Raw genomic sequence first — 121,896 nt, forward strand, 5'->3', positions numbered from 1 at the left:
GCCAAATTGTAGCACTTAGCCACCAAAGACAAAATGTTCGTAGTTATCATAATGGACAGTGGAGTTAAAGCAATAATCAGAATAATCTGACTCTTATCTACTTATGGCACTGGTCATAGTGTCCCTACAAGAGGAATGGATGACCAGTCTACCAAATTCTCAGCTGGTCTGTATAGACAATAGAAGAGTTCTAGAGTGAGTGAACAGAAGTCTAACTTGAATCACCCAAGCATTGAATCATGACCCCTCAATCTATTCCTGGATTTGAGACAGTTTACAGACCTAGAACCCTGTTGAAGAGGCATCCAGTTCCCCTTAAAGAATTGCCCTGCTAAATTCCCAAAAATGTATACTGTGAATCTTTCTTCCAGACTTTCCCAAAATCTGATGTTTTACCACAGTGAATGTGCATTGAGAAAGAGCAAATAATCGGACTTTGGGGAAATTACTGTAACAGGATCTAAATTGACAGTAATTCTGAGTGACCCAAAACACCACTTTGATTCACCAGTCAGAGTAAAGTCTTATGGAAGTCAGGTGATCAATGGAGGCTTAGCTCAGGTCTGTCTCCCAGTGAGCCCAGTAGGGTTTCAAAATCATCTTGTGTTTATTTCCCCAGTTCCGGAATGCATAATGGAATAAATGTACTCAGCAACTGGTAGGATTCCCAGATTGCTTCCCCGACCTATATAGTGGCAGCTATTATGGTAGGAAAGAAAAAGTAGAAGCCCCTAGAACTGCCTATGCCTAGGAAAATTGAAACCAAAAGCAATACCATATTCCTGGAAGGATTGCAGATATTATTTTCACCATCAGGAATTGAAAGATTCAGGAATGGTGATTCCCATCACATCCTCACTCAACTCACCTATTTGGCCTATGAAGAAAACAAATAGTTCTGGAGAATGACAGTGAATTATCATAATCTTAACCGGGTGGCAACTCCAACTAAAGCCATTGTTCCAGATATGGTTTCATTGTTTGAGCAAATTAAGATATCCTCTGGTAACTGGTATGCAGCTATGGATCTGGCAAATACTTTTTTTGATACATGTTAGTAAATAGCACTGGAATCAGTTTGCTTTAAGCCGGGAAATCCAGTAACAGCCCTTTCACTCTCCTACTTCAGGAGTCTATCAATTTTCCAACCTTGTGTCATAATTTAGTCCATAGGTACTTTGATCACCTTTCCCTTCTGTAAGGCATCACGCTGGTCATTACATTGATGATATTATGTTGACTGGACCTACATGAAGAAGTGGCCCAAATGCCCATTGTCCCCACTCCAGATACATTACCTTCTCTCTTCCAGCCTACTATGGCCTCATGGAGAGTTTCTTATGATCAGTTGACTAAGGAAAAGAAAATTTGGGCCTGGTTTACAGGTAGTTCAGCATGGCATGTAGGCATCACCTGAAAGTGGACAACTGAAGCACTACAGCACCTTTCTATAACATCCCTGAAGGTCAGTGATGAGGCAACATGCTCCAGGTAGGTAGAACTTCAAGCAGTGTACCTCCTTGTTCATTTTGCTTGGAAGGCCAGAGGTACAAGTCTATACCATTTCATGAGCTGTGGCCAATGGTTTTACTGGGTAGACAAGGGTTTGGAAGAAAAATGTTTAGAAAATTAGTAACAAGGGCCGGGCACGGTGGCTCAAGCCTGTAATCCCAGCACTTTGGGAGGCCGAGACGGGTGGATAATGAGGTCAGGAGATTGAGACCATCCTGGCTAACACGGTGAAACCCCGTCTCTACTAAAAAAATACAAAAAACTAGCCGGGCGTGGTGGCGGGCGCCTGTAGTCCCAACTACTCGGGAGGCTGAGGCAGGAGAATGGCATGAACCCGGGAGGCGGAGCTTGCAGTGAGCTGAGATCCGGCCACTGCACTCCAGCCTGGGCAGCAGAGCGAGACTCCATCTCAAAAAAAAAAAGAAAGAAAAAAAAAAGAAAATTAGTAACAAGGAGACGTGGGGCTGAAGTATCTGGATAGAACTCTCTGAATGGAAAAAAAGTAAGAAGATATTTGTGCCCATCTCAGTGCTCACTACAAGGTGACCTTGGCAGGGAAGGATTTTAATCATCAGGTGGATAGGATGACCCTTTTTGTGAATACTAGCTAGCCTCTCCCCAGCTGCTCCTGTATTGGGAAAACCCGCCCCCGATAGTTAATGTGGGTTCTTTTCTATTTCCCTAAGCATTTTGGCTTGTTTGAGAAATAAAAGGAAAGAGTACAAAAGAGAGAAATTTTAAAGCTGGGTGTCCGGGGGAGACATCACATGTCAGCAGGTTCCATGATGCTCCCTGAGCCATAAAACCAGCAAGTTTTTATTAGTGATTTTCAAAAGGGGAGGGAGTGTACAAATAGGGTGTGGGTCACAGAGATCACATGCTTCACAAGGTAATAAAATATCACAAAGCAAATAGAGGCAGGGTGAGATCACAGGACCACAGGATGGGGCAAAATTAAAATTGCTAATAAAATTTTGGGCACGCATTGTCATTGATAACATCTTATCAGGAGACAGGGTGTGAGAGCAGACAACCAGTCTGACCAAAATTTATTAGGCAGGAATTTCCTCATCCTAATAAGCCCGGGAGCACTACAGGAGACTAGGGCTTATTTCATCCCTTCAGCTTTGACCATAAAAGATGGCCGCCTCCCAGGGGGCCGTTTATAAACCTGCCCTCAGGGTGCATTCTCTTTCTCAGGGATGTTCCTTGCTGAGAAAAAGAATTCAGTAATATTTCTCCTATTTGCCTTTGAAAGAAGAGAAATATGGCTCTGTTCCATCTGGCTCACTGGCAGTCAGAGTCCAAAGTCTTATCTCCCTTGTTTCCTGAACATTGCTGTTATCCTATTCTTTTTTCAAGGTGCCCAGATTTCATATTGTTCAAACACACATGCTCTACAAACAATTTGTGCAGTTAATGCAATCATCACAGGGTTCTGAGGTGACATACATCCTCCTCAGCTTACAAAGATGATGGGATTAAGAGATTAAAGACAGGCATAGGAAATCACAAGAATATTGATTGGGAAAGTGATAAGTGTCCATGAAATTTTCACAATTTATGTTCAGAGATTGCTGTAAAGACAGGCGTAAGAAATTATAAAAGTATTAATTTGGGGAACTAATAAATGTCCATGAAATCTTCACAATTTATGTTCTTCTGCCATAGCTTCAGTTGGTCCCTCCGTTTGGGGTCTCTGACTTCCCACAACACTCCTGTCATTGCTTAATTGGCTCGTGAAGAAAGTAGCTATAGTGGAAGGGATAGAGGTTATGCATGGGCTCAGCAACACGGATTTCCACTAACCAAGGCCAACCTGGCTACAGTCACTGCTGAGTGTTCAATTTGCCAACAGAGACCAACACTGAGTCCTCAGTATGGTACCATTCCTCAGGGTGATCGGTCAGACATCTAGTAGCAGGTTGATTATACTGAACCACCTTCATCATGGAAAAAGCAGCATTTTGTTCCTACCATAATAAACACTTATGCTGGATCAAATGCATCTGCCAAAGCACCATCTGTGAACTTACAGAATAGAGTGTCTTATCCACCCATCTTGGTAATCCACAAAGCATTACTTCTGATCAAGGAACTCACTTCACTACAAATGAAATGCAATGATGGGTCCATGCTTATAGAATTCATTGGTCTTACCATGTTCCCCATCATCTAGAAAGTTAGCATGATAGAATGCTGAAATGGCCTTTTGAAGAAACTTACAGTGCCAAGTTGGTGACAATATCTTGCATGACTGCAGCAGTGTCCTCCAGGAGGATGTGTATGCTCTAAATCAGCATTCAACATACACAGCTGTTTCTTCCCTAGCCAGGATTCATGGGTCCAGAAATCAAGGTATGAAAATGAGAATGGCATCACTCACTATTCCCCCTAGTGATCCACTAGCAAAATTTTTTATTCCTGTTTCTATAACTTTATGCTCTGCTGGTCTAGAGACCTTAGTTTTAGACAGAATTGTTCCCACCAGGAGACACAACAACAATTCCATTAAACTATAAGTTAAATTCCCACTCAGCCACTGTGGGCTCCACATGCTTCTGAATCAACAGGCAAAAAAGGAAGATACTACACTGGTTGAGGTGACTGATCCTGATTACCAAAGAGAAATTGAGCTGCTACTACACAATGGTGGTACAAAGAGGATGTATGGAACACAGAGGGTTCTTTTAGAGTGTCTCATAGTACTACCACGATGAAAGTCAATGAAAAACTACAAAAGACCAATCTAGGCAAGACTCCCTATGGCTGAGACTGTTTAGGAACACAAGTTTGGGTCATTCCACTAGGCAAAGAACCACTGTCAGTTGCTTGCTGAAGGCAAATATGAGGTGGACAGTTAAAGGAGGTAGTCATAAATACTAGCTATGACCACATAACCATTTGCAAAACTGAGGACTATAATTATGAATGTTTTTTCCTTATTTTATCAAACATTTTATATATACAAGTATTAATATTTTTATTTTCTTCTTTCTCATTCCTTTATCATCTAACATGAGATATTCATAAAACTTCACTTTATATCACAGTATTTAAATTACAGAATATTAAAGAAAAGAGTGAACATCATTCAAAGACTTGTATCCTCCTCTGGGTAAAGAATTAGCATGTTTACAGTTGTATTAGGTGGAAGTATGACTTGGTTGTTGTTATTATTTAGAGATTAGGTATGATTTAAGACGTGTATAGGTGCCAAGTTGATAAGGAGTGAACTGCGATAAAACTGAGAGTTATGGGTCAATTTGGCTAGGCTATAGTACTGAGTTATGTAATCAAACACTAATCTAGATGTGGCTGCAAAGGTATTTTGTAGACAGGATAAATATCTATAACCAGTTGACCTTAAGTAAAGATGTATTTCCTTGATAATGTATTTGGACTTTATCTAATTAGTTGAAAGGCCTAAAGAACAAAACTGAGGTTTGCCTGAGGAAGAAATTCTACTGTGGACTGTGGTGTCAGCTCCTGCCCTCAAGTTTCCAGTCTGTGAGCCTGCCCTACAAATTTTGGACTTACCTAGCCAGGTTACACAATAATGTAAGCCAATTTCTTGCAATAATCACACTCTCTCTCTCTCTCTCTTTCCCCTACTGGCCTCCCACTCACTCTCTATCTCTCAGTAAGAGATATGTATAATCTTCTACTGGTTCTTGGTTCTTTTTCTCGGGTAGAATCCTGACTGATAGAGAATATGTCAGTTCTCTCAAAAAAAGTTAATAGCACAAATGGATAAATTTATGGAAAATAATGAACCTTAATATCTACTTCATACCAAATATCAAAATTAATATTAGGTTTAGACATGAATGTTAAATTTATACATTTCCTAGAAGAAAACTAAGAATATATCTTCATAATTTTGAGGCAGAAATGTCTTTAAAAGTTTATTGCATTGAAAGATCCTATTTAAAAAATGAAAATAAAAGCAATAGGCTGGGAGAAAATATTCACAAGACATATACCCAACAAAGGACTTATATCCAGAATACACACAAAGAATCTTTTTTTTTTTTTTTTTTTTTTTTTGAGATGGTGTCTTGCTCTGTTGCCAGGCTGGAGTGCAGAGGTACGTTCTCAGCTCATTGTAACCTCCACCTCCCAGGTTCAAGTGATTCCCCTGCCTCAGCCCCTCAAGTAGCTGGGACTGCAGGTGCATGCCACCATGCCCAGCTAATTTTTTGTATTTTAGTAGAGACAGGGTTTCACCATATTGGCCAGGCTGGTATTGAACTCCTGATCTTGTGATCTACCCACCTTGGCCTCCCAAAGTTTTGGGATTACAGGTGTAAGCCACCACACCCAGCCAAGAATCTTAGTAAATCAATGGTGAAGAGACAAACCATCCGATTTAAAAATGGACAAAAGAAACAGATGCTTCACAAAAGAGGATATATGAATGGCCGATATACACAAGAAAATGTCATCAATAGCACCGATTAATTTCAAAAACATACTGCTTAGCAAAAAAGGTCATATACCTAGGATACATACTATATTATTTCACATATACAAATTTCAAGAAATAAAAAATTTTAATTTATGGTAATAGCAATCAGATAAGTATTCCTTTAGGACAACTGGGGACAGCAATTGCCTAGGGGGAACACAATAGAACTTTCAGAGGTAATGAATGATAATGTTCTCTATCTTGATTTGAGTGGTTGTTACATGAGTGCAGAAACTTTTTGAAACATCAAATTGTACACAAGATACGTACATTTTCAGGAAAAGGAGAGTATCTTCAATAAATAGTGTTGGGAAAACCGGAGTTTCACATGCAGAAAAATAAAACTGGACCCTTATATCACACTATAAACAAAATTCAATTCAACATGGATTAAATACTTAAACATAAGATCAGAAACTCTAAAACTACTAGAAGAAAACATGCAAGAGTTTGTGACCAGCCTGGGCAACATAGCAAAATCCCATTTCTACAAAAACAATTAAAAAATTAGCCAAGTGTAGTGGGGTGCACCTATAGTGCCAGCTACTCAGGGGGCTGAGGCAGAAGGATCACTACTCAGGGTGCTGATCAGCTACTCAGGGGGCTGAGGCAGGAGTTCATGGCTGCAGTGAACTGTGATGACACCACTGCACTCCAGCCTATGCAACAGAACAAGTCACTGTCTCAAAAAGAGGAAGAAAGACAGAAGGAAGGAAAGAAGGAAGGAAGGAAGGAAGGAAGGAAGGAAGGAAGGAAGGAAGGAAGGAAGGAAGGAAGGAACGAAAGAAAGGGAGGGAGGGAGAGAGAAAGAAAAAGAAAGAAAGAGAAAGAAAGAAAGAAAGAAAGAAAGAAAGAAAGAAAGAAAGAAAGAAAGAAAGAAAGAAAGAGAGAGAGAGAGAGAAAGAGAGAGAGAGAGAAAGAGAGAGAGAGAGAGAGAAAGAGAGAGAGAAAAAAAGAAAGAAAGAGAGAAAGAAAGAAAGAAAGAAAGAAAGAAAGAAAGAAAGAAAGAAAGAAAGAAAGAAAGAGAGGAAGGAAGGAAGGAAGGAAGGAAGGAAGGAAGGAAGGAAGGAAGGAAGGAAGGAAGGGGAGAAAGAGAGAAAGGGAGAGGGAAAAAAAACAAACCTGAGGTATCCAGTTTCTCACACAGACTGACTAGGCAGATGGCTAGACCCATGGAAAGTGAGGAAAGCAGGGTGGGGTAACAGCCCACCCAGGAGTGGCATGGAGCCAGGGGAGCCCCACTCCCAGCCAAGGGAAGCAGCAAGTGACTGTGCAACCCTGCCATGCTTTTCCTAGACATCTTTGCAACCTAACAGAGCAGGAGATCCCCTCATGAGCCCACATCACCAGGGCCTTGGGTCCACAGCACAGAGCTGTGTGGCATCTCAGCAGAGTAGCCACTCATTCATTCGGCATGCAGAGAACCCCAGGAGATTTGCATATTCCAGCCCCAGGAATTCTGACAAAGCAGAAGATCTCATGCATGCCCCTAGGAAGGGGCTAAATCTAGGGAGCCAAGCAGCATCATTCTGTGGGCCCCACTCCCATGGTGTCTCACAAATCAAGGCCCACTGGCTTGGAATTCCAGCCAGCCAGTGGCAGCAGGCTGGAGATGGCCTGACATGGACTGAAGTTAGGGGAGTGGGGAGAGCTGGCTGCCATATCTGTGGTTACAGTTGGCCACTCTAGCCTGCCAGTATGGGGGCACTGGGAGAAATTCCCCACAGTGCAGCACAGCTGCTGTACCAGATTATGGGCAATCTGCTTCTTTAAGTGGGACCTCGATCCATCCTTCTTCACTGGGTGGGGCCTTCCTGCAGGAATTTCAGCAACTCCAGCCATGATTATACAAAGAGAACTCTGATGTCTCCCTGAAACAGAGTCCCCGGGGCGAGGGGCAGCTTCTCTCTCTGCAGTTCAGCAGACTTAGTCTTTCCAGGTTGCTGGCTCTGGAGAGGCCAGAGGTCAGCACAGCACACTTGCTCTGCCAAGGGGCAGCCAGACTTCTTCTTTAAGTGGGTCCCCGAGTCCGTTTCTCATGTCTGTGTGAGACCTCCCAACAGAGATCTCCAGAAACCTCCTACAGGAGCATTCTGGCCAGCACCAGGTTGGTGCCCCCAGGGACAGAGCTCCCAGAGAAAGGAACAGGCTGTCATCTTTGCTGTTTCATAGGCTTCCCCAGTGATACCTCCAGGTGCAGGAGGGTCCAAGGTGACTAGGGTCTGGAGTGTGCTCCTACCTAGAAAACTGCAGCAGACCCACTGAAGAGGGGCCTAACTGTTAAAACATACACACACACACACACACACACACACACAGAGAGAGAGAGAGAGAGAGAAAGCAACAACAACATTAATAGAAAAGACCCCACAAAAACCCCATTCAAAGATCAGCAACCTCAAAGACTGAACGTAGATAAGCCCACAAAAGGAGAAAGAATCAATGCAAAAATGTTGAAAACTCAAAAAGACAGAGTGCCTCTTTTCCCCCAAGTGACAACAACACCACCCCAGCAAGGGCACAGAACTGGGCTGAGGCTGAGATGGCTGAACTGACAGAAATAGGTTTCAGAAAGTAGGTAATAATAATCTTCCCTCAGCTAAAGGAGCATGTTCTAACCAAATGCAAAGAAGCTAAGAATCATGATAAAACATTACAGGAGCTGATAATCAGCATAACCAGTTGAGAGAACATAAATGACCTGATGGAACTGAAAAACACATGAGAACTTGACAATGCAATTCCAAGTATCAATAGCAGAATAGACCAAGCCAAGGAAAGAATCTCAGAGCTTGAAGACTATCATTCTGAAATAAGGCAGGCAGAAAAGAAAAAAAGAAATGAAAAGGAATAAACAAAACCTCTGAGAAATATGGGATTATGTAAAAAGACTGACCCTATGACTGATTGGAGTACCTGAAAGAGACAGGGAGAATGGAATCAAGTTGGAAAACATACTTCAGGATATCATCCAGGAGAACTTCCCCAACCTAGCAAGATAGGCCAACATTCAAATCCAGGAAATACAGAGAACCCCAGTAAGATACTCCAGGAGAAGATAAACCCCAAGACACATAATCATCAGGTTCTCAAAGGTGACAATGGAAAAAAAAAAAATGTTAAGGGCAGCCAGAAAGAAAGGCCAGGTCACTTACAAAGGTAAGCCTATCAGACAAGCAGACCTCAGTGGAAACCTTACAAGTCAGAAGATATTGGGACCAATATTCAACATTCTTAAAGACTTTCCAACTCAGAATTTCATATCTGTCCAAACTAAGCTTCATAAGGGAAGGAGAAATAAGATCCTTTTCAGACAAGCAAACGCTGATGAAATACGTCATGACGAGGCAGTGCTTTGCAAGAGTTGCTGAACGAAGCACTAAATATGAAAGAGAAAAACTGTTACCAGCCACTACAAAGGCATGCTGAAGTACACAGACCAGTAACACTATGAAGCAACCACATAAGTATGCAAAATAACCAATTATCATCATGATGACAGGATCAAATTCACACATAACAATATTAATCTTAAATGTAAGTATGCTAAATGCCCCCACTTAAAAGACACAGAAGGACAAGCCGGATAAAGATTCAAGCCCCATTGGTATGCTGTCTTCAAGAGACCCATATGCTGTCTTCAAGAGACCCATCTTGTGTGCAAAGACACACATAAGCTCAAAATAAAGGGATGGAGGAAAAATTACCAAGCAAATGGAAAACAGAAAAAAAGCAGGAGTTGCAATCCTAGTTTCTAATAAAACAGTGAGAAATAGACACTTACTACAGATATGAGTTTACCTATCCTCTGCCCTTTTCATGATGCCCTTATTCCAGATATGGATTTGCCAAACCCCTGCCCTTTTCATGATGGAAGAGGTCTAGTATAATCAACCTGTCACCAAGTAGCTGGCTGATCACCCCAAGGAGTGGTGTCATATCAAGGGCTCAGTGCTGGTCTCTGGTGCTGGCAAACTGGGCACTCAGCTAATCCCCATCTCTGCCACCATGGCCACTCTGTTTATGGGCCCATTGGTTGATGACAGGGGTGGCTGGGGAAAGAGGCTGAGTGGTATCCACAGAACAGGTCATCCTTTTCACTTGATTATTAAATTCCTCCTCTGCTGAGGTCACATGGGATACATGGTGAGTGCTCACATGGGATACAAATATCTTCACAGTCTTTCACCACTCAGAGAGGCCCATCCACATACCTCTTCCCCAAACTTCTTTGTCACCAATTTTTCAATGATGCTTCTTCCAACTCCCTGACCGTCCAGCCAAACCATTGGCTATAGCCCGTGAATCAGTACATAATCACACATCTGGCCATTTCTCCTTCCAAGTAAGGTGCACAACCAGGTGCACTGCTCAAAGTTCTACCCACTGGGGAGATTTCCTTTCACCACTGTCCTTCAGGGATGTCCTAGAAAGGGGCTGTAGTGCTGCAGCTGTCCACTTTCAGGTGGTGCCTGCATATCGTGCAGAATCATCTGTAAACCAGGCCCTAGTCTTCTCTTCCTCTGTCAACTGATCATAGAGAACTCCCCATAAGGCCATCAGTGCAGGCTGGAGAAGAGAAGGCAGGGTGGCAGGAGTGGAGACCCATGGGCCTTTGAGCCACTTCCTCATGTAACTTACTTGTGCCTTCAGGAACTGCTTGAGCCCGGTAACATATATACCACTTTTATTTGATGATGGAATGCTGCTGTGCATGACCCACTTTATGGCTAGATTAGTCAGAAAGCACGCAGTTCATGATAGGCAGTTCAGGTCACATTCATGGTGACTTGGTGACCCACAGTCAAATGTTCAGTTTCCACCAAAGCCCAGTAACAGTCCAAGAGCTGTCTTTCAAAAGGAGAGTAATTATCTACAGAAGATGGTGGGACCTTGCTCCAAAATCCTAGAGGCCTCTGCTGTTATTCACTTATAGGAGCCTACCAAAGGCTCCAAACAGCATCCTATCTGCCATTGACACTTCAAGCGCCATTGGATCTACTGGGTCATATGGCCCAAGTGGCAGAGCAGCTTGCACAGCAGCCTGGACCTGTTACAGAGCCTTCTCCTGTTCCGGACACCACTCAAAACTGGCAGCTTTTCAGGTCACTCAATAAATGGGCTGGAGTAACACACCCAAATGAGGAATGTGTTGCCTCCAAAATCCAAATAGGCCCACTAGGCATTGTGTCTCTTTCTTGGTTGTAGGAGGGGCCAAATGCGGCAACTTATCCTTCACTTTAGAAGGAATATCTCAACAGGCCCCACATCACTGGATCCCTTGAAATTTTACTGAGGCAGAAGGTACCTGAACTTTAGTCAGATTTATTTCCCATCCTTTGGCACACAAATGTCTCACCAATAAGTCCAATGTGTTTGCTACTTCTTACTCACTGGATCCAATTAGCATAATGTCATCAATGTAATGGACCTGTGTGATATCTTGTGGAAGCAAAAAGCTATCAAGATCTCTTCTAATAAGATTATGGCACAAAGCCAGAGAGTTGATATACCCCTGAGGTAGAACAGTAAAGGTATATTGCTGGCCTTGCCAGCTAAAGGCAAATTGCTTCTGGTGGGCCTTATGAACAGGAAGGGAGAAAGGAGCATTTGCCAAATCAATGGCTGCATACCAGGTACCAGGGGATGTGTTAATTAGGTCAACCAATGAAACCACATCTGGTACAGGAGCTGCAACTGGAGTCACCACTTGGCTAAGCTTATGATAATCCACTGTCATTCTCTAAGATCCATCTGTCTTCTGCACAGGCCAAATAGGAGAGTTGAATTGGGATGCGGTAGGAATCACCACCCCTGGGTCTTTCAAGTCCTTGATGTTATCACTAATCTCTGCAATCCCTCTAGGGATGTGATGTTGGTTTTTATTTACTATTTTTCTAGGTAGAGTCAACTCTAATGGCTTCCATTTGGCCTTTCCCACCATAATATCCCTCAACCTACCAGTCAGGGAGCCAATGTGGGCGTTCTGCAGGCTGCATATGCCAATTATGCATTCTGGCACTGGGAAAGTGACCACGGGATGAGTCCAGGGACCCACTATAAGTCAGACATGAGCTAAAACTCCACTAATTACCTGACCTCCATAAGCCCCTACTTTAACAGGAGGACCACAATGACATCTTGGGTCCCCTGGAATCAACGTCGACTCAGAGCCAGTGTCTAGTAGTTCCTGAAATGTCTGATCATTTCCCTTTCCCCAGTGCACAATTACCCTAGTAAAAGGCTGGAGGTCTCCTTGGGGAAGGATGGGAGAAAGATCAACAGCATAAGTTGTTCATAGTTAAGTGGGGTCCTTCCTCAAGAGGACCTAGCCTTCCCTTCATTCAAGGGTCTGTAAACTGGCTCAAGTCTGGAAGTTGATTGAGGGGCCATGATTCTCTGTTTTATAATTCAAATTAGTCTTTTGTCCATTTGACCTGGAAGTTTTCTGCTTATATAAATTAAGTAGGAATGGAGAAGGCTTCCTATATCAATTTCATATCTAGGAACACCATGATTAGCCAATGCCAGCACACTCCATGAGTCAGATTATTCTGATTGCTGCTTTGCTTCTGCTGTCCATTACAGTAACTACACCCACCTTGCCTTTGATGCTTGAGTGCCACCACTTAGCCCCTGCCACCTCGGGATCCAATTATTTCCATTATATTTAACTTTTGTAGTTGAGTAACTGTGATTCCCACTGTTAGATCTGACATACAGAGAAGAGCAATTACAGGGCTCTTCAAAGATGCAGGTGCTGCCCTCACAAATCTATTTCGCAAAGTACTAGTTAAGGGTATATTTTCTGCACCCTCCCAGCTGGGATGAGTAGGTCCAAAGTAACTAATCCACTCCACCATCCCAATCTCCCTAAGCCTTTGGATCCCTTCCTTTACATTAAACCAAGGAAGATCAGGCATGTCCAGCTTGCTCACAGTGGGCCCTCTTTTAATCCACATTTCAGCCAACCAGGCAAATAAACTATTAAAACCTTTTTTAACTCCCTGAGCTGCAACATTAAAATCAGAATCTCTACTTAGTGGGCCCAAATCAATAAATTCAGCCTGATCCAACTCTGTTTCTTCCACCATTATCCTACACCCTTAATATCCATTCCCATGACTGTTCTCCAGATTTCTGCTTATATAAATCAGAAAAGCCAAGCAGTTGTTTTCTATTGTAACACACCTCCTCATGGGCCACACTCTGAACCTCACTTCTAGGGGCCCACCAGAACTTTAGTCTAGTTATAGGTCTGAAGCAAACAGGAGTGTTGGGGGTGGCTCCTGAGGAGAATCAACATTATCTTGTCTCAAGGGAGGCCATCACTACTGCCTCAGACAGCACAGGGTTTATCTACTCAGACAAAGGAGGAAAGGTTGATGGCAGCACGGGTCACAGAGGGGATGTTGCCACTACCGGGGATGGGGAAGCTGTTTCTTCTGGCAAAAAAAGATTTATCAGAGTTTACAAGCTTAGTGTCCCCAGATTCAGCAGGGTCCTCCCACACATCCCCATTCCAAGTTGCAGGGTCCCATTCTTTTCCAATCAATGCCCTCACTTTAACAGTAGACTCCTGGCAAGGCTATGCATTCACCTTTCATTGCAGGTCAGCCACTTGTATGATAAGAGCTTGTATCTGTTTTTCCACAATTTCAGCTCTTTCTCTACAGGAGACAAGATTCTCACTCAGAGCAATCTTAGCAGATTTGAGGCTCAGTATCTGCTTCTGAAGCTTGGAGTTAGAATCCCTGAGTTCATCATTTTCTTTCATCACTTTGTCCAGTGAACTTAGTAGCAACCAACCAACTTCATTATGTTCCTTGGTTCTCCACATGTAGTCAAAGGTATTATGTATAGAAAACCTAAACTCCTTGCATCTCACAATCTGTGAATCAGGAGTGTCAAATTCATCTATTTTGCATAACTCTCTAAACAGTTTACACCAAGGACTATCAGTGTTCTCCATACTAGTAGAAGTAGAGTCCTTAGCATTTTGGGGTCAAATCATATTAAGCAGCCAATTCCAGAAACCCCAAAACCAATGAAAGAACTCCATGCTTAATATTCTGTTCATCTAGAACCACTCCTGGTACCAAAATCTGTATCAGTCAGGGTTCTCTAGAGGGACAGAACTAATATATATGTGTGTGTGTGTGTATATATATGTGTATATATATGTGTGTGTGTGTGTGTGTGTGTGTATATATGGAGTTTATTAAGTAGTATTAACTCACATGATCATAAGGTCCCACAATAGGCCATCTGCAAATGGAGGAGCAAGGAAGCCAGTCCAAGTCCAAAAGCTGAAAAACATGGAGTCCAATGTTTGAGGGCAGGAAGCATCCAGTGCAGGAGAAAGATGTAGGCTGGGAGGCTAAGTCAGTCTAGCCTTTTCACTTTTTTTTTTTTTTCCCCCTCCTTTACATTCTGGCCTCACTGACAGCTTATTAGATGGTGCCCACCCAGATTAAGGGTGGGTCTGCCTTTCTCAGCCCACTGACTCAAATGTTAATCTTTTTTGGCAATACCCTCATAGACACACCTAGGATCAATACTTTGCATCCTTCAATACAGTCAAGATTGGATTGTGTCTGAGTGTCAGAATACTGAGTGTCAACTTGATTGGATTGTGATTAACCATCACACCATCTGACAAAAGTCTAATATCCAGAGCCTACATGGAACTTAAACAAAATTACAAGAAAAAAAAACAAAAACCCCATTAAAAAGTCAGCAAAAGACATGAACAGACACTTCTCAAATGAAGACATTCTTGAGGCCAACAAACATACAAGAAAAAGTCCAGCATCCCTGATTATTAGAGAAACACAAATCAAAACCACAATGAGACACCATCTCACTCCAGTCAGAATGGTGATTATTAAAAAGCCAAGAAACAACAATTGTTGGCAAGATTGTGGAGAAAAGGAACGCTTTTATATTGTTGGTGGAAGTGTAAATTAGTTCAACCATTGTGGAAGACAGTGTGGTGATTCCTCAAAGACCTAGTGCCAGAAACACCGTTTGACCCAGCAATCCCATTACTGAGTATTTACCCAAAGGAATATAAATCATTCTATTATGAAGATACATGCACATGTATGTTCATTGCCTCACTATTCACAATAGCAAAGATATGAAATCAACTCAAATGCCTATCATGCCCATCAATGATAGGCTGGATAAAGAAAATGTGGCACATATACACCATGGAATACTATGCAACCATAAAAAGAATGAGATCACATCCTTTGCAGGGACATGGATGGAGCTGGAAGCCGTTATCCTCAGCAAACTAATGCAAGAACAGAAAACCAAACACCGCATTTCTCACTTATAACTGGGAGCTGAACAATGAGAACACATGGACACATTGTGGGGGAACAACACACACTGAGGCCTATTGGGAGGGGGCACAAGTAGGAGAGAGAGCATCAGGAAGAATAGCTAGTGGGTACTAAACTACAGGGTGATGGGTTGATCTGTGCAGCAAATCACCACGGCACACATTTACTATGTAACAAACTTAATTAGGGAAATAAAATTACAATGAAATAACACTTCACATCTGTCATAATAGTTTTTATCAAAAAAAATAAGAGATAATAAGTATTGGGGAGGACATGGAGGAAAGGAACCCTGTACACTGTTAGTAGGAATGTAAATTAGTATAGCCATTATGGAAAACAGCGTGGAGCTTCCTCAAAAAACTAAAAACAGAATTACCATATGATCCAGCAGTCTGGGTATCCACTTCTGGGTATTTCTCCAAAAGAGCTGAAATCAATATGCCGAAGAGACAACTACACCCAATGTTCTTTATTAGCACTATTCACAATAGCCAAGTTATGGAATCAATGTAAGTGTCCATGAACAGATAGATTTTTTTGAGACGGGGTCTTGCTCTGTCACCCAGGCTGAAGTGCAGTGACACCATCATAGCTCACTGCAGCCTTGACCTGCAGATTTTTTTGAGACGGGGTCTTGCTCTGTCACCCAGGCTGAAGTGCAGTGACATCATCATAGCTCACTGCAGCCTTGACCTGCCTGGCTCAAGCAATCCTTCAGCCTTAGCCTCCCAAGTAGCTGGGACTACAGGTTGGGCCACCATGCCTGGCTTAGATATTTTTTTAGTCTGGTATATATACACAATGCAATGCAATACTATTCAACCTTCAAAAAAGAAGGAAATTCTGTCATTTGTGACAAGATGGATAGAATTGGAGAACATCATGCTAAGTGAAATAAGTCAGGCACAGAAAGATAAATACTGAATGATCTCACTCATATGTGGAATCGACTCGGGTACAGAGCATGGAGCAGATCCTCAAGGTCACCTCGGGAGCAGCCTGCATCCTGAGAAAGATGGTGGGCCTCATCGGCTGCAATTGCAGGGGGCAGGCAATTGCTGTTCTACCCAAAACAATTGAACTCATAGAGAGAGTACAATGGTGGTTACAGAGGCTAGGGGATGGGAGGAATGGGGATATAATAGTCAAAGGATACAAAATCTCAGATGGGAGGAATATCTTTTTTTCATTTTTTGAGTTCTATTGCACAGCATAGTGAATAGTTCGTAATAGAGTATTGTACATTTCAAAATTGCTAAGAGTAAATTTCAAGTGTTCATCATTAAAAATGCTAAGGATTTGAGATGATGGGTATATTAACCAGCTTCATTTAATTATTCTACATTGTTTTAATAAACTATAATATCAATTTGTACCCCATAAATTTATACAATTGTACATTGTCAACTTAGAATGAAAAAATACATTTTCCTGTGCTAAATTTTATCTCAATAAAAAAGAAAGTAGGTGCTGGGTGGGCCAGCTTGGACCAAAGTGGGGGTCTGACCCAGCAGGGCCTCACATCAGCGAGGTCACTGGTGCCCCTCGTATCTGTGGGGCCTGGTAGAGGAGAAGACACAAGACCACAAGGGATATTGGGGTGGGGCCCTAGCCTGCGACCAAGGATTAGAGAAGCAGCAAGGACCTGGCAGGACTGTGTATGAGCCACCTCCACTCCCAGTGATCGCAGACTCGGGGAGCTAAAGACCTGGGGTCGTGGCGTTCCTGGCCCCTCTAGTGGACTCTCAAGGAGGTTCGTTGATTGCACAATGGTAGCAGACTTGCAAGGAAACAGGTTTTGAACCAATGAAGCTATATTTACTTAAAAAGATGGACCACCCATCATGCGACCTACAGCGTCTGTGGACAGATTTACACTGGGTTCATTGTGCCATCAGGCACGCAGGTTCAGCCAAGTTTCCCTAAGCTCTTAGAGGGTTGCTTTAGCTTTTGAATCTGAGTTGCAAAGTTCAATAAATAATGGCCCTATGGATAAGCACAAAGTCAAGAGACAGCGATTGAAGGGAATTTGTGAAGGGTGAAGGTATCCGCTTTCAGACCGTGAATAGGCTCTTTGCACACCAGCAACCCCCAAGCCCCAGTGGCATTCCTGGACTGAGGCCACTGCACTGTGGAGATGCCTATCGTGAAAAACCTAGCCACCGTGGCCTTCTGTGACATGCAGTCCACATAGATCCAAGAGTAGGTTTAAATGAAGTTGAAAACAATGTTTTGTTTTGTTTTGTTTTTTTGAGATGGAATCTTGCTCTGTCGCCCATACTAGAGTGCAGTGGCGCGATCTTAGCTCACTGCAACCTCCGCCTCAAGAGATTCTCCTGCCTCTGTCTCCTGAGTAGCTGGGATTACAGGCACCCACCACAATACCTGGCTAATTTTTGTATTTTTAATAGAGACAGGGTTTCACCATCTTGGCCAAGCTGGTCTCAAACTCCTGACCTCATGATTGTCAGGCCTCTGAGCCCAAGCCAAGCCATCGCATCCCCTGTGACTTGCACATATACACCCAGATGGCCTGAAGTAACTGAAGAATCACAAAAGAAAATCACACTTTTGTGACTGAAAATCACAAAAGAAGTGCAAATGCCCTGCCTTGCTTTAACCAATGACATTCCACCACAAAGAAGTGAAAATGGCCAGTCCTTGCCTTAAGCGATGATATTATCTTGTGAAATTCCTTTTCCTGGCTCATCCTGGCTCAAAAAGCTCCCCCACTGAGCACCTTGTGACCCCCCAACTCCTGCCCGCCAGAGAACAACACTCCTTTGACTCTAATTTTCCTTTACCTACCCAAATCCTGTAAAACAGCCCCACCCTTATCTCCCTTGGCTGACTCTCTTTTTGGACTCAGCCAACCTGCACCCAGGTGATTAAAAAGCTTTATTGCTCACATAAAGCCTGTTTGGTGGTCTCTTCATACGGACGCGCGTGACAGTGATCAACCTGCCTCGGCCTCCCAAAGTGCTGGGATTACAGGCATGAGCCACCGCACCCGGCCTGTTTTGTTTTGTTTTTGAGACAGGGTCTGCTCTGTTGCCCAGGATTGAGTACAGTGGCACCATCATGGCTCACTGCAGCCTTGACTTCCTGGGATCAATCCATGTTTCTCCCTCAGCCTCCTGAGTAGCTGGGACTGCAGGTGCATGCTACAGCACCCAGTTAATTTTTGTAGAGATGAGGTTTTGCCCAGGCTGGTCTCTAACTCTTGGACTTAAGCAATCTGCCTATCTCAGCTTCTCAAAATGAGATTACAGGCATGAGCCTGGCCAAGAATGAAATTTTTAAACTGTCATTTATAATGTCAAAAAATTATGTAACTATTAATCTAAGACATTACATGCAAAAATTCTCCAAAAATCTATAACACTTTATTGAGAGGCATTTGAGAAAATGAATAAATGAAGGGATATACCAAGTCCATTGATTGGAAGACTCAATAATATACATTCTCAATTCTTATTATAAATTGTTAATTCTCTCCAAACTTACCAGTAGATTTGGTGCAACTTCAATCAAAACCCTAATAGGCTTTTTTTCTTTTTCTTTTTGTTTTGTTTTCGTTTGGGTTTTGAGACAGGGTCTCACTCTTTCACCCAGGCTGGAGTGCAGTAGTGCGATCACAGCTCATTGCAGCCTTGACCTCCTGGACTGAAGTGATCCTCCCACTTCAGCCTCCCAAGTAGCTGGGATTACAGGAACACACAATCATGCCTGGCTAATTTTTTAACTTTTCTGTAGAGACAGGGGTCTCACTATGTTGCCCAGACTGGTCTCAAACTCCTGCTCTCAAGCCATCCTCCCACCTTGACATTCCAAATTGCTGGAAGTACAGGCATGAGCCACCATGTCTAACTTTTTTCCTTTTTGTAATACAATTTGACAAGCTGACTCCAAAATGTATTTGAAAATGCAAAGACAAGTAATAGGAGGAGGAGGAGAAAAAGGAAGAGGAAAAGAAGAAATAAAGTTTTACTCTACCAGAAATCAAGACTTGTTATAAAACTAATAGGTGATAGCCACAGTGACAGAACAGAATATGTGGATTCTTGATTTATGAAAATGGCAGCATAGTGTTTTCAATGAATAGTGCAGGTAAAATTATTAAATATGTATCATTATGAAAAAAGGAAATGGGCTGGGTGTGGCAGCTCATACCTGTAATCTGAGCACTTTGGGGGTCGAGGTGGGCAGATCACAAGGTCAGAAGTTTGACACCATCCTGGCTTATATGGTGAAACCCTGTCTCTACTACAAATACAAAAATTAGCCAGGTGTGGTGGCAGGCCTCTGTAACCCCAGCTACTCAAGAGGCTGAGGCAGGAGAACTGCTTGAACCCAGGAGGTGGAGATTGCAGTGAGCTGAGATTGTGCCACTGCACTCCAGCCTGGGTGACAGAGTGAGACTCCATCTCAAAACAAAAAAAAAATGAAATGGACTACTACATGCTACCATACACAAAAATCACCTTCAGATGTATTATAGGCCAAATATAAAAGGCCAAATTATAAAGTTTTTAATAACATAGAAGAAAATCTGAATTATTTTAAGAAAGGGAAGAATTTTTTTACATAAGCTGCAAAAAGTATTAACCATAAAGGGAAAGAAGGGCAAATTTGATTGTATTAAAATTCAAAGTGCATATATGTATGTATGTGCATGTGTACCAGGGTAAATGTGTAATTATTTTTATAGCATCATTGTTCCCAACAGTCAAAAACTAGAAATAACCTACATGTTTATCAACAGTAATATAAAGAAATTTTTATATGCTCATACAATGAAATACTGTATAGGAATGAAAATTAATAAATTTGAGATACATTAAACAACTTAGAAGAATTCTAAAGACAAAATGCTGATGTAAAAAGTCAGACACAAGGACATACAGACTGAATTATTCTATTTTTGTAAAGTTTGTTATGGGCTGAATTGTGCTTTCCAAAATTCACATGGTGAAGTTCCAACCCCCAATACCTCAGAATGTAAACATTTTTATCATGCCTTCACTGATACTCATACCCCTACTCTGCTATTTTATCAGATTCAAAACTGTCATCCAGAACTCAAATTCAAACAGTTGCCTCTGTTAATTACACCTACTGTTTGACACACCTTCCATGCCCATTCATGTGGATCCAGTCAACCTCTGTCTCTGCCCTATTCTTCTCGGTCCCTGGCCCATCATTCCCTGGATTTTCTGTGTCCCTCAGTCTCTCATTCAAAGTTAACATTGCCTCGGGTGATTTCTTTGATGAATCCTTTCCAGATTCTAATCAGCCGAATCTAATCACATCTGTTAATCTAATCAGCCTAACCTAATCACAATCTTCTGTGATGACTCATTTAAATATGACAGCACATTGCTTATCATTATCGTGTGTGGGCATGCACACGTGCATGTGTCTTCTGTCTAGCATCGGCTTTTATGTAGCAAGAATCAAAACTTCTAAATATTTTACCTTTTAAATTTTTTAATGATTATAAAGTGTGAAAATCACATATAGTTCTTAGGTATTTAAACATCTTTCAGATATCATGTTTGTGGCACACCTAAATGTCAATGGGAGAAACAATCAGCCAGTGACTTACATAAGTAGTGAGAACCAAGCAGCCACTCAATGGGTCACATTTTACCTGTACCCTATTGATCAGGAAACAGCCAATGAACTCTTAATGGTTGCTGAGACACAGAAGAGCTTTTTAACATTCTCCAAAACAGAGTTTTGAGGGAAGCAATATTATTAATCAAAACAGGAAAAGCCTTATAGAGCTAAAAAAGGATAAATCTAATAATTTATTCAGCAGCATTTATAGGTTTCTACTATGTGTAACTTTGCCAAGCACAAGGAAGAGATAGATTGAAACATGTAACATACATGTTATGTGTATATATATGTATATATGTATAACTATATATACGTAACATATATATTTACATATCCCTACCACTAACAAATATATAATCATGCATGAAACATAATACTTTATTTCAAACATATTAAACTTAGCATTTAAGGTAAGATCTTAGAAGGATAATCAAAGGTAATATTCATCTTTTATATTACATTCCATTTTACCGTTTTAAAAGCATTTCAGTAGTACCTTGATCAAGTTTGTTTTCTCACCATACGCCTCCACGGAAATCCAGACACGTATTTCTGCAATTCCTATTTTTCAGCTAAGGAATTGACAGTTGAAAAAGATCAGTCTGATTTGCTGGCAACATGTCCAAATTGGAACAGCTCCAGTCTGCAACTCCCAGCGAAATCAGTGCAGAAGCTGGGTGATTTCTGCATTTCCAAATGAAGTACCTGGTTCACCTCACTGGGACTGGCTGGGCAATGGGTATAGCCCAAGGACCATGAGCTGAAGAAGGGTAGGGCGTCACTTCACCTGGGAAGTGCAAGGAGTGGGAGAACTCCCTCTCCTAGCCAAGAGAAGCCATTAGGGACTGTACCATGCACTCTGGCCTAGACACTGCACTTTTCCCACGGCCTTCACGACCCACAGACCAGGAGATTGCTTCCAGTGCCTATACCACCAGGGCCCTGGGTTTCCAGCACAAAATTGGGCAGCCATTTGGGCAGACACTGAGCTAGCCACAGCAGTTTTTTTCATACTCCAGTGGCACCTGGAATGCCAGCAAGACAGAACCGCTCACACCCCTTGGAAAGGGGACTGAAGCCAGGGAGCCAAGTGGTCTGGCTTGGCAGGTCCCACCCCCATGGAGCACAGCAACCTAAGATCCACTGGCTTGAAATTCTCATGCCAGCACAGCAGTCTAAGCGTGACCTGGGACACTCAAGATTGGTGGGGGGAAGGGTGTCTGCCATTGCTGAGGCTTGAGTAGGCAGTTTTACCCTCACGGTGAAAACAAAGCTCCAGGAAGTTCAAACTAGGTGAAGCCCACTGCAGCTCAGCAAGGCCACTGAAACAAAACTGCCTCTCTAGATTCCCTCCTCTCTGGGCAGGGCATCTCTTAAAAAAAGGCAGCAGACCCAGTCAGGAACTTATAGATAAAACCACCACTTCCCTGGGACAGAGCACCTGGGGGAAGGTGTGGTGGTGGGTGCAGCTTCGGTGGACTTAAACATACCTACCTGGCAGCTCTGAAGAGAGCAGCAAATCTCCCAGCACAGCATTCAAGCTCTGAGAAGGGACAGCCTGCCTCCTGAAGTGGGTCCCTGACCCCCCATGTATACTGACTGGAAGACACCTCCCAGTAGGGGCTGACAGACACCTCATACAGGAGAGCTCTGGCTGGCATCTGGCAGGTGCCCCTCTGGGACAAAGCTTCCAGAGGAAAAAACAGCCAGTAATCTTTGCAGTTCTGCAGCCTCTGCCAATGATATCCAGGAAAACAGGGTCTGGAGTGGACCTCCAGTAAACTTCAACAGACCTTCAGCACAGGGGCCTCACTCTTAGAAGGAAAACTAACAAAAAAGGAACAGTATCAACATCAATAAAAAGGACGTCCACTCAGAGACACCATCTGAAGGTCACTGACTTCAAAGACCCAAGGTAGAGAACTCCACAAAGATGGGGAGAAAACAGCGTGAAAAGGCTGAAAAGCCAAAAACCAGAATGCCTCTTCTCCTCCAAAGGATCAGAACTCCTTGCCAGCAAGGGAACAAAACTGGACAAAGAAGGAGTTCGATGAATTGACAGAAGTAGGCCTCAGGAGGTAATAACAAACTCCTCCAAGCTAAAGAAGCACGTTCTAATCCAATGCAAGGAAGCTAAGAAACCTTGAAAAAGGTTAGACTAATTGCTAAGCTAAGAAACCTTGAAAAAGGTTAGACTAATTGCTAACTAGAATAACCAGTTTATAGAAGAACATACATGACCTGATGGAGATTTAAAACACAGCACAAGAACTTTGTGAAGCATACACAAGTATCAATACTCGAATCAATCAAGCAGAAGAAAGGACATCAGAGATTGAAGATTAACTCAATGAAATAAAGCAAAAAGACAAAATTAGAGGAAAAAGAGTGAAAAGAAATGAACAAAGCCTCCAAGAAATATGCTACTATGTGAAAAGACCAAATCGATGTCTGATTGGTGTGCCTGAAAGTGATGGGGAGAATGGAACCAAGTTAGAAACACTCTTCAGGGTATTATCCAGGAGAACTTCCACAACCTAGCAAGGCAGGCCAACATTCAAATTCAGGAAATATAAGGACCATCACAAAGATACTCCGTGAGAACAGCAACCCCAAGACACATAATCAACAGACTTACAAGGTTGAAATGAAGGAAAAAATGTTAAGAGCAGCCAGAGAGAAAGGTCAGGTTACCCACAAAGGGAAGCCCATCAGAAAAACAGCGGATCTCTCTACAGAAACCCTACAAGCCAGAAGAAAGCGGGGGTCAATATTCCACATTTGTAAAAGAATTTTCAACCCAGAATTTCATATCCAGCCAAACTAAGCTTCATAGGTGAAGGACAAATAAAATCCTTTACAGACAAACAAATGCTGAGAGATTCTGTCACCACCAGGCCTGCCCTATAAGAGCTCCTGAAGGAAGCACTAAACATGGAAAGGAACAACTGGTACCACCCACTGCAAAAACATGCCATATTGTAAAGACAATCAACACTATGAAGAAACTGCATCAACTAATGGGCAAAATAACCAGCTAACATCATAATGGCAGGATCAAATTCACACATAATAATCTTAACCTCAAATGTAAACAGGCTAAATGCCCCAATTAAAAGATACAACTGGCAAAATGGATAAAGAGTCAAGACCCATCAGTGTGCTGCATGCAGGAGACCCATCTCACAGGCAAAGACACACATAGGCTCAAAATAAAGGGATGGAGGAATATTTACCAAGCAAATGGAAAGCAAAAGAAAAAAGCAGGGGTTGTAACCATGGTCTCTGATAAAACAGACTTTAAACCAACAAAGATTAAAAGAGGCAAAGAAGAGCATTACATAATGTTAAAAAGATGCAACAAGAAGAACTAACTATCCCAAATATATATGCACCCAATACAGGAGGAACCAGATTCATAAAGCAAGTCCTTAGAGACATACAAAGAGACTTAGACTCCCACACAGTAATAATGGGAGACTTTAACACCCCATTGTCAATATTAGACAGATCAACAAGACAGAAGGTTAACAAGGATATCCAGGACTTGAACTCAGCTCTGCACCAAGTGGACCTAATAGACATCTACAGAACTCTCCACCCTAAATCAACAGAATACACATTCCTCTGAGTACCACATCGCACTTATTCCAAAATTGACCACATAGTTGAAAGTAAAGCACTCCTCAGCAAACGTCAAAGAACAGGAATCACAACAAACTGTCTCTCAGACCACAGTGCAATCAAATTAGAAGTCAGGATTAAGAAACTCACTCAAAACTGCACAACTATATGGAAATTGAACAACATGCTCCTGAAGGACTAATCAGTAAATAACGAAATAAAGGCAGAAATAAAGATGTTCTTTGAAACCAATGAGAACAAACACACAGCATACCAAAATCTCTGGGACACATTTAAAGCAATGTGTAGAGGGAAATTTATAGCACTAAACGCCCATGAGAGAAAGCACAAAAGATCTAAAATCTACACCCTAACATCTCAACTAAAAGAACTAGAGAAGCAAGAGCAAACACATTCAAAAGCTAGCAGAAGGCAAGAAATAACTAAGATCAGAGCAAAACTGAAAGAGACAGAGAAACAAAAAAACCCTTCAAAAAATCAATGAACCCAGGAGCTGGTTTTTTGAAAAGATCAACAACATTGATAGATCGCTAGACAGACTAATAAAAAGAAAAGAGAGAAGAATCAAATAGATGCAATAAAAAAATGATAAAGGGGATATCACCACTGATCCCACAGAAATACAAACTACCATCACAGAATACTATGAACATCTCTTCACAAACAAATTAGAAAATCTAAAAGAAATGGATAAATTCCTGGACACATACACCCTCTCAAGACTAAACCAGGAAGACGTTGAATCTCTGAATAGACCAATAACAGGCTCTAAAACTGAGGTAATACTTAATAGCCTACCAACCAAAAAAAGTCCAGGACCAGACAGATTCACAGCCAAATTCTATCAGAGGTACAAAAAGGAGCTGTTACCACTCCTTCTGAAACTATTCTAATCAATAAAAAAAGAGGGAATCCTCCCTAACTCATTTTGTGAGGTCAGAATCATCCCGATACCAAAGCCTGGCAGAGACACAACAACAACAAAAAAAGAATTTTAGACCAATATCCCTGATGAACGTCGATGTGAAAATGCTCAATAAAATACTGGCAAACTGAATTGAGCAACACATCAAAAAGCTTATCCACCATGATCAAGTGGGCTTCATCCCTGGGATGCAAGCCTGGTTCAACATATGCAAATAAATAAATGTAATCCATCCCATAAACAGAACCATCAACAAAAACCACATGATTATCTCAATAGATGCAGAAAAGGCCTTCAACAAAATGCAACAGCTCTTCATGCTAAAACCTCTCCATAAACTAGGTATTGGTGGAATGTATCTCAAAATAATAAGAGTTATTTATGACAAACCCACAGCCAATATCATACTGAATGGGCAAAAACTGGAAGCATTCCCTTTGAAAACAATCACAAGACAGGGATCCTCTCTCTCACCACTCCTATTCAACATAGTGTTGGAAGTACTGGCCAGACCAATCAGGCAAGAGAAAGAAATAAAGGGTATTCAATTAGGAAAAGAGGAAGTCAAACTGTCCCTATTTGCAGATGACATGTTGTATATTTAGAAAACCCCATTGTCTCAGCCCAAAATCTCCTTAACCTGATAAGTAACTTCAGCAAAGTCTCAGGATACAAAACCAATGTGCAAAAATCACAAGCATTCCTATAGACTAATAATAGAGAGCCAAATCACGAGTGAACTCCCATTCACAATTGCTACAAAGAGAATTAAATACTGAGGAATCCAGCTTACAAGGGATGTGAAGGACCTCTTCAAGGAGAACTACAAATCACTGCTCAACGAAATAAAAGAGGATGCAAACAAATGGAAGAACATTCCATGCTCATGGATAGGAAGAATCAATATCGTGAAAATGGCCACACTGCCCAAGGTAATTTATAGATTCAATGCCATCCCCATTAAGCTACCAATGACTTTCTTCACAGAATTGGAAAAAACTACTTTAAAGTTCATATGGAACCAAAAAAGAGCCCGCATTGCCAAGACAATCCTAAGCAAAATGAACAAAGCTGGAGGCATCATGCTACCTGACTTCAAACTATACTACAAGGCCTCAGTAACCAAAACAGCATGGTACTGGTACCAAAACAGATATATAAACCAATGGAACAGAACAGAGGCCTCAGAAATAACACCACACATCTACAACCATGTGATCTTTGACAAACCTGACAAAAACGAGAAATGGGGAAAGGATTCCCTGTTTAATAAATGGTGCTGGGAAAACTGGCTAGCCATAAGTAGAAAGCTGAAACTGGATCCCCTCTTGATACCTTATACAAAAATTAATTCAGGATGGATTAAAGATTTAAATGTTAGACCTAAAACCATTAAAAGCCTAGAAGAAAACCTAGGCAATACCATTCAGGACAGAGGCATGGGCAAGGACTTCATGACTAAAACACCAAAAGCAATGGCAACAAAAGCCAAAATTGACAAATGGGATCTAATTAAACTAAAGAACTTCTGCATAGCAAAAGAAACTACCATCAGAGTAAATAGGCAACCTACAGAATGGGAGAACATTTTTGCAATCTATCCATCTGACAAAGGACTAATACCAAAAATCTGCAAAGAACTTAAACAAATTTACAAGGAAAAAAAAAAACATCAAAAAGTGGACAAAGGATATGAACAGATACTTCTCAAAAGAAGACACTTATGCAGCCAACAGACACATGAAAAAATGTTCATCATCACTGGATATCAGAGAAATGCAAATCAAAACCACAATGGGACACCATCTCACACCAGTTAGAATGGCGATCATTAAAAAGTCAGGAAACAACAGATGCTAGAGAGGATGTGGAGAAATAGCAATGCTTTTATACTGTTGGTGGAACTGTAAACTAGTTCAACCATTGTGGAAGACAGTGTGATGATTCCTCAAGGATCTAGAGCTAGAAATAACATTTGACCCAGTGATCCCATTACTGTGTATATGCCCAAAGGATTATAAATCATGCTGCTATAAAGACACATGCACACGTATGTTTATTGCAGCACTATTCACAATAGCAAAGACTTGGAACCAACCCACATGTCCATCAATGATAGACTGGATTAAGATACTGTGGCACATACACACCATGGAATACTATACAGTCATAAAAACGGATGAGTTCGTGTCATTTGCAGGGACATGGATGAAGCTGGAAACCATCATTCTGAGCAAACTATCACAAGGACAGAAAACCAAACACCACATGTTCTCACTCATAGGTGAGAACTGAACAATGAGAACACTTGGGCACAGGGCGGGGAACATCACACCCTGGGGCCTGTCGTGGGGTGGAGAGCAGGGGAAGGGATAACATTAGGAGAAATACCTTAATGTAAATGACGAGTTAATGGGTGCAGCAAACCAATATGGCATACGTATACCTATGTAACAAACCTGCGCATTGTACACATGTACCCTAGAACTTAAAGTATAATAAATACATTAATTAATTAATTAATTAAATAAAAAAGAAAACTTACAATCATGGTAGAAGGGGAAGAAGGCACATTTTCACAGGGTGGAGCAGGAGACAGAGCGAGAACTGGAGGAAGTGCTACATACTTTTACAACAACCAGATCTCATGAGACCTCACTCACTATCATGAGAACAGCATGTGGTAAAGCTGCTCCCATGATTCAATCACCTCCCACTAGACCCCTCCTGCAACACTGTAGATTACAATTCAACATGAGATTTGGGTAGGGTCACAGAGCCAAATAATTACATTCTCCTCTGGCCCCTCTCAAATCTTATGTCCTTCTCACATCTCAAAGGACAATCATGCCTTTCCAACAGTCCCCGAAAATGTTAACTCATTCCAGCATTAACTCAAAGGTCCAAGTCCAAAGTGTCATCTGAGACAAGGCAAGTCCCTTCCACCTGTGAGCCTGTAAAATGAAAAACAAATTAGTTACTTCCAAGACACAATGGGGATACAGGCACTGGATAAATGCTCCCATTCCAAAAGGTAGAAATCAGCCAAAACAAAGGGGCTACAGGTCCAATGCAAGTCCAAAACCCAGCAGGGCAGTCATTAAATCTTAAAGCCCCAAAATAATCTCCTTTGACTCTATGTCTCACATCCAGGCCACACTAACATGTGGGGTGGGCTCCCAAGGCCTTAGGCAGCTCTGCCTCTGTAGCTTTGCATGGTACAGCCTCCTTGGCTGCTTTCATGGGCTGGCACTGAGTTCCTGCAGCTTTTCCAGGTGCATAGTGCAAGCTGTCAGTGGATCTATAATTCTGGGGTCTGGAGAACAGAGGCCCTTTTCTCACAGCTCCACTAGGCAGCCCCAGTAGAAACTCTGTGTGAAGACTCCAATCCCACATTTCCCCTTCACCCTTCCCTAGTAGAGGTTCCCCATGAGGAATCCACCCCTGCAGCAGACTTCTGCCTGGAAATCCAGGCATTTCCATACATCCTCTCAAACCTAGGCAGAGTCTCCCAAGCTTCAACTCTTGCCCTCTGCCAATCCACAGGCTTAACACCACATGGAGGCTGCCAAGGTTTGGGACTTGCACCCTCTGAAGCAATGGCCTGAGCTGTATTTTGGCACCTTTTAGCTGCAGCTGGAGCTGGAGTCACCAAGATGCAGGGCACTGTCCTGAGACGTCCTGAGGCTGTACAGAGCAGCGACGCCCTGGCCTACAAAATCATTTTTCCCTCCTAGACCCCTAGGCCTGTAATGGGAGGGGCTGCTGTGAAGGTCTCTGAAATGCCTTGGCAGCACTTTCTCCATTGTCTTGGCTATTAACATTTGGCTCCTCTTTACTTATGCAAGTTTCTGCAGCAGGCTTGAATTCTTCCCCAGAAAATGGGTTTTTCTTTTCTACCATACAATCATGCTGCAAATTTTCCAAACATCTACGTTCTGCTTCCTTTTTAAATACGAGTTCCAGGCTGGGCATGGTGGCTCACGCCTACAATCTCAGCACAATGGGAGGCCAAGGTGGGCAGATTGCCTAAGGTCAGGAGTTCGAGACCAGTCTGGCCAACATGGTGAAACCCTGTCTCTACTAACATTACAAAAAAATTAGCTAGGAGTGGTGGCATGTACTTATAATCCCAGCTACTCAGGAGGCTGAGGTAGGGGAATTGTTTGAACCGGGGAGGTGGAGGTTGCAGTGAGCCGAGATCACACCACTGCACTCCAGCCTGGTTGACAGAGACAGGCTTCCTCTCAAAAAATATATATGTATATATATGTTCCAGTTTCAGATAATCTCTTTGTGCATGCATATGAGTGTATGCTGTTAGAAGTAGCCAGCTCCCGGCCGGGCGCGGTGGCTCAAGCCTGTAATCCCAGCACTTTGGGAGGCCGAGGCGGGTGGATCACGAGGTCAGGAGATCGAGACTATCCTGGCTAACATGGTGAAACCCCGTCTCTACTAAAAATACAAAAAATTAGCCGGGCACGGTGGCGGGCGCCTGTAGTCCCAGCTACTTGGGAGGCTGAGGCGGGAGAATGGCGTGAACCCGGGAGGCAGAGCTTGCAGTGAGCCGAGATCACGCCACTGCACTCCAGCCTGGGAGACACAGTGAGAGTCCGTCTCAAAAAAAAAAAAAAAAGAAAAAAAAGAAGTAGCCAGCTCCCTTCTTGAATGCTTTGCTGCTTAGAAACTTCTTATCTCCAGCTCCTAGTAAGTTCCTCATCTCCAGTTGAGAACTCCTCAGCCTGGACTTCGTTGTCCATATCACTATCAGCATTTTGGTCACAACCATTCAACAAGTCTGCAGAATGTTCCAAACTTTCCTTCATCTTCCTGTCTTCTTCTAAGCCTTCCAAACTGTTCCAACTTCTGTTCATTACCCAGTTCTGAAGGTGCTTCCACATGTTCAGGTATCTTTGTAGCAATGCCCCACTTCTCTGGTATCAATTTTCTGTGTTAGTGCGTCCTCACATTGCCATAAAGAACTACCTGAGGCTGGGTGTGGTGGCTCACGCCTGTAATCCCAGCACTTTGGGAGGCCGAGGCAGGTGGATCATGAGGTCAGGACTTCAAGACCACCCTGGCTAACACAGTGAAACCCCTTCTCTACTAAAAATACAAAAATTAGCCAGGCATGGTGGCAGGCGCTGGTAGTCCCAGCTACTTGGGAGGCTGAGACAGGAGAATCACTTGAACCTGGTAGTCAGAGGTTGTAGTGAGCCAAGATTGTGCCACTGCATTCCAGCCTGGGTGACACTGTGAAACTCTATCTCAAAAACAAACAAACAAACAAAAAAACAAAAACTACCTGAGACAGGTCAATTTATAAAGAACTACCTGAGACTGGGTAATTTATGAAGACAAGAGGTTAAGTTAACTCATAGTTCCACAGGCTGTACCGGAAGCACGGCTGGGGAGGCCTCAGGAAACTTACAATCACGGCAGAAGGGGAAACAGGCACATCTTCACATTGTGGAGCAGGGGACAGAAAAAGAGATGGGGGAGGTGCTACATACTTTTACAACAATGAGATCTCATAAGAACTCACTTACTAAATGAGAACAGCAAGGGTGAAGTCAGCCTCTATGATTTAATCACCACCTACCAGGCCCCTCCTCCAACACTGGAGATTACAATTTGACATGAGATTTGGGTAGTGACACAGAGCAAAAGTGCACCCATGTTCATCAGAGCATTAATCACAATAGCCAAAATATGGATATATATTATTTAGCCTTAACAAAGAACGAAATTCATGAAAAATAATAATACTAATATACTAAACATAAATATATGTGAATATATTTATATATTACATATTCTCTTATATACATTATTCTATATTATATATCATAAATATATATTTATATTATAATTATATATAACATAATTGCAATATATTACATATATTTATAATATAACATAATATATATTTATAAATAAAAAATAATACAATTAAAAATAATACACAATAAAAACAAATTTTCTAAAAAGAAGGAAATCCTGCCATTTGCCACAACATGGATAAACCTAGAGGACATTATGCTAAGTGAATAGTGAATGAAACAAATCAGACACATATAGAAAATACTGCACGATTTCATTTATATATGGAAACTTAAAAAAAAACTCGAATACATAGAAATAGAGAGTAGAAAGGTGGTTGCCAAAGGTGAGCAGGGGAGGGGAGATGGAGAGATGGAGGTGAAAGAGTACAAAATTTCAGTTATGTAAAATAAATAACCCTAGAGATATAAAGTACAGCATGAGGAATACAGTTAATAATACATATTGTATTGTATACCGGAAATTTGCAAAAAGAGTAGGTTTTAGGTACTTTACCACATACAAACAAAGGTAACTGGCTGGGTGCAGTGGCTCATGCCTCCAATTCCAGTACTTTGGGAGACTGAGGCAGGAGGATTGCTTGAGTCCATGAGTTTGAGACCAGCCTGGCAACCTAGTGAGACCCTCATCTGTACAAAAAATAAATTAAAAAAAAAAATAGCCAAGCGTACACATGCTTGTAGTTCTAGCTACTTGGGAGGCTGAGGTGGGAGGATCACTTGAGCCCAGGAGATAGATGTTGCCGTGAACCATGATCAGGCCACTGCACTTGTTAATTTGCTTGGCTGAATTCATTTCACTATGAACATGTATATGAAAACATTATGTTGTATACCTTAAATATATAAAATTTAAAATATATACATAATAGAAGAATTTAAAATTTTCCCTTGCTGTTACAGGTACAGAAGTTAATAAATTGTTTTTCTTCCTCTTTTCCAACAGGAGAAACAAAATAAATAAAATTGAAATCTTGCCCTGTTAAGTCAAAAGACTAGAGGAAATCCAATTTAGAGCCCTGAAAGTCAGTTTTAATAAGGAAATTATGCCACCTCGTGGTAATTTAGTATATTGCCAAATAAAACCGTTTTCAGGATACAGTATTACTAAATTTTGAGATTGTTCTCCAGCTTGTAAGTAGAGGGCCTCTTATGATTTCATGTCAACTTACTTGACACAAAGAAAAGTGCTGCCTATTAAATGAGATAGTTATCATCTGATATTCGACGAGCTTGACAAAAACAAGCAATGGAGAAAGGATTCACAAATAAATGGTACTGGGACAACTGGCTAATCATATGCAGAAAATTGAAACTGGATTCCTTTCTTACACCTTATACAAAAATTAACTCAAGATTAATTAAAGATTTAAATGTAAAACCCAAAACTATAAAAATTCTAGCAGAAAATCGAGGACATCAGCACAGGCAAAGACTTCATCATCAAAATGCCAAAAGCAATTGCAACAAAGGCAAAAACTGACAAATGGGACCTAATTAAATTAAGGAGCTTCTGCACAGCAAAAGAAACCATCATCAGAGTGAAAAGACAACCTACAGAATGGGAGAAAATTTTGCAATCTATCCATCTGACAAAAGTCTAATATCCAGAGTCTACAAAGTACTTAAACAAATTTACAAGAAAAAAATAAACAACCCCATTAAAAAGTCAGCAAAGGACATGAACAGACACTTCTCAAAAGAAGACATTCATGTGCCCAACCAACATATGAAAAAAAGCTCAGCATCACTGATCATTAGAGAAATGCAAATCAAAACCACAATGAGATACCACCTCACACCAGTCAGAATGGCAATAATTAGAAAGTCAAAAAACAACAGATGCTGGTGAAGTTGCAGAGAAAAAAGAACACTTTTACACTGCTGATGAGAGTATAAATTAGTTCAACCATTGTGGAAGACAGTCTGGTGATTCCTCAAAGATCTAGAAGCAGAAACAACATTTGACCCAGCAATCCCATTACTGGGTATATACCCAGAGGAATATAAATCATTCTGTTATAAAGATACATGCACATGTATGTTCACTGCAGCACTCTTCACAATAGCAAAGACATGGAATCAACCCAAATGCCCATCAATGATAGACTGGATAAAGAAAATGTGGTACCTACACATCATGGAATACTATGCAGCCATAAAAAGAAATGAGTTTACAAGTGAGAGCTGAACGATGAGAACACAGAAACACATGGGGAGAACAACACACACTGGGGCCTGCTGGGGGCAGGGGGAGCATCAGGAAGAATAGCTAATGGTTGCTGGGCTTAATACCTAGGCGATGGATTGCTCTGTATAGCAAATCACCATAGCACACATTTACCTATGTAACAAACCTGCACATCCTGTACATGTACCATGGAACTTAAAAGTTGAAGGAAAAAATAAATGAGATGGTTATAATGAATACATAAAATGTTTATATATAATGAACCACTACTATCAATAACAGAAAATCATTTGAGTTGGCTGATTCCAAAATAAGGGTTGTTCCCAACTGAAACATTGTAATTCTACATTTGGAGTTAAATTTTTATACTGGCTGCAGAGAGAGACTGAAGTCACTAACAAAATTTTTACCTTCATTGTTCAGTGGAAAACAAAAGGTCTGAAGGACACTTCAGAAGCCAAGCTCACCAATTGTTGGGGGCCGCACCGGGGGTGGTGGAGAATGAAAGAACACACACAAAGACAAAGACACACAGAGAACATGGCGGCCGCACTCAGAGCCTCCACCTCACTTTATTTATACTCCATAAACCTCACGTCAGCAGAAAGAATGAAATGCAAAACAAACTTTCTTTTCCCACATGTAACCTTCTACTCAGTACCTTGTTTCTATATTCTTACTTATCTACCCGCCTTCTTGGCGCCTACGGGAGTTCATTAAAAGTTCAGTTGGAGATACTGTCCTTGAGCCCTATCTATTCTCAGCATACTGTTTTCAAAGGCCCCTGCACCAATGAAGCCATTTAACTGGGCCCTTGTCCAAACCTGCCCAGGCCCAAGTGAGATTCTTGCAGGCACAGTAACACAAGAAGATTATTAGCGCTGGGTGGGGCGGGGTTGGGGTAGGGGGGGGCAGTTGGTGCAGAATACTGCCTTAGCTGGAGGCCTAAACAGGTGGTTAATAGGTTATTCAGCTAAAAATTGCTCCAAGGTAATTTTTTTTAAAGCAAAAAGATCTAAAACAAAGTTGCAGAGAACAAGTAAAAACCAAGCAGTAACTAGTAACAGTGAAAATCTGGCAAAAGATGGCACAATCTTTATCACATCTGTTGATGAAAAGAGTCAAACTCTGTAAATTATTTGAAGAGATTAATTCTGAGCCAAATATGAGGGACCATGCCCCTGTGACACAGCCATCAGGATGTCCTAAGAACATGTTCCCAAGGTGGTCAGGGTGCAGCTTGGTTTTATACATTTTAGGGAGACATGGGACTTTAATCAAATACTTTCAAGAAATATACTGGTATGGTCCAGAAAAGTAGGACAACTCAAAGTGGTGGGGGCAGTGGGTCAGAACTTCCAGCTTATAGGTAGTTTAAAAATGTTCTGGTTGACAATTGGTTGAGTTTATCTAAAGACCTGAGATCAATAGAAAGGAATGTCTGGGTTAAGATAAAGGACTGTGGAGACCAAAATTCTTATTTGCAGAGGAAGCCTTCAGGTAGTAAAAGGAATAGGTCATAAAATGTTTCTTATCAGACTTAAAGTCTGTGCTGATGTTAATGCTGGACAGGTATAATGAGGCATGTCCTACCCCCACTTCCTGTCATGGCCTGAACCAGTCTTTCAGGTTAAGTTTTAAGAGTGGCCTAGCTGAAGAGGAAGTCCATTTAGATGGTTGGGGGGCCTTAGCATTTTCTGGTTTACATATCATTCCCTTAACATAAAAATAAAAGCAACTATTAGAAAAGAGATCAATGACTTATGCTGTTATTTAATAGACATTAATTTTTGAAGCAGAAAAGCATATTGGTTGGCTAACTTGAACTCTCCACATGAAGTTCTACTAAAAAGATTTAGTATAAGTCATGTGCTTTGAACAGTGCAGAGTAGCACAATACACTATGCATACATGGTAGCAATTATCATCAGACTATCACTATAGTATGTTCTTCTTGTTGTCTACAAGCTTGCCTCTGACAAAACAAACAAACAAACAAAAACACCAGCATAACTCACAAAATGCTGAGGAAAACAAAACAAAACCAAACTACTGCCCTTTGGATGATTATAACAGCATGTGATTCAAAATGCTGATTCATATCTCAGTGACAAATCTGAAAAGGATGAAAATACCATTATGACAATCACGAAACATTAATGGAAAAGGTGATATTTAAATTAAGCATTAAATAATAGGTTGGGTTGCCAAAATAATGCACATTGCTTCCAAAGACCATTTCAAATATCTCCAACTGGTTTTCTATTTCCTTGCATTTGAGAATCACAATTTAACTCTGAGAAATAATTCTGGAGGGTAGTTTGCATAAACACTTCACTTCTCTCTGTACCCATAACCTTTGTCATGTAACTTTGCAGTGTCCTCCAACCATGATTCTGGGCTTGTCCTTGTGACTTCCTTTAGCCATAGGAAATTAGCTGGGATGCAAGTAGAGGCTTGAAAAGTACTTCCTCAATTTCACTTACTTTTGTCTCTGCCTTTGTTACGAGAAGAGCATGTCTGAGCTAGCTCTTTAGTGGCAGAAAGATGAGAAAACCTTCTCAGCAGTCTCCTCAACCTCACTGAGTCTAAATCAACTGACTACCAGCTGGCCACAGATGTGAGTCCAGCCAAGGCCAGCTGAGCCAATCACTCAAGCCCTGCCTAGATCAGCTGACCACACCCAACTCACAAACTCAGAATAAGCATTTTAAGCCACTGAGCTTTGAGGGTGGTTTTGTATCTGGCAATATCAAACTAGTAAATTCCATAATTACCATCGCAGGGTGTTTTGCTTATTTTATTCTTGTCCCAACTTCTTGGTCAAAAAATGACTTTTATTCTGATTTATAAAATATGTCTTACTTTCTGATTTGTAAAATATGTCTTACTTTCCCTCCCAATATCTTATTTTAAATGACAAAATAAATATAAAAATTAATCTATAGCAGCATCAAAAATCCAGGAGCTGAATAACAGACCATAAAATTGAGAAACTCCTAGAAGACTAAGTATACAGAAATAAATTGCCAACAAAATACAACCAACTTAAATTCAAAACATCAGATATGAAAAGAGATTTATTTTAAAAATAAGAGTTTAGAAAGGTGTGGTGGTTCACTCCTGTAATCTTAACACTTTGGGAGGCCAAGGCAGGCAGATCACTTAAGCCCAGGAATTTAAGACCAGCCTGGAAAACATGGCAAAACCCTCTCTTTACAAAAAATACTTTAAAAAATAGCTGAGTATGGTGGCACACACCTATAGTCCCAGCTACTCGGGAGGCTGAGGTGGAGGATCTCTTGCCCAGGAAGTGGAGGTTTCAGTAAGCCAAGATGGTGCCACTGCACTCCAGCCTGGGTGACACAGCAAGACTCTTGTCTTAAAAAGAAAGGAAGATTCTAGTAGGGCATAGTGGCACATGCCTGTGGTTCCAGATACTCGGGAAGGATCACTTGAGCCCAGGAGGTCGAGACTGCAGTAGGCCATGATCATGCCACTGTACTCCAGCCTGGGCAAGACAGCAAAACCCAGTCTCAAATAAAATAAAATAAAATAAAATAATAAAATAAAAACTGGACTCCTAAATTTAAATATATTTGTTTATGCATGATGCTCCACTATCACTGTTGTGGTTCAAATACACCTTCAAGGTCCTCTGACCATTAATTCCAATCTGGGGACAGGTGGAAAATAGGTATAACTTTATGATGACAAAGGCTGGCCAAGCAGAAAAAAATATAGCATGTCTTGTTAAGAGGGAGACAGTTCTAAGTGTCAAAGACCACAGGTACAAGCCCTATTATCATAGATAGTTGTGTCATAACCTTCCTGAGTATCTTCTTGTCAGCCTCCCTCATCTCCAACTGAATCTTTGACAGTCAACTTCCAGGCAAAGGTACAAATAAGACCCACAGACAGGTTCTTCCTACTATATGATATAGCAGGGTACCTCGAATTAGACTAACTGAAAAGTGAGGGCACAATTCTCCAGACTGCAAGCCTTCTGACACCAACTATAAGTTTTGAGTTTCCCAAAATCACCCTGAGATTCAATAATTTTCTTGCAAGATTCATAGTACTGAAAGCTTGTCTCAGTAACCAGCCAAAAGAAGAGATGCATCAGGTGGAGTTGTGGAGGGGTCCAAACGAAACAGGAAAGTTCCTTGACCCCCCTCTCAGGACGTGCAACAGGGGTGGGGCTCATGTTTGGTCACTGCTGCTGCTGCTCAAATCCTTGACAGGAGTGGGAGCATGCAGACAGGCAGGTAGAGTACCTAGGGTGAGTGCTTTGGGCTCCAGCCCCATACTAGTCTCTAGGGGTGGGGGCCTGTGGCCCCAGTGTTACAATGCGCTTTTAGCCTTGCCTTCCTCAGATGGCTTAAGTGTTAACCTGTTCAATATGGGCCCTCTGCCTTTTCACAAGGGCAGAGGGCCATTGTGACAGCTTTCTGCATCCTGAACTCTTGCCCAGTGTCCTTAAAGAATTGGGTCACACACGAGCTTGATGGATGAATGCGGAGGTTTTAATGAGTGGTGGAGGTGGTTCTCACCGGGATAGACAGGGAGCTGGAAGTGGGGATGGAGTGGGAAGATGATCTTCACCTGGAGTTTGGTCATCCAGCAGCTGAGCGCCTCTCGGACCACCCCCAGCCGAGATACCCCGTCTTGGTGTTCAGACATTCCTTCTCTTCTTTCTCTGTTGCGCCATCTCCCACTTGCCACGTTGTCTCTGTCTCCTCATCTGCTTCTGGAGTCTGTGGCTTGGGGTTTATTTGGGTACAGGATACAGAGGCATGGCAAACCAAAAGGCAACTTTTGGGGCACAAAAACAGAAGTGCCTGTTCTCAGTTAAGGCCATAGGTCTCCAGGCTTGAGAATGGGGCCTTTGCTGGGGAAACACCTTCTTCTATCCAGTATTTCCATCTCCTGTCCGCATCACAAATGCTGAGCTTTCCGTTAACCTCTACCCGTGGATCTATGGCCAGTGTTACTTCCTCCCAGCCACAGTGGGCTACAATACCTACATAAGGCAAAGCTCACCCTACTGTGTCCAGGAGTTTTATTCAGGCTTAATGATTGATTCATTGGCCACAGGTTGAATGTAGGCATCAGCTCTCCCTGCTTCCCAGGTCAGGCTGACATCATGGGGGCCCATCATTACACACCTTATTTTGAGATAGGGTGTCACTCTGTCATCCAGGCTAGAGTACAGTGGAGCCATCATAACCCACTACAGCCTCAACCTCCTGGGCTCAAGCAATCCTCCCAACACAGCCTCCCAAGTAGCTGGGATCACAGGCACACGCTGCCATGCCTGGCTGATTTTTTATTATTATTATTTGTAGAGATGGGGTCTCATCACATTAGCCAATTTGGTCTCCAACTCGTGGGCTCAAGTTATCCTCCCACCTCAGCCTCCCAAAGTGCTGGGATTAGGGGCATAAACCACAGCACTCAGACCATGAACCACCTTATTAACACTAACTAGCCTTGTCCTCTGAGGGGCCCACAAAGACATTCCTATCACTTCTGAAATTTCAATAGCTTAAAGATTACCTCCTAGGAGCCAAGACAAAGGCCAGGTCTCTCCTCCGATGAGGCCAGATTCTTTATTAAGAAGAAACTTCTCTGTTGACCAGAAAAGGTTCTGTGATTCTTATGGGGAAGTAGGGTAAATATATGGTAAACAAAAAGGCCAATAAACGATCTGCAGTCATGAGTTGAGGAATACCCTTGTTATCTATAACAATGTGATAATAATGTAAGGAAGAAAAAATAATTTTCTCTACCATTCATAGTTCTTCACTGGGACTCCCTGTAACAATATATAGGTTAACTGGAGAAAAACTTTATTAGCATGTATATTTTCATATACACAAGAAAGACATGTAAGGAATAAGTAATTTTTTAGAGTACAGAAAAAAGTGTGCAGAAAAAGCCTGGTTAAGATGAGACCCAGGAAAAGCACCTTACACAAAGGTAAGATTTGTTATGTGAGGGCACCTTCTCCATTTAGTCATCCCTCTCTTCTTTGTGCAAAGAAGATATCCTTAATGAGGAGAGATCACCTCGGCCATCAAGCAGACCATCTGGAGGTAAAGCCCCTTATCTGAGGAATTCAAAAAGTAATTACACTTCCCTATTATCTTGTGAAAGGAAAATATATCTCAGGACCCCAAAATCACAAAGCCAAGGGAAAAGTCAAGCTGGGAACTACATCAGGTTTTATTCCAAAATTAGCTAGCTAAAAAGATAAAAGAGCTACATACCTCGTTCCCAATTTGCCCACAAGGAAATTCCTTGTGGGCCTCAAGATCTCTACCCTAAAGGAGTTCTGCTGAATTTCACTCTGACAATAAACTGATAAGCTTATCTTCACAGGTGCAGCACAGAAAGTCATCCTTCTGCTACCTGAGACAAATGCATATCTGATCGCTTCCTCTGCCCTACTGTTCATGTAAAAATACAGATTCATTGAGCCATACTAAATTGTGTATTCAGTGGACGGCTGGTCAAGGACTCAAAAGAATGCAACCTTTTGTCTGTTATTTACTTATGACCTGGAAGGCCCCCCATGTCCTCCCCTTTCAAATTGTCCCAGCTTACCCAACCAAACCAATGTACACTTTACACATATTGATTGATGATACATATATATGTATCAAATGTATAAAAGCAAGCTGTAACCCAAACACTTTGGGCACATGTCATTAGGACCTCCTGAGGCTGAGTCACAGGTGCATCCTTAACGCTGGCCAAATAAACTTTCTAAATTGGTTGAGACCCATCTCAGATATTTTGGGTGCACAATCTAAAGCACGCTTGTCTAGGCCACAGTTCACAGGCTGCATGAGGCCTAGGACAGCTTTGGATGCAGCCCAACACAAATTCATGAGCTTTCTTAAAACTCTGTAAGAGTTTATGAATTTTTTTTTTTTTTTTTTTTTTTTTTTAGCTAATCAGCTATCATTAGTGTTACTGTATTTTATGTGTGGCCCAACACAATTCTTCTTCCAATGTGGCCCAAGGCAGGCAAAATGTTGTACAATCCAAATTGAATATCCGTTATTTTTTTCTTTTGCCTGATTGCCCTGGCCAGAACTTCCAGTACTATGTTGAATAGGAGTGGTGAGAGAGAGTATCCTTGTCTTCTGCCAGTTTTCAAAGGGAATGTTTCCAGTTTTTGCCCATTCAGTATGATATTTGCTGTGGGTTTGTCATAAATAGCTCTTATTATTCTGAGATACGTTCCATCAATGCCTAGTTTATTGAGTTTTTAGCATGAAGGGCTGCTGAATTTTGTCGAAGGCCTTTTCTGCATCTATTGATATAATCATGTGGTTTTTGTCATTGGTTTTCTTTATGGGATGGATTATGTTTATTGATTTGCGTATGTTGAACCAGTCTTGCGTTCCAGGGATGAAGCCGACTTGATTGTGGTGGATAAGCTTTTCGATGTGCTGCTGAATTTGGTTTGCAGTATTTTATTGGGGATTTTCGCATCAATGTTCATCAGGGATATTGGCCTGAAATTTTCCTTTTTGTTGTGTCTCTGCCAGGTTTTGGCATCAGGATGATACTGGCCTCATAAAATGAGTTAGGAAGAATTTCCTCTTTTTCTATTGTTTGGAATAGTTCCAGAAGAAATGGTACCAGCTCCTCTTGGTACCTCTCGTAGAATTCGGCTGTGAATCTGTCAGGTCCTGGATTTTTTCATTGGTAGGCTATTAATTACTGCCTCAATTTCAGAATTTGCTATTGGTCTATTCAGGGATTCGACTTCTTCCTGGTTTAGGAAAAGAAGAAGTCAAAATGTCTGTTTGCAGATGACATGATTGTATATTTAGAAAACCCCATCATCTCAGCCCCAAATCTCCTTAACCTGATAAGTAACTTCACAAAGTCTCAGGATACAAAATCAATGTGCAAAACTCACAAGCATTTCTATACACCAATAACAGACAGAGAGCCAAATCATGACTGAACTCCCATTCACCATTGCTTCAAAGAGAATATAATACCTAGGAATCCAACTTTCAAAGGATGTAAAGGAACTCTTCAAGGAGAACTACAAACTACTGCTCAAGGAAATAAGAAAGAACACAAATAAATGGAGAAACATTCCATGCTCATGGATAGGAAGAATCAATATCGTGAAAATGGCCATACTACCCAAAGTAATTTATAGATTCAATGCCATCCCCATCAAGCTAACATTGACTTTCTTCACAGAATTGGAAAAAACTACTTTAAAGTTCATATGGAACCAAAAAAGCGCCCGCATTGCCAAGACAATCCTAAGCAAAATGAACAAAGCTGGAGGCATCACGCTACCTGACTTCAAACTATACTACAAGGCTTCAGTAACCAAAACAGCAAGGTACTTATAACAAAACAGATACATAGACCAATGGAACAGAACAGAGGCCTCAGAAATAACACCACACATCTACAACCATCTGATCTTTGACAAACCTGACAAAAACAAACAATGTGGAAAGGATTCTCTACGTAATAAATGGTGTTGGGAAAACCGGCTAGCCATATGCAGAAAGCTGAGACTGGATCTCTTCCTTATGCCTTATATAAAAATTAACTGAAGATGGATTAAAGACTTAAATGTAAGACCTAAAAACCATTAAAAGCCTAGAAGAAAACCTAGGTAATACCATTCAGAACATAGGCATGGGCAAAAACTTCATGACTAAAACACCAAAAGCAATGGCAACAAAAGCCAAAATTGAATAATGGAATCTGATTAAGAAAAAGAGCTTCTGCACAGAAAAAGAAACTATCATCAGAGTGAACAGGCAACCTACAGAATGGGAGAAAATTTTTGCAATCTATCCATCTGACAAAGGGCTAATATCCAGAATCTACAAGGAACTTAAACACATTTAAAAGAAAAAACTCCATGAAAAAGTGGGTGAAGGATATGAGAACAGACACTTCTCAAAGGAAGACATTTATGCAGCCAACAAACATATGAAAAAAAGCTCATCATCACTGGTCATTAGAGACATGCAAATCAAAACCACAATGATACCATCTCACAGCAGTTAGAATGGTGATCATTAAAAAGTCAGGAAACAGATGCTAGAGAGGATGTGGAGAAATAGGAATGCTTTTACACTGTTGGTGGGAGTGTAGATTAGTTCGACCATTGTGGAAGACAGTGTGGCGATTCTTCAAGGATGTAGAACTAGAAATACCATTTGACCCAGCAATCCCATTACTGGGTATATACCCAAAGGATTATAAATTATTCTGCTATAAAGACACATGCACATGTATGCTTATTGTGGCACCGTTCACAATAGCAAAGACTTGGAACCAACCCAAATGCCCATCAATGATAGACTGGTATCAGGCCTCTTTCCCAAAAATGTGTAAGTAACAAGAATTTCAATACATCTCCAGAATGCATGCATGTGGAAACTCATTGTGCAAACTTCGCTGACATCAAGGCACCAAAATGTCCACACATGTAACCATTTATCATGACCTACATGACTAATATGGTCCAAAGTACCCTTAAGTTCCTGCTTTAAGGTCCATAAATACCCCTAAGGAAAAATCACTGCTGCACACTCAGTCCTCTCTTGCTGAAGTGTCCCAGTACACACTGCCACAGTGTTCTGATAAAACTTTCCTTTTCAAACCTATACTATTGTTGGTAAATTATTTTACCACCAGGAAGCCAACCAGTCTTCACTGTCCGGGCTTTGACATCTTGCCTGGCACTTAAAGTGGAGATTTGCTGTGTAAATTTGTCTTACAAATGGGCACCTTTTCAGAACTACTCCTGCATCTGCAGTTTCTTAAAATAAGCAGTTCAAAATAATTTATCAAAGAGGCATATTTCGGGGTGGTATATTATGGTCTCCTACCGTCATAAGAGACTTTGGGATGATGTGCCCTGATGCCAAACAATGACTAGATTCATAATAAAAATATTAAATTACTAGTATGTCACGTTACGTTATAAAACCATTCCATCTTTCATAAAGCAAAATTTTGTTTATGGAATTTTTGTTTTCCAGCAAAGAACCAAGAAGACTACTTAATCTCTCCATTAGAATTTCTTAGCCTGGGCAACATGGCAAGACCCTGTCTCTACAAAAATTTAAAAATAAATAAATTAGTTGGGTGTGGTGACACACACCTGTGGTCCCAGCTACTTCGGAGGCTGAGACAGGAGGATCATATGAGGCACGGAGACTGAGGCTATAGTGAGCTATGTTTGCACTATTGAACTCTAGCCTGGGCAACAGTGAGACCCTCTCTCAAAAATAACAACAACAATAGAATGAATAAATGAAAGGAAAATCCTTGAACATTTGTAGGGGACACTATTCCTGGCTTATTCAACATTCTCCCCTACCTACTTTTTTCTTTCTAACAGAGTAGTACCAATGTAATTCAGTTATCCACCCATTTCCCCAGGCAGCTAAATACACCCTGGTGGAAGCTGATCCAACCCCTACATCCAGGGAGCAGCAAAACATAATTTTGCATATATTGCCGGAGATTGCCTCAGGAATTTGACACAAGGATTCATGATGGGAACACTCATGGCAAGTTTTGAGGGAGTTATCTTGTTCTTAGGAGAGCACCAAAAAGGTAGTCTCTCTTGATGTGGTTGTTTTTGGGTGTGATGCCTGGAAACACTTGCTACCAGTATGAGTATGGAGCTGCCACTGAAGAAGAGCATGATGAGAGCTAGGAACACCCGCATGACATCACTGAACCAAAGAGTCAACCCGCTCTGAAGCATGTCCAAATGTAGACTTCCTATTTTCTTTTTTTATTATTATTATACTTTAAGTTCTAGGGTACATGTGCACAACGCGCAGGTTTGTTACATATGTATACTTGTGCCAAGTTGGTGTGTTGCACCCATCAACTCGTCAGCACCCAACTCGTCATTTACATCAAGTATGACTCCCAATGCCGTCCCTCCCCCCCTCCCCCCTCCCCATAATAGGCCCCAGTGTGTGATGTTCCCCTTCCCGAGTTCAAGTGATCTCATTGTTCAATTCCCACCTATGAGTGAGAACATGCGGTGTTTGGTTTTCTGTTCTTGCGACAGTTTGCTGAGAATGATGGTCTCCAGCTGCATCCATGTCCTTACAAAGGACACAAACTCATCCTTTTTTATGGCTGCATAGTATTCCACGGTGTATAGGTGCCACATTTTCTTAAACCAGTCTGTCACTGATGGACATTTGGGTTGATTCCAAGTCTTTGCTATTGTGAATAGTGCCACAATGAACGTATGTGTGCATGTATCTTTATAGCAGCATGATTTATAATCCTTTGGGTATATACCCAGTAATGGGATGGCTGGGTCATATGGTATTTCTAGTTCTAGATCCTTAAGAAATCGCCACACTGTTTTCCACAATGGTAGACTTCCTATTGTTACAGTAGGTAGCTAGACAGGCATAAGTGGGGCAGGAGCGCGTTCCCCCCATATCCCACCAGGAAAGTCAGGTGACCATCAGGTGATTATCAGGTGGTTAATTGTCTCCATAAAATAGTAACTGGTCACAGCCAGCACCAGGGAAAGGCAGTCTCCCAACATATAGGAAACACCTGAGACTAGTGATCAGCAGCTTCCTGTTAAGATCTCAGGAGTTGGGCAAGTAACCTCAAGCATGCACATTAACAGGCAAAATGGCAGAGTTTAACTGGTATATTACCTTTCAGGGGCATTCCACCAGAAAAGGGATGCAAGATGCCAGACGTAGACCAGCATATAAAACCCTAAGTCCAAGCTCAAATAGTGCACTTGACCTCCAAGATGTTCACTTGGCCCTCTTCCAAGTGTACTTCCTTTCATTTCCTGCTCTAAAACTTTGTAATAAACTCACTCCTCCTCTAATATTTGCATCGGTGTCTTCTTTTGCCTTGTGCCTCTCAAATTATTTCTTCTGAAGAGGCAAGAATTGAGGTTGCTGGATTCACCACCAGTAACATATTTGGGCCAACAGGAATTGTTCTGGGGGCTGGTTAGTAAGCAGGAGAAAGGGGAAAGAAAACCACGTATGGGGGTTGAATACCTCTAGACAAAGAAGGTGAGGTGTAGAGATTTCTTACCACTACGGAACGTATCTGAGCCACATGGCTACTGTAATACTATTATGTGAAGTAGTAAATTATCCTTTTTTTTTTTTTTTTTTGAGAGTCTAGTTCTGTCGCCCAGGCTGGAGGGCAGTGACACATCTCGGTTCACTGCAACTTCCGAACCCTGGGTTCGATTCTCCTGCCTTAGCCTCCCAAGTTGCTGGGAATAGAGGCATGCACCAGCATGCACAGCTAATTTTAATTTTTTGAGACAGAGTCTCGCTCTGTCGCCCAGGATGGGGGGCAGTGGCGCGATCTTGGCTCACTGCAACCTCCACCTCCTGGGATCAAGAGATTCTCCTGACTCAGCCACCCAAATAGCTGGGATTACAGGTACCCGCCACCATGCCCAGCTAATTTTTGTATTTTTAGTAGAGACAGGGTTTCGCCATGTTGGCAGGTTGGTCTTGAACTCCTGACCTCAGATGATCCACCCACCTCGGTCTCCCAAAGTACTGGGATTACCGGCATGAGCCACCACGCCTGGCCTAATTTTTGTATTTTTAGTAGGGATGGGGTTTCACCATGTTGGCCAGGCTGGTTTTGAAATTTTGACCTCAAGTGACCCGCCCGACTCGGCCTCCCGAAGTGCTGGTATTACAGGTGTGAGCCTCCGACCCCATTGTTTTTATTTTATTATCCCTGCCTAGAGTAAGCACTGAAATTTCCCTGTTTTTTAAACCAGCCTGAGTTGAGGCTCTCCCAATCAAAATAATCTTAGTTGATAATAGCACTGATTAGAGGAGATGAAGAAAAAAATCTCATAGAACTCCAACAGAAGGAAAAACTGAGCCACAAAAGAGTGAAAATATAACAGTCATGAGAAATCTATAAATCTTCTGGTTAAAACTAAAATAATGCTGTTTATAAGGGATGGAACTAAAGTACTGAAAATTAAGAAATGAAAAAATATATTTCTGATAAAAACTAAACAAGTGAAAATGGCATAACACTATTACTATTAAGCAAATTAAAATAAATAACATTAACAAGGCCTGAGAGAGAGAACTAAGGATAAAGACTGTTTTGTCAAATTATGTAACAATTGTGTGTCTTAAAGCATCTGACAGCATGGCTTCAACATATGAAAAGCAAAAAACTGGCAAAATAGAAATTCTGTACATCCATAATCAAGACAAAATATTTTTAAAACCTCCCTCAAAATCAAGCAGTTCACATAAGAAATGATATAAACGATTTGAGTAAGTTTGAACGTGTGTGTGTGTGTGTGTGTGTGTGTGTGTGTGTGTAGATCAGGCAGGATTGGTCCAGAGAGAGGATCTCTAGAAGAGAAAAAAAGATCAGCAGGGTTTTTGGCTGCTTCTGAGTCTGGCATGACAAATTTAAACTTTGACAAATTCATAATACATATAGTTTTCTCCACAGGACATTTGCTGAATTCTGTGGCTACAAATGAAAAAGTGAGACTGGTGGCCTCTAAAAAGAGTGAAATTTCCCATAATCTCAAATTACTTAGAAAACAAGATTCTACTAAGAGTCCTCCACCTTAAGACACTTGCCAGATTTTGAAGATGCAGGGAAACCCAAGGCTCAAGAGCCAATTAGATCAAAACCTCTAAATGGCAAAACTAAATTAGTCCTTCAGGGATAAGGAGCCAGAGACTCACAAGACTATAAATCAAAAGCCAAGGAGAACCATGCTCATAGAAAAGAGATAAACTAGGCCAGGCGCGATGGCTCACAACTGCAATCCCAGCACTTTGGGAGGCCAAAGTGGGCGGATCACAAGGTCAGGAGATCAAGACCATCCTGGCTAACATGGTGAAACCACCTCTCTACTAAAAAATACAAAAAATTAGCCAGGCGTGGTGGCGGGCGCCTGTAGTCCCAGCTACTTAGGAAGCTGAGGCGGGAGAATGACGTGAATCCGGGAGACGGAGCTCGCAGTGAGCCCAGATCACGCCACTGCACTCCAGCCTGGGCGACAGAGTGAGACTCCGTCTCAAAAAAAAAAAAAAAAAAAAGAGATAAACTAGAGGTGAACTGAGTTTTACCAAGATTTCAACCTAGTCCGAACCCAATAACCCTGATGGGATTGAAGACACCGACCCCTCATGAGTAATATGTTGTTTAAAAAAAAGAGAAAAGCAATTAGAAGATAAACAATTTCAGCTGGTAATATTACCAGGCATTAAATAAGCATTCTAGAACTGAACAATGAAACATCTGAAATTAAGAACTCATTGAATGGATTTTACCAACAAACTGGAAGATTATATAATTTCCAGTTATATATGAGATTAGAAAACAGGTCAAAAATCTCAAACTGAGCACAGAGAAAAAAAAAATAATGAAAAGACTAAAGTAGTGAATGAGACATATCCAAAAGATCTAAAGTTAGAATCTCTGAAAGAAAGGAGACAAAGAATGTGGTATATGGCAAACAGACTTGAAGGTGGCCTCCGTGATTCCCACCTCCTTGTGTTCGCACCTTTCTGTGACCTCAAACCACCCTGTTGGACTGCATCATTGTTGTGAGGGGTTGTCCTGTGCTTTACGTTTAGCATCTACTCAATGGATTACAACAGCACTCTACAGTTTTAACAACCAAATGTCTCCTGATCTTGACAAATGTCCTCTGGAGGACAAAATCACCCAATTGAGAATCACTGATCTATACTGGAGGAAAAGAATCCCATCAGTGGTTGCTCCTGAAGCTGGAGGTAAGGCAGGGATTCACTAGGTTACAACACAAGGAAACAACTGGGGATAACAGAAATGATCTGTATCTAGGTTTTATCAGTCATTATACAAACATATATACATAAATAAATATAAATTATAGGTAGCTTATAGATATATACATTTTATAGATAAGTAAAATTACAAGTAGTTTATAGATATAAAAAATTGTCAAAATTCATGTAACTGTACACTGAAAATGCACTTACTGAGGGCTGGAGGGAGTGATGGTCTCCTATGATGTCAGGAACTGGAGGTTGTCTGGGGAGGGGACCTCCGGGACTTGAGTCCCATGACTCAAGACTCAAGCAGGATTTCAGGACACAGAAGTTCAGGACAGAGCCCAAGGTCCCAGGAAGTACCGAGGGGTCCTTTGGGGCCTGAATCTATCCGTGACTCTGGTGCCCAAAGAAAGAAAAGCTTCAATGATGCGTCCACCTGCACATGAGTAACTGTTTAAAGATAGAGGGTTTGACCCAAGTGATAGGTGAGCCAGCTCTACTTTCTCTGTACGTCACCCATTACTAAAAAGACCTTGAAATAAGCAAATATCAGTTGTGTACAGAAATATGGAGCCTTTAACACATATTTCTCAGAAAATAATTAACTGAGCAGTCAAAACATAAGCAAATATATAGCTATGTATTTATTAAACAGGAAAAGAGAAATTCACCCTCAATAACCAGAAAATATACATTCTTTTCAAGTACAAATGGAAGCATTCACTAAGTTAACCATGTACTAGGCCACAAAGATGCAACAACATACTCCAAAAAGTTAACATTATGTAAATTATGTTCTCTGACAATAATCCAATATAGAAAGAAAGCAATGAGACAATTTTAAAAGAATATACCAGCAAACTAAATATCTAAGAAACCCTTTGATTAAAAGGAAATCATGAAAGAAGTTAAAAAACACAAAATTAAACAACGATGAAAACACTACCAGTCAAAACTTAAGAGAAAAGTCTAATAGAGCATTTAGGGAAAAATTGTATCTTTAAATATCTTATTAGAGAATAAACATCAAAAGCAAATCAAGAATTTAAGATGTTGTTTATTTTAGACGAAACACAAATTAACAACGAAGAAATGTTTAAGATGAAAGCAGAAATCAACGAAACATGTCAGAGATTTAACAAAACTAAAAGCTGATTCTGGGAGATTAATATAATAGGCAGAACTGGCAAAACTGACCAAAAGAAAAGCAGAGATGCAAAAAAATAAAATGGAAGAAATGCAAAATTGAACAATATGCCACATTACGAGAATGGTAAAAATTAGAAAGTCAAATTAAGTACTAGCAAGGATGTTGAGGAAATGGGTACTCAGTCCTGCTGGTAGGGGTGTAAACTCATACAATCGTTCTGAAAAGACACCCGTAAGTACTTAGTGAAATTTACCAGAGAAATTCTTGCATACTTCTGTAAGTAAGTTAAATGTGGTGGATATACACTATAGAATTAAATGTACACAGATAAATATGAACAAACCTTCAAAATACAGTAGTGAGTGAAAACTAACAGCATGGAACATTAGAGGTAGCACATCCTACATACCAAGTTGTCAAATACACAATCTCTGTACACCTTTATTTTTTGAGACAGTCTCACTGTGGCCCAGGCTAGAGTGCAGTGGCACAATCTTGGCTCACTGCAACCTGTCTTCTGGGTTCAAGCGATTCTCGTGCCTCAGCCACCAAAGCAGCTGGGATTATAGGCATGTGTGCCACCACACCCAGAAAATGTTTTAGTGGAGATGGGGTTTCACCATGTTGACCAGGCTGGTTTCAAACTCCTGGCCTCAAGTGATCCGTTCGCCTCAACCTTCCAAACTGCTGGGATTACAGTCATGAGCCACTGAGCCTGACCACACCCCCTTTACATTTTTAAAAATGTCTGAGGTCCTCAAGTAACTTTTATTTATGAGGATTATATTGATGGAAGAAATTGGAGCTGAAAGTTTCTGAATATACAAGCACACATTCTATTACCCATCAGTGATGTCATGACATTATGTAGCTTCTGGAAAACTCCACTGTTCTCTTGTGAAAATGAGGAAAAGGCAAATAGCATCATAGGGCCAGTATGAAAATTGTGATCTCACATATTCTCTGAAAAGGATCTTGAGGTTTCCAGACCACATCATGATGGTGATCAAGAGATACATTAACTTCCTTTCTTTCTGCCTGTGATACTTGGTTAGCATAAATTTAAATTCCATTATAATACATACATTGTAGCAACACTGAGTTTCTTATAATAGGTACTATCCAAAGCTTTCTTTTTTTTACATGTATCATTTAATCCTCACAACCACATGATGATTCATACTATTTACCTGTTTTACAGATAACGAAAATAATCGATTTTCAATTATGACTATGCCTCCAAACACTGGTTTGGATGGATCCTTCACTGGTATAGAGAATAACCTTCTTCCCTTAGACTAGACTCTGGCTGTAATAAAGGATGGTTTAATCATCCCCTGAAGCAATGCATGAAATAATCTGCATGTATCTTCACATACTGTACCTTGATAGGCAAGAGACTCATAAAGGAAGCTGAGCATGGATTATCAGCTTCATCACAGATTCGAAGAAACTGACATTTACATATGTTGCCTTACCCAAGTTGGGACATCAGACAGAGCAGTAACTAAAATCCAGGTCTTCTTCCTATTACATGCCATAAAAGGTCTTCCCTCCCCTCAAAATTTTCAGTCCAATGTCAGCTTTTAGGAAGATCCAATCACAATTAACTAGAATTGTTCTCTTCACTTAAAATTTCTCAAGCCTAATTTCTTTTTGGGTCCTACAAGTCAGGAAAATACCTCAGAATTGGAACCACATGTTTACAGTATAAGAAATGACACAAGTGTGACTTGGGCAAAAAGAGGATACCTTTCCCCTTCAGAGAAATAATGCCTTTATCCAAGGACTGGAGATTAGTGTTTGAGGTGGAATAAAAGCACAGTAAAATGATTCTACGGTTTGAATTTTGGCTCTGTTTACTTTCTTTGGTAGTATACCTATTATCACGGAATTACTAATTATTATTACTATTAATTACTAATAAAAGTAAAATGTAGTAGTGGTGGTGGTCTCTTTGACTTATTGAACATTAAGTGGCAGACATTACATGAGGTACTTTATGTACACTCTTTAATTTACCATGTCTTTGAGATGATTATGACTAAATTTAATCAATGTCCTTTTGTGCACTAACCCATATAAACCCTACATCCTTGAGGCAGGATTAACTATTACTGCCTGCACTTGCAGAACAATTTATAATTGCTAGAGCCAGGCCTTAGCTACTATGCAATATTATAAACTAAGAGTATAAAAACATGAAGAAATCATTAAAGTCTCTTCAGTACAGCCAGAAAAGAACACTTCTAATTACTCAGAGAAATACATGTTGTGTCAGTCACTTTATCTTCTTTAGCGAGAGAATCTTCTAAGGTCTTCAGTGACATAATGTCACTGAAACTATTCCCTCACACTTAAATAATGTACATGAAGATAAAAGTTCTAGGCTGTAATTTTCTTCCTTCGACACATTGGAAATTTTACTTTTTATCTTACTATTAAAACGTCTGTTATCAGCCAGGAGCGGTGGCTCAAGCCCTGTAATCACACCACTTTGGAAGGCCCTAGACGGGCAGATCACCTGAGGTGACGTTCGAGGCCAGCCTGGCCAACATGGCAAAATCCCATCTCTACTAATTAAAATACAAAAATTCTGGGCATGGTAGTGGGCGCCTGTAATCCCAGCTACTCGGAGGCTGAGGATGCAGAACTTCGTGAACCTGGGAGGCGGAGACTGCAGTGAGCCAAGATTGCGCCACTGCACTCCAGTATGGGCGAGAAGAGTGGAACTCCATCTGAAAACAAAACAAAACAAAAAATCTATTATCTGATCGATGTTCCTTTGTAGGTGACCTTTCTCTGAAAGATCTGGAAGATTGTCTTTGATGCTCTTATTTGCTCTATAATGCATACATGTGTGGGGAATTTCTTAAGTTTTCTGTTTAACTATCCCAATGAGGTCTTTTTTTTAAAAGTAAGAAACAAAGTCTCGCTCTGTCGCTAGACTGGAGCGCAGTGGCACGATCTCGGCCACGTGATCCACCCGCCTCAGCCTCCCAAACTGCTGGGATTACAGGCGCCACCGGGCCCAGCCTCATTTATTTTTTTAATTCTAGGAAACAGTATTTTTTTAAATCCAGTGTATTCGCTTGGTTTTTCTAGCTTTATTACTGCTTTGTTTCCAACATGCTACTATATAGTGGTGAAAAAACAGACAAGATGCTCAATCTCACGGAAATTATGAGGCAGACAGATTAGCAACAGTGGGGAAGAGGGAGATCATACATTCTAGGTGAAATGTGAGCTAAGACCAAATTAGCAAGCAGCTATCAATGTACGTATCTGAGTGAGGAACACAGCTAAACGTCAGTTCCAAACAACAATGAATTAATCAATGATGAATTTAATCTGAGTTGCAGACCTCTCTTCAGGTCTGCTCAGAACTCAATTTTCCAATCTTGTACCCCAAGAAAAGATTAAACCTGTCTCGTGCTAAGCAGTGTAATATTCCAGTACAGCTTCTCCTGTGCCCTAGTGCTAGTACGAAGAGACATCAATGAAAAATGTAGAAACAAGTATGAGTATAACATGAACAGGACAAAGCAAAGCTTCTTGCCACCCCATGCTCCCAAATGTGCCTGTGTCTGATTCTCAGCAGTAACCATTCACGTGAGACATCTCAACTTGATAAAATATTAAAATGGATTTTTTTCTCATACCATTCAAATACTCAGACAGAATAATTTTAGTGTTCAGTGGCACTCCCAAATCCTAACTCAAGTCTAGTAATAAATAGTAGAGACTTAAGAGAGGCAAGATATACATGTAACTGATCTGATCTCACCAGGGATTCTCTTACCAAATATTTCATCTATAGTAAGAGAAATCGTCTTATTAACATTCCCCAAACTTCATTATTTAACACACCTATCATAGTTTTTGCTATGCAGAACTAATCCATTGTAATGCGGATTACTAAAGTGATTCACCGTGGGATAGGGTTATTAACTAAGAGGGCAAACAGAAGCTTATGAAATGCTAATGTGGATGGTAAAGAGGTGGATATATGCTGGGCGCAGTGGCTCACGCCTGTGATCCCAGCACTTTGGGAGGCTGAGGTGGGTGGATCACCTGAGGTCGGGAGTTCGAGACCAGCCTGACCAACATGGAGAAACCTCGTCTCTAACTAAAAATACAAAATTCATCGGGCATGGTGGCACATGCCAGTACTCCCAGCTACTCAGAAGACAGCAGGAAAATCGCTTGAATCTGTGAGGCGGAGGTTGCAGTGAGCCAAGATCACACCATTGCACTCCAGCCTGGGCAACAAGAGAGAAACTCCATCTCAAAAAAAAAAAAAAAAAAAAAAGTTGGATACAGACAGGGTAAATTAAGCTAGCGCTGACAAGATTTTTGTATTGTACTAAAAGAAAACTGTGCGCTGGGTATGGTAGCTTATGCAATTGGGAGGCCAAGGCAGGAAGATTGTTTGAGACCAGAAATTGGAGCCGCCTGGACAACAGTTTGTGCAAACAAAGCTTTTTTTAAAAAAAAAAAAAAAAAAAACCTAAGCTCTACAAAAAAATTTTAAAATTAGCCAGGTACTGGCACACGTTTGCAGTCCCAGCTGCTCAGGAGGCTCAGTGGGAGGATCCCTCGAGCCCAGGAGTTGGAGACTGCAGTGAATTACAATCACACTACTGCCTGGATGACAGCAAGAAGTCGTCTCACAAAAAAAGAAAAAGAAAAAAAACACTAAAAAAATGCCATATTTGTGTTATGACTATTTTACAAATAACATTTCTTTTTAAACTGAAAACAGAAATGAAAGAGACCTTTCTTTGACCACTTTAATTGTATGAGTTGTGGTAGAGTATTTAGCATGAAGAGAACCAATCATATATTATTTTTTAAATGTCCTAAAATACCTTAGAGAAGAGCAATAGTTCACATGCTACTCTTTTAGGGTGCTGTAAGAAAGACAGTGAAGGATATAGAGGAATTTAAAGTGCTAAGACTCAAGAAGACATAAAAAATCCAGTGACATGCTTGCAGGGCCAATCTATAGATTAATTAGCCTAAGGATACCTAGGATTTCTAAAAAGAACAGGAAAAATTATGAACAAGTTAATTCCGTCTTTAGACCTCGTTTATCCTCAAACTGGAACCTGTGGACGTAAGCTCAGGAATAAGTTTTAAGAATATATTTCAACCAAATGTAAACAAATTTATAAACATATTCTAGACTAATTTAAATAGAAATTCAGAACGAAATAATTCTTTGAAATAAAGACTACAGAACTTAAAACTATCAGAAGCACTTAATGTTCTTAATGTTAAAATTAGGGCTTTGTAGGCTTCTTATAAAATCTTACCTCAGGCCACACACAGTGGCTCACGCCTATAATCACAGCACTATGGCAGGCCGAGTTGGGCGGATCACCTGAGATCAGGAGTTCGGGACCAGCCAGGCCAAGATGGCAAAACCCTGTCTCTACTAAAAATACAAAACTCAGTCAGGTGTGGTGGCATGCATCTGTAATCCCAACTACCCAGGAGGCTGAGGCAGGAGAATCGCTGGACCCCGCTGGGAGGCAGAGGCTGCAGTGAGCCGAGATCGTGCCAATACACTCTAGCCTGGGCGACAGAGAAAGGCTCGATCTCCAAAAAACAAAAACACAAAAACTTACCTCAAATTGCTAAGACTAAAAAAACCATATACAATTGCTAAGACATTGACGAAAGATTTCATCACACGTTTGCTTGGAAATGTTCAAGTACCACCTTCACCATACCTCTTAACACCTTCAAATATGGAATAGTGACTCATTAAAGAAATAAAGCTAAAAAGTATTTTTTATACTTTGATCAGGTTCTGAAAGACAAGGCCTGGTTTAAGAATAATTTTTCATGTAAGAAGAGAGGGAGTATTTGTTTCTATATCATGAAATGAGTCCATCTATTCCTTACCCTCTGTCCCTTACTAAAATCTGGAAACTAAAATGACTGTAAAAAATGAAACAGGTGTTAAACACCCCCAGACAATAAAATAGAAGCAAAGGCAAAGTAAGATTTTGGGAACTGAAAAATAAATGTATCAGTGTTAACTGACTCAATAGACGAGAAAGGAAAGTCTCAGTGTTAGATAGAGGTTTTCACTAAAAAACACTGGCCCCATACCTCCCTGAAGTGATTACCACTCCCCCTCACAATGGAAGAAATGTTATTATTAACTCCCTGAAAAGGGTGAATCAGAGGATGTCTGGAATAGGGGAATCCAGATATAAAGAGGGTACAGTGTTTTACTGAAAACTGAGGAAGTCAGGCCGGGCGCGGTGGCTCAAGCCTGTAATCCCAGCACTTTGGGAGGCCGAGACGGGCGGATCACGAGGTCAGGAGATCGAGACCATCCTGGCTGACACGGTGAAACCCCGTCTCTACTAAAAAATACAAAAAACTAGCCGGGCGAGGCGGCGGGCGCCTGTAGTCCCAGCTACTCGGGAGGCTGAGGCAGGAGAATGGCGTGAACCTGGGAGGCGGAGCTTGCAGTGAGCTGAGATCCGGCCACTGCACTCCAGCCTGGGCGACAGAGTGAGACTCCGTCTCAAAAAAAAAAAAAAAAAAAAGAAAACTGAGGAAGTCTACATTTTGAATAGTAAACTCTCTAATATACTGTCCCTCCTCCTCACCCCAAAAGAAAACTGGCAAAGTACATATACTCACACAGGACAAGTGATTACAGAATTTCTCCCAGATATATATGTACATATTCTCTCTCATATACATATACTGACAATTCGGTGACCCTCAAATAAATGGTCTAGTGAATTCACACTGGAGTAAAATCCACCTGTTGAGAACCCTCAAGCATGGAGCTTAGAGAGATTTCTTCTAGCTCTTAAATTTGAGCAACAGTAAATGATCCCAAGGCATTTGAAGAAGCATCAAAATAAAAGACAGACTAAAAAAAGGGAAGAATCATTTAATGAAACAGACTATGCAGACGGGGGAAAGAAAGTTTGCTACAAGTTCTAGGCAGAAGCGCTGGTGGTGGTGGCTCATACATATAATACCAATGCTTTGGGAAGCAAACGTAGAAGGATCCTCTTGAGGACAGGAATTCAAAAACAGCCTGGGCAACATAGCAAGACCCTATCTCTACAAATTTTTTTTAATTATCTGGGCATAGTGGCACATGCCTGTAGCCCCAGATATTCTGAAAGCTGAGGTGGGAAGATGGCTTGAGCCCAGAAATTCAAGAATGTAGTGAGCTATGATTGCACCACTGCTCTCCAACCTGGACAACAGCAAGACCATGTCTCATAAAAAAAAAAAAAAGAAAGAAAAAAAAGTTATAGGCAGAGAAGGGATCACACATTCAAAAGACAAAAGCCTCCAAGAAGTCATTCTAAAAAATTCCCATGAATTAAGAGACAGATTTTCAGCCTGAGCTTTTTCAAGAGTAAACCAAAACAAAGATAAGATACACAACATAAAGATGGGCATGGTGTCACTTGTCTGTAGTCCACATTACTCTAGTGACTGAGAAGGAAAGATAACTTGACACCAGGAATTCAAATCAAATCTGTGCAACATAGCAGAAGTCTCTTTAGAAAAAAAAAAAAAAAAAAAAAAAGACCCCTATCAAGGACACACATTATTAATTTAGAATACAAAAGACAAACATTAGAAGCTCACATTAACAAAAGGCATATTCCCCCAACATTCAACAGACTGGAAATCAAAGTGGCATTAGGGGACATTCGGGGGCCAGGTGCAGGAGCTCACACGTGTAATCCCAGCCTTAGGAGGCCAAGCGGCGGGGAATTTCATGAGCCCAGGAGTTCAGGACCAGCCTGGGCAAAATGGCGAGACCCTGTCTCCACAGAAAAATTAAAAACTTAGCAGGGAATTTGGTGCATGGCTGTGGTCCAAACCAAACTGGTGGCTGAGGCTGGAGGATCACTTGAGCCTGAGAGGTCAAGGCTGCAGTGAGCTGTATTTAGGCCTGGGTGACAGAATGAGACCCTGTCTCCAAAAACAAACAAAAAAAAAGAGTATCATTAATTTTCTCTCCCACAACACTGGAAGTTCTGAGACAACACGGTAACTTTCAAAATTCTGAGAAGACAATAATTCCTAATCTAAAATCTCAAACCAAAACTACTATCCATTAAATGTAGGAATTCAACAAAAATACATCCAGATTTTCTCTGAGTTCTCAAAATATTCATTTCTCTTAAATCCTTTTCTCAGGAAAACACAAGACAATACAATCCATCAAAATGAGGGAGTAAACCAAGGAGGAAAAAAAGTGAGATCCAGCCAGGAATGGTGGTTCACACCTGTAATACCAGCACTTTGGGAGGCCGAGGATGGTGGATCACCTGAGGTCAGGAGTTCGAGACCAGCCTGGCCAACATGGTGAAACTGTCTCTACTAAAAATACAAAAATTAGCTGGGCATGGTAGCAGGCACTTGCAATTTCAGCTACTCAGAAGGCTGAGGCAGGAGAATAGCCTAAACCCGGGAGGCAGAAGTTGCAGTGACCCGAGATCAACCCACTGCACTCCAGCCTGGGCAGCAAGAGTGTAACTCCGTCTTAAAGGAAAAAAAAAGAAAACAAAAGTGAGACTCAGTAAACAGTAGTTCCAAAACATGAAACAGCCAACAGGAATACCCAACTGGATGGTAAACGAAGGTTGTAGATGGAATCGGTTCTACAGTCCAAACTAGAAGAATGTTCCAGGGAGTAGAGATGATGGGATATATTTGGAGGGGGAGGTTTATTACTGAATCACGAGATCTGTTTTAATATAATGAGAGGTTTATACTTCCAGAGAAATTAGATATAAATTACTGATAGGTTAAAAAAAAAGTAAGTATTAACTTCAAGGAGAAAAAAAAAAAGCTGCACAAGAATGAAAAAACCATAGCATATTCCATGGCTTATCTAAAGCTTTAATAATACTTACAGGGCCATAATAAAACTATTGAGTCAATCAAAAATTATGTAACTACACTAAAAAGATGTAAGGGATCATTATTTCATGTTGAAGTGGTGAGAGATGGTAGGAATGCAGGCTTTTCAAGAAGGTATTTCTAAGAACATTTAAGCATTTGCTCTTAAATATGAGGAACAGTAAATGATCCCAAGGCATCTAAAGAAGACACATCAAAACAAAACACCAAACTAAGGGAAGAATCAAATGAAACAGACTATGCAGGGTACGGGAGGTGGGGGGGGGGGGGGGAGGAGGGGGCGGGGCGGGGCCAGGATGACATTTATAGAAAGTAGGCTGGGCGCAATGGCTCACGCCTGTAATCCCTGCACTTAGTCCGAGGCAGATGGATCACCTGAGGTGAGGAGTTCGAGACCAGCCTGGCCAACGTGGTGAAACCACGTTTCTACTAAAAAGAAGAAAATTAGCCAGGCGTGGTGGCGCACACCTCTAGTCCTGGTTACTCGGGAGGCCGAGGCATGAGAATCACTTGAATCCGGGGGGCAGATGTTGCAGTGAGCCAAGATCACGCCACTGTACTCCAGCCCAGGTGACGAACTGAGATTCTATTAAAAAAAAAAAAAAATGCCGGATGCGGTGGCTCATACCTATAATCCCAGCACTTTCGGAGGCCAAGGTGGGCAGATCACAAGGTCAGGAGTTTGAGACCAGCCTGACCAACACGGTGAAACCTAGTCTCTACTAAAAATATAAAAATTAGCCAGGCATGGTGGCATGCGCCTATAACCCCAACTACTCAGGAGGCTGAGGCAGGATAATCGCTTGAACCCAGGACACAGAGGTTGCAGTGAGCCGAGACTGCACCACTGCACTCCAGCCTGGGCAACAGAGCAAGACTCAAAAAAAGGGAAAAAAAAAAGAAAAAGTATAGGCAACAAGATTTCCTTTAGAATCAGATGTGAAATGTGAAATGTGAGGGAAGAAAGAGAAGACAAGAATTTTGGTTTAAACAACTGGAAGAATAAAGTTGTCATTTATTGAACTAAGGAAAATGCAAAAGAAGCAAATTCGGATTAAACAAGATGAAAAGTACAGATATAGTTATCAAGCACCTAGTAAACAGTTGGATATGTGAATCTGGAATTCAGGAGAAAGGTTCTGGTTGGAGATATAAATTTGAGTCATCAGCACAGCTCCTATTAAAGAAATGAAGACCATCAAGGGAATCCCAAACTAGGCTTAGGATATTCCAATATTTAGAGGACAGAAAAGGAAACAGCAAAGGAAACTGAGAAAAGAGTCAGAGAAATAGGAAGAAAAAGCAGGCAAATATGTTTGCTAGGAGCCAAATAAAGTAAGTGTTTTAATGGAGAAGAGTCAACAACTGTATGAAATGCTGCTAAAAGATCAAGTAAAATGAATTCACTGACGTCACGAGACCTTAAAAAAAAAACGGCTCCAATGGAAATCAGTATCTGATTGGAATTGGTTCAGAAAAAAAACAGAACAAACTAAAAACAATGAATACAGGCAAGGAGTTTTGTGATAACAGAATTCTTTTTCAAGGAGTTTTGGTATGAAAGAAATGAGACATTACAATTGGCTCAAGCTAGGACAAACAATATATCCATAGTATATAATAAAGGACAGATAGGCATAGATGCTAGGTTTACAGATGCAATGGTGACAACTTTTAAAGATTCTTTTCTGATTGTGTCTATTTTCTCAGGGCAATAGGGAGCAAAGTGAGAGGGAGAAGATATGAGACATGCAATGACAGAGTAAAACTATGAAATCAGTCATTTAGGACAATGTAACAGAAAAGACTGGGTCGCTAAGGACAAGATCACGAGTTTCAAGCAAGCCTAGGTCAGCATGCTTATGTGATGGGTTAACATTTTCACTTACAAAACAAATAAACCTGCTCTATAGTCTTTTATTTAACCAAATGTTCTACCTGAAGTTTTTCTTCACCACCAAAGAACTTAGTCATATAACCAAAACTTTCCACCTGTAACCCAAAACTACTGAAATAAAAATTTTAAAGAAAAAAGACCTGTGCAAACAGGACACAGGAAAAAAAGAACTTAAGTTTTTCTTAAGTGACAGTTTCATTATCCCAAACAGATCATCTGATCTACATTTGAATATGGATGGCAACAGCAATATTTTTCCATGAAATAAACACCAGCACAGAAATGTATGGCTCATGGAGTATGTCCCCTCTCCAGGGTACATTCAGGATTTCTCTTCCTCACTGCCTGATATCCTTTCACACAGGGTGTAAATTGTACCCCTTTTGGCCTTTATGCTGTTCTATTACGGATTTTGCATTACTTACATACTCCTAAGGCCTGTTCTCTTCTTTTTTTTTTTTTTTTTTTTGAGCCGGAGTCTTGCTCTGTCACCCAGGCTGGAGTGCAGTGGCCAGATCTCAGCTCACTGCAAGCTCCGCCTCCCGGGTTCACGCCATTCTCCTGCCTCAGCCTCCCGAGTAACTGGGACTACAGGCGCCCGCCACCTCGCCCGGCTAGTTTTTTGTATTTTTTAGTAGAGACGGGGTTTCACCGTGTTAGCCAGGATGGTCTCGATCTCCTGACCTCGTGATCCGCCCGTCTCGGCCTCCCAAAGTGCTGGGATTACAGGCTTGAGCCACCGCGCCCGGCCTAGGCCTGTTCTCTTCTATTTGGTTCTAGTTAACCACTATAAATTTTCAGGATCTGTCTTGTTTTGCACGATATACTACCATTTCCAATTTCTAGTCATTTGTCAACGCCCTAAAGTTTCATTCAGAAACTTCTCTTGTGCTAACAGAACGTCCACTTGAAATCTTTTATATGACACACTCCTATAGTACTAGTGAATGAAACCAAGAAAGCAAAATAATCAAATCCTACCGACAGTCAAGTCTTTTGCTATTATTGCACCTAAGCTATTCCTGAAAAAATAATTTAATGAGATCATCTTATAAGGAACATTTATTTGGTAAACTATCTCACAGAAATAGACTCTAAAATCAAACAATGTCTTAAACAATAGAGAGTATAATCCCAATCTCTCCCCATGAAAAGCCTACTTCATAACTGAAGCACCCATGAACTGCATTACTAGAAGAAAGGAGGGAAAAAGACATTTACTAAACTTCCACAGGAAGACTGTATAAATCTGGAAGTAGTTAAGTACACATCGGCCTGTATCCAAGAATACTACTCAGTCTCAAAAATTAACTGAAAATCTAAACTTAATATGGGTACTTCTTTGTTCTTGGTAAGGCTCAGAAAATTACCATCTATTTAAGTACGCATAGTACTAGTTACATGTCAACTGATATAATAAAAAAGGTGAAGTGGACAATCAGTATTTCAAACCCAATACAGGGAAATCACTAGACGTAAACATAAAATCTATTTTTGAGCTCCAGTTTAAAACAAACATTCAGGACTGGAATCTTCAGAATTTTCTAGTATCTTGAATATCCCCATCTTCTCTTTAATTGGTCCTGAAGCATTCATTTGATCTAAGGGAAAAATATTAAAACAGGTACATTTTAGAAGTATAAGAAGAAGAAATCGTAAAAGAAACATCCAACATAATGTTATATCAGAAGTGAGTCATCTATCCAAAATTATAAAACTCACAGTAATATAGGGTACTCTCTTCCTTAATCACCAAGATTTAATAGCAGTGAAAGCAAAAAGGTACCCTTATTCTTAATACAACAACTAGAATCAGCCTCTTGGGAGCATACAATCTAAAGCATCAGTTTGCTAGTCAAAATCTCTTTTGCTGAATTTAAGGTAAGATAAAAAAGTTAAAGAGCAATAAACAACATCAATTTGAATCATGCTTTCAGAAATGTTTTAAAAAGAGGCCCATTTATGGTTCATCTAAAAGCTGAAAACACAGTATGAAAAGCTTACCTTGAGAAACATTTTGAATCAATGACAATATGAAGTCTCCTAAATTTTTATCAACATGACAGCTGTGAAATGAAATCTCTGATTTTAATTTGTATTACTGATTTCTAATCATCCTTGTATGTTCATTAGACATTTCTTTCTCTCTTGGTAACAGCCTGCTCTTATATTATCCATTTTTATTATCAACTTGTATTTACTTGCATATCCTAAACACTTCTTGTTATATGTTGCAAATATTATTTGTGGTTTCTCTCTTATCTCTTTATGGTGGCATCTGTTTTATAGTAGTCCTTCCTATTAATGTAATTAAAATCTATGAAACCTATCATATAATTTGTGATTTCTGTATTATAAAGAATTATTTTCTAATTCTAAAATCATAAATATATTTTCCTATCTTTTTGGTTAAATTCTACCTTTAATATTTAGGTTTTGAACACATGGATTGCTCAATCTGAAGTCTGTAAGTGTATTGTGAGGTGAGGAGAATCTAAGTTAATTTTCCCCTATTAATTACTATTTCCCCAGATCATCTATTGATTAATTGGAATTTCCTATCAGTGGTATGAAATTCCATTTGACATTTACTAGCTTTTCACGAAAGTTGCCCTTCTAGATTCACCATATTGTACTTCTAGCCAATGTATCACACCATGTGCTAATTCTACCATCTGATTATTATGACTATTTAATTTTTAATAAGACTTTATACCCGGTATAGAATACCTTGTTTTTCAAAACTGTCTTGGTTCTGGCCCTTTACTACTCTTTCATATAAATTTTAACAGTCTGTCTTACAAAAAGTCATTCTGGGATTTTTTTTTTTTTTTTTTTAAGAGACAGAGTCTCGCTCTGTCACCCAGGCTGGAGTGCAGTGGCACAAGCTCCGTTCACTGCAACCTCCACCTCCCAGGTTCTAGCAATTCTCCTGCCTCAGCCTTCCGAGTAGCTGGGATTACAGGCACATGCCTCCATGCCCAGCTAATTTTTTCTATTTTAGTAGAGACAGGGCTTCACCGTGTTGCCCAGGCTGGTCTCGAACTCCTGAGCTCAGGCGATCCACCTGCCTCAGCCTCCCAAAGTGCTAGGATTATAGGCGTGAGCCACCGCACCCGGTCGTCATTCTAGGATTTTAATTAGAAGAAAAATTCAAGAATATAAGTTAGTTTTGGGGAACACTGACTTATACTTTGTAGTAACCATTCATATCCACAAATACAGCTAAATCTGTATGTTTACTCAGTCTTTCTATTAATGTCTTTCAATGTTGCATAATTCTGTCCTTACATAAACGTGTCAAAAACTGTTAAACTTTAATTGTAGGCATGGTAGTTTTGTAGCTGTTGTAAAAACCCTCATTACTAAACAATTACTGCTGTTACACATATTATTAATAAGCAATCTTCTTAAATTCTGTTTTAAAAAATTCTGGATTCCCTTGGACTTCCAATGAAGATAATCAAACCAAAAAACTTGCAAATAAAAGCGCGATAATGTCAGCACTTTAGGAGGCCGAGGGAGACAGATCACTTGAGCCCAGGAGTGTGAGACCATCTTGAGCAACATGGCAAACCCGTCTCTACAAAATACACAAAACAGAATTAGCAGGGTGTAGTAATCACACCTGCAGTACCATTAACTCCGAAGGCTGAGGTGTAGGGATTAACTGCCCCCAGCAGGTTAAAGTTGCAGTAAGCCATGATCACACCACTGAACTCCAGCCTCCGTGGCAGAACGAGACCTTGTCTCAAACCAAAAAAATTATGAAGATGATTATGATGTTATGGCAAGTTGGGTTTTGGTATCTAATTAGGTGATCATCTAGTTCTCCATTATTTAATTAATATGGATTGTATTAATATTATCAGATGTTAAACAGCCCTTACATACCTCATATAATGTTGTTTTTTAATATATTTAAGATTTGACCATACTGTTGTATTTCTCATATTTCTCCCTAAACCATTTCAAAGTTAAAATTCAAATAAACATGCAAATAATCCAGAATATCTAAAACAATCTTGAAAAAGAACAAAACCAGAGAAAGTACACTTCCCATAAAGCTACCTTAATTAAATCAGTGCAATACTGGCATAGGAATACCACAGAGATCAATGGAACAGAATTGAGAATACAGAAGTAAAACCTTGTATTTATGATCAAATGATTTTCATCAAGGATGACAAGGCAATCCAACAAAAAAAGGAACAACTTCTAACAAATGGATATTGACATGCAAAAAGATGAAAATTCACTGAAAATAGATCACAGACCTAAATGTAAGAGCAAAAACTATAAAACTGTTAAAAGAAAATATCAACACCTTGAATTAAGAAAAGAGTAATTAGACACGACACAAAAATTATGAGTGACAGAAAAAATTCGTTAAAACTGGAATTCATCAAAATATAAAAATTTTGCTCTTCAGAAGATACCAAAGCAAGAAAGTGAAGAGAAAGGCCACAGAGAATAAGAAAATGTTTTGTTTTCAAAATAATCCATGGTCATCACTGTAGGTGTCAGATCATAAGGTGGTATTCTAAAAACTGATGAAAAAAAGAAGCAATATATCCTGCCTCTCTTCTATCTCAGGAAAACTGTAAGGGAAAGTTCTTAAATAACCCAGCTAATAAAAGAATAACAGAACAAGAAAATCATCACTTTGTAATGATTTAGTTAATAATGGTTCTAATCAACCATTTTTAAAGGATACTAAAAATCATGTTAGGCTAGGCGCAGTGGCTCACGCCTGTAATCCCAGTGCTTTGGGAGGTTGAGGTGGGCAGATCACCTGAGGTCAGGAGTTCAAGACCAGCCTGGTCAACATGGCGAAACCCTGTCTCTACTAAAAATACAAAAATTAGCCAGGCGTGCTGGTAGGCGACTGTAATACTAGCTACTGGGGAGGCTGAGGCAGGAGAATTGCTAGAACCCAGGAGGCTGAGGTTGCAGTGAGCTGAGATTGTGTCAGTGCACTCCAGCCTGGGCGACAGAGTGAGACTCCGTCTCCAAAAATAAACTAAACTAAACTAAACTAAACTAAACCATCATATTAAATAAAGGATGAAGGCTGACAAGACATTTTGTAATATTATCTTGATTAATCTTAGCTCACTGGAAATAAGAAACCCAGACATGATGTGCCTCCTGGTATGATGAAAAATACGAAAACAAAGCACTGGTATTCTTAACTAAGACAGGAACTTGAATATATTTATAAAAGTGTTATTTACCAGTTTACAGAAAATATCTGAATTACGGAAAAAGTTAAAGACAATGACATTTATGGGCAAAATGTCATTATGTCTGAGATTTGATTTTAATACTCTGAGAAGAAAAATGACAATAAAACAAGATTAGATATGTGTGGCTGAATGAATTATAAAAGGGGTTCATTATATTATGCTAATTATGTATATGTTTCAAAGCTTCCATTAAGAAAAAGCATGATACTTACCAATAAGATCACTTCGATCTAACAACAACTCTAGATCTTTATCACTAATGACCTTCTCTCTTGATCCTTTTATTTCCCTATAGAAAACAAAATATTCAAGTATATGTGAATAATTCAAAGCTACAAATTAAATCTTTCTAAAATTAAAAACTCACCTTTCATAATCTCTAGATTTTAATAATTCCATTAATTCCTTAGGATCTAAGAAATTCTTAGACAGATTTAATCCAGACTGACCACCTTTGAAATGATCTAAAAAAAATGAGAAATTAAAAATATTAAAATTCCTTTTAAAACTACAACACAACATATTACAAACCAATCACAATGGCTTGCATTAAGAAGGATGGCAAAAAACAAGTGTTGATAAAGAATAAAAGCAAATAAAACTCTCAGGCTTTGCTGGTAGGAGTGGAAAATGGTACGTCCACTTTGGAAAAGGTTGGTAGTTTCCAGTAGTTAAACACGCACCCTCCCTAAGATGAAGGACCAAAAAATGCATATGTCCACAAAGACTTGTACAGGACCAGCTTATTCATAATAACCAGAATCTAGAAATAATTTAAATGTCAACCAACAAGGGAATGGAAAAAACTAACTATTCACCAATTTAAAAAAAAATTCTACTAAAAACAACACAGATGACTCTGAAAAAATATATTCAATGAAACAGCTAAACAAAGAAAAGACTCAACAATGTGAAAAAAATCAGAATACTGGTTGCTTCCTAGTGATGTTAAGCGGAGCATAGGAATTACAGGAAAGGGTGAACAAAGAAAATTTCTTGGATGATGAAAATGCTACCCTGATCTGGATGATAGTTACGTATGAGTACATACATCTGGTCTAACTTCATTAACCTGTACATTTAATATCTGTGCATTTTGCTTTATATATGTAATAACTCAACTGAAAAATGTCAGCATTAAAAAAATCCCTTCAAAATTTTCTACTAATTTTATCTACTAATTAATTTTATCTACTAAAAAACTGACAATAAGGCTGAGCACAGTGGCTCACATCTATAACCCCAACACTTGGAGAGGCTGAGGCAGGATGATCACTTGAGTCCAGGTGTTCAAGAACAATCTGGGTAAAAAAGTTAAACGGTGTCTTAAACAGACCTCGTGATCCACCCACCTCGGCATCCCAAAGTGCTGGGATTATAGGTGTGAGACACAGCACCCAGCCCAGGCTGTAACATTTCATAAAGAAAATAAAAACAATTACAAAAATCCACAACACATAATGTACAATTTAAACAATAAAGCACTACGTAAGTGTTATTTACTTTTATGGATGATCAGCTTTTCCAGTTTCCTTTTAGCAGCTGCTCTTTCCACAATTTTCTGATCAACAGTATTTGCTGTAACCAGGCGATAAACAACAACTGGCTTTGTCTGACCAATTCTATGGCATCTATCCTGGGCCTGAAGATCCGACTGGGGGTTCTTAAAGTTAAAAAGAAAAATAACATTTAACGGTATTAGCTTAAAATTAACGTAAACTCATGTGGATAAACTCAACATGAATAATGTAGTCACGAACTTTTAAATAGTGGTGTCTTAATTTAAACTTCCAGAGTGGCTTCATAGATAAAATTATCATTCCACGGATCCTTGGCAATATTAACAAAAAAGTTTAAATACCCCAAAGAAAACATTTCAGGCTGGGCACAATGACTCACTTCTGTAATCTCAGCATTTTGGGAGGCCAAGGCAGGAGAATCATGTGAGGATAAAAGCTCAAGACCAGCCTGGCCAAAACAGTGAGGCATGGTCTCACTAATTTTTACATTTTTTGTGGGCATGGTAGCACATACTCATAAACCCAGCTACTCAAGAGGATGATGTGGGAGGATCACTTGAACCCAAAAGGTCAAGGCTACTGAGCCGTGATGGTGTCACTGCACTGAAGCCTGGGTGATAAAAGTGAGATCCTGTCTCTAAAAACAAAAGTAAAAAAAAAAAATTCAATTTTTACATGCAGAAAACTTTATGAAGAAATAACTCTTAGCTGAAAATGGGTATCTTTTCAAAATAGATAAGTAAATTTGTAACATGTACAATTAAAAATTAAAAATTCAGAATGGCTGGGCGCGGTGGCTCATGCTGGTAATGCTGGTAATCCCAGCACTTTGGGAGGCTGAGGAGGGTGGATCACCTGACGTCAGTTCGGGACCAGCCTGGCCAACACGGTGAAACCCCATCTCTAATACAAAAATTAGCTGGGCATGGTGGCGGGAACCTGTTATCCCAACTACTTGGGAGGCTGAGGCAGGAGAATCACTTGAACCCAGGAGGCGCAGGCAGTGAGCCGAGTCTGCGCCATTGCACTCCAGCCTGGACAAGAAGAACGAAATTCCATCTCAAAAAACTTTTAAAATTCAGAATGCAGGCTGGGTGTGATGGCTCAAGCCTATAATGCCAGCACTTTGGGAGGCCGAGGTGGGCGGATCACCTGAGATGAGGACTCGAGACAAGTCTGGCCAACATGGCGAAACTCTGTCTCTACTAAAAACACAAAAAGTAGCCAGGCATGGGGGTGTACACCTGTAGTCCCAGCTACTTGGGAGGCTGAGGAAAGAGAATCACTTGAACCCGGGAGGTGAAGGTCGCAGTGAGCCAAGATCATGCCACTGTACTCCAGCCTGGGCGACAGAGTGAGACTCCATTTCAAAAAAAAAAAAAATCTAAATGGAAATATAATCAGCATATTCCTTTCGGTACATCCAACTTACCCAATCACTATCATAAATGATAACTGTATCTGCTGCAGTCAGATTAATGCCCAGGCCACCAGCTCGTGTACTCACTAAGAAGATAAATACCTCTGGATCCATGTTGAAGCTGTGCATCTAAAAGCAAAAAGGATGTAAATACAACAGATTAAAAGAAATCTACCAACAAGACTGAAGGAGAAAAATGTTTTGTTACAACTATTAAAGAGTTAAAGGAGGCCAAACAAATCATTCAGATCTATAAAACAATTATGTTAACAAAATCTGTGCTGTTACCTTTTATCATCCAAGCACCTATATTAAAGAGACCTTAATTTTGTTAAAAACCATGTATCACAACAATGTTTAAATAAGAGAAGCTAGTATCAAAAAATGATGAAAAAATTGTAGTTGTTGTCTTTACACATGGGGTGACTGGGAGGGTGAACTGACTAGAAGGGGGCACAGGAAACTTTCTGGGCTCATGGTAACATCTATATCTTAATAGGGATTAGGTATAAATTTACATACGCCATTTGTCAGAAAGATTCAGCAAATGTATACATTATTTGCTTCAGTATATGTAAATTTTACCCCAAAAGATAAAATATGCTGAAGTCATTACGGAAAAGGATAGTATCATCTATAATTTATTTTAAAATGCACCAAAAAAAACAGGATTAAATGTTGAATGGATACAGCAACGCTGCTATTACAGGAAACGTGTTTTTAAAAAGGTATAGTCAAATGTTAGCAGCAGATTGTAGGCGGATTTACAGTTGCTTTTTTTCTTTTCAACTTTGCCATACAGTTGATATTTTCACAAGAGAAAGTTAAGAACAGGGCAAAAAGACAAAAAATTTCCTACTATCCCAATATTCTTACAGTGATGGTTAAGATTGTGCCAGAAGATATATATACTTGAATCAAAAATTAAGACTTCTTAGTACTAAATCAAAATGTTTGTTTTTGATAAAACCACAGGGTTTCTGGTCATTTGTATCTTTTTATCAATTTGTGGGTCTATTTAGAATATTACTTCAGAAATCAAGATAGGAATTATAAAAGAATCGTTTGGGATGTATGACATAAGTAGTCTTACGTTTTTTTCTCTCTCTGAGTAAGACATGGACCCATCAAGCCTGCTGAAGTTGAAATCTCTGAGATGGCAGTAATCCATCAAAATGTCCAACATGCTTGTCATTTGTGAAAAAAGCAGCACCTGAAATAAAACATCTTAATATTTATAACAATTAATAAAAAAATAATTGAACAATTCAAAATTCCAATCAAAAGTATCACCTTGTGACCTCTTTTTTTTAGTTCTGGTAGCATTCGATCCAAAATTAAGAATTTCCCAGAATTTGTTACCAATTCTTCATCGATCTTAAAAATGGGCAAAGAGAGAAAAAATTGAGAGAAAAATGTCATTTGCTTTGTTAAAACAAAAGCCATTTGGAAAGTTCAATTTTCAATGCCAAGTCACTTAAAAAACTTAAAAACTGACCTGTTATTCAATCTTTGTAAATCAGAAGATAGTTATTACTCAAAGACGTACTCTAGAACGTAAAACCAGCAACTTCACAAAAACAAAATAAAATACAAATATAACTTTGATCTAACCTCAACACTCCTCCCTCCAAGACGTTGTGAAAGAGAACAATTATGTCAAACTTAATGGGTACATACTCAGGCTTATTCTTTATAATTGAATTATTTCCAACTAAATGTATAGGTAAGCTACTGCTAGAATTCTTACCAGAAATTAGAGAAAATACAGGAGCTGATAAGTAATCCAAATACTGTGGATAAAGACTCTTTCACCTTCTGGTGAAATGACTTCATGAGAGAGCTACTTCCATCTGAGTGGGAAAGTTTTGTCTTCTTTCTTACTCTAATAAAGATGTAAAGCAGTGCACCTCTCAAATGGGGACAATTTTGCCCTCCACCTATCTCCAGGGTATATTTGGTGGTGGCAGCAAACTTTTTAGTTGTCATAACTGAGGAAAGTGAATATTATTGGCATCTAACGGGTAGAAGACAGGGATGCTGCTAAATGTCCTAAGTGCACAGAACATTACCTCCTAAGAAAGAATTATCTGGCCCAAAATGTCAATATTGCCAGAAGTGGAAAAGTCTATTGTGAACTACTTCAAAACAAGGGTTATTGAGGGTTACTAAGAATTTATTTCTATTAATATTATGCTATCTTTCTATCAACTACCGAAGAAAGCAACTTCATTTATTTAATGTGAAAACCTCCAAATAAAAATTAGTTTTATTCTATGGCTATCTGTTGATCTTTAGGTAATGAGCAACCAGGCTGATTTTGATACGCCACATATTAATAATAAATGAAACAGTGAAAAGATGACCACTCTCTCTAAAATATAGCAAGTAAATATGCAGAGTACAAATCAATTACTAAATTTAGAATTATTAGCTGTTCACATAAAACATGTAAATAAAAATATTAGTTGCATAGAGGCCAGGCATGGTGGTTCTTGCCTGTAATCCTAGCACCCTGGGAGGCTGAGGCAGGATTGCCTGAGAAATCAGGAGTTTGAGACCAGACTGAGAAACACAGCAAGACCCTGTCTCTATAAAAAATAAAAAAATAAAAAAAACTAGTTGCTCATAGAAAGTGACCATTTCTCTGAAAAGGTTCTCTGAAATTTCGGAGAGAAGATTGTCTTAGCTTACTGAAGGATTACAATCTTAATGACAAATAGCACCATACTTATTTTTAATAATTATAATCAAAACAAAGTAACATTTTCCACCAATATAAAAGTAATATAAATCAAAACAGTGAATTACAATTAAATAGTATTCACCTTAAACTCTTGTGTAACAGGGTCTATAGGATACTCAATCAAATATGGATGATTGCAACATTTACGAAGTAGCATCATTATATTCTGCAGCTTCAGATTAACTTCAGATTCTACAGGGATATTCACTTCCACAACAGTTCTACCAAAACAAATAATGCATACACATGAGAAACACAAAAAATGGTCCCAGTTTAAAGAATACTTAAATTCATTTTCAAATTCAAACCTTTCTCGGTCCACCTCTGGCTGTATCTGACTGATCAATTTTTCCAATTCATTAGGGAAATCATCTATTTTGCTGTAATTTATTGATTTTCTAGTTCGTCGTTTTGGTCGACCAGTAGGGCTTAACTCAACTGTTTCTTTCTAAAAGGGAACGAATTAAAGGAAAGCCAGTTTATAAAGCTATATCCTTAGGTTCTAAATGTAAACAAAATAAGGCATACTTTATGTACACAATGACAATCTATAGACAAATACAAATGTTGTAGGAAATTAGTTTAATTTTAACATGGACGATAATATCTGAAAGTAAGAGGAAGGGCCTTCGTATCTCAATAGGGAAAAATGAAGGGCGAATAAAACTACTTTGAACTTACACAAAAGGATTCAATACCTTAAAGATGAAATACGGCTCCAGAAATTTGCACTACAGAGGATATTTCTTCAGACTGGTTAACACTGCATGAAATTGCTCATTAACAGACAAATAATGTAAATTTGTAAATAGCTAGACCTTTCCTTTAATTATAATTAATTATTAAAAAGAGAGAAGAGGCCGGGCTCACGCCTGTAATCCCAGCACTTTGGGAGGCCAACGCGGGTGAATCACCTGGGTCAGGAGATCGAGACCATCCTGGCTAACATGGTGAAATCCCATCTCTACTAAAAAAACAGAAAAACATAGCCAGCCATGGTGGCGGGTGCCTGTAGTCCCAGCTACTTGGGAGGCTGAGGCAAGAGAATGGCGTGAACCCGGGAGGCGGAGCTTGCAGTGAGCCAAGATCATGCCACTATACTCCAGCCTGGGCAACAGAGCAAGACTCTGTCTCAAAGAAAAAAAAAAAAAAAAAAAAAAAGAGGGAGAAGAGAGTTTGGTGGTTCTATTGTTTAAAAATGCATGACAATAAATATTTTGAAAAGAAAATCTATAGGTCCATAGTGGACAATAAAAAATCTGGACAGTTAAATAAAACTTAAGGGTCTCCTTGAGTTAAATGATAATAACATTCTACCTCTGTCTCCTATAATATGGTGGGTGATAATAATCATCAAAGTGATTATTAATCCTTTTGGTTCTCAATAACCTTCAGCAAGGAAACTGTACAGGTTGAACATCCCTAACGGGAAAACAGAAATGCTCCAGTAAGCATTTCCTTTGAGTGTCGTATCAGCACTCACAAAGTTTCAAATTTTGGAGCAAATATACAGATTTTGGATGCTGTATATTTGGAGATTAGTCTAGTTGCCAAGTCCTTAGTACAGGGATTCTCAAATAACTGTGTGCTTGTTAAAAATGAATTTCCAAGTTCATCCCCAGAAAGCGTTTAGAGCTAATCTGCACGGAAATCTAAATTTTTATTTTATTTTACTTATTTTTTTTGAGACGGATTTTCGCTCTCCTTGCCCAGGCTGGAGTACAATGGCGCAATCTCGGCTCACCGCAACCTCCACCTCCAACCTCCACCTCCCGGGTTCAAGCGATTGTCCTTCCTCTGCCTTCCTGAGTAGCTGGGATTACAGGTATGTGCCACCATGCCCAGCTAATTTTGTGTTTTTAGTAGAGACAGGGTTTCTCCATGTTGGTCAGGCTGGTCTCAAACTCCCGACCTCAGGTGATCTGCCCGCATCGGCCTCCCAAAGTGCTGGGATTACAGGCATGAGGAGCCACTGTGCCAGGCCTAAATTTTTAATAAGTATTCCAGATGACTGCAAAGTAATTAATACAAGGATTATCACTTACATTTTAGCAGCACTGCAGATACTAGGAAACAACTTTTGCCACTTGGCCTTATGCCTTATACCCCAGATACAAATTCACCCACGTCCTGAAAATAAACAAGGGGCCATTAAAACTGGAATTTAGGCCAGGCGCAATTGCTAACACCAGTAACCCCAGCACTCTGGGAGGCCAAGGTGGGCGGACTGCTTAAGCCCAGGAGTCTGAGACCAACCTGGGAAACATGGCAAAAAGCCAGTTTCTACAAAAAAAATTAGCCAGGTAGGTAAAGGCTGCAGTGAGCAGCGATTGTGCCACTGCACTCCAGCCTGGGTGACAAAGCAACATCTTGTCTCAAAAAAAAAGGGAAAAAAGAGAAATTTTATGTCAAGTTTCCTTTACAATACATTTCAAAACCACTATACCTCACTGGATCCAAACATGTTTGCAATTGTACGGTTCACAATGGCTGTATAAAAGATCTCCTGCTTCTTTGAAAGTGGAGCATAAACAACTACTTCTCGTTTAGGAGGAACTTCAAGAGCAACATCAGACTTCAGTCTTCTCAATAAGAAAGGTGTTAAAATCTAAAATTAAAACATGAACAGAAAAATATGAGTATTAAACATTCTTATTTTTTCAAGGAATACTGTCCCCATATACTCCTTTACCTTATCTTTTGACTTCCTATATAAGTAATATCAAATCTCAAAAGGTGAAAATATCTTCTTGAGATTTTCCCAGACCAGACCAAATGGTAAACTCACAGTATTTGTCAGCAGCATTTCAGAATTTACTTTTCTCTTAAAAACTGTTAAGAATCTATCTCAAATAATTTTAAAAGTAAAAATATAAAGGTAGCATTTGGCCGGGCGCGGTGGCTCAAGCCTGTAATCCCAGCACTTTGGGAGGCCGAGACGGGCGGATCACGAGGTCAGGAGATCGAGACCATCCTGGCTAACCCAGTGAAACCCCGTCTCTACTAAAAAATACAAAAAAAATAGCCGGGCGAGGTGGCGGGCGCCTGTAGTCCCAGCTATAGGGAGGCTGAGGCAGGAGAATGGCGTAAACCTGGGAGGCGGAGCTTGCAGTGAGCTGAGATCCGGCCACTGCACTCCAGCCTGGGCGACAGTGCGAGACTCCCTCTCAAAAAAAATAAAATAAAATAAAATAAAGGTAGCATTTGTATTTCTTAGGGTTAAAGTTTCAGTTATAGCCCACAACTTTTAAAATTAGATTTTATCAGCACCATACAAAAGGGGAAACAATAAAAATGAATAAAAATTTAAAAAAATTTTTTTAAATAATGAGTACAAAAAATAGAAATAATCAGACCTAGTATTTCGTAGCACAAAAGGGTGACTACAGTCAACAGTAATTTAACTGTTACATTTTAAAATATAAAGAAGAGTATAACTGGAGGCCAGGTGCAGTGACTTACGCTTGTAATCCCAGCACTTTGGAAGGCTGAGGCAGGAGAATCACCTGGGTCAGGAGTTTGAGATCAGCCTGGTGAACATGGTAAAACCCCATCTCCACTAAAAATACAAAAATTAGCTGGACTTGCTGGTGGGTGCCTATAATCCCAGCTACTCAAGACGCTGAGGCAGGAGAATTGTTTGAACCCGGGAGGCAGAGGTTGCAGTGAGCCAGAGAATGTGCCACTGCACTCCAGCCTGGGTGACAGAGCAAGACTCTGTCTCCACAAAAAAAAAAAAAAAAAAAAAGATATATAGCTGGATCATGTGTAACTGGATCACTAATCCAGGATAATTAAAATTAAAATTAAAAAAGGATAATAAATGCTTGAGGGGATGGATACCCCATTCTCCATGATATGATTATCATGCATTACATTTCTGTATCAATATCAAAACATATAGCTCATAAATATATACACCTACCATGTACCCAAAAATCTAAAAGCTTTAAAAAAAACTTAAATTTTTTAATAGAATGAGGTTTTAGACTCAGTAAAAAGCCAGCTGACCTAGTGATGCAGACATACAAGTTTCTCCTGTAAGTTCTAAAGTTTCAGGTTTAAAATTATTCTTTCATTAGCTGAGGTGGTTACAAATGATTATCACATTTATAAAAAGAACACAGAAGCAACAATTATGCCATTATTAAAATATTTGGGTCATTAAAAGAGAACAGGCCGGGCGCGGTGGCTCACGCCTGTAATCCCAGCACTTTGGGAGGCCGAGGCGTGGTGTGCCTATAATTTTGGCAGCTACTCAAGACGCTGAGGCAGGAGAATTGTTGAACCCTGGAGGCAGAGGTTGCAGTGAGCCAGAGAATGTGCCACTGCATCCCAGCCTGGGTGACAGAGCAAGACTTGGCCCCCACAAAAAGATATATAGCTGGATCATGTGTAACTGGATCACTAATCCAGGATAATTAAAATTAAAATTAAAAAGGATAATAAATGCTTGAGGGGATGGATAATTCCCATTCTCCATGATATGATTATCATGCATTACATTTCTGTATCAATATCAAAACATATAGCTCATAAATATATATACACCTACTCATAAAATCTAAAATCTAAAAGCTTTAAAAACTTAAATTTTTAATAGAATGATGGTTTGACTCAGTAAAAGCCAGTTGACCTTAGTGATGCAGACATACAAGTTTCTCCTGTAAGTTCTAAAGTTTCAGGGTTTAAAATTATTCTTTTCATTAGCTGAGGTGGTTACAAAATGATTATCACATTTATAAAAAGAACACAGAAGCAACAATTATGCCATTATTAAAAATATTTGGGTCATTAAAAGAGAACAGGCCGCATGCTGGTGGTGGCTCACGCCTGTAATCCCAGCACTTTGGGAGGCCGGTGGGCGGCTGGATCACAAGGTCAGAGATCGAGACCACGCAGAAACCCCGCCTCTCTACTAAAAATAATAAAAATTACCGGGAAGGGTTGTGGGCTTCTGTAGTCCCAGCTACTGAGGCTGAGGCAGGAGGAATGGCGCGGAACTGAGTATGGAGCTTGCAGAACCTGAACAAGGCCACACACTGCACTTCCAGCCTGGCGCAATGAGCGACCCTGTCTCAAAAAGAGAACAAACACTTGTTTGAAATCATTGTATACTCTAGGTCAGCCGCAGTAGCTCACACCTGTAATCCCAGCAGTTTAGGAGGCAGAGGTGGGCAGATCACCTGAGGTCAGAAGTTTGAGACTAGCCTGGCCAACATGGTGAAATCCGGTCTCTACTAAGAAAAATACAAAAACTTTAGTCAGGTGTGGTGGGGGATTACAGAATCCCAGCTACTCCGAGGCTGAGGCAGGAGAATGGCTTGAACTTGGGAGATGGAGGTTGCAGTGAACCAAGATAGTGGCACTGCACTCTAGCCTGGGCGACAGAGACTTCAACTCAAAAAAAGTAATAATAATAAAAAATAAAAAATTGTATACTCTTTATACTCCTACCTTTAAATTCTAACAATGGTTTACATATAGTAATCATATATAATAAAGCTCATTTTCAGGACTCTGGATTTAAATACCCAACAGGTATAGGGCTAATCATAGACTATTACCAGAGATAGTAAACACATCACCAGTGTTGGTAACTACAGATACCAATCCAAAAACAAATATGTCCACAGGCAAATCAGGAAAAATATGTAAATGTTTTATAAATATGCCCACAAACATGTCCGGCCAGGCGCAGTGGCTCAAGCCTGTAATCTCAGCACTTTGGGAGACCTAGGCGGACGGATCACGAGGTCAGGAGATGGAGACCATCCTGGCTAACACGGTGAAACCCCGTCTCCTACTAAAAAATAGAAAAAATTAACCAGGCGTAGTGGCGGGCGCCTGTAGTCCCAGCTACTTGGGAGGCTGAGGCAGGAGAACGGCGTGAACTCGGGAGGCGGAGCTTGCAGTGAGCTGAGATCACACCACTATACTCCAGCATGGGCAACGAAGCGAGACTCCGTCTCAGAAAAATAAAAAAAATAAAACATGTCCATGTCTTTAAGAAAAACATGAAATAACAAGATATTTTTCTACCACATCCACTGACAAATATTATAGTTTGATGTTAACTGAAATGGCAAATATGTAGAAGGGGCACACCATACCACTGAAACACATGTATAAAAAAAGTATTTATATATGTTTTTCCTAGTACACAAGCTTTCTAAGCAGACAGAAACAAGTAAGAGTTATACAAGACCCATCGACCAAAAATTAGCTGGACCTGGTGGCATGCACCTTTGGTTCCAGCAACTCAGGAGGGTGAGGCAGGAGGATCACTTGAACCCAGGAGTACGAGTCGGAGGCTGCAGATACCAACCTAATGACCAACGATGGCACCACTACTCTCCTGCCTGGATGTCAGAGTCTCCCAAAAACAAACAAAAAAAAAATCTGTTGGCCGGGTGCGGTGGCTCACACCTGTAATCCCAGAACTTTGGGAGGCTGAGGCGGGCAGATCACTTGAGGTCAGGAGTTTGAGACCAGCCTGGCCAACATGATGAAACCTCGTCTCCAGTAAAAATACAAAAAAATTAGCCAGGTGTGGTGGCACACGCCTGTAATCCCAGCTACTCAGGAGGGTGAGGCAGGAAAAATAGCTTGAACCTGGGAGGCAGAGGTTGCAGTGAGCCAACATCGCGCCACTGCACTCCAGGCCTGGGCACAGAGTGAAACTCTGTCTCCAAAAAAAAAAAAAAAAATCTATTAGTTATACTTTGGAGATAAGAAAGTAAGTGCAGAAGGAAAACAGAAAGTTTTGCTTTTTACTTTTTATTTTCTAAATTTTCATAATATTTAAAAATATCTTACTGTGTACACACAATTTTAAAATAAAAAATTTTAAATACATAATTTGTAAAAGTTATACTGCTTTTGGCCTTCCATATGGGGCGGAAATAGAAAAGTAGCAAGCTTAGATAACTTTAAATGGAAAGTAAAAAAAAAATTTTTTTACTATGCAATGTTTATGCAAACTATTACCAGACTATTGACAGAGACAGTAAACACATTACCAGTGTTGGTATCTACAGACATCAATCCAAAAACAAATATGCCCACAGGCAAATCAGGAAAAATATGTAAATGTTTCATAAACATGTTAAAACACTTCCGGCCAGGCGCGGTGGCTCATGCCTGTAATCCCAGCACTTTGGGAGGCCGAGGCAGGCGGATCACGAGATTAGGAGATGGAGACCATTCTGGCTAACACGGTGAAACCCCGTCTCGATGCAAACATTGCATTAAAAAAAGGAAAGAATTCTTGCATATAGAAAATAGTTAAGAAAATATACTAGCGATTTAAAACTATCTCCAACTAATCTGAATTCATTTTGAACGAAAGCTTTTTCCTCCAGTAATGCATTAAAACATAATTAGGGCCGGGCGCGGTGGCTCAAGCCTGTAATCCCAGCACTTTGGGAGGCCGAGATGGAGTGGGATCGAGGTCAGGAGGTCGAGACCATCCTGGCTAACGGTGAAACCCGTCTCTACTAAGAAATACAAAAAAAAAAAAATAGCGGGCTGAGGTGCTTGGCGCCTGTAGTCCCAGCTACTCGGGAGGAATGAGGCCGAGATAAGTGAACCGGGGAGCTTGCAGTGAGCTGAGATCCGGCCACTGCACTCCAGCCTGGTGACAGCGAGACTCCGTCTCAAAAAAAAAAAATAAAATAAAATAAATAAAACAATTAGGACAAAGCATAAAATATAAACTCAAATTTAAGCACAGTATTGCACAGAATATTCTTATTGCTAGAACATTCAAAAACTGCCCCTATTTTTGATAAACTGTTGAATTTGGATAGATATAATAAAAGTCCATTATCATATCTTAATATTAATGGAAATTTGAAGTTATCTTCAATTCAATTCCAGTGAATTATCAACTACGACAAGCACTACAAATGTTCAATCAAAAGGCAGATTATCATTTCTCAGGAATATCTATCTACCTGTATACTCTGTGAGGTAATCTGTAAGTGACCAATTCTATAAATATTCATTGTCTTGACTCTCTAATTAAATTTCCTAAGAAGAGAAACTTAATCCTTTGCTACACTATATGGATTTAACTACTGATGAGGATGTGATGTCGAAACACATCTCTTCCTAAATAAGTCATTTACCCCAATAATTCATACTGGGACATTTAAAAACTTCTATAACTATTGGCACATTGAAATTTCGATCATTGGCTAGTCACAGTAGGAAAAAAAGAAAATTTTAAATATAAACACACACACTTGTGCACATGAACACACAAAAAGACACCATAAACAAAGTTTATCCCAAAAAGTGAGGAGGGGAAAGAAATTCTTCACAACATACAGACCATTAACTTATTTTAACATAGTTATTATAAACCATTAAGAAATAAATATTCCAACATATGTTGGAATATGGTCACAAGGAACTATCTATAAACATCTCAATTCAGCAATAATCATCCTTTTTAATCTCTGCAACACACTGTAAAGGACTTCTAACCTCAAAATTGGTATGAAGCTTGAGTAAATAAGTATTTTCATATGGACGTATGTCATATAAATCTTTTCTGGAGGGCAATTTGCCTTCAAAGAAGCCATCATCTGTAAATTCTAACACATACATTCTAGGAATTCTTTCCTAAGGAAATAGCCAGTAATGGGCAAAGGTGTAGTGTTAAGTAGAGAAACTACAACCTTGTTTATATTGTAGAAAATTTTGAAGAGGAAGATATAGGTATAATTAATTATAGTAGAACAGGAAAATGGGATAATAAGCAGTTATTAAAAACCACTGATTTAAATCTACATGTAGTAAAAGGAAAATAATCTTCTGGTAACTGTTTAAAAGACTATCTTAAGGAATAATTTTATTTTTACAATCTTTTTCTTCATAAAATATAGAGAAAACACACATGTTTACACAAAGACAGAAAAGAGTCTGGACTGTCATATAACACAACACAATCATTCCACATACACTGCTAGGAAGTACAATTTTAAGAGGAAGTGATATTTTTACTTTTCAGTTCTCTCCTGCTTCACATTTTTCTCATGAACATGTATAAACTTTAATATCAGAAAAATGATAAAGACTTCGAATAAAATTGCTACACCACAACTGAGAAGCTTTTCAGGCTCATGTGACTAGATTACCTTTGAAAGATAATGTTTCTGTAAATTAAAGATAGGTAGGATGGGGTAGGGATTACAGAAAGCAATAAAAATAGATGAGACAGCAGTCATGCAAGGATGTAAATTATAAAAGGATTATTGGCAAGCATTCCATAAAAACCATTCCATAAAAACCACAAATTTCTGTTTTGTGCTTGACAAAATTCTCCGTTACCATTGGAGTTAAATGAGCATACTATCTGAAAAGGACAAAACTTAGGTAAGCACTTGAGTTCTGTCATAAAACTCAAGAGAAGAAAAAACAAAGGAGGCATTTAAATGTAGGAGGACCTTCATTTTTCAAATCTCCACTACAAAGGATTAGACAGGTGATCTCCAGAGTTCCTTTTATACTCTATTGAGCCTATGGTTAAGCAGAATAAGAAAACATAGAAAACCTGGTGCAGCATATGCAATACATTCTGCTCTCTTTCTTTAGCAATAATATCTTCAGCAGTTTCAGAAAGACTAGTGATGTCAAACCAAGACTCAAAGCTGGAAGAGAAAAATGTTTAAGTTAACCACATAAATTCAGTTATGTCAACATGATACATGACTATTTACAGTAATAATCTGTGATACTGAAACATAGTATTGTTGCACCAAATCCTTAGGTGCCATTTTTAAAAATTATAATGGAAAAGAACACATTCAAACAACAAAGATAAATTGATTGGATTTCTGAACCATCAAGAACTGTGAGCCTAAAGGGAACACTTTTCTGATTTATAAATAGATTAACAACCGTACAGTAGTATAAAAACCAAATAAGATTAAGGTATATATTTATAATTTTACTTTACAGAAGTGAGAACTATCTCTGAAAACCAAAGTCATATGATTTTCTCCACCAGTCTTAAGTATGGCCCACTACAATATTTTAAAATTCAACATATACATAACTTGACAATATTATACATGCTTATTCCTTCCCACTGTTAAATATATATATATATCACAATGAGCAATTAAGTATGAGCATGCAGATTAATAATATATAATAGGTAACATTATATCCAACTGTGGAAAATGCTAGTAACATTTATGCAGTAGACTAGAAGTTCCCAAACTTGGATCACCAGAAGGATGTTCAAAAAACTCAGATTCTCAACTCCTATCTTGACACTGTAATTCAGTATGTCTGCATAGTACCTGGAATTCTTGTCTTTCAGTAATAGCGCCCAGAGTCACAATAAGGTAGCCTACCTTGAGACACCATTCGGTAACCAGATTTGAAATAAATTCCCAAAATTTAAAATATTTCCACATCCAATTAGCTTACTTCCTTCACTGATGCCAAAACAAGTATAAATTACCTTTTTTGTCCAGGTTGTATTTCCGTTGTAATCAGTTTTAGATTATGTTAACATTACCTCCTCCTCCATTCTGAAGTTACTAATTACTTTCTGAAAACTACTTTTATTTCTGATTTTATTATATAAGCTAAGATTCAAACATAGTTTCGAGAATTAAAACACTATGTTTACATTGGGAGACCTCAGTTTTAACTTTGGCTCTGGTGCTAACTAGTCTTACCTTGTAACAACTCTACACCTAGGTTTTCTTTTATATGAGATAGGGAATAATTTAACAACTCTATTGTCCCTGGTTGTTTCATGAGGATATAATGAGAAAAATCCATCTTAAAATGTTTTACAGAGGTAACACATAAAAGAACCTTATTATAAAAATATTATCTTAAAGTAGCATTCAGCAGTCTTCCTTTAACCAATGCAAGTAAGTTTTAAATAATCTTTTCTTAATCTGCTCTCACATAATTTGTGACAGGAGTAGAACATACAATATACACCAAAAAGAACTTGCCAAATATTTGGCATTTTAATTAAGTTACTGAAAAGAAAGTAATTTTAACTAACAGCACAGATTTTTGAGGTTAAATCATTAAATAACTGGCTTACCCACCTTTTCAAGTCATCAAATACATCTGGCAACAAAAAGTTTAGCAATGACCAAAGTTCTGATAAATTGTTTTGCAAGGGAGTACCAGTCAAAAGAAGTTTGTTATCAGCATTGAATCGTTTTAACTCCCTGATTAGACGGCACTTCATATTCTTAATCCTGTGTCCTTCATCTACTATTAAGTATTTCCAATAGCAATGCTAGAAAATGAATTGAGGAAAAAGATTTTTAAACAATGATCTCACAATTTTTCTAACAAGAATTCTAAAAATAAAACATCTATTATGAGGGATGGATGTTGAATTTTATCAAATGTAATTTCAGTAACTACTGAGATGATCATGTTTTCATTTGCTCCACTTACAAGGATTCCTAAAATTGATAGATATTTCAGTTCCTGGAAGAGTTATCTACTAAAATACGCAATAAAGCTTGAACTCCACCTATTCTGAATTTAAGATTTCCCTATTCAGACCTTAGTCAACGCAGTTGTAGCTTTCTTTTCTAATGTTTTCCCAAGTTTTGATATTAATGTTATGCTATACTACTAAAAATTGAGTTTTTATTAGTTCCATACGCACTGAAACATCAAATAGCACTAGAATTTTCCCTTCTTTATTTAAGCAGTTTATATTTTTACAGAAAGTCACCCATTCACTTTCACAAAGTTATCATGAAAATGTTTTAACTTTCTCATTTTAATATCTGTGATTTCTCACATATCTTTATCAGGAAAATTTATAATTAATCTAATTTATATTAACATACAGAAATATAAATAACAATCTAAAAAATATAGGTATCCTTAAAAAATGGGACTGACAAATTGAGGAAAGAGTATAGAGAATGTTTTGCATTTTGCTTTATATATCCCAAAAGAATCAAAAAAGTTTATAGTATTGTGTCTTCTTTATTAAAATAACTAGGAAGAGATTTATTTTCCTGGCAATATGGTAAAACCAGAAAACCTGAATTATCTCTCACTGTAAGACAGCTATCTAAAAATGCCAGATAAAAATATAAAATATCCTTTGCCGGGCGCAGTGGCTCAGGCCTGCAATCCCAGCACTTTGGGAGGCCGAAGCAGACAGATTACCTGAGGTCAGGAGTTTGAGACCAGCCTGGCCAACTTAATTAAACCCCATTTCTACTAAAAATACAAAAATTAGCCGGACGTGGTGGCACATGCCTGTAATCCCAGCTACTCAGGAGGCTGAGGGAGGAGAATTGCTTGAGCCAGGGAGACGGAGGCTGCAGTGAGCCGAGATCCTGCCACTGCACTCCAGCCTGGGTGACAGAGTGAGACTGTCTCAAAAAAAAAAAAAAAAAAATTGGGCCGGGCATGGCGGCTCATGCCTGTAATCCCAGCACTTTGGGAGGCCAAGGCAGGGGAATCAGAAGGTTAGGAGATCGAGGCCAGCTTGACCAACATGGTGAAACCCCGTTTCTACTAAAAATACAAAAAATAGCCTGGTGTGGTGGTGAGTGCCTGTAATCCCAGCTACTTGGGAGGCTGAGACAGGAGAATCACTTGAACCTGGGAGGCGGAGGTTACAGTGAGCCAAGACTACGCCACTGCACTCCAGCCTGGGCAACAGAGCAAAAAAAAAAAAAAAAAAAAAATTTATATGTAAATATATCCTTTTATAATGGGTAGGTAAGAGGAAAAAAAAAACAAGGAAACAAATGATGAGCAATCTGAAAGCCAAATTAGCAAGTGAACTCAGTCACTTCCGCTAGCACTCAGCAACAAAAGCCCTGGAACCTCACACTCAGAGTAAGCTAAGATCTTTGAAATGATAACATAAGCTCACTGAAATGGAAAACTCGAAAGTTTCTAGCCACTAGCAAATGAAATGGACAAGCAAGCTTAACTATTTCATTACAGGACGGGTACGGAAAACAGATTAGAAGGGTCTTCATGTTATATTACTGAGTAGAAAACACAAATTGCAGAAGTGAATGCAGGCCGGAAGCAGTGGCTCACACCTGTACTCCCAGCACTTTGTGAGGCCTAGGCAGGTGGATGGCTTGAGACACCCTGTCCCTACAAAAAAATACAAGAAACAGGTGTGGTGACAGACGTCTGTAGTCCCCGCTACTCAGGAGACTGAGGTAGAAGAATCACTTGAGCCCAGGAGGTTCAGGCTACAGTGAGCTGAGATCATGCCACAGGACTCCAGCCTGGGTGACAAAGTGAGACCCTGTCTCGGACCAAAAAAAAAAAAATGAATGTATAGTATGATCATATGTGTAAATTATACCTACGTGTTAGCTATAATTATTGAGTATAAAGTAGTTCTCTGGGAGGCTGAGGTGGGCAGATCACGAGGGCAGGAGATCGAGACCATCCTGGCTAACACGGTGAAACCCCATCTCTACTAAAATTACAAAAAAATCAGCCGGGTGTGGCAGGGGTGCCTGTAGTCCCAGCTACTTGGGAGGCTGAGGCAGGAGAATGGCGTGAACCTGGGAGGCAGAGCTTGCAGTGAGCCGAGATCGTGCCACTGCGCTCCAGCCTGGGCGACAGAGCAAGACTCTGTCTCAAAAACAGGAAGGAAAAAAAAAAAAAAGTAGTAGTTCTCAGGTAGAATTATAGGTGCTTTTACATCTTCCTGTACACTACCCTTTAAAAAAATTGGTATATATTACTTTTACTGTAAAGAAATGGTTTATATCAGGGGTCCCCAACCCCCAGGCCACAGACCTATAGGGGTCCATGGCATGTTAGGAACCAGGCCACACAGCAGGAAGTAAGCACCTGTGAAGGAGGGAAGCTTTATGCGTATTTACAGCAAAAGGAAGCTTCATTTATATTTACAGCCACTCCCTACTGCTCACATTATGGCCTGAGCTCCGCCTCCTGTCAGATCAGGAGACAATATATTCTCATAGGAGCATGAACCCTATTGCGAACTGCACATCCAAGGGATCTGGGTTGTGCGCTCCTTATAAAAATCTAATGTTGGATGATTTGTCATTGTCTCCCATCATCCCTAGATGGAAAACAAGCTCAGGGCTACCACTGATTCTACATTATGGTGAGTTATAAAATTATTATTATTATTTTGAGACAGTGTCTTACTCAGTTGCCCAGCCTATAGTACAGAGGCGTGATCTCCGCTCACTGCAATATCTGCCTTCCGGGTTCAAGCAATTATCCTGCCTCAGCCTCCCAAGGAGCTGGGCCACTGTGCCCATGTAATTTTTGTATTTTTGTAGAGATGTGGTTTCACCATGTTGGCCAGGAAGGTCTCAAACTCCTCACCTCAAGTGATTTGCCCACCTAAGCTTCCCGAAGTGCTGGGATTATAGGCGTGAGCCATTACGGCCGGCCCTATTATTTCATTATGTATTACAATTTTACAATAATAAAAATAAAGTGCACAATAATTGTAATGCACTTGTATCATTCTGAAACCATCCCCCACCCATGGTCCATGGAAAACTTGTCTTCCACAAAACCAGTTCCTGGTGCCAAATGGTTGCAGACTGCTGGTTTGAATTTTTTTTTTTTTTTTTTGAGACAGACTCTCACTGTAGCACGGGCTGGAGTGCAGTGGCGCAATCTCAGCTCACTGCAACCTCCACCTCCCGGGTTCAAGCAATCCTCGTGCCATTACAGATGTGCACCATCACACCCAGCTAATTTCTGTATTTTTAGTAGAGACACGGGTTTGTCATGTTGGCCAGGCTGGTCTGGAACTCCTGGCCTCAAGCGATCTGCCTACCTCCCCCTCCCAAAGTGCTGGAATTACTGGCATGAGCCTTCAAGCTCGGCCTGGTTTAAATACTTTTTAATGCTGTACACATTTGTCAACTTTGCTAAACTCTTGAGCTAAGATTTCTGCAAATCATATTCCAAAGTTTTACCAGCACACACGCAAAACCTGACAATACTCGTCATAATTATGCAAGTCATAATTATTCCACTTACGACTTTTGTGTTTTAATTTTATGTTGAAACCATTAAGTACTTTCCTATTTCCCAGCAAGATAAACCTAAGGGTACCGCACTAAGAGGGTTCTCACACGGCCAGAGAAAGGAAAAACAAAGCAGTCAAGAATTATAAATGAATGAGGTAGAGCATTGAGGAAGAAGTTCAAAACATCAATAAATGAATTAACAGAAGGCACGAAAGAAGAAGGCACAATTTTTCAATTGTGTTATGCTAACAGGAAATTATTTAAGTAAGTAGCTACAACATCAAGAAAACAAATGAAAATATTAACAAATAGTCCAATAAGATACTCTAAAAATAACTTGTCTTCAAATACTCTTATTTGATTAAAATACGATAGGTAAATTCCGTATATTCAAAGTAACTGTCACAAATATATCTGTAATACATTCAGAGATTAGGTCTATTTCTGGATGATTCTAAGCCATATATTAAACTGCCATAAGCTTTAATTATATTGTTACAAATGACGGCCTTCATCTCAATCATTCTGTTAATAAAAGTCTCCAGATTCTACAGGTATATGCACAATATATAATTTCAACAACAACAAATTAGACAAATGCTCCCAGATGGTAAGAAAGTGGTATAAATTAAGAAAAACATATTTTATGTATTACAAAGAAAACAATGAAGATCATTTGTACCTGTAACGCATTTCGGTCTCTCATGGCTATTTCAAATGACGTGATTACCACAGGATGAATTTGCAGAGTCCCTTTCCGTTTGTAAATATTTCTTACCAATTTTTGACGTTCCTCCTGGGTTCCATGATATAACATTGTAGGAATCTGAAAAATTTTATATTGATTTATATCAAACTTAAGAACAAAATGTAAAAAATTGACTATTTAGAGAATATAAATCATTCTGAGGGAAAAAATATAATTTAAAATTTCAGTTCTATTTTTCTATAGCAAAATAAGCCAAGCAATTCTAACAAATCATTGAACTACTATGGGAGAAAAATGAAAAAAAAAAAAAAAGTCAGGCCCAACACAATGGCTCACACCTCTAATCTCAACACTCTGGGAAGCCAAGGCAAGCAGATCTCTAAAGTCTGCGACTAGTTCGAGATCCGCCTGAGCAACATGGAGAAATCCCATCTCTACACAAAATACAAAAATTAGCTGGGTGTGGTGGTACGCACCTGTAGTGCTAGCTACTCACCCAGTGGAGTGAGATGGGAGGTTCACATGAGCTACTCAGGTATGAGATAGCAGGCTCACATGAGACTAGGAGGTGAAGGCCACAGTGAGCCAGAATGGCCACTGCACTCCAGCCCGGGCAACAGAGCAACATCCGGTCTGAAGAAAAAATAAAAACAATAAAGTCATAAAAACAAATACAAGGGCCGGGCGGGATGGCTCATGCCTGTAATCCCAGCACTTTGGGAAGCTGAGGCAGGCAGATAACCCGAGGTCGGGAGTTCCAGACCAGCCTGACCAACATGGAGAAACCCTGTCTCTACTAAAAATAAAAAATTAGCTGGGCGTGGTGGTGCACACCCGTAATCCCAGCTACTTGGGAGGCTGAGACAGGAGAATCGCTTGAACCCAGGAGGCAGAGGTTGCAGTGAGCCGAGATAGTGCCATTGCACTCCAGCCTGGGTAACAAGAGCCAAACTCTCTCACACACACAACAAAAACCCATAAATACATAAAATACATATAGGCCGGGCGCGGTGGCTCACACCCGTAATCCCAGCACTTGGGAGGCCAAGGTGGGTGAATCACAAGATCAGGAGATCGAGACTATCCTGGCCAACATGGTGAAACCCCGCCTCGACTAAAATACAAAAAATTAGCCAGGTGTGCTGGTGCGCGCCTGTAGTCCCAGCTACTATACTCCAGCCTGGTGACAGAGAGACTCCATTTCAAAATAAATAAATAAATTTTATATATATATATAAAAAATGAGGCAGATGGTGACACTACTTCTAGAATTTCTCATAAGGCAAAAATGTGCAGAAGGGCTGGGTGCGGGGGTAACAGTGGCTCACATCTATAATCCCAGCACTTTGGGAGGCCAAGGTGGGCGGATCTCTTCAGGCCAGGAGTTCAAGACCAGTCTGGCCAACACAGCAAGACATCGTCTCTACTAAAAACATAAAATTAGCTGGGTATGGTGGCACATGCTTGTAGTCCTAGCTACTCGAGTGGCTGAGGCACAAGAATCGACTCAACATGGGAGAGAGAGGTTGCAGTGAACCAAGATTGCTTCCCTGTCCTCCAGCCTGGGCAAGAGAGACTCCATCTCAAAAAAAAAAAAAAACGCAGAAGGTAACGTGTATAGAAAAAAAGTTGCAAAAAACAGAAAACTCTCTTCCTCTCTTCTCAGCCTTTTGGCAAAGATCAAGTGAAGAATAAGCAGAATTTTTAATAAAATCTCTACCTAAGTCTGTCTCAGTTGAATCAAATTAACCAATGCAATGAAAATCATTCTGGAATATTTTAGGAAAGATGTCAGGGATTTCCAAAACCTATACTATACAAATTTAAATGAGGGTACTCTACAGATTAAGTCAAATCAGACAAAATATTTATACAGGAACCAATATAATTATAGGAGTTCTACAATTTAATTCCTACAACAACGAAGCATAAAAAAACATGTAAAATTATAATTTTAACATAAGGAAGCATGTCTTACATCTGGTGCAAATCTTTTGAACTCAGCCATCCAGTTAGGAAGTGTAGACAAAGGGCCACAGACAAGAAAAGGTCCTGGTACTCCTCTCTGAATCATCAATGCAATAGTAGCAATGCACTGAACTGTCTTACCCAATCCCATTTCATCTGCTAAAATGCCATTAATTCCGTTTTCCCAAAGCATCTGGATGAAATAATAGATACTGTATTTAAACTCGGATATAAGCAACTACAGGGTTACAATATTTTATTTCTTTTCTTTAAAAAAAAAAGCACACCCAAAGATGAGAATTATGTTAAAACTGATATATTCACACCATAAATTATAACAACACTGTGGAAAATCCTTTATTAAAGCCATAAAAGTGTTGGAAGTCATTAACAAGGTAATTTCCACGTCTAAAAATTCAGGTTAAAGAAATCAAAAAGTAGGTATTCACACACAAATGTATAATAATGAAACATGACAGAAATGACTCCACTTGTGGTACATCACATTATTAGGCTACTACAGAAATAAAACCAATATGTTGTATTAAAAATTACAATTCATTACCCTAAGCCATTCCATGCCTTCTACTTGGTACCATCGCATCACTCCTCCCGTGAAGTGCTTTGGTTGTTGAAAAGGTACTGGCTGACCATTACACTTCCGGACTGGGTCAAAAAAGAATTTAGTATTCTGCCTAACCGTTTGAGACAATCTATCTTTAATTATACTATTCGAATCTTTATTTTTCTGAAGATTTTCTACACAGAGATTAGTAGAGGAGTTTTCATCCTGTAGAGAAAAAAAGTTTAATAAGATGTGTTATACAAAATGCTGCTGTATGCCACCATTTATCAGAAAATGGAACTAACAAACCCTACTGAGTCCTATAATCATTAAGTATAGAAGACTAAGATCACATCTGGATTAAAAAACTGCAGACATCTCCATCCCTCTACAAATGAAAAGCTACTAAAAAAAAACAGTAACAGGCTGGCACAGTGGCTAATCCTATAATCACAGCACTTTGGGAAGCTGAGGCAGGAGGATCACCTGAATCCAGATGTCCAAGACCACCCTGGACAACATGGCGAAACCCTGTCTCTACTAAAAATACAAAAAATTAGCGGATTTGGTTGCACGCAACTGCCTGTATCCCAGCTACTCGGGAGGCTGAGGATCACTCGAACCCAGGAAGTCAAGGCTGCAGTGAGCCATGAACACAACCACTGCACTCCAGCCTGGGTGACAGCAGACTGCCTCAAAAAACTAAAATAAAATAAAATATAAAAAATCTGAGAATAACCCTTACAAATTAAAATCAGGCACATACTTTTGAAAAGATCATTAGAATTACACCTTTCTTCCAAACTTCTAATATTGTGACACTCAATAATTTATTAAACTGTTACACAGAAAATACAGTATGCATAAATAAGACGGGCAAAAGAGACGGGCAAAAGATACTAACAGATACTTTACAAAAGAAAACATATAGGCCAGGTATGGCGGCTCACGCCTGTAATCCCAGCACTTTGGGAGGCCGAGGCGGGCAGATCACGAGGTGAAGAGATCGAAACCATCCTGGCCAAAATGGTGACACCCTGTCTCCACTAAAAGTACAAAAATTAGTTGAGCGTGGTTGCATGCACCTGTTATCCCAGCTACTTGGGAGGCTGAGGCAGGAGAATCGCTTGAACCCAGGAGATGGAGGTTGCAGTGAGCTGAGATCGTACCACTGCACTCCAGCCTGGGCGACAGAGCAAGACTCCATCTCAAAAAGAAAAAAAAAAAAAAAGAAAGAAAGAAAACATACAGTCATCAAGAACATAAAAATATACTCTACTTCAGTAGTAATTAGGAAAATGCAAGTTAAAAACCACACACACTGCCATTTCTCATTTAATAAAATAGCTGAAATTAAAAAGACTATCAAATGCTGACAATAATATAAGCTGGAATTTTCAAACACTGCTGGCAAGAGAATAAATGATGCATTTACCTTGGGGGGAACAAATCTACTTTCTTATGAACATACATTTGCCATGTAACACAACAATTCCATTCCCAGGTACACAGGCAAAAAGTATGAAAACATGTCTACACATGGACTTGCATGCAAATTATTATAGCAACCTTACTCATAAAAGTCACAAATTGCAAACAACCCAAATGCCCATCAATAAGGGGATGGATGAGAAAATTGTAACATTCATTCAACAGAATACTAGTCAACAATAAGAAGAAACCAGTTATTAAAATGCTCAACAACATAAATGAGTATCATAGACATGTTGAGTGGAAGGGAAATAATAAGTTATCCTATAAAAGGTGTACAAGTGGCCTCCTCTGGGTTTAGGGGTGGAAAAATAATTAGAAAAACACAGAAGAGATCCCTCTACAATGGAAATGTTCTATACCTTCATTTGGATGGCAGTTACACAAGTGTACACAAGTGTCAAAATTCATTAAAATACAGTACTTAACAATTATTTCTTCCTGACTGACTGTAAGTTATAAAATGAAGCCAAAATCCCATGGTAAATTATAGAAGATTACATCAAGACTTTATCTTAAAAATCCAACTAAATGTTTATCTAACTAAATCTTTAAAAATCCAACTAAACTGCACCCATAAACCAGTCCTTATACTTAACAAAAGAATAAAAATCAAGACAGTTTTATAGTATAAATTTTGGACAAAATTGTATGACCAAATAGAGTATCTCTCATTTTATAAACATTACATTAATTTCCCAAAGGCCTAAAAATCTTTAATATGTAAATTAACTACTTGAAGTTCACATCCATTCATGAATATTTTCATGTCATGATTATTTTGCTTCCCTATGCAACCTGGTAATTTTCAGTACTTGAGCAATAAAAAGTGAGATAACAAGGAACCTCTCTACATAAAATGGGATAAGTGAAGAGGTTGCTCGAAAATCAAGCCTTCTCAAACAGAACTTTTAAGAAACTTAAAAAATCTTTAAGGTCTGAAGCAAGATTAAGGCATCCCTCATCAAAGGCATCCCTCACAGCTTCCATAAGATGACTCATGGTTTATATCCACATAGCTACGAGCAGTTGTATCACTGCCAGATTCACAAGTTAAAAGCAACATTGCTAGACCCATAAATTAACACTTATACATCAAGAATCATGCAATAAAATACCTAACTAAAGTTGATACATAAAAAAGAAAAATGTTGGATATGGAAGAAATGAATACATAGGTATTTTTTTAAAGCAAAGAAACGGGATAAAGTGAGAAAAATGTACACTGGTGATTACAGAAAAAGGACTAATAACTGGGGAGTAAATATGACTTCTAAACTTAATCTTATAAATCTCTTACCTCGTTCTCCTTTTTATTTTTTTTAGCCACAGACAAAATTTCCTAATAGTTTGAGAAAACAAAAACAAATTAATAATGTATGAGGTTCATTTATTTATTTATTCAACAAGCATTTATTCTGTGCTTATTTTGCCAGGCAATGAGGATGAGATTCTCAAGATAATTAAAATATAGAGATCTAAAACTAGTGGTCTTCAGGCAGAAATAAGCCTATAAACATTACTGGCTCATAATATTTCATAACATTCTAAGCTAATTTGGGAACACTTATACAATGGGATATTTCATCAAATACAGTGGTTTTCCAGCTTTTCTTTCTTTTAGTCTGAGATTAAGTACAAATTCACACATGGCAACAAACCTCTAGTCCTGTGGTCAGCAAACTACAGCCTGTACACCAACTCCAGCTAAGCGAATACATAGGTACTTTTTTAAAAGCAAAGAAATGGGATAAATTGGAACAAAGTCGGCCTCACTTGTTTACGGTTTGTGTATGGCTGCTTTCAAGTGACAATAGCAAAGTACACGGTTAAGTAGTTGCCCACAAAACTACTCGAAAGCTAAAAATATTTACTATCTGGCTATTTACAGAAAAAGTCTGGCAAACCATGTTACAGCCCACTTTAGACCTCTGTGGATAGACATCTGAGTTTGCATTCCTGGGTAAGAGGCAAAGACAGATAGATTAAAAATACAGAATAAAGTGCTCTGATTTTGAAGTACCTACTAGATGCTGATGGTAAGGAGACAAATAATACCTGAGTGTCACTGGGTGGCTTAGCAAATAATTATCTTACATAAAATTATCTAAAAAGTTGTCACCAGGCTTCATCATTCAAGATAGTGAGGGTAGATTTCAAGCAGAGAGAATACAGAAGGTATAGGGGATGAAGTAGATTCAAAACAGCATTATCAAATTTAAGATTCATAGAAGAGTAACAGGACATGTAAGTAGGTGACACACACACATATATACACACGGGAATATGTGTATATCGTGTGCATATGAAGTATTATACACGTATAGATATTCATATTCTAAGGCTGAGGCTAAAAGGAATTTATACCAGGAACTGATAAAGCTGTCCTGTAAAATGAGTAGATAAAATGAAACTTTTGAAAGAACAATTTAGAAATAAATCAAAATCTATAAATAGCACCAATGAAGTATTCTTATTAAAAATCAAGCATGGGCAACATGGTGAGATCCCATCTCTACAAAAAATATAAAAGTTGGCTGGGCTTGGTGGTGCACACCTGTAGTCCCAGCTACTCAGGAGGATGAGGTGGGAGGATTGCTTGAGCCCAGGAGTCAGAGGTTGCAACGAGCCGAGATGGCACCATTGCACTCCACCCTGGGCAACAGAGCAAGACCCTACCTCCCTCGACAAAAAAAACCAAAAATTAAAAAAAAACCTTAACCACAAACTTCTGTATTTAACTTATAGTTACTATAGTTAACAGGAAACACAAGAGGCAGAGAAATCATGGGGATACAATCAGTAAAGTCCAGAATGTGGGGAATTATACAGAATTACTCATTTTCTTCAACAAATAATGTTTCTTAAAAAAGATGAGGCCGGGCGCGGTGGCTCAAGCCTGTAATCCCAGCACTTTGGGAGGCCGAGGCGGGTGGATCATGAGGTCAGGAGATCGAGACCATCCTGGCTAACATGGTGAAACCCCGTCTCTACTAAAAATACAAAAAACTAGCCGGGCGTGGTGGCGGGCGCCTGTAGTCCCAGCTACTCGGAGGCTGAGGCAGGAGAATGGCGTGAACCTGGGAGGCGGAGCTTGCAGTGAGCCGAGATCGCGCCACTGCACTCCAGCCTGGGTGACACAACGCGAGACTCCCTCTCAAAAAAAAAAAAAAAAAAAAAAAAAAAGATGAGAGACACTCTACATCTAAAAGAGAACTAAGACACACATTAATCAAACGCAATTTATGTAACTTTTTTGGATCCTGATTTGAACCAATCATTTTTTAAAAAGGTATGAGCTAAGCAGATCACAGTGGGAAGTGCCTATACTCCCTGTACTGCTACTTGGGACACTGAGGCAGGAGGATCATGTGAGCCCAGGTGTTTGAGGTGTAGTCACTATGACAGTCTCATCAATACAGCAAGCCCCCATCCCTAAAAATAAAAATTAGCCTATTGAGAAATTTAAATATTAAGGAATTACCATTGACTTTCAAAAGTGTGATAACTGTATTGTGGTTATGGCTCAAAAGTCTTGGCCAGGCACGGTGGCTCACGCCTGTAATCCCAGCACTTTGGGAAGCCAAGGCGGGCAAATCACAAGGTCAGGAGTTTGAGACCAGCCTGGCCAACACGGTGTCAATACTAAAAATACAAAAAATTAGCTGGGCGTGGTGACAGGCACTTGTAATCACAGCTACTTGGGAGGCTGAGACAGGAGACTCGCCTGAACCCAGGAGGCGAAGGTTGCAGTGAGCTGAGATCCCGCCACTGCACTCCAGCCCAGGTGACAGCGTGAGACTCCATCTTAAAAAAAAAAAAAAAAAAAATTCTTGCTCAGCTTTTTCTAAAAATATCCCAGAATTAAAAAGTGATTGGTTGGGCAGGGTGGCTCATGCCTATAATCTCAGCACTTTGGGAGATCAAGACAGGCGGATCACCTGAGGTCAGGAGTTCGAGACCCACTTGACCAACATGGAAAAACCCCGTCTCTAATAAAAGTATAAAATTAGCGGGGCGTGATGGCACATGCCTGTAATCCCAGCTACTCGGGAGGCTGAGGCAAGAGAATTGCTTGAACCTGAGAGGCAGAGGTTGCAGTGAGCCGAGATCATGCCATCGCACTCCAACCTGGGCAAGAAGGGGGAAATTCCATCTCAAAAAAAAAAGTGATAAAGGTGGACATTCAATGTACTATCCTCTAAATATTTGTAATTTTTCAGATTTTCCATAATACAAAGAAAAAGAATATACATATACGAAAATGTTAGTGATTATCTGTTTGACAGCTTTTCAGGTGATTTTCTTGTATTTTGTTTAGTCTCAAATTTTTCTACAAGAAAATGCAATTCCTTGTGAAACCATAAAAAGTAATAGAGGTTATGAGTGATTAAATTTGCTTCAGAAAAACCAATCTGGTACTCTTGACAATGAATGAGAGCTATACTAGGATTATAAAAATCAATTAAGAAACTACTAACAATAGGGCAGAGTAAGGGCATAAACACCAGAGTAGCAGCGAATGAAATGACTCACAGAAATTGATAAAAATCTAGATATATAAGGAAATTCAGATAACCTCCTAAATTCTGTTTTGAATGACACAGTAGATACTGGTTCTGACATTAACATCAAAGAGAAAACAAAAGAGCAAGATTGGGAAGAAAAAGAGGAAAAGATAAATTGTTTGCTTTGGGCTAGATTATCAATTTCAAAGATCCCAATAAATTCAACTGACAGACGTAAAACTGCTCAACTGCACAATGTGTAAGGAAATACGTACAGGCTACTCTTTAAAAAAAAAAAAAAAAAAAAGGGCCGGACGCAGTGGCTCACGCCTATAATCCCAGCCCTTTGGGAGGCTGAGGAAGGCGGATCATGAGGTCAAGAGATTGAGACCATCCTGGCCAAAATGGTGAAACCCCATCTCTACTAAAACTACAAAAATTAGCTGGGTGTGGTGGCACACACCTGTAGTCCCAGCTACTCGGGATGCTGAGGCAGGAGAATCGCTTGAGGCGGAGTTGAGCTGTAGTGAGTCAAGATTGCAGCACCGCACTCCAGTCTGGCAACAGAGCAAGACTCTGCCTCCAAAAAAACAACAAAAAAAAACAGGATCTCATTCTCTTGCCCATGCTGCAGTGCAGTAGCACATTCACCTCACTGCAGCCTTGACCTCCCCAGGCTCAGGTGATCCTCTTACCTCAGCCTCCTGTGCAGCTGGGACCAAAGCTGTACACCACCACGCCTGGCTAATTTCTTTTTTTTTGTAGAGACAGGATTTCACCATGTTGCCCAAACTAGTCTCAAACTCCTGGGCTTAAGCGATCCTCCCACCTTGGTCTCCCAAAGTGCTGGTATAACAGGTGTCAGGCATCATGTCCAGTCCAGCCTACTCTTAAAAAGCTTAGAAATAGGGTGGTGCAGTGGCTCACGCCTGTAATCCCAGCACTTTGGGAGGCCAAGGTGGGTGGATCACCTGAGATCGGGAGTTCGAGACCAGCTTGATCAACATGGAGAAACCCGATCTCTACTAAAAATACAAAATTTGCCAGGCGTGGTGGCACATGCCTGTAATCCTAGCTACTCAGGAAGGCTGAGGCAGGAGAATCGCTTGAACCTGGGAGGCGGAGGCTGCAATGAGCCAATTCGGTGCCATTGCACTCCAGCCTGGGCAACAAGAGCGAAACTCTGTCTCAAAAAAAAACTTGGAAATAAAGAATAGAAAACAGGACAATCTAGAAAGACTGGTTCAAAAATTTTTGTTCTGCAGACACGAAAACACAATGTATCTATAATTGAAAGGCAAAGACCCAGTGAGGAAGGAAAAGGTGAATAAATAGATGGGATAATTTGGAGGAGCAGGGTTCACAGTGACAGAACATTCAATAGGGGTAACACATCTCCAAATGTATTTGTAGATTTAGAGATTCTTCAGCAAGTAACGTGAGATGCAAACAATGAAAAGAATTTAGGCAAAGAGGAAAAGAGAGCAGGAAATTCAGTAAATACACAGAAGAAAGAAATAACAGTAAATGAAAGAATAACTGGTATAGGGTCAGGCATGGTGGTTCACACCTGTAATCCCAGCACTTTGGAAGGCAGAGGCAGGCAGATCACTTTGGGTCAGGAGTTTGAGACCAGCCTGGCCAACATGGTGAAACCACCTCTCTACCAAAAAATACAAAAACTTAGCCAGGCGTGGTGGCACGTGCCTGTAGTCCCAGGTGCTGGACTACTCAGGGAGCTGAGGTAACAGAATTGCTTGAACTGGGAGACGGAGGTTGCAATGAGCCGAGATCGCGCCACTGCACTCCAGCCTGGGCCACACAGTGAAACCTTGTCTCAAAAAAAAAAAAAAGAAAAAGAAAAGGAAAGAAAGAAAAACTGATATGCCCACAGATCTCTGAACACACTAGCCAAGTGATTCACCAAAATGAAAATTGCTTAAAATCTTTCGATAGCTTCCTACTTTACTTAGGGCAGCCTTAAACTCCTGACCATGCTTACATCTATAGCTTCATCCTTCCTTCATCACTCTTTTCACTTATATACAAATTGGAGGCAAATATAATTTCCTTCAAGTTTTTTTAAACTGCCAGTCTCTCTTGACCCTGGATATTTGTTCAATGCTTTAATTTCTTCCTAAAACACACCCCCCCACTATCTTCCCTGTAATTTACTCTTTCCCTATTAATCCCACCTTTAAATAATTTAACTTTTATCCTTCAAGTCACAACATAGATATCATTTCCTTTTCCTAGATGAAAACGTTCAGGAACTGCATGCCTGAGTGAAGAGGCCCTCTAATACGGTATATAAACATCCAATTACCAACCAGGCACAGTGGCTCAGACCTGTACTCCAAGCACTTTGGGAAGCCGAGGCAGGAGCCCAAAAATTCAAGACCAGCGTAGACAACATGACAAAACCCCATCTTTACAAAAAATACAAAACTCAATCAGGCCTGGTGGCACATGCACAGAGTCCCTGCTACTGGGGAGTTTGAGATAGGAAGATCACTTGAGTCTGGGAGGTTGAGGCTGCAGTGAGCTGAGATTGTGCCAGCTGCATTCAAGCCAGGGTAATAGAAACATTGTCTCAAAAAAAAAAAAAAGTTCAATTTCATTTACTACTTACTCCTATATATCTCTCTGTATGTAGGCTAAGGTGAAGACAGCGTTTACCTTTCTTTACTAATGGATTTCATCCACCTATGACAAAGTTTGCTCCAAACCAATATTCCACAACCATTTAACAAATTAAATAAACAGCTGTATGACTGGCTAAACTTCACTATGGCATATTAAAAGTGGTTTTTCCTTTTTGAGTCGGAGTTTCACTCTTGTTGCCCAGGCTGGAGTGCAATGGTGCCTGCCATCTTGGCTCAACGCAACCTCCGCCTCCAGAGCTCAAGCGATTCTCCTGCCTCAGTCTGCCCGAGTAGCTGGGATTACAGGCATGTGCCACTACGCCCAGCTAATTTTGTATTTTTAGTAGAGATGGGGTTTCTCCATGTTGGTCAGGCTGGCCTGGAACTCTTGACCTCAGGTGATTCTCCCACCTTGGCCTCCCAAAGTGCTGGGGTTACAGGCATGAGCCACTGTGCCCAACCTAAAAGTGTTTTAAACTGCAAGTTGAATAGATACCATAATCAATTTCGGTGGGCCCTAACTTTTTTTTTTTTTTTTTTTTTTTGAGACAGAGTCTTGCTCCGTTGCCCAGGCTGGAGTGCAGTGGCACGATCTCAGCTCACTGCAACCTCTGCCTCCCAGGTTCAAGCAATTCTCCTGCCTCACCCTTCTGAGTAGCTAGGACTACAGGCACGAGCCACCATTCCCAGTTAATTTTTGTATTTTTAGTAGAGATGGGGTTTCACCATGTTGGCCAGACAGGTTTCGAACTCCTAGCCTCACGTGATCCACCCGCCTCAGTCTCCCAAAGTGCCGGGATTACAGGCGTGAGCCACTGCTCCCAGCCCCCTGACAATTATTTTTCAATGAAAAACTATCAGGCCGGGCGCGGTGGCTCAAGCCTGTAATCCCAGCACTTTGGGAGGCCGAGGCGGGCGGATCACGAGGTCAGGAGATCGAGACCATCCTGGCTAACATGGTGAAACCCCGTCTCTACTAAAAATACAAAAAACTAGCCGGGCGTGGTGGCGGGCGCCTGTAGTCCCAGCTACTCGGAGGCTGAGGCAGGAGAATGGCCTGAACCTGAGAGGCGGAGCTTGCAGTGAGCCGAGATCGCGCCACTGCACTCCAGCCTGGGTGACACAGCGCGAGACTCCGTCTCAAAAAAAAAAAAAAGAAAAACTATCGCTGCATCCCTAAAGGAAAAATATTACGTAAATTTTTCTTATGAAGAGCTAAAAAGTCTGAACTTCAGGTAAAAGAACAACAGTAGACAATAGAGTTGTGCTTTTTATTAAATATAAGAATGTGGCCGGGAGTGGTGCCTCACGCCTGTAATCCCAGCACTTTGGGAGACGAAGGTGTGAGGATCACCTGAGGTCAGTAGTTCAAGACCATTCTGGCCAACACGGCAAAACCCTGTCTCTACTAAAAATACAAATAGGTGCCTGTAATCCCAGCTTCTCAGAGGCTGAGGCATAAGAATTGTTTGAATCTGGGAGGCAGAGCTTGCAGCAGTGAGCCTAGATCGTGCGTGCCACTGCACTCCAGCCTGGGGACAGAGCAAGACTCTGTCTCCAAGAAAAAAGAGAATGTGACACATTAAAAACATGCTAAGGAATTGGTTTGTCAGAACTGAAGATGCTCTAATTCATTCATATTTTGAAGCAAAAAGTGAGAAATGAAAAAAAGAAGTTGGTTTTAGAAATGAGCATATGATTTCAGTTTCGTAAAAGTCTTCAACAAAGAACAAGAATAAAGTTCTTAAGACAAGGTTAGGGGTTACAAAAAGTTAAATTATAGTAACAATTTCTGACTAGGCCAGGCTCAGACTCCTTTAACAAGATACCATCTTTTTCCCTAAAACACTTCTCTGCTCTGGTCATTGTCTTTACCACCTTACCCTTTCCCTTTACCACAGAGCTCCACCTCAAAAAAAAAAAAAAAAAAAAAAGTCTATGAAGGTCAGATGACATTAGTTTCAGATTAGTCTCAAGTCTACTGTAGGTTGGTAGATAGCTTCAAACATTTTGGCAACTTCATCTATAAATGATATATAATATTAAATTAAAAACATATTTGATGTGATATTGAATATTCAATCCTTACAGCTTTAAGGTGGTTTAAAACCTACATTTTACTCAACATCAAATGTTAGGTACCCTCTCCCTTTTATTTTTACCTCTTTTGACATGACCTCTGAAATATTGTATGATTCATCTTCTCTTCCTCTTTTTTTCCTCATAACTATAAAAAAAAATTTTATTTTTGATAGCAATTAAAATAGAAATATAAACATATATTATTCAAAACTAGAATAAGGATGTTTACCTGGCTTCTCTTCGCTTGCATCGATTGAATTTTTACCCTACAAAACAAGGATTCAGAATATTGATTTTACTAATGAACTTTATAGTATTATACATTAAAAGGCACTGATTAACTTGAGGAAAAAAATGTTTCTTGCAGTTGAGCCACATTCACATATAATTTTTCACTATTATACTTACCTACATGTAATATTTTCGGTATTTCCCTACTACAACTTGTTCATAATCTCTGCTTTTTCCCAACGGTTCTACTTCTGTCCATTATTTTTCCATTTAGAAGAGAAATTTCAAAATTAAACACAGTTGGCATTTCGTTTGTTTTTTGGAGACGGAGTTTCACTCTTGTTGCCCGGGCTAGCGTGCAATGGTACAATCTCGGCTCACTGCAACCTCTGCCTCCCAGGTTCAAGAGATTCCCCTGCCTCAACCTCCCGAGTAGCTGGAATTACAGGCACCTGCCACCATACCCGGCTAATTTTTGTATTTTTAGTAGAGATGGGGTTTCACCATTTTGGCCAGGCTGCTCTTGAATTCCCGATTTTAGGTGATCCACCCGCCTAGGCCTCCCAAAGCGCTGTGATTACAGGTGTGAGGCACTGCGCTCAGCCCACAGTTGGCATTTTTATTTAGAAATACCATGTACATCTTTATACATTACGCTAAAGATATTCAATAGGTAGGGAATTGAAGGAATATTCATTGTGAATGAAATTCATACATTAAATATAACCCAAAGCAGAAATAAAAGAGAATACTAACTGAAAATTATTAGTGAGGAAGGTAAGGGAAATGAGATGTTAAGAAACAGTTTCTGGCCAGGTGCAGTGGCTCACGCCTATAATCCCAGCACTTTAGAAGGACTAGGTAGTAGACTGCTTGAAGTCAGGAGTGCAAGACCAGCTTGGGCAACAAAGCAAGATCCCCATCTCTTTAAAAAATGTAAAAATTAGCTGAACATGGTGGTGTGCACCTGTAGTTTCAGCTACTCAGGAGGCTGAGGTGGGAAGATGGCTTGACCCCAGGAGTTCAAAGCTGTAGTGAACTACTATGGAGCTACTGAACTCTAGCCTGGGCTACTGAGACATCGCCTCTAAAAATTTTTTTAAGTTTCAAAATAAGAGTTGGGAAACTATTATATCAAGAATAGGTGAACAATATGTATGATAAAATGACAAAAATATATATATAATGAATTTTTAAATTAAGTTACAAAGTCTGAAGATTAAACAAGAAAATACCGAAAAAGGACTGGTGCCATTAGAGTAGGCAGAACAGTTGACACCTTTAAGAAAAAAGCAGAGGGGAAAAAAATCAAAACCCTGATATAAACAGCTAGGTGGAATAAAGTGAAGGATATATTAAAATTAACAGGTTCAAGAGCAGGGAATAAATGACTAAGCCAGTAAAATTATCATATAAATAAAAACATGTTGTTCAAAACCCCTAAGTAAGGCCAGTTGTGCTAGCTCATGCCTGTAATCCCAGCACTTTGGGAGCCAAGGTGTGGGTGTGGGGGACAGCTTGAGCCCAGGAGTTCGAGACCAGCCTGGGCAACACAGTGAAGCCCTGTCTCTATGAAAATAAAAATCTGAAAAGCTCTAGGTCTCTGAAATTAGCAAGTGAGTCAAGAATCAGCGGTTTTTTTGTTTTTTGTTTTTTTAGAGATGGTGTCTTGCTCTGTCACCCAGGCTGGAGTCCAGTAGCATGAGCTCAGCTCACTGCAACCTCCGCCTCCCAGGTTCAAGTGATTCTCCTGTCAGCCTCCCAAGTAGCTGGGATTACAGGTACCTGCCATCATACCCGTCTAATTTTTGTGTTTTTGGTAGAGACTGGGTTTCACCATGTTGGCCAGGTTGGTCGCCAGCTCTTGACCTCAGGTGATCCAGGATTACAGATATGAGCCATCATGCCCAGCCCATTTTTATTTTTTTAATACTCTCTCTCAGTAGACTCAGTATTACCAGTTTTATTTATTTATTTATTTATTTAGGAACAGAGTCTCCCTCTATGGCCCAGACTAGAGTACAGTGACACAGTCTTGGCTCACTGCAACCTCTGCCAACCGTGTTCAAGTGATACTCGTGCCTCAGCCTCCCAAGTAGCTGGGACTACAGGCACATATCACCACGCCCAGCTAATTTCTTGCATTTTTAGCAGAGACAGGGTCTCACCATGTTGACCAGGCTGGTCTCGAACTCCTGGCCTCAAGGAATCCATCTGCCTCAGACTTCCAAAGTGCTGGGACAGGCGTGAGCCACCACACCTAGCAGTATTACCAGTTTTAAATAATGGGTTTTGTTGCAAAATAGTCTGCAAAATACTTTATCAGGCATTTTAACATCACCATTAACTAGCCTAAGAATCAAATAACTGGACTTAATCTCAGTACTTTGGGAGGCCAAGGCAAGAGGATCATGAGATCAGGAGTTGAAGACCAGCCTGGCCAAGATGGTGAAACCCTGTCTCTACTAAAAATACAAAAATTAGCCAGGTGCGGCGGCAGGCGCCTGTAATCCCAGCTACTTGGGAGGCTGAGGCAAAAAATTGCTTGAACCCAGGAGGTGGAGGTTGCAGTGAGCCGAAATCACGCCACTGCATTCCAGCCTAGGTGACAGAGCAAGACTACATCTCAAAAAAATAAATAAATAAAAATAAAGGCAGTTTAGCATAGAAGCTAAGTAGAAGTTCTTAAACTAATCCTGGGTTCAAATCCATAATTTTCAGCAATTCTCATTTCAGACAATGAGAGTCAGCTCTCATTATCTGCAGTACTTGTGGTTCAATAAAATCACTATGACTAATGACTTACTGCCCCTAGGAAAAATACAACTGGGTCCCTGACTCTGGTTATGACATTTTCAACCAACAATACACAACCCTGTTTTCTTTGTGTTTCTGTTTTTAAAGATATCTTATTTAATATATATGTTGATTAATACTGAACTCAGGGCCGGCCAAGCACAGTGGCTCACGCCTGTAATCCCAGCACTTTGGAAGGCTGAGGTGGGCAGATCACGAGGTCAGGAGTTCGAAACCAGCCCGTCCAATATGGTGAAACCCCGTCTCTACTAAAAATACAAAAATTAGCCAGGCATGGTGGCACACACCTGTAGTCCCAGCTACTCGGGTGGCTGAGGCAGAAGAATTGCTTGAACCCAGGAGGTGGAGGTAGCAGTGAGCTGAGACTGTGCCACTGCACTCCAGCCTGGGCGACAGAGCAAGACTCTGTCTCAAAAAAATAAAAGTAAAAATAAAAATAAAAATAAAAATTGAACTCATGGCCAACAGCACTGTACCTAATGCCTAAATGAAGCTTACCCAAGACACACTTTCTCCATATGGCACAGTTTTTTTGTACTTAGAAACACTAGACAGCACTTTGGTACGCTTGGGGGCCATTTTAACAGCAAAATCACCAGGAAAAGCACACAAAAATGCAAAAATCATGGTGCTAAATGAAGACCATGAGAAGGACATATGCTTGACATACATACAGTAGCAACCCATGTTTGAGCTGAGCTTGGAACATATGTATTGGAAGACTAAAATTATTTGCTGCTCTGAACATAAGCATGTCCAAAAATGACCATGACAGTGTTAGGAATCTTGACTCTGGGGTTACAAATAAATTTAAGTGAGTTGGCAAATTCACAAACATAGAATCCTTGAATAATGAAGAATGACTGTTCTTTATCTCCTTGCATCAGCCTATTTATGTAAAATGGGGGAGAAAAGTACCTCTACCTAATAAGAACTGTTGTGAGAGTAAGAGAAAACAGGCTGGGCATGGTGGCTCATGCCTGTAATCCCAGCACTTTGGGAGGCCGAGGCGGGTGGATCACGAGGTCAGGAGATCAAGACCATCCTGGCCAACACGGTGAAACCCCGTCTCTACTAAAAATACAAAAAATTAGCCAGGCGTGGTGGCGGGCGCCTGTAGTCCCAGCTACTTGGGAGGCTGAGACGGGAGAATGGCGTGAACCCGGGAGGCGAAGCTTGCAGTGAGCTGAGGCGGCAGAGCGAGACTCCATCTCAAAAAAAAAAAAAAAAAAAAAAACCCAAAAAAAAGTTAAAGTTTCCACAGTCTAGTGGAAAGACAAACAATAAATACAAAAAGTTAAACAGATGATCAAAAAAGTCAGAAGAATACAAAAGTATTTCTTCAATATTTAAATGACATAAAAAATATTCTGGCTGGTTATATTACCTTTTTAACTTTTAATGACTCCTTTTTTCTCTCCAATTTTTCTTTCTTCTTCTGTTCCTGTAAGATAATTTTTTCTTATGTCACAAGTGGGAAGTGCAACATTAAAAAAAAAAAACACATATCAATTATCAAATAACTTATGTTTACAATGAGAAACTAAGGTCTATCATAATTAAAAAACAGGGAGGAACTTGTACTTCAACAAGCCTTTATGGACTAATGGGACAGATTTACCATCCTGCCTTAAACTAAAATCCAGATAAAATTTATTAAACAGTGGTTTTCAGACAACATGCAGTAACGAACTATAAACATTGACAAAAGGGAAACAAGGTTAATCTTCTGACTGCCCAGCTTATTGCCTGATACAATTTTGAAGTACAAATAATGGAGAAAACTCCAAACAGAGCCCAACAGTCTCTTTGTGTTGAGGAGACAGAACCCAAAACTTAAAAAACAAAAAACTTAAAAAACAAAGCAGTAGCATTCCCAGGGTCAAGTACCAGAGAGGACAGAGCTGCACAAAGGCAGCTGTTACCTCTCTCTCGGGCTGACTACTGGTAAGTGCATGGTAACCAAGGCCAGGAGAAAAGTCACTAGAAAGAAGTAGGTGGAACCGCTCATGTTCCAAGGGGTCAGGCATAATAAGGTATACCTCACATTCTCTCAGCCAAAGTGGAAAGTCCTCTTAATATAAAGGGCATCAAGTACAGTGCTCAAGAAAGGGATCAACTTATTCCTAGACTAAAAGCTATTCTAGACATACTCTTACAAATGTTTAAAAGACACCAAAAATTCAAACCATTTCCAAGAGGTGATGAAAGGGGTAGATGCTGTGTAACTCATTAAGTTCAGTATTTGTTTTTCCATTTGTTTTACTTTACCATAAAAAAGCAATAAAAGGGTTTCAAACAAAGGAAAAAGGAGATTTTATAAACACAGCAAAATTTAAACTGATAATTGGTAAATGTGGGTGATGGGAACACAGGGACTTACTGTATTCTCTCAATTTGCACGTTTTTAAATCTTCATAACAGTCTAGTGCAAAGACAAACAATAAATACAAAAAACGATGTATATCAGATGAAAAGTGCAATGGGAAGAACAGAACAAGGTAAAGAGAATCAGGTGTGTCAGCAACTTTCTTAAAATTGTGAGGGCAGGTCTCATCTAGAAACCATTTAAGTCAAGGCTTGAAGATGAAGTTAAGCCATGCAGTTATTTAGAGGAAGAAGGTTCCAGGCATAAAATAGCAAGTGCAAAAGCCCAAGACAGGAAACACATCTGGAGACAGGTCTGAAAGGTAATGGGATTGAGGGAGGCAATCAAATTGCTTACAGACATATAGATATTATCAGGACTTTCACTTTTCAGAAACAACATAAGCTAGGAGACAGTGAAACATCTTTAAAGTACTCTAAGAAATAAAGTACTAAAGAAAAACAATTCTTTACCAGTAAAAATGTATTTCAAAAATGAAGGTAAGTGAAGACATTCAGATATATGAAAGCTAAAAGAACACATCACCAACAGAAAATGCAAATGAACCTATAATAACAGAAAACCGATCAATTGGCTATCTGTGGATAGACCATGGGGTAGGGATGGGGAAGAAGAATTATAAATGAGCCGAAAGAATTCTTTGGAATCAGTGGGTATGTCCACTATCATGATTGTTATGTCTTCACAAGTATATCCCTATATCAAAACTTAGGGAATTGTACATTTTAAATATGTGCAGTTTAGTGTATGTCAATTACACTCCAATAACGACATTTCTTAATAGAATCCTTCTCAGGAATAAAAAGAATAACCTACAGAAAAACATGACATGAATTAATCTCAAAAATACACTGAGCAAAAGTAACAAGACAAAGAGTGCATATGTGCAAGAATATTGAGAAAAAAAAAACTCAGTTTCTCCCTACACACTCAACAATCAACACAAAAGACTTCTGTGACCCAATGTGTGGGGGTTTTCCCTATACACCAAAAAGCATTTCTGCAGTGACACCGGCTAGGTGTCCTCTATTGTAATTAAATTCTGACACTATCTACCGTGTGACAGCACCATACCCCATAGGTTGAGGGTTCAGTCCCCAAGACTTTACCTACCAGTTCCAGATGCCAATCACAAGGCCCAAGTCACTTTACCTGTGCTTCTGACTGAACAGCTATAAATCAGGGTTCCCACAAGCCCCTCTTTGGGTTTGACTAATTTGCTAGAGGAGCTTACAGAACTCAAAGAAACACTAAAGTTTATTGGTTTATTATAAAGAATATGATAGTCCCGGCGCAGTGGCTTCACACCTGTAATCCCAGCACTTTGGGAGGCCAGGGTAAGCAGACCACTTGAGCCCAGGAGTTCTAGACAAGCCTTGGCAACACGGCAAAACTGTGTCTCTACAAAAAATACAAAAATAAGACAGACATAATGGTGTGCTCCAGTGGTGCAATCTCAGCTCACTGCAACCTCCGCCTCCCAGGTTCAAGCGATCCTCCTGCCTCAGCCTCCCAAGTAGCTGGGGTCACAGGCACACACCACCATGACCGGCTAATTTTCATATTTTTGGCAGAGACGGGTTTTCACTACGTTACTCAGGCTGGTGTCGAACTCCTGGGCTCCAGTGATCCACCCACCGTGGCCTCCCAAAGTGCTGGGATCAGAGGCGTAAGCCACAGCCCCCAGCCTGTTGTGTTTTATTTTTGAGACAGGGTCTTGCTCTGTCACCCAGGCTAGAATGCAGTGGTGCCATCACAGCTCATTGCAGCCTCAATCTCCTTGGCTCAAGCCTCCTCCTGCCTCAGCCTCCCAAGTAGCTGGGACTAGAGGCACATGCCACCTTACCTAGCTAATCTATCAGAGATAGGGTTTTGTCATGTTACCCAGGCTGGTCTCAAACTTCCGGGCTCAAGCAATCCACCCACCTAGGCTTCCCAAAGTGCTGGGATTACAGACATGAGCCACGCCCAGCCCTTTTGGGATTTTAATGAAGGCTTCATAACATAGACATGATTGATTCAATCATGACCACTGGTGAACAACTTAACTTTCAGTCCCCCTTTTTTCCCTCAAGGTTGAGGGTGAGGCTAAATCCCAACCCTCTAATCCAGGCTTTGTCTTTCTTAGGCTTCCATCCTGAAGCTACCTAAGGGCTGCTAGCCACTGATCATTAGCATTTTAAAAAAAAACACAACGTTGAAGATTCCAAGAATTTTAAGAGTTCTATACCAGCAAATGGTGATGAAGACCAACTATTTACTCATAAAAGCACAATACCATGATTTCATTTATACAATTTTCTAGGAAAAAACAATACTGGTCTATAGTGACAGAAAGCACTGTGGTTGCTGGACACCAGCCATTGGGATCACTGTCAGCACAAGACAATTTTTTGGAGTTCATGGAAATGCACTGTGTCTTGATTGTGCTGGTGGTTACACAGATCTATATATTTACTAGTCAAACTCAGCAAACTGTACACTTAAAATCTGTATATTTTAGTGTATATAATGTACACTTCAATAAAGCTATTTTTAAATTTTTTTAAGCTTTCACTTATAGTCAGTTACATATACATACCTCTAATTGTTGCTGTTCCATTTTCGTCAACAAAAATTTGGAGTAGATATTGCTTTTTTCAAGCAAATGTTGAAGTCTACGGTACCGAATTTCTGTCGACTCTCTATCCCAAGACATGCGAGCCTATCCAAAGAGAAAACTTCCATAATTATGAACACTTTCTGACATACATTGATTTTTTTTGGCATAAAGTTTAATAAAAATGGCTAAAGTAACATTTTTTAAACCAAACACTTTTTCAAACCAAAAACTGGAATAACTGTTAAAAAGAAAAGTTTTTGGGTTCCACAGGCAATCTGATAGATGCAGTTTGTATATCAAAATATTATAATTTCAAATATTGAACACATGGTTTCTGGCATCTACTGAGTTGGAAGGTCTGTTTAAAAAACAACTGAAGGCCGGGTGCGGTGGCTCACTGGCTCACACCTGTAATCCCAGCACTTTGGGAGGCCAAAGCGGGAGGATCACCTGAGGTCGAGAGTTCGAGACCAGTCGGACCAACATGGAGAAACTCCGTCCCTACTAAAAATACAAAACTAGCCAGGCGCAGTGGCGCATGCCTGTAATCCCAGCTATTTGGGAGGCTGAGGTAGGAGAATCACTTGAACCCGGGGAGGGGGCAGAGGTTGCAGTGAGCCGAGATCACACCACTGCACTCCAAACAAGAGCAAAACTCTATATCAATTAAAAAAAAAAAAAATTGGGGCGAGGCACGGTGGCTCACACCTGTAATCCCAGCACTTTGGGAGGCCGAAGAGCATGGATCACCTGAAGTTAGCAGTTTGAGACCAGTCTGGCCAAAATGGTGAAACCCCATCTCTACTAAAAATATAAAAATTAGCTGGACGTGGTGGCACATGCCTGTAGTCCCAGCTACTCAGGAGGCTGAGGCAGGAGAATTGCTTAAACCCGGGAAGCCGATGTTGCAGTGAGCTGAGATGATACCACTGCACTCCAGCCTGGGTGAAAGAGGCGCCATTTCAAAAAAAAAAAAAATATGTAGCCATTTTCAATCTTAAGTGTGTAATCTGCTAAAACACTGATGTTGTGGTTCCATGTTATTACATTACCTTGTTACGTACAGAGAAGGGAAATTTTTGATTAATTTTGCACTTGACCCTCATAAAAAGTAACTGCCGGCCGGGCGCGGTGGCTCAAGCCTGTAATCCCAGCACTTTGGGAGGCCGAGACGGGTGGATCACGAGGTCAGGAGATCGAGACCATCCTGGCTAACACGGTGAAACCCCGTCTCTATTAAGAAATACAAAAAAAAACTAGCCGGGCGAGGTGGCGGGCGCCTGTAGTCCCAGCTACTCGGGAGGCTGAGGCCGGAGAATGGCGTAAACCCGGGAGGCGGAGCTTGCAGTGAGCTGAGATCCGGCCACTGCACTCCAGCCTGGGTGACAGAGCGAGACTCCGTCTCAAAAAAAAAAAAAAAAGTAACTGCCTAGGTGACACTAGGAAATTCTAAGACAAGTTTTCAGAGTCTCTCCCTGTTTGAGATGAATAAACAAGTTTATCTGGATAGAACATTTTAGAAAAATACTATGAACACAATTCATCCTAACAATCAAAACAGACATCTAGCCAAGATTAACATCCGCACCCCATTTTTTAAGGCAGGGTCTCATGCTGTAAATGGTGTAATTGCAGCTTACTGAAGCCTTGAAATCCCAGGATCCAAGGACCCTCCCACCTTAGCCTCCAAAGTAGCTGGGACTCTAGGCAGATGCCACCATGCCCTGTTAATTTTTGTATTTTTTTTTTTGTAGAGGCAGGGTTTCGCTTTATTGGTAAGGCAGGTCTCCAACTCCTAAACTCAAGAGATTCATCTGCCTTGTCCTCCTAAAGTACTGGGATTATAGGCATGTGCCACCATGCCCAACCAAGATTACCAATTCGGTAACATCGATCCAGCCTAGTAAATCAACAAACATGTACTGCAACAATTATATAAATTACATAACTGGTAGAAGACAGAAAGTCTGATTTATACAACAAATGAGGCATTAATATATCTGAAAACAACAAGTATTAAAGACAGATACACATAGCAGCAAACTGTACAGTACTATCTAAATCCTGGAAAAGTCTAAGAATCACTAAGATCAGAGAAGTCAGATTTCAGGAAATAGATAACATCTGAGGGGTCTGAAGGATAGATAAATGAGAGCAGAAGAACTCAAGTTTTGTCAATTACTGTAGAAGTTCCTGAATTAAGCAACATTGGCCTCAGCAACAGCACTAAAAATCACACTTAACTTTAGAATTAAAAATACTTTCAGAGATTACATAGTAGATATCTTTCATTTTATACAGTCTAGACAAACTCTTAAAAGAGTTTAGTGGCAGATTTTTTAGTATTTTGTTTTCTCAACTAAACCAACTCCCCTACTTTTCAACAAGCATTAATGAAAACACAAAGTCAACCAATAAAATCTAACTGCCCCTTTCCCCAGTAATTGGTGGTTTCAACTTAGAGAAAAGTAACTGAGCATTTACAGAGTGTTTGAAATGCGGGATATAAGCTCATTTTTATACTCTAAATGATCCCTAGCACTTCGGTAGTTTTGCTGCTCCAGCTTGTCAATATCTCTAAGATATCATTTTATATTGCCTTACATTTTCCTTCTGCCCAGGCTGGAGTGCAGTGGCGCAATCTTGGCTGGCCCCCGCCTCCGCCCCCGCCCCCACCTCCGCCCGGGTTCAAGCAATTCTCTGCCTCAGCCTCCCTAGTAAAGCTGGGATTGCAGGCGCCTGCCACCATGCGCAGCTAATTTTTGTATGTGCCGGTGCCTGGCCAGCACATATTTTTTTTTTTTTTGAGACGGAGTCTCGCGCTGTGTCACCCAGGCTGGAGTGCAGTGGCGCGATCTCGGCTCACTGCAAGCTCCGCCTTCCAGGTTCAGGCCATTCTCCTGCCTCAGCCTCCGAGTAGCTGGGACTACAGGCGCCCGCCACCACGCCCGGCTAGTTTTTTGTATTTTTAGTAGAGACGGGGTTTCACCATGTTAGCCAGGATGGTCTCGATCTCCTGACCTCGTGATCCGCCCGCCTCGGCCTCCCAAAGTGCTGGGATTACAGGCTTGAGCCACCGCGCCCGGCGCCAGCACATATTTTTAAAATAACTAGATACAGCCAGGCACGGTGGCTCAGGCCTGTAATCCCAGCACTTTGGGAAGTCGAGGCAGGCAGATCACGAGGTCAGGAGTTTGCGACCAGGCTGGTCAGTATGTTGAAACCTCGTCTCTACTAAAAATACAAAAAAAAATTAGCCACGCGTGGTGGCACGTCCTAGCTACTTGGGAGGCTGAGGCAGAAGAATCGCTTGAACCGGGGAGGCGAAGGTCGCAGTGAGCCAAGATCATGCCACTGCACTCCAGCCTTAGCAACAGAGGGAGACTCGTCTCAAAACAAACAAACCAACCCTAAATACTTGCCTGGTGGTCCTGAGAAAATTTTTCTTTAAAAAAAAAAAAAAAAAAAAAACCAGCCGGGCATGGTGGCTAATGCCTGTAATCCCAACACTTTAGGAGAACTAGACGGGCAGACCACCTGAGGTCGGGAGTTCGAGATCAGTCTGACCAAAGTGGAGAAACCCCATCTCTACTAAAAATACAAAATTAGCCAAGCTTGGTGGCACATGCCTGTAATCCCAACTACTCAGGAGGCTGAGGCAGGAGAATTGCTTGAACCGGGGAGGCAGAGATTGAGCCATTGCACTCCAGCCTGGGCAACAAGAGTGAAACTCTGTTTCAAAAAAAAAAAAAAAAAAAAAAATTACTAAGGCTTTAAGATGCCATCATGGAACAATAATATACAATTAATATTAGAATAATACCATATAAGTGGTTAATCCTTAAACCTGGTCTGTATTTCAATATCTTCCTATCACTGTTTTTTCTTATCAATTTGATTATTATATTATGGTAAATTGCAACTTCATCTATTGAAAGCACTGAGTGCCTGGCAGGAAACAACTCTGGGTGACTACAGTACAGAGTATGCCAATGGACACCGAGGGCAGAAATTCCTCATTATCTACCCCATTATCTCTCCCAACACCAGTCCCAGATTTTTTACTGGGGGGTGGGAGGAGTTGTATTTTAGCCTACACATATTATGATCCTTTCACCTCTCTAAGAAATCTCCTGACTCCAACCTTCCCCCTCCGCCACTTCACAGGCATTATCGTCGGTACTCAAATCTCCTAGACTAACAATGACTTCTTTTAAAGGGAAATACATGTGAAAAGTCAAAGAAAATAACTGTAGCAAATGAACGTCAAAGTCATTTTCTAGGCTCCTCACAAAACTTAGGATTTCCTAAAGCCAAATGCTTCTCATTAAGGAACTTAAGATAGCTCTCTTCCTCTGTTAAGTACTTCTAAATACATGCCCATACAGACTGCATTCTCCCAAAAGAAAAGGAATCTCTACCTTTGCATAGTGAATTGTTTGGCCTCCAAAGACATGTTTATTAATCTCAAGTAGTGAGAGACTCTGAAAACTTTTCTTAGAATTTTCTAGTGTCACCCAGGAATCACTTTTTTGTTTTTTTGAGACAGAGTTTCACTCTTGTTGCCCAGGGTGAAGTGCAATGGCATGATCTCGGCTCACCGAAACCTCCACCTCCCAGGTTCAAGCGATTCTCCGGCTTCAGCCTCCCTAGCAGCTGGGATTATAGGCATGTGCCACTACACCAGGCCAATTTTGTATTTTTAGTAAAGACAGGGTTTCTCCATGTTGGTCAGGCTGGTCTTGAACTCCTGACCTCAGGTGATCCACCCGCCTCAGCCTCCCAAAGTGCTGGGATTACAAGCATGAGCCACCACGCCAGGCCACGAAAACAGCTATATGCTTTTTTAATGGAAGGATTGAACATGGATTAAAAATTACTCTTTAGGTTCTATGATGCATAATTATGTGAATGAAGTGTTTCATCCCTTGAACTAATAATGCCTTCTGAAAATGTACTGTTGTCAAATCTCAGGCATATCTTTCTTTAAATGCTATTTCCCTACCCAACACTCATCATGGGTATAAGAAGAAACAAGATAAAAGTGAAGATACATTACTCAAAACAAAATTATCACATCCCTCTTAGACCTCTTCAGTTGATTCCATTCTGGTCACTTGCCCCAGAATCTATACTTTATAATTCACCTGGTTATATAGCTAATAAGTATATTTAGTATATGTATATAATCTTGTATATTATAAAATACTATTTTATCATCGTTAGCTATTCAATAAGCATTTACTGATTGCCTACTATGTGCCAGGAGCAAAGCCTACAAAAACAAAACAGCAAGTGATGCATCCTTAAGAAACAAAGTGAGAAAGAATCAAAAAGTAATATGAAGTATTTATCATTACTTATTTGATCATGGTAAATTCTGTGTAATAAAGTACTATGAAAATTCAAAGAATGAGCAAAGGTGGTTCAGGTCAGACCTCTCGATTCTATTAATTCACATCTACCCTGAAGCAAAAAGTATTGATTTTACTTAAAAGAAAATTTGTTAATATATTACCTTAGCTGGTTATAGCCAACCAGAGAGCATCAGTAATAACAGAAGGAGTATTACTGGAGTGAAAGCATAGCATGGTAGTTAAAAAATGTGCATTCTAGAACCACATGACCTACACTGGAATATTAGCTCTGCCATTTACTAACTGTAGCACCCAAACAACTTCTATGTGCCTCAGTTTCCTCATCTATAAAATAAGATGACTAATAAAACCTATTTGGTTGTGCAGTTCAATAATAGCAATTGTTTGTACTAGTAATTAAACTAGTAAGTTTAATAGTAGTAATAGTAATAGTGAACATCTACTTCACAGAATAGTTGAGGATTCAATGAGTAAATACATATAAAGCATTCAAAATGCATGACTCCTAATAGATGTTCATGAAGTATTAACAATGCTGACAAAAAAATTATTGTTGAGATAATGGAACCAACGGCCTCATTACTCGTTTTTGGACTGCATTATTTTCCAACTTAAGTAGTTTTATAAATCATGAGTTAATTCACTATTATTAAGGACAGAAATTCTGGAGGCAGCCTGAGTTGAAATTTGATGTCAACACTTACTATGTGCCCTTCTCCCTCAGTTTCCTCTTTTATAAAAGAAGATAACAAAAAATAACCTATATCATAATATCGGTAGAGTTTAATAAGCTAATAAAGCACAAGAAAACCACCTATTAGGCAGTACTTAAAGACTCAACTATCATTCTTTTTCTTGCATATGACTGAACCAAGCAGCAGGGTAGGACTTTAGAATAAACAAGAATTTTTCAGGTTAAACACTGCTTTTAGTAATTTACAAAATACTCTCTACAAGAAAACTACAACAACTTGTCACTGAAAAAGTACAGCACATTTTTAGCTAAAGAATCTTATGTAGCAATACACAGGCCATGAAACCAAAAGGAAAACAAACAGCAAGTTGATCACTTAGGTGGAAAACAGCACTACACTAAAAGGAAATCATTAGACTTGGATTTCAGCCCAGCCTTTGATTGATGCTAACTTCTCCTGCCCTCAGTCTAGTACATCACTTCTGCAGGTTTTGGCGATTCCTGTTTGCCATCAGACATACATTTAAGGTAATTTTTAAAGGAAATAAGGATGGCAAAGGAAAAAACTCACTATCGACTTTGAAAGACTTTTCATGGCTAAACAAGCAATCTGAAATGCTCCCTTAAAATAGATAGGACTACGAAGACTACATCTCATAGAAACACACCATTCAAAGCACGTGCGAAAGGATTCTCAAAGGCAGTATCTGTAAACACACAAAAACGACAAGTAATAAAGCTGTTTTCATTCAAGTTTACGAAAAAGCCCACTAAATAGGAAAGCAAAGAACACAAACCACACCTCCGGGTAAAAGCCGAGGTTACCACGGGCTTTCACGACGACGAACCTGATGCCTAAATTACCTTTTCCAGCATCTTCCGCTCTCTCTCTAGTCCAGCAGCTTCAAGCTGTTCTTCCTCTTCGAGCATGGCCGGGGTAATCACGGCAGTGTCCAGCTGTTCAACCATTGCTGGAGCCTGGGAGCCTGACGGGAGAGAAAGCTTCCAAATTGCAGTTTTTAAAAAATTACTAACTACTCAACTCCAACATGAAACAGCCCTTCTCCCACCCGAGATGCACTGGAGCACAAGGTGAAGACCCAGGGGACGCCAGCATCACCTCTCAGAAGACACCGTAGGTCTTCGCAAAGTCTACAAGTGCCTGGACCACAGTTTACAACTCGGGATGTTCGGAAAATGCAGTTCCCTATGTGAAATCTTCACCGGCATGCTAATATGTGCAATTCCGGGGTCTCCTCCACTCACCGTGGCAGTTTCCCAACCCTCTCTTCCTCCTCAATCCCTGCCCGGGGTCGGCTCCCTCCCCCAAGCTCCGCCGCAGTCTCCATGCTTGCCCACCTCAGCCCCGCATGCCGCCACCCGCGCCCGAAAGAAGGTTCTCCTCACTTACCGCAGCTGCCCGCGGGCCGTTCCGCTGGCATGCCTGGACACGCACCCGGGAACCGGGTCCCCTCCACTCAGCGCCTGCAATGCCGCGAGCTAATTCCTCACCGCCTCTGCCGGCTCAGCCTTCTCGCCAAATCCCCCGCCAGGAAAAAAAGCGCGCTTCTACTTCGCGGGAAAATCCTGTCATCTCGCGATACGTTACATTCCCCGCCCGCCCTCCAGCCCCGCTGCGCGAGATTTGGCGCAGCTTGCGGTTTTCCTCAGACTGACCCGTGGCGACCGTGAGCCTGTACCCGGACCTCTGCCGGGAGGAAACTGGGTCCTGGTGCGGAACTCAGCCTGTAATTATCCTTTGAGATTGGGCGAGGCGGCCGATCGTGGAGGACCCAGTTTCCTCACATAACTGATGGTTCCGAACTACGCAATTAAAATTTGATAGCGCTGTTAATACTTTGCAAGGCGCCTTCACACGTTGGCTGCTGTGATCGAGCACCCCCTAGCCCGTGATCCTATAGGCGGAGAAGTCTGCGTATCCGCACAAGGATGTCAGAAACGTTTTTATAGGGCCAGCCTCGCCGCATCCGCAGCGCGCGGCTCACATCTTGAGTGAAAATCCCCCAAAATGACCAAGAGGAGGGCTTTTTTGTGGGTGGGACGGGAGAGAGAAGGAACAGGATATTAAGATTATGACTGGGTTAAAGAAAGCTGTTTAGGGTAAGGGCGAGCTGAAAGCAGTGATGGACCAAGCGGAGTGGCCAGCAGAAGGAAGATTCAGGAAACCAAACAGGATTCATTCATTCGAGTGGGCAGTGAAGGAAGGAGTGGAGCTTTTCTTGCCCCTGCTTTTCACTTCGGCTTTCAATTCCTCCTTTTCTTGTTTGCATTCCTTTTCAACTATTTCCTCTGTCTCCCTCTCCAGAGCTCCCTTTCCCACCTCCAATTTCTTAGGACGTATGGCATTAAATATACCTGCCATGTAACCACCTGTTTCCTTCATTTTGACTTCCCAAAACTTGTATGATTGTGTCTGCACAAAATTTAAGAGTTTACCGGCCGGGTGCGGTGGCTCACGCCTGCAATCCCAGCACTTTCGGAGCCCAAGGCAGGTGGATCACGAGGTCAGGAGTTGAAGACCAGCCTGGCCAAGATGGTGAAACCCTGTCTCTACTAAAAAATACAAAAATTAGCCGGGCGCGGTGGCAGGCGCCTGTAGTCCCAGCTACTCGGGAGGCTGAGGCAGAAGAATCGCTTGAACCCGGGCGGCAGAAGTTGCAGTGAGCCTAGATCGCGCCATTGCACTCCAACATGAGCAACTGAGAGAGACTCCGTCTCAAAAAAAAAAAAAAGAAAGAAAAAAAGAAAAGAAACCTAGTCTCTATATTTTATTTTATTAAGATAGGGTCTCATTCTGTCGCCCAGGCAGCAGCGTAATGGCGCGATCTCTGCTCACTGCAATCTCTGCCTCCTGGGCTCAGTTGATCCTCCCACCTCAGCCTGGCAAGTAGCTGAGACTACAGGTGCATGCCACCACGCCGGGACATTTTAGTGGTGGACATTAGCCCACACCAGGCTGATTTTTGTTGGTTTGGGGTTTTTGTGCGTTTTTGTGTTTTGCTGGAGACGGGTTTTCGCCATGTTATCCAGGCTGGTCTCGAACTCCTAGGTTCAAGGGATCCTCCCCCCTCGGCCTCCGGAAGTGCTGAGAGTACAGGCGTGACACATTGTGCCTGGCCCCTACAAAAATTTCCTAAATTAGCCGGGTGTGGTGGCGGGTGCCTGTGGTCCTAGTACTTCGAAGGCTGAGGTGAGAGAATCACTTGAGCCCAGGTGGTTGAGGCTGCAGTGAGCTGAGATTGTAACACTGCACTCCAGCCTGGGTGATACAGCAACACTTTGTCTCAAAAAAAAAAAAAGTCCTCAACATACTGAGATGGAGTAGGGATCCCTTTCTCTAGGGGCCTGTGGGCCCCCCAACCATAGGAATAAAGGAAAATCTTGAGTTGCTTCAAGGGAAATTCTAGGAACCTAGCTAGCCCTGACAGGTAAATAAGCAACTTGATAAGGAAGAAGGTAACAGTAGCCTAAAACAATAGCCCAGGAAGTTGGATTCAGGAGATGTTTGGTTCCGCTGTTAAAACTAGAGGTAATATCTTAACACATGTCTCTAAGATGTTTTTTAGAAACCCCAAGCCCCACCAAACACATCTGCTGGCACTCTGTTGCCTCATTTGTTCTAAATTTATTCCTAGGGGCCTGGAGGAGGTCACACACACAAGCAGAGCTAGTGTTCTTTTCCGCTGATCCCAAATTTTTGTTTTTTAATTTTTAAAAATTGAGATGGAGTCTCACTATATTGCCCAGACTGGTCTCAAACTCCTGGGCTCAAGCCATCCTCCCACTCAGCCTCCCAAGTCAAAGGGAAAGAAATTTTGGGATTACAGGCACACACTACCACACCCAGCTCGCCAATTTTTAGACAAAACTTCACCTCCTGAACCAACTGCAAATCAGAAAATCTTTTAATTCATCTATGACCTGTTCCCCAAGCCCCATTCCCCTACCCTTTGAGATGGCAGTCAAAACAATGCAGAGACTCAATGTATTAATTGATGACTTTGCCTGTAATTTCTGCTTTCCTGAAATTTACCCCTGCCTTTAAAAATCCTTACCTGCAAGCCATCAGGGAGTTTGGGTCTTAAGCATGAGCTGCCCCAATTCCTACCGCTGCAAAAGCTCAGTGTGGAAGTCTTGTCTTTCTGAGCCAGGCGAGTGGACCAAAGTTCAGTTCTGTAACAGTACCTTATGTTAAATGGGACAATTTGAAGCCCTCCAATCAGACCCTGCCAAGCCAACATTCCTAAGTCTTTTCCCTTGCTCTCTGGTCCCTTAAAATTTGCCCTAGACCCTAAATCAGGGAGACAGACTTGAGCCCACTCCTGTCTCCTTGCTGACCACTTGCAATAAAGCCTTTCTTTTCTCAAAGGCAGGTGCCATAGTTATTGGCTTTTGTGTGTAATGGGCAGTGAGTCCATTTGCTTGATAACATTTTTACTCCTAGTTCATTCAATATTATTTCAAGATAAAATGTAGCCTCTATTAATAGCTACTCTTAAATCCTATCTCCTTCTAATCTAAAGCATAGCTGTCCATTTCATTCTACTTAAGATTTGCTTTGTTATGTTTTGAGACAGGGTCTTGCTCTGTTGCCCAGGCTAGAATGCAGTGGCACAATCATAACTCACTGCAACCTCAAATTCCTGGGCTCAAGTGATCCTCCCACAACAGCCTCCTGAGCAGCTAAGTCTAGAGGTACATACCACTATACCCAGCTAATTTTTAAAATTTTTCTGTAGAGACAGGGTTTTGCTATGTTGCTCAGGCTGGTCTTGAACTCCTGGGCTCAAGGGATCCTCCCACCTTGACCTCCCAGAGTATGAAATAACAGGCATGTCAGAGCATGAGCCACATTACCCACCACCCTCACTCTACTTAAGATTTTTGGGGCTGGGAGCGGTGGCTTATGCCTGTAATCCCAGCACTTTGGGAGGCCGAGGCGGGTGGATCATGAGGTCAAGAGATCGAGACCATTCTGGCCAACATGGTGAAACCCATCTCTCCCAAAAATACAAAAATTAGCTGGGTGTGGTGGTGCACACCTGTAATCCCAACTACTAGGGTAGCTGAGGCAGGAGAATCACTTTAACCTGGGAGGCAGAGGTTGTAGTAAGCCAAGATCGTGCCACTGCACTCCAACCTGGTGACAGAGCGAGACTCCATCTCAAACAAAAAAAAAAAAAAGATTTTTGCCCTTTTACCAACCTATCCTCCAAAATTTCTTTCCCTTTGACTTTTGAAACACGTTTTATGGGGTTTTCCCTAATGTGCTGAAAAACCTTTCCTTGTTCCTTCTTTTGAATTCTGATATGGTTTGGCTGTGTCCCCACCCAAATCTCATCTTGAATTGCAGCTTCCATAATTCCCACGTTATGGGAGGGACCCAGTGGGAGATAATTGAATCATGGCGGCAGTTTCCCCCATACTGTTCTTGTGGTAGTGAATAAGTCTCACGAGATCAAGATGAGATTGATTTTATAAGGGGAAACCCCTTTCGCTTGGTTCTCATTCTCTCTCTTGCCTGCCACCACGTAAGACGTGCTTTTCATCTTCTGCCTTCTGCCATGATTGTGAGGCCTTCCCAGCCGCGTGGAACTGAGTCCTTCCGTCAAGCGTCTTTTTCTTTATAAATTACCCAGTCTTGGGTAATTTATCGGCAGTGTGAAGATGGACTAATACAAATTCAATTGTGGTCCACCTCCCTAAATCTTTTCTCCATTCATTGTTTTTCTCTAGAAACTTTCTTCCTTGGACCTTCTGCTCTATGGGCAAGGGAGAGAGAGAATTTGTCCAAATACACAAAATGGAGTTCAAGAAAATCTCATCTGATTCTCAAAGAACAGACATCTCAACTGACATCTGGCCCCACACTTGCTAATAAAAGTGCATTGGTGCATTTCCTGGCACGTCTTTGCCATTGTGCAAACTCTCCCTTCAAAGTGGCTGTGAACACGCTTGTTCATTCACTTTTATTTAAGAGTCTACATTTATTTTGGTTTTTTTTTTTTTTTTTTGCTTTTTTTAATGCCTCCTGGTTAGAAAGAATGAATAACACCTCCTATTGATTGCCTAACAGGGTTACTATAGTCAATAATAACTTAATTGCACATTTTTAAATAACTTAAGGAATATAACTGAATGGTTTGTAACTCAAAGGATAAATGCTTAAGGGCATGGATACCCCATTTTCCATGATGTGCTTATTTCACAGTGTATGCCTCTATCAAAACATCTCACATACCCCATAAACATATACACACCTACTATGTACCCATAAAAATTAAAAATAAAATTAAAATGCCTCCTGGATACTAGGAACTATCATAGGAGCTGTACAGCAATGAACCAGACAGACTACATCCCTGTTGATATGGAACTTACATTCCAGGAGTTGGGGTGAAGAGGGAAATTGTGAAATATTAGAATAGGGTGGCATGAGAGTGACTGGATAGTTATTTTAGATTGAGTAATTGGGTGTCTGAAGAAGTGATAGGCACTTTTTTTTTTTTTTTTTGGATGGAGTTTCACTCTTATTGCCCAGGCTGGAGTGCAATGGCGCAATCTTGGCTCACCGCAACCTCCGCCTCCCAAGTTCAAGCAATTCTCCTGCCTCAGCCTCCCAAGTAGCTGGGATTACAGGCATACGCCACCAAGCCTGGCTAATTTTGTATTTTTAGTAGAAATGGGGTTTCTCCATGTTGCTGAGGCTGGTTTCGAACTCCCGACCTCAGGTGATCCGCTGCCTCGGCCTCCCAAAGTACTGGGATTACAGGCATGAGCCACCACACCTGGCCTAAGTGATAGGCGCTTTAAGCAGAGAACCAAATGCCAAGAAGCTAGCCAGCCTGGGGGAAGAGCAATCCAAGCAGAAACTACAGGTATACAGAGAGTAAAGCAGGAATACACTTGGGCATGTTTGAGTATCAGAAAGGCGGCCAGCATGACTGAAGCCGAATTGGCAAGGGGGAATGGCACAGAAAGTCAGAGGCAGACCCTCCAGATGAGGCACTGGGGATTTTCTTCTAAGTATGGTGTTACAAGTTATTTTTCCCTACCCACACAAAATGTCTTCCTCTTATAGAATCCTTTTCATATTAATGTGCATAACCATCCATCCAATCACAGAAGTCAAAACAAAACCAAACCCTGGTTCCCTCTTGAGTAGATAGCCCCACTTCTGGCCTACCTCACAAAGGAAATAATAGCTACAAGACAGAAGTCCCCTTTCAGCTTACCAACGTCAAATTTACAAACCCATCTGTATCCCCAATACCTTTCTCACTCTCTCATCTTGTGCTCTGGATCCAACTCCCTGCTGCCTATTCAGAAATTATTTTATATTAGAAATCACTATTCCCTCTTTTTTTTTTTTTGAGACGGAGTCTTGCTCTGTCGCCCAGGCTGGGGTGCAGTGGCCGGATCTCAGCTCACTGCAAGCTCCACCTCCCGGGTTTACGCCATTCTCCTGCCTCA

The 121,896-nt window shown here is 40.5% G+C and overlaps 1 protein-coding gene across 2 annotated transcripts; it reads right to left on the reverse strand.

The window, feature by feature from the left end:
- Positions 1-61,421: 61,421 nt before the first annotated feature.
- Positions 61,422-116,918, reverse strand: HELLS (helicase, lymphoid specific). Of its 2 annotated transcripts, XM_021943493.2 has the most exons (23): positions 115,814-116,918; positions 115,267-115,388; positions 108,310-108,432; positions 104,727-104,783; positions 100,521-100,557; positions 100,372-100,436; positions 92,357-92,398; positions 89,566-89,790; positions 89,011-89,193; positions 87,006-87,149; positions 82,400-82,596; positions 80,875-80,971; positions 79,806-79,943; positions 73,759-73,920; positions 71,621-71,760; positions 71,395-71,533; positions 69,860-69,943; positions 69,660-69,779; positions 68,579-68,695; positions 67,130-67,289; positions 65,994-66,090; positions 65,839-65,915; positions 61,422-61,978 (listed from the first exon to the last, which is right to left on the reverse strand). In XM_021943493.2, exons 1-23 carry the CDS (start codon positions 115,842-115,844, stop codon positions 61,884-61,886), a joined length of 2,652 nt encoding a protein of 883 aa, XP_021799185.1. In that variant the 5' UTR covers positions 115,845-116,918; the 3' UTR covers positions 61,422-61,883. The 2 variants fall into 2 exon arrangements, with proteins under 2 accessions (XP_021799185.1, XP_021799186.1); XM_021943494.2 differs by lacking the exon at positions 79,806-79,943 and having other exon boundaries at positions 115,814-116,915.
- Positions 116,919-121,896: the final 4,978 nt, after the last annotated feature.

The sequence above is a fragment of the Papio anubis genome, chromosome 11 (genome assembly GCF_008728515.1).
Source record: "Papio anubis isolate 15944 chromosome 11, Panubis1.0, whole genome shotgun sequence".
In the NCBI taxonomy this organism is placed as follows: Eukaryota; Metazoa; Chordata; class Mammalia; order Primates; family Cercopithecidae; genus Papio; species Papio anubis.

Bases quoted from the DNA above. Each gene is read 5' to 3' on its own strand.
- HELLS (XM_021943493.2), bottom strand. From the start codon at position 115,844: ATGCCAGCGGAACGGCCCGCGGGCAGCTGCG. The intron at 71,534-71,620 runs GTTTGAATTTGA...TTGTTTTGGTAG, and splicing joins CCAGAGGTGGACCGAGAAAG to AACTGTTGTGGAAGTGAATA. The intron at 69,944-71,394 runs GTGAATACTATT...CCCATTTTTAAG, and splicing joins CTGTTACACAAGAGTTTAAG to ATCGATGAAGAATTGGTAAC.